The 144,179-nt window shown below is 40.4% G+C and overlaps 5 protein-coding genes across 7 annotated transcripts; 2 read left to right on the top strand and 3 right to left on the bottom strand.

Moving 5' to 3' along the window:
- Window positions 1-818: 818 nt before the first annotated feature.
- On the top strand, window positions 819-9,227 carry DALRD3 (DALR anticodon binding domain containing 3). Of its 2 annotated transcripts, XM_044679938.1 has the most exons (13): window positions 819-1,004; window positions 1,422-1,726; window positions 3,224-3,486; window positions 3,617-3,702; window positions 4,023-4,148; window positions 5,410-5,480; window positions 5,690-5,751; window positions 6,124-6,206; window positions 6,700-6,823; window positions 7,010-7,068; window positions 7,460-7,573; window positions 8,491-8,559; window positions 8,705-9,227. In XM_044679938.1, exons 1-13 carry the CDS (start codon window positions 819-821, stop codon window positions 8,822-8,824), a joined length of 1,668 nt encoding a protein of 555 aa, XP_044535873.1. In that variant the 3' UTR covers window positions 8,825-9,227. The 2 variants fall into 2 exon arrangements, with proteins under 2 accessions (XP_044535873.1, XP_044535936.1); XM_044680001.1 differs by lacking the exons at window positions 7,460-7,573; window positions 8,491-8,559; window positions 8,705-9,227 and having other exon boundaries at window positions 6,597-6,823; window positions 7,010-7,065.
- A 7,359-nt stretch (window positions 9,228-16,586) lies between these two features.
- WDR6 (WD repeat domain 6) lies at window positions 16,587-31,904 on the bottom strand. The gene is made up of 4 exons (XM_044679817.1): window positions 31,817-31,904; window positions 18,431-20,897; window positions 17,419-17,505; window positions 16,587-16,707 (listed from the first exon to the last, which is right to left on the bottom strand). The coding sequence occupies exons 1-4, from the start codon at window positions 31,902-31,904 to the stop codon at window positions 16,587-16,589; spliced, it is 2,763 nt and encodes a 920-aa protein (XP_044535752.1).
- Window positions 31,905-34,681: 2,777 nt separating this feature from the next.
- P4HTM (prolyl 4-hydroxylase, transmembrane) lies at window positions 34,682-65,399 on the bottom strand. The gene is made up of 9 exons (XM_044656965.1): window positions 65,013-65,399; window positions 64,018-64,099; window positions 50,070-50,260; window positions 48,207-48,303; window positions 44,672-44,834; window positions 42,105-42,290; window positions 38,593-38,683; window positions 37,918-38,041; window positions 34,682-34,899 (listed from the first exon to the last, which is right to left on the bottom strand). The coding sequence occupies exons 1-9, from the start codon at window positions 65,397-65,399 to the stop codon at window positions 34,682-34,684; spliced, it is 1,539 nt and encodes a 512-aa protein (XP_044512900.1).
- LOC123230796 (secreted frizzled-related protein 5-like) lies at window positions 53,886-59,892 on the top strand. The gene is made up of 4 exons (XM_044656966.1): window positions 53,886-54,190; window positions 56,491-56,660; window positions 57,854-57,940; window positions 59,576-59,892. The coding sequence occupies exons 1-4, from the start codon at window positions 53,886-53,888 to the stop codon at window positions 59,890-59,892; spliced, it is 879 nt and encodes a 292-aa protein (XP_044512901.1).
- A 9,300-nt stretch (window positions 65,400-74,699) lies between the features above and the next one.
- Window positions 74,700-142,423, bottom strand: ARIH2 (ariadne RBR E3 ubiquitin protein ligase 2). 2 transcript variants are annotated; one of them, XM_044680034.1, is made up of 16 exons: window positions 142,343-142,423; window positions 133,749-133,812; window positions 131,856-132,211; window positions 102,785-102,852; window positions 98,858-98,921; window positions 95,752-95,899; window positions 94,679-94,800; window positions 88,938-89,047; window positions 84,253-84,370; window positions 83,086-83,136; window positions 82,970-82,991; window positions 80,805-80,956; window positions 78,991-79,134; window positions 77,653-77,721; window positions 76,452-76,535; window positions 74,700-75,233 (listed from the first exon to the last, which is right to left on the bottom strand). In XM_044680034.1, the coding sequence occupies exons 3-16, from the start codon at window positions 132,108-132,110 to the stop codon at window positions 75,162-75,164; spliced, it is 1,479 nt and encodes a 492-aa protein (XP_044535969.1). In that variant the 5' UTR covers window positions 132,111-132,211; window positions 133,749-133,812; window positions 142,343-142,423; the 3' UTR covers window positions 74,700-75,161. The 2 variants fall into 2 exon arrangements, with proteins under 2 accessions (XP_044535969.1, XP_044536043.1); XM_044680108.1 differs by lacking the exons at window positions 131,856-132,211; window positions 133,749-133,812; window positions 142,343-142,423 and adding exons at window positions 114,586-114,631; window positions 119,598-119,617.
- Window positions 142,424-144,179: the final 1,756 nt, after the last annotated feature.

Consider the following 144,179-nt stretch of genomic DNA (forward strand, 5'->3'; position numbering starts at 1 on the left):
AACTCTGGAGATTGGGGGGAGAGTGTGACTGCATGCCATCTTTGGCACCCATGGCATAGGTTCACCACCACTGCACTAGACTTTTATCTTGGGAAAGAGAGGTTGGAGCCAGAGGAAATTGCCTTTCCCAGTACTTACCTTGGAACTATATACCTGCTACATTGGACTATTAGTTGTTTCCTGATTCTTCACGGTCAACCTTCCTGAAATGCATCCTGGGGGGGAGGGGTCCCCTATATCTGGAATATTCCCCGGATTCATCTCCCTAAGCACTCATACTTACTGTTTAGGAGCCACCTGCTTTCTCCATAAACCCCAACTTGCATTCTTATTCTTTTTCTTAAAGGGGCCTTACTTAATTTTTCCCACCCTGGCAGTGTAGTGGGACTAGCATGTCTTCTCTGTGTAGTCACGGTGGTTAGCCTGGGAGTTCCTACGTTTTAATGCTCTCTATACCCTATAACCCCATTTTACGGATTATAAACCGATGTGAAGAGGTCAGAGCTAGGCCCAAGCACGCGTCTGTGCTCAACTGCTGGAGCTGCAGGAGCATCTCTCAGCCAGCCATGCGCCTACTGCCCTGCCCACCGTGTCTACGGAAAGGAGAGTTTTTTAAACTAAACAATGCTCAGGCCGCGAGTCCCACATGCTCTCCTGCCACGTGCTCGGAGGCCCAGGCAAGCTCAGGGAAGTCGGCGAACACGTGACCATCTCCGCGCTTGCGCTGCTTCCGATCGTGCGCTCCTCTCGCGCATAGGCGAACTTCCGGCTCTCCCGAAGTTCCGACTTCCGCTTCCGTCTTCTACTTTCCGGTCTCCATGGCGACCGTGCGCTTCGGGGTCGGGGAGACTTTGGGAGCTCTGAACGCGGCTCTGCGTCCTCCTCCGCCCTCCGCCAGTTCGGGCGGCTCGGTGTGGTTCAAAGAGAGCAGCGCCCGGAACCTGCGCAGCCGCGACTTCCTGGCGCCCCGCAGCGCACTACAGGCCTTGTTTGGGGACGGGCAGGTGGGGCTGGGCCGGGCAGTTAGCTGCGGGGTGGCCTAAGGGACCTGCGGGCGTAAGAGTGTTAACACCCCCCACCCAGAGTTTTCTCTCAATCCGGGGTTTCAGACCCTGGCCTCTTGCTTATCTACTTGGGGTTCTTGGTCGAGCCTCTTCCTCTCTGGTCCGCTGCTTCCCCTTTGCAAAGGGCAGGCGAGGTGGGGTGAACTCTAAGCACCTCAAAAGCTTTAGCCTAGGTCTGGAGCGGGGGACTAGCAGAAGTCTACTGGGAGGAAGGGGTAGAGTGAAAAAGAGGGAAATGTTCCCCAAAGGGGGAAAAGGGAATGGCCTACCCTAGCAACTCTCCAGTTAAGGAGGAGGTTATAAAATCTTCCTTCAGAATTAGCAAACTTTTCTTATAACCCGTTTTTATTTTCTTAGGTACCAAAAGACATTATTGATGGGGTTGCAGCTCTAGAGGCCCCAGGTGTCCCCCCCATTCAGAAATGCACCCAGACCCAGGCTGGGTTGGCACTCCAGCTGGAGAGGCCCAGTGTCTTTGAGCAGGTCCTGAGTTCCTTACAGGGCTATGTAGCTCCCCAACCTACCTCCTCCACCTCTGAACATAGTATCATCCTGGAATGTGTGTCCCTGCATGGCCCAAAGGGGCCAGATTCCTTAAGCCTGAGCCAGCTGAGAGCTATCCTGGTGGCTGATCACCTAGCAGAGACTTTGCGGAAACAAGGGTGAGTCAGAGTTAGTGACAGTCTTTCTTAGTGGATATCTAGACCCAACACAAGCTAGTGATTTGGGCTATGGAAAGCTTGTCTGGAAAATAAAAGAAAAACTAAAGAAAAAAGAAGAAAATGTGCAGGCATTTCATACCTAGAAGTCTTGTTGTTCCCCACCTGTCTCCTACTAATTTATATTAGGGTCATGATGGTCATCCCTCCGCATAAGCACTCATGTTTCACTGAGTTGTAGAAGCAATCTGGTATTTTCAAGGACATTGCCAGGCTGGTCTTTCTAAGTTACAAAAGGCCTGGAGAATGACTTTGCCAGCTCAGATCTATTCTAGCAAGTGTGGAAGAGCTCATTACTTGCTACTGAAATTTTTTATTCTTGGCCAGAGAAACTTAAAATTATCGACTGAGGCACTGAGGGGCACTGATTTATAATGGTGCAGTGAGAATCTATACTTCTGGATGAGTAGATTTGTCAAAGCATTTAAGCCTCATTTTTCTTTTGTTCGTAACTGGGACAATACTTCCACTACCTACCCTATAGAGTTGTAATGCTTTGCAAACCCAAAAGCTACATGGAAATATAAGCCATTATTAATACAGATTTTTTTAAAGTCATACCTTTGGGGCAACTAGGTAGCTTCTTTGGTAGGGAGCCAGGTCTGGAAGTGGGAAGTTCTGGGTTCACATTGTAATGAGGAAATAACCAGGAACCAGGAATAAGTCCACTATCCAGCCAGTCAATCCAAAACCTGCTCTAGGGAGTAAGGTAGATAAATCTGCTGTCCACCAGCAGATAATCCAGACCTTTCCTCAACCTAGGCCACAATAGTTGCTTGAAGTATCTTCTCAGTGATATTCCACACTGACAGCTCCTTGGATATTTGGCAAAGCTGGATCACACAGCCAAAAAAACCTCCCTCCCCTCAGTTTGGTCAAACTAACCACTCTTTTCAAAACCCTGGCTTCATTCCATTATGGAACTCTCAGGTCTTTAGAGACAGCCTGACAGCCTGGGTGCTAATGTCTTAATTTCCTCATTACAATATCTGGCCTCAAGACACTTCCTAGCCAGGTGATCCTGGGCAAATGGCTTAACCCCAGTTGCCCCCTACCACTCTAATGCCTTGGAACTGATACTTAAGGTTAAAAAAAGTCACATCTTTACACATACAAGTAATTCACTTATGCTATGAGTTCAATTTTTGTAATTTAAAAAAGCTTTTTGGAAGTAGCAGTGAAAAAGAAGCAAGAATTAAACTACTCTGAGGATTCAAACACCAATGTCCAGGTGGATAGTGGGGTCATTGACAGAGAAGTCTGAAGGAAGGACAGGTATCAGTGTTTGTAGATTAAAATATTCAGTTCAACTTAGGATATGTTGAATGTGAAGGATTCATAGTAATGTGGGTCTGGAACTCTGATTGATTCTAATGGGTGGCCCATTGACTGTTTCTCATATTGGCTAGGTAGGTACAAGGGTCTCTGTTTGCTCTGCAGGGTGACTGTTTACCAGGTTCCAGCCATACAGGACCCTGGGCTCAGGAGTTTCCTGCAGCAGCTAAAAGTCAACTGGCCATCAGCTTCCAAGACATCCTCATCCCCAGAATCCACTGAGGCACTGAAGGAAGTTCTTAGGGATCATGCTGTTGTCCCAATTGAAGAATTACCCTCTGGAGTGGTGTGCAAAGTATCCTTGAAAGAGTTTTTGGAGCAGCAGCCGGGCTTGGAAGGCTTTGACCCCAACCTGGACATCTGTTTAGGTAAAAGTGAAGAAGTCATCTTCAGAGGAAGGATGGACCTCAGCTTTCTTTCTTTAGGCCCTGCAGAGAGAGAGTGCTGAAGAGAAACAGTCTTGACTGCTCTCAATTCTTTCCTCCTTGTCCTCTGTAGTAACTGAGGATCAGCTGGGAGCCCTGGCCGAGCTCCAAGATGCTGCCCAGCACTACCCTAGGAATCTCCCCTCAAGTCACAGCCAGGTGTGTAAGGGCACTCTTCCCTCATCCACTTGAACTAAGCAGAATTGGGGTAGGTCAGAGAATCTGTAAACATTTAGTAAATGCCTTATCTGGGCCAGGCATGCTATTAACCAGATGAGGTCCACAGTGATGCTGACCTCTCTGAGAGGCAGGCTGGCAAAGTGGGAAGAAACCTGGACTTTGTGTCAAGTCTTGGTCCTATCACTTCTTAGCCCTCTAATCTCTTATCTTAGAACCTCAAATTCTCCTAGAAAACAGGGGTCCAAATATTTGCACTTCCCCCCTCAATCTCCAAGTTGTGACTGCTTTGCCTCTTGCAGGCTAAGTCTTCTGCTGGAGGCACTCCCTGCTCTGTGGTTCATGTGGTGAGCTGTGAGGAAGCTTTCCAGCAGCAGAAGTTACACCTACTCTGGAGACTACTGGATGCCAATGCCCCTTCCCAACAGGTTAGTAGTGGACCAGAGGGAACTTGTCATTTCCTCATGGTCCTGCATAACCACCTGTGCAACTCACAGATTTCCCTCTCTACCTTTGCAGACCAGCACACTCTCATCTTTGATTGGATAGACATGTTTTACTGTCTACTTAGGTCATGACTTACTGTATCTGTCTTGCTTCTGTGTCACAGACCACATGTCATGTGACACTTGTGTCATCAGACTCTAAACTCTTAGAAGGCTAGGAATAAGTACAGAACCTTGAATCAGCCATATCACCAGGATTTGGAATGATACAGTTTTGTCCCCAGTTATCTCTTAAGTCATTATTCATTTACTGTGATCTGTCATGCCTTGGAAGATACTAAAATGTTCAAATTTCTGGTCTCTGATTTCTGTGCCTAGGGAAATCACAGTCCACCAGGGGACCTAAAACTCAAACAAAAAAGATAAATATCAGATATAACCAAGTCTTAAAATTGATGAGCCAGAGGATAGGGCAGGTTATGACGAGGCTTAGTATTTTGATTGGAGTGAGTTGATGTCGCCACCATCTCCAGAGGGACTTTAGCCAGGAAGCAGAGTAGGGGACAAACCCTTCTAGGCAGTGGAGCATGATCAAAGTAGGAGTAAGCCTGAGTGCTCAAGGGAGCCTGAAGAAGCTAGCTTGACCTGCAGAAGTGGGATGGGTGTCTGGAGTGGGGAGATGAAAGATTGGTAATGGCTCCAAATCTAACTCTTTATATGGTGAAAAATTGGGAGTCACAGAAGGTTCTCAATGAGGGAAATGTGAGGCTAAAAGTTATGCCTTAAGAGGGAGAACATCTGACAGCCTGTACAGGGTTTTTATGTGTTGTCTCTTCTGGTTAAACTGTGAGCTCCTGGAGAGCAGGGATTGTCTTGCTTTTTCTCTTTTCATGTCCATCACTTAGTACAGTGCGTGGCACCTAGGAAGCTCTTACTATTTTCATTTATTCATTCACAGATAAATTGTGGGTTGGAAAATGATCAGAGACACTGGAGGTAGGGCAATGAGTTAGGAAGCTCTTACAGTAGACCAGTTGGGGTGAAAGAAGAAATTTAGGCTAGGATGGAGTAGGGACCAGCTAAAGACACAAAGTAGAACTGATGGGACTTGAAATTGGATATAGAGGTCGATGCCTGGGAAAATGGCCTCCAGCTAGAAGTTGCCAGCTGAGCAATTAGGGTTGTGAAAGAGCTATATCCAGGCCAGTATGGGGACTCTACCATCTGTTTCCCCTTCTTTCAGAAGCATCTTGTCTGTGGACCAGTGAAAGTTGTGGGTTCTCCTACCCCACTGAGTGCTCCCCAGTACTATAGGTGAGTAGGCATGGAGCAGCTGAGGTCCAAAACACATTCCGAGGATGACCTTGTGGTGGGCACTATCATGGGAGGTGACTGAGACTCTGAAGTCAACTGGCTAACCTCACAGAGGAAAGGATGAGGCCAAGTGGGACAGGGGGTCTTCCTGGAATGGTTCAGGCCAGGGGGATAGCTGTATCTTATTTTCCAGTGGGCTTTTTTGGCAGGCTCCGGCAATCCCAGATGCGTGAGGCCTCAGTGCTGAAGTATGGAGTTGACTTTGTTCAGGGTAATGCTTCATCAGTGTGGGAGCCACACCTTAGGAGACTACTCTCTCTGCTCCCTGGGGTTGGTGGCTCTTTCCCTATCAGAGGATAGAAGGTGGGAACTGGTAGGGCCTTTTCTGTTTCTTAGTTAGGAATTTGTGAATTGAAGGATACAAACATCTTTTTAGTTGGGCTATGGAATACATTGTTCTCGTTTCCCCTGACATTTACTTTTGTTATCATATTTGGTTCATGCTGATATAGCACAAGTCCATGCCCCTTACCTGAGTTGGGGAAAGGAAAGGCCATTAATGAGATAGCACTGTTCTGGGATGAGATAGCTAGTAATTCCCATGAGACTGATCTGTCCATCATGGATTCTGTACCCTATGTAGATGAGGCCTGGAGTGAAATAATTGGGGCTCTCACTTCTGCTGCAGTCAAGTTTGAAATGCTAAGTACAGCCCATCGAAGTCAGGTGAGAGTGAGTCAGTGCCTAGCTGTGGACAGGATGTGAGAGCACAAGCAGGCCACCACGGAGAGGGGATGATCTGGGGTACAGTGGCCCTTTGGATGGGAATCACAGGGTATATTAGCCTAATGCCATTCTTTCATAACAGGGAAATAATGCTTTTGATTTAACTTAATAATGGTCTGGGGGGAAATAACACTGCTCCTGTGCTTGGTCTGTGTTCCTGGTCTAAAGGGGGAGGTGGCCATGGTGCAAAAGGAAGGGCTGTTAGCTTGAGAATCAAAGGAGACATGAGCTGTAGCCCTGCCAGCTCTGGGATTGGGCAAGTCAGTTTTCTAGGTCTAAATGTTCTCCTTGGCAAAATGAGGGGGTTGGACTAGATGATCTCTTTTTCAGCTTGAAACTCCTGATTCTAACCATGGCTTCCGCCATGAAGGGGAGGTGGGGCTGACTCCAGAAACAAGCTCTTGGGGTTCACGGATTATCATGTTGCTGACAGATGTCTTTGGACTTGGAGGATACCAGCGTCTCTACCAAAGGCACCAAGAGTGGAGCTTTTGTCATGTACAACTGTGCCCGGCTTGCCACCCTCTTTGATGGCTATCAGCGGGGTGTAGAACAAGGTGAGCTACAGAGCCTGGTTTGGTCAGATTTTTCAGGGGCCGGAGCAATCAGGAGCTCTCTGTACTTACTGCAGAGTCCGCTGAACTTGACAGTGTTTTTGGAGTTGCCTTAAAACATCCTATTTCTCTGACTTATCTGGATGACCAAAGATGTTGACAGACTCCAGACAGCTTTCTCATTCTTAGGTTTGTATCCTGCTTTCCCTGATGTGTCTGAGCTGGACTTCTCTTTGCTTCGTGAAGAGGTGAGTGACCAGGATGAGGAGGGCTTGGGGTAGCTAGGAAAGTTTCTGTTTGCAGAACCTGATTCTGGATCCTGTGCTCCCTGTTCTTCAGAGAAGCACCCTCTGGCTGGGCCATAAGGCACTCATGGGAACAAAGTATGTGCAAAGCCACATAGGAACTTATGCAGAAGACAAAAACATGGGGCTTTTAGGTAAACCAGGCCTAGAAACGGTATTCCCACACTAGCAATCTGGTTGCCCTGACTAACGTTCAATCCATCAAATGTCAAGCCAAGCTTTCTGCTTGTTTGTCCTGGACCCCCAAGGGATGAGTTAGGTGGGTTTGGGCCAGATCAGCAAGGCTGGACGAGTTGATGACAACTCTAGCAAATGACAGAATTTATCTTTACAGGGTGAATGGCTTTTGCTTTTCAATGGCATCATCCCCTTTCCTGAGGTACTCAGCCAATCAGCACAGCTCCATGTCTCAAGCCCAGGAATCAGGATAACAGCCAACACAGAGGCGGTAATGGCATGGGGGGTAGTGCATGTCAGTGGTGGCAAATACTCTTGGACAGAGATGGGCAAACTTTTTAAAGAGGGGGCCTAAGGAAAGGAAATGCCCATCTGTCTGTTTCCAAGCAAGTCTTTCGAAGTTTCATTGTATTGTATCCTACTCATTGTATTTGTCAGATTAGGGATAATGTTGCAGGACAGCACAGAACATTTCAGGGGCGGCATCTGGCCCACAGGCCGTTGTTTGCCCATCGCTGCTCTTGGACATAAGATTGCTCTCTCAGAGCCAGCTTTGTCAGGAGACACAGATGCCACATACTGTCCCACTTCTGTGCCAAATTGTAGAAGGCCCTCAGGAAGATTAAATAGAAACATTTCTCCAGCTTTTCACAGACTGGCACAAGAGGTGACTGGTTTAGTTCTCCAGTGCTGTTTCTGGAAGGTAGGGGTTTAGCTTGGTGCCTAGCAAGTTATATACTGTGAGCATGAGCTCTTTTGACCTTGTGGCCAAGGAATTCCCTTTTTTTAGGAAAAAAACATTGACAAAAACCAATTTTCTCTCCTTCCTACACCTCCCACCCCTACTGGGGCAATCCTACATTGGTGTTGTCCCAAAAGTCCAGGGATTTCCTTTGCAGGGGAGGTGCAAAGTCAGCCTCCTGCCTTTACTACTTTATTTTTTCTTTTAAAACTCTACCTTCTCTTTGATCTAGTCTAAGGCAGAAGAGTGACAAGGGCTAAGCAATGAGGGTTAAGTGACTTGCCTGGGGTTACAGCTAAGAAGACTTGTCCAAAGTCAGATTTGAACCCTATCTCTGGGCCTGGCTTTCTATTTACTGAACCACCTAGCTGCCCCTTTGTCTTCACTTGTCATATTAAACCTCTATGCATGAGTCAGACTGAGGGATATTGACTTTTTTTCCCCAGGTGTGCAAGTTTTTGGTGCATCTGAGCATGGACTTCAGCTCCTACTATAACCGAGTGCACATCCTTGGGGTGAGTACATTCCTGACAGCCCCCAGGGCCAGGACAGCTGGAGAGGTTCACTAACCTTTTCTTGAGAAGGCTGCTCTCATGGGGATGAGAAAGAGAAGTACTGCCCTGGTCCTGATGGATTTAGAATGGCCTCCTTTCCCTGCAGGAACCACGACCTCATCTGTTTGGACAGATGTTTGCTCGCTTACAGCTCATGCGGGCTGTTCAAGAGGTTTTCCACAGCGCCCTGGCCACTCTGCATCTTCCCCCACTCAGCCAGATCTGAGGATACCGTTCTGTCCTCCAAGGACCTTCCAGGTGTCATTCACTGCCTACCTCCAAGGCACTGGAATCGACTGCCTTCATGGTCTCAGGGCATTGTTAGAAGGGTCAGCAAAGGCAGGTGCTTGACTGTGGAAACCTGCCTACATGTTTACTTGGTTAAAATATCTTATTGTGGACAAAACCACCCCCTACCAACATAGCCTTCCGTGCTTTCCAGCTGTGCCATTTCATTTGCTGGGCCCAGCTCTCAGCAGTTACTACTTGTCCCTACAACAGTTTAACATCTCTTTGATTTACTAACAAGGAGAAATCCTTCTAGTACTCTCAGAACCCAAAAAGCCCTGGACTGCTGGCAGAGGCTGGGAGCAAACTAACATTTCCCTCCAAAATAAAGTGTTTGTTGGTTATCAGGTGAACATCTTGGGTCTCTGCTCAGGAGGAACAACAGATGAGCTGGAACTTTAACCTTAATCCCTGAATCCATTCCCCACCTCCTGCCCCAGCTCATCAAGTACTGACGTGAGCATGGAGTGATAGGAGTAAGGAAACCCTCCACTCTTGCTCGAGTTACTTTGCCTCTATAGCTCTTCTGCTGTCCATTGGCAGAGTTTCCACCATGAGGCAACAGTTCAAACCTCAAAGTTTCAGGGTGGAATACAATTCAGTAAGCATTTATTAAGAAGCACACATGTACAAACCAGTGTTTTCAGTGCTGGAAGTACAAAATCAGAACGGTTTTTGTCCTCAAAGAGCTCAGGCTCTCTTGAGAGAACAGGATGGAAAAAGAACCTGGCATCAAGGATAAAAGGCAAGCTCCAAGTTTGTTCTCCTGGTGGAGTGTGTTTGTGTGTGTGGAGGGGAATACATGTCCAAGTTTCCCTTTCCTACTTAACAACCATCTCTCTCTTTTTAAAACCCTTGCCTTTTGTCTTAGAATTGATGAATTTTTATAGATTCGATGGTATTGAGTGGGAAAGGCTAGGCAATTGGGGTTAAGGGCCAAGGGCCACACAGCTAGGAAGTGCTGAGGTCATTTTGAACCCAGGTCTGACTGACTCCAGGCTTTGCTGTCTCTTTTGAGCCACCTAGCTGCTCCTTAACAACTACTTCTTAGGTCTGTGCCTTCAGAGTTTGCTGATTTAACAATTCATATTGTTTTCACCTACAGCCCATACCACCTTACTCAGTGTCTACCAAGGTTCCCTCCCGTTCTTGGTCCTTCATTTTCCCACTTGATTGTGCAATTAGTGCTTGTGGGATAAAGCTAAGAGGGCACCTTCCTAAATGGAAATTAACTGGGGGAAATGGGTACACATTCAGGAACTCTTCCATCTCCTCCTTTGCAATGGCTCTTCAGGAGAAACAGCAGGTAGAGGCTCACGGAAAACATCCAGGAGCCGTTATCCTCCCTTAGGTCATAGCCTAATGACCTAAGCTAATGCATCCACTACATCATCATCATCATCATCCTTGTGGCCCCTGAGTTTACTTGGAGCGTGTCAAAAGTTCTGACCCTTAGTACCTGGCCTCATGGCTCTTGTGATCTGGGTGTTCAGTTCCAGTGATATCATGGGTCATCCACCGTTTGGTGTGTGACTAAACAATCTCCTAGGGGTCGGGTAGCAGTGAATGGAGGATCAAAGCTATTTTCTCATGTGGAGGCAATACCCACTAATCCACTTGGCCCATGATGCTTGAATAATCAAGTCTGCCCTCAACAGAAAGGGCAGTGGAATGGGGCGCTCAGGCTGGTACCAGGGCTGTAGAGGGGGCAAATGAAGATGGAGCGTGAATACAGTATCTTCTTTTGGAAAGATAAACCTTCATCTCAGAGACAGTGGGTCCTGGGGAAGAAGTAATAAAACAAAGAAGACATATTTCAGAAAATAGTGCTCTAAGAACCGATTACTCATCTGGCCTCACCTGTTCTGAGGACACTTCTGTACCCGATATTGGCACATATAAAGTAAATAAATGCAAAACCCAATTGCTGCCCAACTTTTGATCTGCTGCTTTGGGACCAGAGCAGGTTTCCATGCTTTCACTGGAACTGCCTCACCCTCCTCTCCTCCCCCACAAATTCATCCTTTTTATTGCCAGAGTAATCTTTCTCATGCACTATATGTGCCACTTCCCTGCTCAAGAACCCCCAGTGGCTCCCCAATGTTTATCAGATTGCTGATTCTGCTATTCAAGGCCCTTTACAACCTAACTCCAATATACCTGTCCATACTTGCCTCATACTACTCTCCCCTTCAGAATTCCAATTAAAGTGGACTACATCTTTACCCATATTTTATTTTTTTAGAACCTTTTATCTTTTGCCTTAGAATTGATACAAGTCTCAGTTCCAAGGCAGAAGACTGACAATGGCTAAGCAACTGGGGTTAAGTGATTAGCCATGGTAGGTAGTGTCTCATGGCAGATTTGAAACCAGGTTTTCCTGACTGCAGGCCTGGTGCTCTATTGGCTGAGCCACCTAGCTGCCACCATTATTCATATTTTCAGATGACTTCCTACCACCTCCCTCATCACCAACTGAACTTTCTCTGATATTCAGGACACTCCACAAAGATTTTCCTACTTCTGGTGAAAGAAAGTCCCCCTTCCCCCAAACTTCTCACAGCACTTTGCCCAGATCTTTCCTCTTGTTTCATTTTCTCCTGTCTGCAGTGAATAGATCTTTCCCTAAAAAGCCCAGAAGCTCTTTCAGGAAAGAGCCTGTATTTTATCCATGTGTCCCAAATATCCACACATGGAGCCTGGTGCTTTACTGTTTGAATTCTTCAATGAATGAAGCTGAAATGAAAGTTTATGTGAAATACGTATGAAATGTGGAGCACTGGAACCCTAGGCCAAGTTTTGGGACCTGTGAAGAATTCCCAACTGACTTTTGCCTGGAAATGGGCATCCCCAAAAAAGGTGAGAACAGAGCCGAGATCATTAGCAAGGAGCATGCTGCTTTTTTCCCTTAAGGTTACTAAGAAGTTCATCTTAGTTGTTTTTACATGAGGCCTAGTGGGGATGCCACTCAGGCTGTCAATGAACAAGGATTTATCATGCACCTATGTATGCTGGCTGCAGTGCAAAGTGTGAGGGATAACTTGGAAATAAGGTTATATTCGAACAAGGGGAAACAAATAGATTTAAAAATAGACTGCATAGCAAAGTTAATAGATGTGCACAGAGTAGTTAAATAGAAAGCAGTTTGGGAGAGAGTACTTGTACCAGGAAGTGGGGTGGAAATCAGGAAAGGCTTCAAGCAGAGAGAATGACTAAGAGAAATGGAGGGAACAGAAGGTGGATGTGAGGAGGGGGTACATTTAGGCATGGGATACAGGTGGTGCAATGGATGAGTATAGGTCTATTTGTCAGGATCACAGGGCATACCCTGTGAGGGAGAATAATATCCAGTGAGGGTGGAAGTTTGGAGTCGGGTTGGGCAGGGATTTAAGAGCTAAACAGTTTTTATTTTATTCTAGAGAACCTGGGGCCTGTGAATCTGTTTAATATTTTGATAGCTATTTCCATATAATTCATTTTTTTGTAATCGTACTTATTTTGTGATTTTAGAAACATTCTGAGTACGAGTTCCTAACACAACAAAAAGTTAAGAATGCTTGGTTTTAGAGGAAATGGGAAGGCACTGGAGTTAGCAGAGTAGAGAAATCACATGGACAGACCTCTATATAAAGAAGCCATTACTTTGGCTTCAGTGTATGTACTAGAGTGGTGAAAGACCTAATGCAGCAAGACCAACAAACAAGTCATCTAGACAAGAGGTTTAGGTAAGGAAGGAAGCTGGTAGTTGTGTGAATGGAGAGAAAGGGTCCCGTATTTAGTGCCATACCTATCAAACTACCAAAAACATTTTTTACTACATTAGAAAAAACTATAACAAAGTTTATTTGGAAGAACAAAAGATCAAGAATATCAAGGGAAATAATGAAAAAAAAAACGTGAAGGAAGGTGGCTTAGCAGTAACAGATATTAAGCTATACTATAAAGCAGCAGTCATAAAACAATATGGTACTGGCTAAGAGATAGAAGGGAGGCTCAGTGGAATAGACTTGGGGTGAGTGATGTCAGCAAGACAGTCTATGATAAACCCAGAGTCCAACTTTTGGGACAAAAATCCACTATTTGACAAAAACTGCTGGGAAAATTGGAAAATAATATGGGAGAGATTAGATTTAGATCAACATCTCACACCTTACACCAAGATAAATTCAGAATGGGTGAAAGACTTGAATATAAAGAAGGAAACTATAAGTAAATTAGGTGAACACAGAATAGTATACTTGTCAGATCTCTGGGAAAGGAAAGATTTTAAAACCAAACAAGAGTTAGAGAAAATTACAAAATGTAAAATAAATAATTCTGATTATATTAAATTAAAAAGTTTTTGTACAAGGGAAAACAATGTAACCAAAATCAGAAGGGAAACAAGAAACTGGGAAAAAATCTTTATAACAAAAAATTCTGACAGAGGTCTAATTACTCAAATATACAAGGAGCTAAATCAATTGTATAAAAAAATCAAGCCATTCCCCAATTAATAAATGGGCAAGGGACATGAATAGGCAATTTTCAGATAAAGAAATCAAAAGTATCAATAAGCACATGAGAAAGTGTTCTAAATCTCTAATAATTAGAGAAATGCAAATCAAAACAACTCTGAGGTACCACCTCACACCTAGCAGATTGGCTAAAATGATAACGGGAGAGTAATGAATGCTGGAGGGGATGAGGCAATATTGGGACATTAATGCATTGCTGGTGGAGTTGTGAACTGATCCAACCATTCTGGAGGGCAATTTGGAACTATGCCCAAAGAACGATAAAAGAATGCCTGCCCTTTGATCCAGCCATAGCATTGCTGGGATTGTACCCCAAAGAGATCATAGATAAACAGACTTGCACAAAAATATTTATAGTTGCGCTCTTTGTGGTGGCAAAAAACTGGAAAAGGAATGGCTGAACAAATTGTGGTATATGCTGGTGATGGAATACTATTGTGCTCAAAGGAATAATAAACTGGAGGAATTCCATGTGAACTGGAAAGACCTCCAGGAATTGATGCAGAGTGAAAGAAGCAGAGCCAGAAGAACATTGTACACAGAGACTGATATATTATGGCAAAATCGAATGTAATGGACTTGTGTACTAGCAGCAATGCAATGACCCAAGACAATTTGGAGAGATTTATGGAAAGGAACGCTACCCACATTCAGAGGAAGAACTGCAGGAGTAAAAACAGAAGAAAAACAACTGCGTGGACACTTGGGTTGATGAGAACATGAACACCCATGTAACTATCAATAATGTGTAAATAAGTCTTGACTGACCACACCAGTGGAAATGTGAATTAGCTACGGAGGGGAGAGGGGGTGAGTTGGGGGATGGGGGTAAAGGGTAAAGTAAAAACATGACTTATGTAACCATGGAAATTTTTTCTAAAAATAAAAATTAAAAAAAAAAAAAAAAAAAAAAGAAAAAGCTGTATTAAATGAAGGAGGGTGGGAAAGCAAGTAAGGAGATTACAATGCAAAATGAAAATTGGGGAAAGGCAAGTAATATGGTGCCCAAAGATATAGGAGAGATGGTAGGACAGTGACCCAAGCAAGGAGAAAATCCATAGCTTCTGATGTCAAATGCCGGATGGGATTAGCCCGGATCAATGGCAATAATAGAGGGGCAATCCGACTCCTAAATATCCTTTATTTCCAGTGGAGAAAAGTTTGGACTTGGAGCCAGGAGAAACTTGGGTTCACATCTCAGCTCTGACAGTTCAGGCAAGTCACTTCAGCTTTTTAACTTGTTTCCTCATCTGCACAGTAAGAAAAGTGCTCTTTGGACTCCTGCTTTGTAAATCTTAAATTGATTCAGAAATGTGAACCTCTCTAGAGAACCATTTTGTGATACAGGAAATTTCCCAAACCTACCCAGAGCCTGTTTATATATCAAAGAAGGCATCTCAAAAACAAATTCCGGAATTTTAATCCATACCATATAAAGCACCTTCATGTCCTCCAGAAATTCTTCAGCACCCTTTGCCCAGGAGGCTGCCCTCTCTCTGATGGGAGAGAGCCAACCGTTAGAGATCCTCCCAGATCCTCCACATTACTGTTTACTGACTGATGACCCAGAAGACCCAGAATCAGAGGAATGCATTTGTTCACTGCACTGTCTGTCTGTCTAGACTGGAGGTCTCAGTCTTGCTGCCATGCAGGAGGATATAGCTTGCTATAGCCTCTCAGATCCACTCCTCCTTACCTTATGTTCCAACCTCCTCCAAGTCCTTTGTTCTCTCCATGAAATAAGGTTCTCAGGTGGCAGGCTCACTTTTAGTTTCTTTATTCCTTCACTGAGCAGGGTCAGGTATTTGACAAGTTGCCTGGGGTAGGGACAGAACCAGAACTAGTATTGCCGGCGACATCTCCCTGCAGTCCAGCCCTAGACTGGATTTCCTGGCTGTTTCCAGAGTACTGCTCACTCTGTCCAAAGGATGATTTCCAAGCCCTGTCCAGAGAGGGCACAGAGAAAGCTTTTGCCTGGCTCACTGGCCCAGCAGTCAATGTCAGACACATCTGCCACATGGCACACTCTGCTGCTCACAAAAGCTAGGCCAGAAGGCCCCAAGCTCCAAAACGTCAGGCGCTGGTCGACGGAGGCAGAGACCAAGAGGTCTGGCCTCAGGAGCCTCAGTCCTGTCACGTGGGCGGCATGAGCAGAAACCACAGAAAACTTCTGCATCGCATGCAAGCAGCTCTTTGGGGTGAGCTCTCGGGGCTCTTGTGAAGAGCCTTGTGGAAGGAGGGGCATTTCCACAGCAACCAGGCAGACGTGGATGGAGCCATCATCACTGCCGCTGGCCACAAGATACTGCCCTGCACGAATCTCTCTGATGTGGAGACTGTTCACCCCACAGCTGTGTGCTTGGATGGTCAGAGAGGGACGTCCAAGATCTAGAGAAAGCAAAAACCCTATCAAAGATAAAGGAATCTAATAAAAGGAATGAGTTACTAAAAAAGACTAATGACTATTCGGAAGGAAAGGAGAACCCCGGGACTGAGAAAGTCGTGAGTGAGGGAAACAGAGCAACGCTTACCACAGGGGAGCTGGGTTCTTCCTGGTGATTTCATGACCCCAAGGCCACGGTCCAAGGTAGCAGTGATGTCCCACAATGCAATGCTTCCGTCTGTGGCCGCACTACACAGGACTACACTTCTGTGAAGGGGGAAGCATTTTCAGATGCTGCTGGACAAAAGGGGTCCAGCTGCCTCACGAGACACTTTCCAGGGCATCAAGAAGAGAATTCCACCCTCTCGCCCATTATTTTTAGCAAGATTTTCATGAAACTCGTTTCATGAGCTGGTGGTGAGGAAATCTAATTGGAGTGGGGTTACTGCTGGTTTTCTCGTTTGGCCCAACCTGCTACCCTAATAGGAAACAGAATACAGGCTCAAGTTTTCAAACTTGGCTGTCAGGGGTATCGGGGCTACTGAGAACAGGGAATAACTGGCTCAACGAGCTGACTGAACTCCAGACACATGCACACATTTGCGGACCACAGCCTCCAGCGTGTACGCCTCCTCCTTCCTCTCCCATCCCTGTATCTTTCTCAAGCCTGTCAGCATCTTTGCTGGCTAATGACAGCTCTGTGTGATTAAGAGACTTCTTTGGTTGTTCAGGCCAAATGCTCAGAATGGTATAAGGGACAGAATCTTGAAACAGTCTCCTACAGAGGCCCAAGGCTTGACTCACCTTGTTCTAGTCCCTGCCTCATATGTAAATGTCTGGACCTTCAGGACACAGCGTTGATGGTAAAAGGATTCTGCTAAGAGCTGTAGTTTCCGAGCCAATTCATCCACCAGAAAGAGCCTTGAAGAAAACAACAGGACGAAATCAAGACTACACAGTTATCTCTCGATGGGACTGTGACAATGAAGTTTATGCCCAAATGATTTCTGATCTGGAATTTGCTGTGCAAATATGTGCATCTTCTCACTTTTGAGGGATGTGATGAATACTGAGATTCTGACATTATGTAACCACAGGCAGTTCATTTAGCCTTACCAAGCCTTGTTTTCCTCTTCTGGGAAATGGAAATAACACCTACCACAGATGCCTGCCATGGCTGGTGAAGGATCAAATGAAAATACAATATGTAAAATGCTTTGGACACTTTAAGAGCTACATAAGTGTTACTATCATGATTAGCTTTGTTCTCTCTTCCTCTCCGGTTTTGTTTGATATAATGCAATACTGTAATACATTATTCCTATTTGGCACTGTGGGGAAACTGGCCCAGTATTATAAATCTGCATTTCTAAATGATAATGTACATGCAGATAAGTGAGAACTTCCTAATTACATTTTCTGGACTATAGTCTCATTCGAAAGTAAGTGAAAAAAGTGTGAAAGGCCTGTCATTTATGTGACCTCTCCTACAAGTTTCTCTAGCAGAGAAGTATTCTTTCCCTGTCCTGTCCCTATCTCCATCTCCCTCTGAAGCTTCTTTAATGTTCCCCCCCACACCCAGAACCAGCAACACCATGGGAAGTGGTCCCTAAAACAGAATGTGCTACTCACTTCACAGATCCATCACTACAGGCTGCAGCCAGGACAAGGCTGAGCCCAGATTGCTGAGGACTGGTCACCACAACAATGGACATGTACCTGAGGTCAGAGACAAAACTATTAATGCCAGTGAAGGAATAATCACTACCCAATGGGCTCTTAGGAACTAAGGCTATTCAATTCCTCTCTAGTTAGAGTTATATAACTTAGATATAGCGATAGCTTTAGCATGACTCAGTAGAGACACATTAGCCATATGGCAACTGCTCAAAAAGACTTTTGTTAAATGTTAGATTTTTTTCCCTATTCAAATTTATCTCAACCCCTTAACAGGACAGAAACATCTCTAAAAGGAGAGACTGTCCCCTCATGAGATCAGGAGTTCCCAAATTGGGAAGCCTGGGGATACACTTGGCTCATCCCTGTCCACTTCATGCTCCCAACCAATTGCTATATCCTATTGATTCTCTATCCATCCTTTCTCCTTTCCCTTTCCCTCACTGCTACCATCCTAGCTCATTTCCTGAAATCTCACGCATGCATTCTTTTAAGACATTTGTACCGATTTTTCTGTTTACATTAGTCTTAATTTTCAAACAGCCCCTTTTATTCTCCCAGAAGCAGAGAAATCATCCTTGTAGCATGGGGTGGGGGGGTGGGGGTGGGAAAGATAAGTCTTTGCCCCTCCACCTAGAATATCTCCTCCATGAAGTTTTTCCCACGCTCTCCCTCCTCTGAGCCCCCAGACCAGTCTATACAACATTAATGGCAATTACTACATTCCACTTTGTACTAGAATTAACTGTCTCTATATTTTCTCCTCAACCAGGACCAGATATTTTGTTATCTCCCAAAGAACGTAGGCCAGGGCTATGCATCAGTAGGTGTGATAATTATTTGCTGAATGAAAAGAAGAACTCATTAGACCAGGGCTTCTAAGAGTTGGCCCTCTCTAACTCTAGGGGCCACACTTTCTCAAGCTCCCCAAATGACTCCCCAAGGTGATATAGTTTACAAAGGTTACCTGGTTTCAGGGTCCATCTTAATAAGCTTGTGCTTGTTCCTCTGGCGGTCCCAGTGCTCATCTAACCGGTGGGAAATCAGATGAGTAACCTGGCAAGTAAGCCCTGCCGGGGTGGTGGGGTCTGGCGTGACCAGGAGTCGATAGCACTGCATCTCAGCCCTGCTGCCAGCGGAGAACAGGAGGGTTCTGAGGTTTGCCTCTGGTTCTCCACCGTTAGTGTTCGCCTCCCACAGTGCCAGGGTCCGAACATTAGAAATGTGGTTATTGATAGTGGCAAGCAAAAAGACTGTGGAGGAAGCAGCCACAAAAGCCAGGATGTTCACTGTTGTGTCTTCACTACTCGTGACCAGGATGTCAGTGATGGTGTTCCCCTCCTGAGACTTCACACTTCCAACATACCTCACACAAGTGAGCTCTCGGCCATGCAGGGACTCCTTTAGGACTGCTTGGCAGCTGCTGCCTCCCTCCTGGGCCTGATACACCATGACATCCCCAGCCTTGATATAGGCAAAGACCATGGTGGCTGGAGTGCTGGTGTAACCCCAAGAACGGTGGCCTCCACCACAGGGCACTACGTGAAGCTTCTCATGGGTCCTTGGGCTCCAGACAACAAAGTCAGTAGAATGGAAGCCAAGGACAAGCAGGTTTCCATCAGGGGCAAAGCTGAGCCCAGCCACCCAGTCCATGCCTTTGCAGGGCTTCTGTTTCCACAGTGGCTGGAGCCGCTGACCCAGCACACTGAGCTGTTGGAAGGAGCCATCCCTGCCTGTACTATAGACGTAGCCCTTGTGGTAGGTCACTGAGGTAACACCTTGTTTCCCATGAATCCCATACAGAAGGTCAACAGGGGCTCCCTCCCCAGGGGAGAGAGAATGATCGGATCCATGGTCAGACTCGTCCCCATCCGTACTGCTGCCTCTCTCCCTTTCTCCTCTCTCTTCCCTGCCTGGTTTGACAGTGGCTGCTCCACAAAAAAACAATAGGAGAGAGCCCCTGCGGTCACCACACACAAAGAAGTCCCCTTGGGGTAAGAAGGTGAGGCAGGTGTGCCACCTTTGTTTGCAGAGGGGCAGAACATAGCGCCGGCGCTCAACCACCTTGTCTACCCTTCCCAAAGGGCAGAAGGAGACATCTAGCCATGACAAGACCCCATCTGGGCCAGACAAAAAAAGGGCACAACACGAATCATGCCTTAATGGATCCTGGGGCTGGCGTGTGACCCAGCTCAGTCCATGGACCTTCCCCTTATAAATCTTCAGTTCCTTTGCCTCTTGTGGGTAGTGGAGGGGAAATATTTTAATGTGACCCTCCAAGTTCCCCAGTGCACATATCACACTGCCACCAGGCAGCTGAACTGCATCCAGCAAATTGTAGGACTGGTAATTGATATCATCCAGGATGAACTTCCACTGTTTAATTGTCAAGTCATATAGATAAACAGCTCCAATGTCAGTCATCACAAGAAGCCATGAGCTACTGACTAAAGTTAAAGCTTTTGGAGATCCCTTCTTTGTAAAAGAGCTGAAACTGAGTGGCAAGAGACTGTTGCCCAGAAGCCCGTTCCCTAGAAGGGGCCAAAGTCTAATGCCTGAATCGGCCCCCCCTGTGACCAGCCAGGCTTGTGTCCGGTGCACAGCCACAGCCCTGATGCTACGACCTTTGTGTCCTTTAAAGGTCTGGACTATTTCACCAATGTAATTCCATACAATGCAAGCTGAATCCTCACCAATGCTAACGATATAACTGTCCAGGAGCTGGATGGACCATACCCTGGACTGGTGACCGTAACACACTAGGATACATTGAACTAAGCTGAGAGGGGCCCTCAGGTCCCCCACTCTCCAGACCCGAATGCTCCGGTCATCAGAGGCCGAGGCTAAAAGGCCTTTACTCTCCAGGTAGCAGATACTGAAGATGACTCCATCATGCCCATTTATCCTTCTTTCTACTTTGACTCTTCTTTCCTCACCAGTGAAATCAGCTGGGTGCCAAATCACAAGCTGGTTAAAGACGGTGCCGGCAACCAGCACCAGCTCCTGCCAGTCCTTCCCCACCAAGCAAGCAGAATAGATAATACATGTCTCTTCACAGTGTACCTCCTGCAAGGTCTGCTGATGGATGTGGTCATACAGGACCACTGAGTTGTGTCCCAGGGCTAGGGCCAAGGCAAGAGTGGCTTTTCCAGGGCCCTGGACCCAGTGAAGATCCCAGATCCAGTCATGAAGTTCACAAAGCTGGGACATCCACGTCAGACTCACTGCCTTCTCTCCCCAGCTCAATGTCAGGACACGGAGGCCTTTGCTTCCAAAGACAGCCACGGTTGTCTCTGATGCCTTTGTAGAGGATGGGCTCGGAAGTTCCCTGATGCCATGGATGTAATAATGACTGAGAACACTTGGCACAAACTTGGTCACTACAAGCTGCCCTCCAGATTCCAAGCAATAGATTAGTAGGTTAGGCCCTTCACCTAGATTGCAAAATAGTATAATAAAACCAAGATTACCATCACGTATATTCAGAGGAAGATGAATCCCTATTAATGTGACCTTAGAAGAAATGTGGAGCTCATAAAACCCTATTCTAGAATTGTACATTCAGAGGCAGAAGGGATGTCAGATCTTCAATCTCCTCATTTTGTGGAAGTCCAGAGCGTTTAACTGATCAAGGTCATAAAGGAGTAGCAAGTGACCTGAGGTTTTTTGTTGTTGTTCTTTTTAATGAACTTTCCTTTTATTATTTTTTTTACTAACATATATGAATAACTTTTTAACAAATGCTTTCTGACCTTTTGCAATCCAGATTTTCTCCCTCCCTCCTCCTCCCCTCTCCCCAGGCAGCAATCTGATACAGGCTATTCTAGTGTTGTCATGTAATACACACTTCCCCTCTCCTCATGTTGTGTTGTGAAAGACATATATCACACATATAAGAAAAAACTCATGAAGGAAGAAATAAGGCAAGAAATGGCATGGTTTGGTCTGCTTCATACTCTGACAGTTCCTTCTATGGCTGTGGATAGCACTTTTCATCATCAGACCCTTGGGGTTATCTTGGATCCTTGTATTGCTGATAATTAATCCTTCACAGTTGATCATCATCATATTTCCATTACTGTATACCAGTGATTCCCAAAGTGGGCGCTATTGCCCCCTGGTGGGTGCTGCAGCAATCCAAGAGGACGGTGATGGCCACAGGTGCATTTATCTTTCCTATGAACTATTAAAATTTTTTAAAATTAAAATTTATTAAAATTTTTTAAAAAATTAATTTCCAAGGGGCTAAGTAATATTTTTTCTGGAAAGGGGGCGGTGGGCCAAAAAAGTTTGGGAACTGCTGCTGTATACCATATTCTCCTGGTTCTGCTTACTTCACCTTGTATCAGTTCATAGAAGTCTTTCCAAGTTTTTCTGAAATAATCCTATTCATTTTTTATGACACAATATTATTCCATTACAAGCACATACCATAACTCATTCAGCCATTGCCCAATTGATGAATATCTCTTTAGTTTCCAAGTCTTTGCTTCTATAGAGAGTTGCTCTATTTTTGTACACACAGGTGCTTTTCTTTTCTGTATGATCTCTTTGGGATATAAACCTAGTAGTGGTATTGCTGGACCAAAGGGTCTGCAGTCTTGTAACCTTTTGGGCACAGCTCCAAATTGCTCTCCAGAATGGTTGTATTAATTCATATTTCCACCAATAGTCTATCAGTGTTCCAATTTTCCCAAATCATCTCCAGCATTTATCTTTTTCTTTTTTGTCATATTAGCCAATCCAATAGGTGTGAAGTGATATCTCACAGTGGTTTTAAATTTGCATTCCTCTAATCAATAGTGATTTTGAACTTTTTTTCATGACTGTATATTTTTGATTTCTTCATCTGAGAACTGACTGCTCATGTCCTTTGAACATTTATCAATTGAGAAATGACTTGTATTCTTAGATATGTGCCTCAGTTCTCTATATATTTGAGAAATGAGCCTTTTTCAGAAATACTTGCTATAAAAATTTGTTTCCCTTCCAATCTTGGCTGCATTGGTTTTGTTTGTACAAAACCTTTTTTAATTTAACAAAAATTATCCATTTTACTTCTTGTAATGTTTTCTATGTTTTATTTGGTCATAAATTCTCTTATGGGTCTGACAGGTAAACTATTCTGTGCTCCCTTAATTTGTTGATGGTATCACCCTTTATTTCAAGATCATTTTTCTATTTTATCTTGGTATATGGTGTGAGATGTTGGTCTGTGCCCAGTTTCTCCCATTCTATTTTCCTAGCAATTTTTTTTCCCCAGCAATTTTTGTGAAATGATGAATTCTTCTCCCAAAAGCTTGCATCTTTGGGTTTACTCAATACTAAGTTACTATGATCATTTACTAGTGTGTATTGATTACATAATCTACTCCACTGGTCTACCATTCTGTATCTTGGCCAGTACCTGAATATTTTGATGATTATTGCTTTATAGCACAGTTTGAGATCTGGTATGGTTAGTCCTCTCTCCTTCACATTTTTTTCTTTATTAAATCCCCTGATATTATTGACCTTTTTGTTCTTCCAGATGAATTATTATTTTTCTAGCTCTATGAAATAGTTTTTAGGAAATTTGATTGGTATGGTACTGAATAGGTAAATTCATTTATGCAGAATTGCCATTTTTATTATATTGGCTCTGCCTATCCACGAGCAATTAATATTTTTCCAACTGTTTAGGTCTGACTTTCTATGTATGTAATGTGTTTTGTAACTGTGGTCATATAGTTATTGAGTTTGTTTTAGCAGATATACTTCTGGGTATTTTATATTATCTTCAATTATTTTGAATAGAATTTCTCTTTCTAGCTCTAGCTGCTGGACTTTGTTGGGGGTATATAGAAATGCTAATGATTTAGGAATGTTTATTTTATATTCTGCAACTTTGCTAAAGATGTTAGCTGTTTCAATTAGTTTTTTACTTGACTGGAATTTTTTTCAAGTATACTGCAAAGTATCTTTTTTTTTTAAAGTATCTGCAAAGACTACTAATTTTGTTTCTTCATTGCCTATTCTATTTCCTTTGATTTCTTTTTCTTCTAATTGCTAGAGGAAGCATTTCCAGCACAATCTTGAATAACAATGGTGATAATGGGCACCTTTTTTGCTTTGCCCCAGTCCTTACTGGGAAAACTTCCAATTTATCTCCATTAGAGATGATACTTGCTAATGAGAGATATCATTTATAATTTTAAGGAAAGTTCCATTTATTCCAGTGTTCTTGAATGTTTTTGTAGCTTTTTCTGCATCTACTGATATATGACCATATGGTTTCTGTTGCTTTTATTTCTGATATGGTCAATTATGCTAATAGTTTTCTTAATATTGAACCATTCCTGCATTCCTGGTATAAAACCCTCCTGATCATGGTATATGATCCATGTAATATATTGCTATAATCCCCTTGCAAAGATTTTTGCATGGGTATTAATCAAGAAGATTACTCTATAGTTTTCTTTTTCTTTTTCAGGTTTAGGTACCAGCACCATATTTGTATCATATAAGGAATTTGGTAGAATTGCCAACCTGAGATTTTAAAACTAGGTCTTCTGACTCCAAATCCACTATTCACCAAGACAACATAACTGTTTTTAATAATAATAGCTAACAATGGCATAGCACCTACTGTGATGGTGCTAAGTCTTTTACAAATATTATTTCACTTGTTGTTTTTTTTTTAAACCCTTACTTTCCATCTTGGAGTCAATACTGTGTATTGGCTCCAAGGTAGAAGAGTGGCAAGGGTAGGCAATGGGGGTCAAGTGACTTGCCCAGGGTCACATGGCTGGGAAGTATCTGAGGCCATATTTGAACCCAGGACCTTCTGTCTCTAGGCCTGGCTCTCAACCCACTGAGCTACCCAGCTGCCCCCTATTATTTCATTTGTGTCCTCACAACAAACCTGGGAGGTAGGTACTATTATTATCCCCATTTTGCAGATAAGAAAATTGGAGCAAACATCAAATGACTGGCCCAGGGTTACGCAGCTAGTAACTATCTGAGGCTATATTTGAACCCAGGTTTACCTTGCTTTGTTTGCTTTATTAACATCTTATGTTTATATAAAAATTTTAATATTTTGTATCAACTAGCCCAATTTAGCATCATGAATGCCCTAATCACCTGCCATATAGAGTAGTTATTATTACTAGCAGACTTTACTGATCAAGAACTATAACTGTATCACAGAGAAGTAAAGTAACCTAAAGTTACATAGTGAGCTAGCCAGTATTAGAGCTCAATTTCCTTCCTATCAATTTTAGATTCTTTTCACAAAGATTATAAAACTTAATAGTAAAAAGTGTTAAATAACCAATTAAAATGTGTGCCTATTTACACTTAATTTGAATCTCAGATTCTTCATCAGTAAAATGATGACAATGTCCAGTGCTTAGCCACATGGTTTTGAAGATCAAATGAGATAATATATGTAATACTTTGCAAACCTCAAAATGCTATATATTCAGTTATCATCATTAAAATCTGTTATTTTCCTTCAGGTTTCTTTGTTTTTCCCATTCATTTTATTTTCTTTCTGTATCATTTTAATTAGTATGTACTAATTCTGGTTTTGCTGGTCCCCCCACCCCATCCTACCCAACTAAACTGTATGATTTTTCCTTATATTAGTAGATGATTAACAAATTGTGTTTCATCATTTGTCAATTATCTGTTAATATCCTTTGGTCATTTATCTCTTGGAGACTAGGAGTTAACCTTTTTTAAGTGCCTTATACATTTTAATTTTTCATGTCCTATGTCCAATACTTGAATAGATCTATAACCCCAATGATGTGGCAGTCCCCTTTTAATGACACAGATGACAAGCCCTCCACATTTTCTCTATTCATGTGACTTTTGTCCACAAATTTTATTATCCCACATGATGGGGCCTTTTTCTCTTTCCCCCTCTTAAACACTGTGTGAGTGCCAGTACATTGCAAGTTACTCTTGATCTTTCTACACCACCAGTCTACCTGTTTTTTTCAGTCAAGAACTACTTGGCTACATTTGATATCCCTTCTTGCATGCAAGTGACTGTTGGTAATTTGACAGTCTATTTAAGTTCAATAGACAGCTATGATCATTTTTGTGATTCTTTAGAAATCATGGTATTCCATGACTCACACAAAAGGTCACTAAAATAATACTGATGATTAAAAGATGATTTTTTTTTGTTTCTAGGGCTGGGCTTATTAAAATTGAGGCAGAATTTTCTGAATGTAATACAGTTGGCTCCCCCCCCCCCTTTAGTTCTCAGCTGGGCTTCATGTCTGGGGTATCTAACATATTTATATTGTTAGATAAACTCAAGGAGATGTCCATCCCAACTCTAGGTTGTATTTAGTTTTCTATTGACATATTCTTCCCCTGCTTCCCCCCTTAAGAACAGGGCTATTTTGTTTTTGCATCCTGAATGCTTCACATATAAAAGGAGCTTAATGTTTGTTGAATGAAACTTCATTATCATGGCCACCAATATAAGAGCATTGCATCATGGAGTGGATGCATGGATGTAGCCAAAAAGCAGGGTCAAATGTTACCCTGAAACTTACTAGCTGGGTGACCTCAGGTCTCTGAGGCCATTTATGATCTTCTGCCTGGATAAAAAAGGCATTCTTCACCGACTCCATTTTTTAAATGACAGGGCAATTGAGAGAAAAAGGAATTCTGACTGTCAATCTTATTTAGGAGGCACTAGTGTTCAGGGGCTTAATTCAATTAGTATGATGTCATTTGTAAACAGGCAAATTTGGAGGCCTTCAGGATCCATAAAGAATGACTATTCCCTATGAACTCTGTGCCAGCCATTCTTCAAGGTGGAGATAAACCCCACTGGGCAGCATGTGTGTCTTATCCCTTGATTATCTTAATAATCAGAGAATATCACTAAACAAAGTTACCTCTCCAGCTGAACTAATCAGGACTCTTATATGACAATGACACAATCTTAAAGACATGTAAAACAACTTGTTAGAAGAAAATCTTCATACTTTTGACATGTCCATAATTTTCATAAAGAATTTATAAAGATGATAAAATAGGCAGATGGGTCAGTAGTTACAATCCTTTCTTTTTTCCTATTCTTTTGGTATTTCCCCCTTTTTCAACTATCTTGAGAATTGACATCCTCACTGACATATGTTGCTTTCAGCACTGCCTTCCTCTGATCCAGTAGCTCTCCCACCTTCTGAATAATCTTCTGTAGAGCCACTTCTACTCACTCACTTGGCACATGGGGCACTGAGATATTAAGAGTATAAATATGAAGGTTTCATCATCCCTGAAGAAAATAGTTTGCTATAGAAATGTTAACAGATTTTTGCTTTTGTGTTCTGACACTTTTCACCTTTAAACCATTTGAGGATGATTTGGCTAAACTGAGTTTTACATTAGTTTTCTGCAAACTTATTTTCTCTTATACTGGTTTCTGCTGTCTTATTGGGAAATATTATTACTAACACTCCACTAACATCCTTTATATAATTTGTAAAATTACATAATTTATATGATATTTTCTCAATGTTTCTAGTTATGTAGAAATTATATTACTAAGCAATTTGTTTTATTTCTACTAATCCTACTAATCTAATAATGAAAAAGCTATGTCTCATCTTCATTAATTATATTTTCCCACCCTTTTTAGTTTATGTTTGTCATTCAGCTAGAAAATTCACTGCAGTATGAAATAATTAATATTTATATAGCACTTTAAAGCTTACAAAGCTTTTAAAATACATTACCTCATTTCCCAACAGTCTTGATATAAGTACTGCATGAAAAAAGTCTAAATTTATTTCCCACCACACCGCTAATCACTTTTCTTAAGTACATTTATTAACTAATAAGTCCTTCCCCTAAAATTTATTTCCTAAAGGTTTATCAAACAGAAACCTTTTCTCCCTTTGACATTTCCACTACACAAATTTATCAGCCAATCCAGACCCTACTAGCTATCATCTAGAGCAGGGGTCGGCAACATATGGCTCTTTCTGCAGGAGCCATAAAGTCAATTTTTTTTAGGCCCTGTTACAGGAGCCGCACTGTGAGCACTGTACAGCTCTCACGAAATTACATTTTAAAAAATGTGGCGTTTATGGCTCTCATGGCCAAAAAGGTTGCCGACCCCTGATCTAGACACTCCCTAAGACAGTTTCCTTTCTTTCCTAAGAAGTTTAGTGCCTCAGGCAGCTAGATGGCTCAGTGGAACCAGGCCCAAACGTGGGAGGTCTTGGGTTCAAATCTGAATTCTAGATTTGCGTGACCCTTGACAAGTCATTTGACCCCCATTGCCTAGCCCTTACCATTCTTCTGCCTTGGAACCAATACACAATACTGATTCTAAGACAGAAGGTAAGGATTAAAAAAAAAAAAGTTTAGTGCCCAACTCACAACTCTTTCCTCTCCATTTCTTGCCTAAAGGATATCTACAAATACTGATACCCTCAAATACTCTAACTTGCCAGTTCCTTAATTTATTCTATTCCAATGATCTATTCCTCCTCTCCACACCAGTTATACACCAAGATAATTACATCTTTGACCTTTCCATCACACAAGTGTTCTACTAACATGTTCGTGCACTCTGAAATTCCTTTATCTAATCATAACCTTTTATCATTCCACCTTTCCCTATGCCTTAACTCCTATTCTTGTTCTTTGTCCTTTTTGTGACCTCCATTCCCTTCACTCCTTGGTTCTTCCCTAGGCTACTGTCCTTGCCCTGACTATACTCTCATCCCTTCCCTACTTCAACCAATTAACAAACCAACCTAATTCTATGCTTTCCTCCAACTACTGATTCCTTTGCCTTCTTGTTCAAAGCTTATGCCTTGCCAAGTCCCAGTCTTGGATTACTTCCACCATTTGCATCCTTCATTCTTCTTCATGTGCTCCTGTAAAGAGCTGAAGAAGATCACAAAATTGTGCTGACAAAGCCCACTATAAATTTTTTTCTGAACTTAATGGTGTTATAGGTGGTTACAACAGGTCCCTCCTGACAACAACAAGGGAAATATTCCTTAATTAATTCAATAACCCACTCTCCATAGTTGCTATTCCAAATCTTCTCATTTCTCCAAGGACTTCACCTCATAGTTTACCATCACTCTCAAAAAAAAAAGAGAGAACATTCACAAAAAAGGTTTCCTATCTCCCATCTCTCAGACATCACCTTGCCATTTTTTCCAACCTCAGGTGAAGAGGTGGCATTTCTTATTGCCAAGACAAACCCCTCTACATAAATCTATGAATACATTCCCTCCCTATGAATTGTCACCACTATCATCCCCAGTTCTTCTCTTCAAGTGTTTTATCTATGGACCTTTTTATGCTACTTATAAATATGACCAAACCTCAACCAAAAATACTTGATCCAATCATCACCTCTTCTTTTATTTAACATACTTCTTTATAATGGCTAAACTTGAGAAAGGATTGAACCTTCTTTAATTGGCTTTTGACATGATTCAACTGAAACTGCCTTTTCTAGTTACCAATGATCTCTTGATTATCAAATTTAAAGACCTTTTCTTGGCTGCCAACTTGATTCTTCTATGTTACCTCTCAATCAACCAACAAGCATTTATTAAGCACCTACCGTATGCTAGGCACTATACTAAGTACTGGGGATAAAAAAAGAGGCAAAAGACAGCCCCTGCCCTCTCAGAGCTTACAATCTAACAGCTTCTCTGCTCAATGAGCTCCAATGCTCCCCTAATTACCATCAGGATTAGTTTATAAAGTCCTCCAAATGGCATTTAAAATCCCTTAAGACATTGCTGGTGGAGTTGTGAATTGATCCAACCATTCTGGATGGCAATTTGGAACTATGCCCAAAGGGTGCTAAAAGACTATCTGCCTTTTGATCCAGCCATACCACTGCTGGGTTTGTACCCCAAAGAGATCATAGGGAAAAAGACATTTACAAAAATATTTATAGCAGAACTCTTTGTACTGGCAAAAAACTGGAAAACAAGGGTATGTCCTTCAATTGGAGAATGGCTGAACAAATTGTGGTATCTGTTGGTGATGGAATACTATTGTGCTCAAAGGAATAATGAACTGGAGGAATTCCATGTGAACTGAAAAGACCTCCAGGGATTGATGCAGAGTGAAAGGAGCAGAGCCAGAAGAACACTGTACACAGAGACTGATACACTGTGGTAAAATTGAATGTAATCAACTTCTGTACTAGCAGCAATGCAATGACCCAGGATAATTCTGAGGGACTTATAAGAAGAACGCTATCCACATCCAGAGGAAGAACTGTGGGAGTAGAGACACAGAAGAAAAACAACTGCCTGATCACATGGGATGATGGGAGATATGACTGGGGAATGTAGATTCTAAGTGACCAACCCTAGTGCAAATATCAATAATATGGAAATAGGTCTTAGATCAGTGACACATGTAAAACCCAATGGAAATGTGCATTGGTGGGGGAGGGGGGAAGGGTGGTTTTAGGGGGAGGAGAGAAAGAACATGAATCATGTAACCATGGAAAAATTTTCTGGGGAAAAAAAATAAATAAAAAAAATAAAAACCGACGAATAAATAAATAAATAAAATTCCCTAGAACTTGGACCATTCTTACTTTCCCATTCTTTTTGCCCTTTATATCCCCTTCTACATACCTGGCTACACTGGCCTACTTATAGTTTTTTGAATATGCCACACTGATCTCTGTTCACACCGGCTTTCTCCCAGGCTTGAAAAGTTCTTGCCCTCTTTCCTCTGCCTTAGTTTCCCTGGCTTCCTTTACGTGTCAGCTTAAATTTCACCTTCTGCAGGTAGGACCTTTCCCAGTCTCCTTAGCTCCTTAAGGGAGACTGTTTATCTTATATGTACCAAGTTATTTACCTATTGTTTCTTCCTTTATAATGTATACTCCTTGAAGACAATTACTATTTTTTGCCTTTCTTTGCAACTCCAGCGTTTGGTAAGATGCCTGGCACACAGCAAGTGCTCAAAAAATGTTTGGTGACTAACTGTATTTGGTTGGTCTGGTATCTTAATTTTGTTCCACTAATCTATTTTTGTGTGTGCATAAACAACCACGCAGTTGCTAGAGGCCAGTTATCCATGGGCCTGGTAGTTACTAAATCATGGAGCCATGGATATGCTGATAGTCTAATATTTCTGGAGCTAAGAACATAAGAGATGCCTAGTTACCCTAGTGTGGTATAAAGTACTGAAGTAGCAAGGTGGCCCGAGATAGCTAACTTCTTTGACTGTGTTGGTCACTTAGGCCTGTAGTTATAAAACTCTAAACCTGTGAGCAGAGGGGTTTTTTTTGGCATAGGGACTACTGAAAAAGCTGGATAAAAGAGCAAGAGGTAAAGGGGTTGGTTTAAATTTTGGTACAAAACAGTTCAACAGGCACCAGCCTTTAGCTATTTTGGTGGGTTGGGAGTAGGCGGCATTTCTACTTTATTAAAGGGTAGAGCTGGTTCCCCTGAGTTTTTCTATTTCAGCATTTTCAGGAAGCCAAGGTATGCTTTTTACAAAGATCCCAAACGTTATCTGTTTTGTACAGGGTTCCAAATGCCCCTTCCAGGAAGCTACCTTGTCAAACTCAAGGTAAAGGAAGAACTAGGTCTCAAGTCAAAAAAGACTGGGCCCCTCTTACTATCTGTGTGATCTTGAGAAAGTTATTTTCTGGGCCTCACAGGTCCTCTTTCTCTAGAATATGTATTTGATGATATCTATGGTCCTTTTCAGCTCTAGATGCTACTATCCTCTTATGTGCCAAGAAAAAATGTTAGAGCCACAAGCCTGATGCACTTGGCTAACTGAGTGAGAGTGTTGCCATCAGCTTTCCTGTGCTGCTAGCTTCTCCCAGAGTCTGTCGTCCTAGTTGGAGAACTTTTCCTGTCTTGGGATCACAGGTGCTCAGAGAGCAGGTACCTCATCCAATCCTGCAGTTAGGAGATAAGAGAAAGCAAGGCCAAGGGAAGTGACTTATCCAGGCTCGCTTGTCACTAACTCTCTGCTTCTTTTCTGGGCTGGTTCCTCCATCTCACACTCTGGTCCTGGTTAACTGCTTCTCGGTTTACTGTCCTGGAGGTACCGTTTCTAGCCGGAGCTCAGAAAGCTGGCCAGGCCCCTTCCTATCACCTTCGCTGATCCCAGACTAGGCTTTTACACAAGGCATTCTACTCCACTACCTTGTGGGGCAAAAAGAAAGCGCGGTGTCGCTGGGGAAGCGACTCGCCCAAGCGCACTATGCGAGGTTTTTCCATGCAGCTGTGTCCCGCAGAGGAAGGATTCTCGGCTTCTCCCGGGTCTGCACACGTGCGCGCGCCCTCAGGCCCCGCCCAGCACCGGTTGGGGGCAGAGGGACCCTTACCTGCCAGGACTTGGTCCCCCACGCACTGCAGGGCGGTGACTGGAGCGAGCAGTAGCAGAGACTGCGCCTTCCCCACGGGAGGTTCCATGATAAAGGTAGAGACCGCTCTACACCGGCACGCACGCACGCACGCACGCACGCACGCACGCACGCAGGATCCTAACAGGGCGCCTTCCTCGCACGCGCAGGGGAGGCGACACCACAACCAATGGAGCAGCGTGTTATTTATCGCTTTCTCTGGCTAAACCTTCCAAGGCTGGCAGTCATTGGTCCACTTTATTTCAAAACGATCCTACGAGTGATTATAGTCCAGGGAAAGGCCGTTCCTACGGGAAGCCAATGAGCCCAAATCTGCTGCTTTGGAACATTTAATAGCTGCGGGAGGCGTGGCCGCTGCACATTCCTTTGACCCTACCGGCTCCCAGTTCCTTTACAGGGATGAGACTATGTAGTGCTTTGAACCTCGCCCCCTCGAGTTTTACAGAAACAGGCTGGGTCACGCGAATGTTTAATTTTTTTATTTGGCCCTTTTAGAAGGTCCTCGGGGCCAGGGGTGAAGGCGTGGTGCGTGGGAGGCACCGAGGAGAGGGGGGAGACGGGACCTGCATAGATCCTCGGTGTCAGTGGATTTCCTAGGGGGGAGGCGGGGCAAGGGCTCCGCTCGTCACTAACCGTTCCCGCCGTTAGACTAGGTGCCCAAACCTCCCAAGAGCCTATAAGGTGGCCCTTCCATCGAATTCCCAGGACCCAGAACCCTGTCTCCTTCGCTGGGGGTGTGGATCAAGACTGGAAACTACCGACCGTAATAACAAAAAAACATCTCGAGACTTCTTTAAAGAGCCGGGTTACTCGTCACTTCTGGACACGAGCCTGCTCTGCCCATAGGAAAGGCGGCAGGTGACCAGTATTTGGACTCAACTGCAGAGTAGGGTGTAGACCCAAATATCATTCCGAACCAAGCCCCAGGCCTCAACTTTGGGTGAGCCTTTTTGTGCAGACCAAGTTTCTTGCAGGAGATAGCTCAAGACTAGTTTCCAGAGATGATCTTGAGTGTCCTCAGATAGAGCAGCCCCAAGCTGCCCCTTCTTTCATGAATCTGGTAGGCTTATATCAATTATGAACTTTTCCTCTGCTGGTCAGTCACTACAAAACATTCTCAGAAGAAAGGGAGAGATCTACCTTAGGATGACTAGGTGGAGAAACAAAGAGAGGACTCTTTGGTTTTGTTCTCCTAAGATGTAACTCTAAGGTTACATCTGTAACATGGTGGGGGTGTGAAAGAGAAGGGGGTGGGGGAGAATACACACACACCAGAATGAACCCCACTACCTGCAGGAGCATTTGCATATATCAGTGGATGTGGCATGGTAGTACACAAGTCACCAGTTGCATATGTATGATAATATGAGCAGAGATAACAAAGCAGTGCCAGGAACCAAAAGGGGCAGTGACTGTTCCCATTTCAGAAGAGATGCAGACTAAGGGCATTTTCTGACTCCTTTAGTTTATGGCAAGCACCTCTGAGGTTGCAAATAGGCAACTGCTCTTCAAGAAGAGCCCCCAGGACCTAGCTTATCAGTTACCTACTGCTCACAAAGAACACACAACTTTAAATGGAAAAAAAAATCACTTCACCCTTCTGTAAAATTGTTACTATTGCACTTTAAATTTCCCTTTTCCCCCCAATAATTTAATACTTCGGCATGATTAAAGCCTATTCTCCCCTGAGAAGAAACCATTGCTATGTGCCCATATATGGTATCATCCCTCACCCTGCTGCTGGCAAGGGTTCTAGTCCTGGCTCTGTCATCAACACAGTGTGACCTCTGGCAAGTCACTTCTTCCTAGGTCTCAGTTCCTCCTATGTAAAATGAGGGTGCCTGATGAGCTGATCTCTATGATCCTGCTCAGCTCAGATATGATTATTTCTTTTCTACATGAGCTCTGTCCAAGGTTAAACCCTGAGCACCAGGAAGTCTGGCCTATGAATCATGAGGCATGAAGCTTTAAAGGCTGCAGTATTCCTTACAGTGGAAAGACTTGAACACCCACCTTAGTCATTGTCAGGATGGTGTAACAACAAAAACAAAGGATTTCACCTCAGGGATCCAAGTTCCCAGAGAAACTTAGCAATTGGCCAGTGTTCTCCTACCCACACCTCCCCAACCCCTCTGGAATTCTTTAAGCACCAAATCAGCTTTTTTTCCTACTGATAGTGACATTTCTACAAATAATTTAGGACTCAAATTCTCAACTACACAGTGTGAAAGTGAAATCAGACTCTAACCTATTTCCCTCCTTCCAGACACACAAAGGACTGAAGCCTGACTTTAAACATTTCCCCTTTCTTCCACCACCAGGAAACCTGTCCTCAAAATGAACCTCCTTATCTATAGCCTGGGCTTGTATGGGGACGCTAGTAATTACTGGAGGATTTCTATGGAAATATGGGAGCACACTGCCTCACTTCCAGTGCAGCCACCAGAAGCCCCAGGTTGAACTCAGACTCCAACTAGATTCCTTCTTGCTTTGAAAATCCTTCTAGGTCATTTTTCCTAGGGAAATTCCATGGACACAGAGCAGTAGAGCTCTTTCTGGGTGCTCATGGTTGCCTGATGTAATTATGCCACACTTTCTTGCTAATTCAATATTCTGACCACCTTGAATCTAATATCTCAGATATCATCTTATAGCCTCATGAATGAGAGGAAGGTCAGACACCCCAATCTGGGGGTCTTCCTGGCAGAAAAGGCAAAGAACTATCAGCTTCCAGTGAAAGCAAACAGTATACCAACGTTCCTGTGACTGTCACTGAAGAGGTTGCTCCAAATCTGGCTGCTGCTGCCTCTGATTCCACTCCCACCCTCAGAGTTCTACATGCACATTCTTGTAGGACTTGTCCACTGTCCACTCAGTCTGGGCCTCAACTTCCTCTTGGGTATAACGAGCCATCTCCTGGTGGAACTGGATCTGTCGACTCTTGCTGGGGTCTACATTGATCCAGTTGTTAGCAATCCATTTGGTTCCCTGAGTGACCAGACAGCCACCATGCAATGAATATTCGTCCAGTTCTCCTACCCAACCTGGAGAGAGGGAGAAAGATCAAGCAATAAGTGACCTTGAAGGAAACAGAGCTTGGATAGGGAAGAACTCATGACACTGATTACCTATTAGAGCCATCTGGAGAATGGATTAGGATCCAGAGCTTCTCTAGGCTCTGAAAGTGAGTCTTCCTTTTGCAAAAGAGGTCTGGGATATACCTCTTAAAGCTACAGAAGGGTAGCTATTTTTCTAAATATAACCTCAGTTTTTGTCTCCACCCCTGGTCTCCCTTCTGAGCTCTTAAACTCACATCTCTGACTTTCTAACAGGACAACTTCCTTCACGTGGATAGCTCACTGGCACCTCAAAATCAACATGCTCCAAACTGAACTTATCTTTTTCTGTAAACTTTCACCTCCTCCTGACTCTTGGTTGCTCATGTTCATAACTTTAGGTTATTCTCTTTCCTCTTCCCTGCTCTGTTCATATTTAATCAATTAAGAGTCCTGTCTTTCCCATATCATTTTTTGTCTCTATTCTATTGTCCTTTTTATAGATATCTTCTCCTATTTGTAAATTCTTTGGTATCAAGAACTGTTTTTTTTCCTTTCTTTTGTATCTCTAGCACCTAGCACAGTATCTGGCATGTAAGTACTTAATAAATGCTTGTTGTGTAGATACCCATACCCGAGTACAGGGCCTTGTTTAATCATTCAGTCATGTTCAACTCTTCATGACCCATTGGAACACATCACACTAATACTGGCCATGGGATTTTCTTGGCAAAGACACTGGAGTAGTTTGCTATTTCCTTTTCCAGTGGATTAAGGCAAAATCTAAGCTAAGCCATTTGTCCAGGGTCACAAAGCTAATGAGAGTGAGTGTCTGAGGCAGGATCTGAAATCCAGTTTTCTTAAATCCAGGCCTAGGACTCCATTCACTATAAGTGAATTATCTTCCACTTTAATAGACTGAATAAAGTTCAAACATTTTTGCTCAAGGTCCTCAATCCCTTGTGTGTAATTGTAAATTATTTGTATCTTTGAACTACATTACCCAGGAGCCCACTGACTTCCTGTCGTTACATGCTGACATAGGAGATAAATTGTGGGGAGCTGGGTGTCAAGGCCTCTTCCTATAAGGGCAGCTGTGAATGCGGGACTTTTGAACAGGTAGAATAGAGCATGTGTTTTTATTTTGTTAGATAAATAACATTTTTATTCCTTTACTTCTAGTGATTATTAATAAATCTTATAAAATGTATTTAAAGTTATTGTATATTAATTTTAATTTTTACCCTTGCCATCCTACATTTCCAAATTTATCTCATATTTCCACTTCCCCCACCTGCCAAAGGTCCTGTTCCTTGCTCATGATATTTCTTTTGTTCTACCCCATCCTATTCTAATAACCCCTAACTCAGTCCTATAAGAGGACTGGTTACTTGAATTCCTGCCCATTCTTTAAATCCCAATTCAAATGCCATAAAGCATTGCCCCCTCATAAAACTTGCCCTGTATGTTTCCCACTTTGCCAAAAAGAACCCTAAAACACCCCAAACTTTTTTAAGTGAATCTTTTGTCTTTAGTTAATAGCCATTAAAAATAAACATTTTAAAAGATCTTTTTCTAAGGATTCTACCAAAGTTTCATTAAAAAACTATGGAAAAGTTTGATAACCACTTTCTTACAGTATGTATTACAATTATTTGTCTATATATCATACTCCTCCCATTATGACTTACAAGAGCAAAGGCCATGTCTTACTTAAACTTTTTTTTTTTTGGACTGGGTCTCCCCTCTTGTCCAGCCTACAAGTACATCAGCCATTTATGGGCTCAAGCCCCAGATCAAATGATACAGAAACTTTTAGCCCTGCTACCTCTCAAAATTCCTGAACTTAAGGAATTTACTAGCCTCAGAGTCCTCAAGCAGCAAAGACAACAGGTAAGCATACTGCAACATCCCACACATTATCCTTCTAGACTTTCTCTGCTAAAGCCAGGCACAGTGCTCTGTACACAACAGGCACTTAATAAAATGTTCACTAAATAAAAGATAAAATTTATTATATTTAGGATGCCTTCCCCATTCCCCACTCTTCTTCTCCCTAGCCAAATTTTGCCAACCCTTCAAGGACTACCTCCTCCTTCATGAAGTCTCCTGGGATTACTCCAGCCTAAAGATGGATCTCTCCTTCCTCTGAGATCTGCTTGCACTAGATTATCACTCAAGGAGTACAGAGCCAGCAGGACTTAAATCATCTAATTCAACTACTTCATGAAGCTGTGCAAAAAAGAGCCTCAGAAAGGGGAAAGGACTTTTCCAAGGTCACACACAAGTAGAAAGGGTTTTCCATTTCATTTTTGGTCATCTTCTACACTGTCTCATTATTACCGAATATTTCCACATATAGGTATATCTTGTTTCTCCAACTATACTACAAGCCTTTTGAAAGTAGAGACTGTGACTTCCAGTACTTCATAGCACAAAGGATAGAATTGGAATTGAGGTTCTTTCATTCACAACAGTTAATGTTGCCTCATCTACTCCTGTGGCAATCTTTGGGTCACATGGCTATGAGAATGACCAAGGGCAGCTTTGAAGGTGTCAAGTGGGACCTTCATTGAAATGGGAAAGATCAGAAAGAGATAGCTTGGTAAAGAAGTAACTGGGAGTGAGGAAGAGGAATGTCAGGAAGAGATTTTACAATTCACATATTTCATTGAAGATGATGAAAGGACACTGACTGATGCTTTGAAACCTAGATGTTAGAGCAGTAGTAGGCTTTGGGGAATAATTTTGTCCCATCCCCTCAAATCCAGGCCAGTGGAATGAAGGGGCTAACAATGAGGTAGGATAGAGCCAATGCAAGTACCTCTCAAAGGAATTCCAGGGCCCCAGCTTCACAGTCCTGAAAAGAAACCCATCTAAAGTCTTAATGAAAGCACCTAAAAAGGGGGAACCTCAACAAGGGGGCTATTCCATGGACCTGTGCTTATTTTCTGAAAAAGCACATCCTTTCTGCCCACTGAAGCCACAGTGGTGGAGGCACTATACCTTGCCCATCAGACAGGTAGTTGTACCAGAAGACAGCGGTGCCTTGCTGAGGCTTCACTCTCAGGTTCCCCTTGTCACAATGTTTCCGGGTATCTCGGAGATCAATGTCATTCTGGATCAGGGACTGCAAGTGGCACAGCAAGTAGTAAGTGTTTGTGCTGCCAACACAGGAAGAGCCTAAGAGAGAGGGGAGGTATGGGTGGGTATTTCTAACTCCTGCCTCTTGTCAAATTTCTCCACCCCAGAGTCTGGAAGAAAGCCAGATTTGTATAGCTCTCCAAGTACCACCTATTTAACTCCCAGGGTAGGCTATAAGCTGTTTCCATCCCTACTGGGAGAGTCTGAAGGGTCAGTGCAGGAAGATTCACCTCTAAAAGCAAAGGGACTCTCCCTTACCCCCTTTTTGTTAGAAAAAGCCAGTTCCTGCCATTCTAGGAAGCTACACAGGAAGAAGCTGAGGAAGACTTCTCAGCTGAAGCCCTGACCCAAATGACACTATAAAATGGCTTCCCCTTTGGTCAGTAGCCATTCCTCTTCTCCAGATTCTGCAAGTTAAGTTGACCAAAGCCTTCACAGTCTCTGTGGAGGTCGCCCAGTCAATTTCTGATAGAGCCATGCCAGCAGAAATGTGCACAACAAGGGGAGCCATTTGGACTACAATACTTGTTCCCTTACCAGCTCATCGTAGGTCCTGTTATCTGCCACTGGGAAGGTTGTCTCCCCACCACCTGTGACATTGTTCAGGTAAAACAGCACAGTTACATAGCTGTAAGGCAGTAAAAGGGAGAATAATAGTTAGGATTTCAGGATTAAAATTGGAGGCTATAGGGCATGTAAGAAAGGGAGCAAACTGAAGGTGGCAAATTGTTACCCCCACCCTCCAAGCTATGCCTTAGGTCTGCTTGTTTCATTAATCAAGGCACTGGGAGCAGAATAAGAAAGGTCCAAGACCTGCTGTCTGATCCAGGGAAAATAACACTCAGAGTTTGATGATCAGTTTTAGATGCCACATCTTAAGAGGAGATTAACAATCTGGAGATATACATAGACCAGTGCAACTGGGATGGCAAAGGGGAATAGAAACCATGCTATAAGTGAGGACTGGTTAAAGGAAATGGGGAGATTGAACCTCATATAAGGGGAAAAAACGTTGAGGCCTGAGGATGGAGGTGGAAGCAGGAATATGATTCCTATCTTCCAGTATCTGAAAGGCAATCACATGGAAAAAAAGAATTTGTTTTGCTTGGCCTGAAAGGGCAAGAACTAGGCAGAAGTTGTAAAGGGGCAGATCTCAGGTTGATAAGAAGAACTTCCTAACAATTAAAGTAGCCCAAAGGTTAGAATGTCATTTAACCAGAATATATTGAAAGCCCCCTCCATGCAAGGCGTAGAGAGGCATAGTAAGCATACTGGATGGAGAGCTGGCCTAAGAGTCAAAATCATCTAGGTTCAAGTTCCAACTCTGATAGAAACTGGCCAGAACGATGGCCCTGGGCAAGTCACATCATTTCTCAGTGCCATAAGCAACTCTTTAAAATATGTTGCCTAATACTTGCTGATGTACATTAGTAAAAGGAATTCCCTCACCTGGAGTTGTAGCTGAGGCTAAATATCCTCTTGTTAGGGACACTGCAGAAGGAACTTCTACTCTGGGAGGGATTAAAATAGATGAACTTTAAAGGCCCTTCTAGTTCTGTATTCTACAAATGTCTCATCAACTTCAGCAGGAATGAGGCTATGACCAGTCAGCCACATGAGCAGAGCATGACCAAGTATTCCCCTTGTATACACTAGCCAAAGGAGGGCTAATATTACAAGATAACCTCCAAAAGCTAAGGGGATCTGGGAGCAAAATAGCAACCAAATGGCCACTTCTGGAGGTTCAGTTCTCAAGTATGATGGACACTTTAAGCAAGGCTTTTGTCCTGTTCGGAGTTATCCCTGTCACTGTTAAAAAATCAGTCTTATAGAAGGTAAAGATCTCCTTAAAGCAGCTGGAAATGTGACAATGGAGAATGTCAGATGAGAAGTCAAGGCTGAAGACTTAGATTTGTGAATCATTCACCTAGTAGAGATATTTGTAGCCATGGGCTTAGTTTAGTGATGGGCAACCTTTTGAGCTTGGTGTGTCAAAATTTGCCAAAAAACCGAGCACAACTTGGGTGGTGTTTCACTTCAAGAAAAAAACCATAATTTCACAATATGTATAGTTTAAATAACAAAAATGTATAATTGTAATATATAACTGTATTTAATAAACCAAAGTAGGTAAATTAATATAGGTAGAATTGTCATCTATAGTACACAAAGTGTCTATACTACATTACAGCAAATCTTTCATCCTCGGCATGTAGCCCCATACTTCTCTGTATGTGGCTGCATGCAGCAGTGTGTCATCAAAAATGGCGATGGCTGACACGCGTCATAGGTTTGCCATCACTGGCCTAGATGAATTCAGCAGCAAAGAGAACCAAGGACAGAGCTTCAGAATTCTATTCTTCTGTGTGTAACAATGAGAAATGCTTAGAAAAGAGGTAGAGGGGCAGCTAGAAGGCTCAGCAGATAGAGAACCAGGCCTGGAAATGGGAGGTCCTGGATTCAAATCTAGCTTCAGACATTTCCTAGCTATGTGACCCTGGGCAAGCCACTTAACCCCAACTGCCTGGCCTTTACAGCTCTTCTATCTTAGAACCAAAAATATTCTAGAAATTCTAATTTTTCTATAAATTTTTTTGTTAATATCCGTCATCTACATTTCCTACTGTATCCTTCCCTCCACTTTCTCCCAGAGAACTATTCCTTATAATAAAGTAAAAACCAGTTCAACAAAATTATCCACAAATGACTGTAAAAAGTCTGTCATATGTAATATTCAAACCTCTGTCTTCTTACTTCTTTCTTACTAACTTTTCAGTCTGACCAAACAGGTTGTTTAGATTTAGGGTCATGAGGGGAAAAAAGAAGTCAACAAAGGGATCAGAGAAGAAAACATAGAAAATTAGGAGACCAAAAAAGCAGAAATTTGGTAGTATCAGATGTACCAGAAGGGTCAATGAAAATGAAATAAGGTTTTGCAAGGAGGAAGTCATTGCTGACCTCTGAGATCCGTTACAATAGAATAACAGGGACGAGAATCAGATGGCAAGGGGTTAAAATGGGAATAAGTGAATAGTATATGAAAACTATACATCTGAGTTTCAAAGCAAATGGATGGAGAGGCTAGACTGATGGCTAGGTGGCATATCAGGGCCAAATGGTGTGTGTGTGTGTGTGTGTGTGTGTGTGTGTGTGTGTGTGTATGTACTCTTTTTCCCTTTTGAAATAAAGAGTAAAAGAAACCCTCGGAAGAGAAGAAAATAAGAAATGGAAAAGATAATCATGAGAGGAAGATCACAGAGGAGATGGGGGAAAGAGGGAGATAAAAGGAATGAAAGATCACAGATTGAGATGAAAATGAGTATATTATAAGTGAGCTTATTCCAGATGAGCCAAATCTTCTTGGTAAAAGAGAAAGGAAGACCATTAGATGGAAGGGAAATGGGAAGGGTTAAGCTAGAGAGGCAATGAGTGGGGGATAGCTGATCTCTATAATGGGCCACATTGGAAATCCCTACCTTAGCAAGCTCACCACACCTTCATTCCTAAACCTAGTTATAGAGCAGTGATGGCAAACCTTTGAGAGCCACGTGCCATACTCCACCCACCAAGACTGCATGAAGTGCGCCACCCCCCAGACCAAGTGCTGCCCCAACTCCCACCCCAGATAAGGGAGGAAGAAAGGAAGGGCAGTGGCCTCAGCACTCAGATTGGGGGAGGGAGTAAGCACAGAGGGGTGGCAAGGTGTGGGGGAGACGGGGAAGGATGAAGCTCTGCTAGAGTTCCTCTGCCTTTTTGTAACTTAACTCAGCTGGGGATAGCACGCATGCCCACAGAAAGGTCTCTTTGTGCCATCTTTGGCACACATGTCAAAGGGTCGCCATCAGTTATTGAGACTCAAAGAATTTTGGAGCTGGACAGTACCTCCAAGAGCAATAAGTTTAATCCTCCCATTTTACAGACGAGGAAAACTGAAACCCAGAGAAGATGACTTATTCAAGGTCATCTAGCTATTCAGGGGCTCAGTGGGGACCAGAACCCTCTCAGTACCATCTTTCCATTATGCTGGAGGGCTAATGGTAGGGCCTTACCGACAGGAAGTCTCAAAGGCAGACGATTCATTAGTGATGAGTTTTGTATGGCTGCAAGCTGTTTCTGGGAACACAGGCCCACTGTCCATGTGAGCATGGTAGTGCCCACCCTGGTCATACCGGACCACCTGCATAGGTTCACTGTGCTCCACAATCTCTCTGGGCAGACGAGTGAGGCGGAGCACCCTGGCAGAAAAAGCAGAGAAGTGTGTGTGTGGAGGTCCTGGGGGTCCCTGTGCCTCCATGTGGAGACTTCACCTCCTTCAGCAAGCAGCAGGCAAACACTAGGAACAAGGCCATGCATGCTGGGAATCTCTGGGCTTTGGGCTGGCAAGTCGATGCCTATAGGGTGGGTGTGCTGCCTTCAAAGACTGAACCATTCACAGACAGACCTTCCCCTCCTCTCCAGCCAAGACCTTGAGGAACCACCAAAAGAGTAGTGTGGTGTACCACTTCCTCCAGAGGTGACTGGGGCAAGTCTCCTCACTTCTTGGAACCCTATTATCTCATGTGTGACATGAGGGAGCTGGACTAGATGGCCCAGGAGGGCCCATCCAGTTCTAATTCTAAGGCTATCTTGGAGCCAAGCCAGCTACTCTTGGGAGGCAGGCAAGTCATTCTGACACATACACTCTAGGGACCAAAAGATCTGGGCATCATGTCCTTTCCATGTTCCTAATGGGAAAAATGCATCAAAAGAGTTTTACTCACATGATCAAGAAAATAATTTGACCAAGACAATCCATGTCCATTATACCTAGTGGGACTAGAGCCCCAGGTGGTCTAGACTAGTTCTGGATCATTCCTGACCCACAGTAGAAAAGATCTCATATGCTAGGAGATAAAAGATCCTCAAAATAAACAGGAATTCAGGAGCTAGGAATCTCTGAGGCTTCATTCCCCTACCCCAACCTCAACAACTCCAAACTGGAATGAATTTGAGTTAATGGCAATTCCCTCAGTACATTCCAAATCCCACCTGAACAGAGAAGACAGCTCAGTGGGAAGGAGTGAGATTAGATTTCCATTAAGATTGGTCCCTGCTCTCAGATCAATCAGTCCATCTGGAGAACTTCTCTACAGAGCTAATAAAGCAAGATTGATTGTCCTTCCATTCCTGTACTATCCAGTCACACCAGGAAAGGACCTAGAGAGAAGGGCTGAAGGTGGGGACAATCCACCAGAACAGATCCTTACTGCTAATTAACTGAAAACAAACAGCCCCACCATTTTTAATTCTAATTGTATCTAGTTAGCCCCTAATTAGAGTATATTTGTTTTAATTAAACACTTATTACCTCCCTTTCAATTCCTTACAACTCAATTTTAACAAATGTCTCATTAGCTAGAGCTTGCTAAATCAATTTTATACATTCCACACCTTCCCAAAACTTCATCTTCCTGAACTCCAGTTAAATACAAAGTCAGGTCTCCAGGAAGGAAGAGTTTTGATCCGCAGCCTGAGCCAGTCCCACCCTTAACCCACCATGAATTATAAGGACATATGATTGAACTGAGCTGCTGCTAATAGCATACCTCCTCTTGGGTTTGGACTTGGGTTTGCCAAGAAGTCTACATACAGGTCCATGTTGGCCCCAAGTGTTCAGTGTCAGAGAACTGGGAGCAGGAGCATGTTTCCCTTTACTGGACTGATTCACAGACTGGGTATGGATGGTACCATTTTATAGATTGGCTTTTCAACCTGACTAGTGGAGATGGAAAAGCTCAGCAAGGAATCCCTCCTGGGAGGCAACTCTGGATGCCCTGTCACCCCTCTTGTCCCTATTTTGAGAGCCCCATGGGGCATTCACAACTAAGCCCATAACCAGGAGAGAAGGAAGGTTGCAGGGCAGTTTCCCCTTTTAAATGTATATTCTTCAGATTTCTAATTTGTCTCTGCAGAAGAGGCCTTGTTCAAAAGCCTGGTGCTAGATCTGGGAACCAGGAGCCCCAGGGGAGCTGAGTGACTTCAGGCATATGATTTGCCCTTTCTGAGCCTCAGTTTCTTCATCTGTAAAAGAGAGATATAAATATTTGTTTTCCCTATTTCACAAGGTCGTTGTGAGGAATAGTTCTTCGCTCAACTAAGACATTTAAGAAGTGCCTGTGCAAATGTTAAAGCACCATGTAAAACTATTATTTTTTCCACACTGGGTCCTCTAAGTAGGTTCACCAAGGCATGTCTTCTGAGGGAAAGCATCCATTTTTTTTTTTGAAGGAGTCTAGGAGAACCCTTCTTCTCTATCTTGGCAGATAGCCTCTCTGACAAGTCTTTCCTCAACTCTTCCTCCTGCAGGAATAACAGTCATGCTCCTATTTGAAGGGGTGGGGTGGGAGTGGGTGCTCAGGGATATAATACCCAGGCCCACAACCATGCCCAGCTTTGTTCCTAACCCCACTTTGAGCACCAAGAAGTCAGGCCTCCGGATATATGAAAAACTAAGCCAACTCCCTTCAGACTACCCTGGGATTTTTCTTCTTTCTGCCAAGCAAATGCTTCCTCTCCCACTTTGCCTGCTGGGTGGGTACCAACATGTCAGGACTGTGCAGCTGTCCTCAGGCCTCACCTCTGCCGGATGGATCTCATGACCTGATGGGCGCCCTCGCCCTGGTACAGCCAAGTGTGCTGGCTATTGCGTACCAGGTCGCTCACCTTCACCTTCTGACTCCCCATGTACTTGTGGAAGTCCCTGAGGTTTAGCTGCTTAAACTCCTCCAAACTTAGCACACCTGTGGGTAACAGAGAGAAGAGATCTGGTTGGTACTATTGGATGTTGCAGACCTCCTCACCACATACTCCACATGACCCTTCTGCCTCAAGGTGATTTATTTTTTTGCCTTTCTTTGTAGCCTCAGCACTTCGCATAGTTGTTGGCACACAGAAAGTGCTTAATAAATGTAGACTTGCTGCCTGACTGAAATAAAATTCCAGCTGGAACATAGTAAACTCTGGACACCACATTTTAGGACACCACATCTTCAGAATAGCAGGGCCAAGAATGATGAGAGGATGCCGAACCATGTCTTAGAGGCAATGTTTAGTTTAGAATACTGAAGGGACATATGATCTCTGTCTTCAAGTATTTGAAGGGCTGTCTTATGGAGGTAGGGGGAAATATTGTTTGGCTCCAGACAACCCAACTGGTACCAATGGGAGAAATGTACATGGAGGCAGATTTGGGCTTAATACTAGGAATGAATAACATATTCCTTAACGTAATAATGTTTTAACAAAGCTGGCCAAAATTGAAATGGACTGACTGGTGAGATAATGAACTCCCCAATACTGGAGGTGCTTAAGTAGAAGCTTGAATGATCTGTCAAACAAAGAATGAAAAATTCGGAAGGAATTTTTGCAGAGTGGATGGTTGTACCAGATGACCTATGAAGGTCCCTTCCAACTTTAAAATTCTGATTTCTAAATCTCCCTTTGTTCTAGCAGCATACATGTGTTGGGTACAATAACCTCTGAATCCCTGGCCTGCATCACCTTTTGTCCTAAATATTTGCCCTCACAGGGAGGAGAAATGACTATAAGTACGCAAGTCAATAGTACAAGGGGAGACCATTGGGTAAAATATTCCCCTTGCTTGGTCTGGCCTTTTCAGGGAAAGAATCTAGGTTTCTAATAGCCAGGCTGATCTGAAAGGGCCCAGCATGATGTCTAAGGGCAGAGTCCAACAGCTAAACATCTAAACAAGGAGGACCAGATGTCATAGACTATCAGAGTTGCCCACCCTAGTCTTCCACTTCTCCCATGGGGCCAAACTGGAATCCACAAGTGTTAGTACCTACTGTAAATCCCTCCCTATACGTCCCCACCCCATGTTGGAGGCACCATCTTTGGTTCTGCCTGTCCAACTGCAGCCCCTCTAGAGAGTAGATTTTTGGGAGGGTGGGGAACCCCCAAAATAAGATGTTTTTATGAGGTTTCTCACTTCTTTGCTTTATTTTTAGCAGAAATTAAATAGGTTGCAATCACATTTGGGACTAATTTAAACATTTAGTCTGAATTTAATGTTTTTTCCTTAACTCCATCTCCTCTGCTTCAAAGAACACACACACACACAAAACCCAGGTGCCCCCCCCAAATAAAGCCACTTTTCCATAATTAGATTAGCTTGTGAAAACCTATTAAGACATTTCCTTGGGCTTCATGGGTCTTGGTCACCCCAGGTCACAAGGGAAGTGAAAGCCAGCAAGCAGAGGAAGGTTCTAGGAAACCCACACCCTGGCTGAGCCTCTGACCTCCCTGGGGAATAGCCAACATTGCTTATAACACGTCATGTTAGGGCTCTCACTCTTGTTTGGGTATTAGGACTCAGGGGTCTTTCATCTGATGATGTAGTCCTTTGGACCCCACCCAGAGTGTCTCAGATGTTGGAAATGACCTGTCTAGCTCATATCGAACCCTGCAGGCTCACACACTGTCAATGATGGGTGACAACTTCATCTAAAGTGAGGTTAGGCTGAGAGACCAAGTCCAATGAAGTTTATCAACAAGGCTGCTCTTCTGGTTCTTACCACCTCGCATAGCCTGCCTAGCCCTTAACACTGAAAGCATCAGTGGTCTGGCTTGGGCAGATGGGATGCAGCCTTCAGCCTTTCCTCTAGTGAATTTCTCCCTATATCTTTCTGTCTTTCCTTTGCTCTGCTCCCTTATCCAAAGCCTCATCTGATTTCCCCCAGAAGTCTGGAGAAATTACATCACTGCTTCCAAGGATTCAAGGCTCTCTTCTCTTTCCAAACATTCTCATGGCACCGCCTGTCTCTAGAAAACTCTCTAGAACCTCATATTACTCTCACTTCTCCCAATCAGCCTTGTGCTTTCTCTGATATCTACATTTGGTATATTTTTCCTTTCCCTCTTTATCTGATAAATTATTTGCTGCTCATCCTTTAAATCCCAACTTGTGTCCCTCCTTCAGGAGTGGGCCTTCCTTGATCTCTAGACTCCTTCTTTTCCCTACTGGGAACATCATTTTCTCTTGGACCTCAGACAACACTTGGTTTGCTACTATTTACTTATTATTTACATTACTTATAATTCATTCTGAAAGCTCCAAATAGATACTGAAGAAACATGAGTTGAAAATGAGTTAGGAGATAGACCATTACACATTCAGATTTTTCCACAGAGGTGGTGGAAGCTAAAGAGATAAGGAGGGAAAAAAAACCAGCTCCTGAAGCTCTTGGAAAACATCATCCCTTGTGGAAAGGGGTAAAGGCAGCATCAGCTCAGGAGGTTCTTAAGAGATGGGACCCTGCCTTTGCCTCATGAAAAGGAAGAATGACTGGATTTTTAGACCTCAATCAAATGCCAATGGTAGCATGGATCAAAAGTCTCCCAAAGAAAGGATGGGAACATTAAGGAACACAAGCAACCCCACTGCAGATATTCTTTAGCCACCTGGAATGACTGGCCAGAACTCAATGCCCTGTTCCTTTCAAGGGAACTTCTGCAGGTAAAACTTGGTGATCATGACCCAGAGAATGAATGTTTCTCCGAATCCCAGGCTTCATCCCAAACTCTCCATTTTCTTTTTCAATTGAGTATTTGCAGCTGCTTCTGTTGTCTCACACTTCTATATGCCAATCAAAATTCCAACTTTCATGAATACATTCTGATATTTGCTGGAGTTGAGGCACAAAGGGTGACTTGGAGTAAGTGTTTAATATAGGTTTGTTCTTTTATTCATCTCTAAGCAGCTATATCCTTTATATTCCAAATTAGTCCTTCTCTTAAAGGTTCCCAACCAAGAAAGCAAATTCTGGCTCCCATCCCTCTTTGCCTGGATGACACTGAGAAGCATAGGTGATAAGTAGCAGAAGGCAACACCAGGTGTTCCTGAGCACATCAATTACCACAGCTCCCTCACTCCTCAGCAGGCCCTTCTTCAAGATAATGAAAGTTAGTGACACTACTCTAGGCTGAAAGTTTGATGAAGGGGAAAGAAGATGGGTTGGAAGATCTCTGAAGACCTGCAAACAGCGGGTACAAGATGGCTTAGGCTGGTGTTTGGGGGATTTTCCCTTTTAGGCAACTGGATTTAACATAAAACCCTGGGGAGGGCCTATGTCCTCAGAACTTTCCAGACTCACCATCACCATCAGGATCGGCCTTGACTGCACTGTACATCTCCCGGATGTTCTCAGGTGTCATCCACCTTCCATTCCCCAAACGGGTATGGGTCAACACCTGAAATGACAAACGTGAGATCCAAAAAGGCCCCCAGGATCAATATTATGGACAATTCTTTGTTATAAACTATTAGCTGTTTCCTCATCTTGTTGTGTTCTCTCTGTACTCTATATATTTGTGTAGAAAATCCTCATTCTAACCCTCTTCCTTTCCTGGAAAGCTCTTCCTCCTCATTACCCAATAGAAATCCTTTTCTTCTTTCTAGGCTCAGCTCAGCACTGCCTCTTCCATGAAGACTTCTCTGACTTGTCTTACCACCCCACCCTCTGAAAGTATTCTTTCCTTCTCAGAGTTTCCCAAAGCCCTTTGCTGGTATCTCTTACTCCATCACACTTGTCAATTAGAAGTTCCTAGGTGCAGAACTGTCATCTTTTACCTCCTGATCCCTGATGCTTAGCACAAGACCTTTTACACAGTAAGTGCTTAAGAAATATTTGTTGAATGAAGAGAAAATAACCTCAAAGAAAATTTATATTTTATATTTATATTTTATATTTCTCTTTTGAACAATTATCTAGCATTTACATGTTGCAAAGTACTTTATTTATTGGACCCAAACAACCCCTGTAGGTAGATACTATTATGATCTCCATTTTATAGAAGAGGAACTATGGTAGAGAGGGGAAATGAGTTGCTAAGGGTCACAAAGCTAGTGTCTGAGAGAGGATTTGAACTTAGGTCTTCCTGACTCCAAATCCTGTGCTCAATCTACTTCAAGACCTATCTGCTGTGATCACCACAGATATACTTCTAGGGGTAGGCCTCAATTACAGCATAGATATGTTGCTGAAACATTTAAAAGACTGCTTTTAAAACTTTCAATTCAACTCTGGGATAGCTAGCCATTTAAAGGAGTCTTAAGGAAAATCTTTGGTAAAGAACAGGATCATAAAATTTAGTGCTATGAGGGGCTCAGTCCAACCTCTTCATTTTATAGATAAAACAACTGAAGTTCTGAAGGTGATGGGATTTGTTCAGGGTCACAAGGTTATTTAGTAACAAAACTATATTCCAGGGGCAGCTGGGTAGCTCAGTGGAGTGAGAGTCAGGCCTAGAGACAGGAGGTCCTGGGTTCAAACTCGGCCTCAGCCACTTCCCAGCTGTGTGACCCTGGGCAGGTCACTTGACCCCCATTGCCCACCCTTACCACTCTTCCACCTATGAGACAATACACCGAAGTACAAGGGTTTAAAAAAAAACAAAAACAAAAAAACAAAACAACTATATTCCAAGTCATTATTCCAATACAAGACTCCTCTTACACAGTAAACTAGCCTGGTATTTATAAGTGTTCACCATTTAGTCCACAAACAAAAGTGGATGACCCCCATACCAGTAGTCATCAAAGAATGTCCCATACTGGCTTTCTCAAGGAGGCAGCACTGAGGGAATAGGAGAGGACTGAGAGAGAGCCTCAGATTTCTTTCCACCCCAACTCCCTGTTCCTGTGCAAAAGCCAGGGCCCAGGCCTGGCCTCCTTCTGAGAAGCAGAGAAAACAAAAAGATTCCTAGGAGACACATAAGTGGGAGATCCAGGCTCTGCAAGGAGGATACCAACAAATGAGGCAATGGAATTCAGAGCTCAGCCCTGCCAATGGCAAGGGACAAAGGAAGGACCAAGTACAGGAGGGAGGATGATTCCTACTAGGATCTGGGCTGCACCCACAGGCAGCCGAGGCCCTGAGGACTCTGGAGGAGCAGGGGTCAAACTAAGCTCTTTCCCTTTGGAGGAAATGCTCCCCAAGAGGCCACCATTTCTCTACCTCCTTGAGCTGCAGCTGTCCATCCTGGTTATGGTCCAGCAGATTGAAGATGTCCATGGGGCTGACATCGATCATTTCCATGGCTTCCTCATAGTCATCAGTGGGAAGTGTCTGGCTCTTCTGCAGCCCTTTTAGCTGGGCCAGGTGGATAATCAGCTTGCACTCTTCTTCACTCAGAAAATGGGGAATTTCTGTCAGGAAGAAGAGGAAAGGGCTGATGGCCAAGTTATCAGTTAAAAGTAAAGCATTCATAAATGGCACCTGAGAGAAAAACCAAAGCTGGGGAAAGTTGGGCTGCTCCTTTGCGTGCATTGGCTGCCCTGGGCCCATTTTCTTACCTGTAAGATGGAGAGAACTCCCGGACATGCATACACACACGTACACACACGTACACACACGTACACACACGTACACACACGTACACACACACACACACACACACACATACACAAAACCTCTCTGGGAGTGCTAGGAAGGGAAGAAAAGGTTGGAAATCCTTAAAGTACTTTGAAATGTAAATTATCGCAACAATTTAAAAAGGATTTGCTTCTAATTCCTTCTTATCCTCTCCAAAAGGTATGACAAAGAATGGAGACCTTTTAAAAAATAGATCTGTGGGGCTGACAATCTCTCTGCAAAAAACCAAGAGGAGAAGTTTCAGTCACCTCACTGATGGCAGTGTTTATGGTGAGCCTCCAGTCTAGGAAAAGGCCAGAGGTACCAGTAGCCTCACACTTCACACCTCTTTACTGATTGGACCTGATTGGAATCTTACGTTGTAGACAGTACATTAAACCTCTTCAGGATCCAATGATCGATAGGAATTACTAAGTGAATGTATCAGCCTTGTGAAAAGAGCCACATATCACCCATGGCTGAGGCAGGGCTTTGCTAAGGTATCTCCCACAGCCCTGTCTCTGCCAAGGTATCCTAGGATCTGGGCCTTAGGTCAGGCTACAAAGAAGCAAATTCCCTGGGAAACTAAGAAAACAATTCAACAGCAATCATTAAGTCCATTCCTATCCATATTCTTTTTAAAAAATCTTTATCTTCTTAGTATTAATTCTAAGACAAAAGAGTGGCAAAGCCTAAGCAATTGGGGTAAAGTAATTCACCCAGGATCATATAGCTAGAAGTGTCTGAGGCCAAATTTGAACCCAGGTCCTCCTGACTCCAGACTTGGTGCTCTATACACTGTGCTACCTAGCTGTACCTTCCAGATTCATTTTGAACCTGGTAGAACTAGAACTGCTAGAACTCCCTAGAATAGCTAGAGCTATCAAGAACAGGAGATGGCCAGAGAGCTAATCAGGTTTTATGTGGAACTTTGACCATGGGACATTGGCATGGATGGTCGCTCAGGTTTCTGGTAGATAGCATTGGGATCAAAGTCTGGAAATGCAGTCCTCCAGATAAATTTTGTCAAGGCCCACAGGGTTGAGTGTCTAAGGCCAGATTTAAACTCAGGATGATGAGTCTTACTAACTCCAAGCCTGTCACTCTCTCCACTGAGCCACCTAGCTGTCCTTTCATGTTACATAAGATACTGCAATAAATATTTCTGGGTTGTGCAGACGACTTATCCCACTCCTCCAATATGTCCCCTCAAGTCTGTCCCCCACTTACAGTATCTCTCCCCACTAAGCAGCCCACTCTTAAGTACATTTACCACAGGATAACAACAGGGAAAAAAGTACTTCATGTCTGGACTCTAAAAGGTGGGAGCACAGCCTAGGAGAGATTTGGGCTGGTATTACTGAATGCTGAGCCAAATGCTTCCCTCTAGTTGAGCCAAGACAAAGCAGATGAAAACCCTGCACACACCTTGGTTACAATCCTGCCTTGCTAGCTATGTGACTCTGGGCAAACCACTTAACCTCTCAGTCTCAGTTTTCTTTTCTATAAAATGGAGATATTAATACCTGCAGCATCTTCTTGCCAGGGTTTCAGTGAGAATAAAATGAGTTGACATTTGCAAAGCACTCAGCAATCCCCAAAGTGACATACAAATACCAATTATCATCATTATTACTACCTTCTGCAAAGAACTGCTAGGAGGACCAGAAGAGATGCTCTCTTAAAGAGCCAGACTAGTGCCAAGTATGACTGTCATGCAACCAGCAAGGCAGAGGTGAACACATTTTAGTGGTGACCTCGAAAGCCACTGGGCTATGCCTTAAGCTGTTCACAGCCTAGGGAGGAAATGCTTCCACTGGAACTTTTCCTTAAAGGAATGGCTGCCCCAGGGAACAACACAAAGGGGTGGCAGCCAAGTCAAGGTACTTGCAGTGGAGGGAAGGGTGTGGGCAAAGCACATGCATGTGAGTGTTCCAGGGGAGGGGAAGGGGGAGCCTCACAAAAATCCTTCCGATCCAGTACTATAGTCAGGAGAGCTTGAGGCTGATGAGGAAAGAAGGCAATGGGGGCAGGGGAAACAGTGGTGTCAATAGAAGGGGATCCTGGTTCCAAATCTCCTTCTCTGCCAGGATGAATCCTGTTCACCAAGACAATGGATTATAGTGTCAAGAGCCCTGGCTTTGCAGGCCCAGGCTCTGGGTTTAAATCCTGCTTCTGTGACCCAGGGGTCATCTAACTCCTGCCAGGTTCCAATTTCCTCATTTGTGAACTACCTGGTACCCAAGATTCCCCTCTAATCTTCTATCCTGTGGTCACAGGTTTGCCATTTCCCCCCTTCAGGTTCCGATTACCTGGCTTCCAATTACTGACTAGTGAGAGAGCAACTAATTAAGAATTAGAAAAGGAAACAAGAACCTCCTCTCAAAATTTGAGTTTTATTTCCAATGACCTGACCACAGGGAGGGGTTAATCTCTTAGTTTAATAAGAGGGCCCCTTTGCCCAAAGAGGCCACAGGCATTCTCTCAGTATTACCAGGTTAGCATTATGCGTATTACCAATGAGGACTTGTGCACAAGACATCACAGAGGTGAGTAGGCCTGGAAAAGGAGAGGGCCGTTCTTAAGAAGAGTGAAGGCTAGTGGGGAAGACAGTCCAAAAGCTGTAGGGCAGCCACAGAAAGTCCACAGTTCCAAAGGGATGGATCGCTGAAGGATTTAGAGACATCATACAAGCAAATTCCCATAGGACCCAATGAACCATAAAGAATGGAGAAGTACACACTGTTTGTACACAGCTTTTAACTATGGCTAGAATACAGGGACAAGCAGAGATAGGATGCATAACACAGATCTGACTCAACCCAGAAGAACCAAATTCTTTGTGTCAAAAACCTCCAAGCCTCCAAATACATCTCCAACCTAAACCTATGCAGAATGCCAGAAAGTTCTGCTGGGGGCTAAAGGCTGGAAGCCTGCTTAACCAGTAGCTGGGCTAAATCAGTAAGACCTAATTGACTTGGTCACCATTTGATTGCTTTTCCACAAAAAAGAAAGGAAAACCAAAACAAAACAGCCATTAAAAAGTTTATTAACTGATGCCTAATCTAGGGGGCCTCCTAAAGAGGCAGGGTTGGAATAATGACATCCAGTAGCTACCTAATCAAATGCAAACAGATCTGATTTACTGACAGAAGCAGGAATAGCCAAGCTCCTGGGCTGCCCTCATTAACTCACCTGCTGAGCTGAGCTGAGGTCCCCAATTAGAAATCCAAAGACGCTACACAAACACTTCATTTGTTTGGTCTTTGTTAAAACAGTAGACTCCTAATGAAGGGGCTGGCCAGGGAACCGAGGGAGCTAACCTTATAAAAGGCCTTCCCAGGTAGATTGGGCTCTCCACAAAAGCCACTCTTCTCTGAAGCATCTGCACTAAATTTAAGACCTCCTCAAAGGGGCAGGATGCTGGCCAGAGGGTCCATACGGAGGCTGCTGCTTGTCTGGGTAGGTCTGTGTGGTTATTGCTTTCTAAGGGCCGCAGTAGGTTTCCCCAGGAGTTCCTCCCGATGCACATTCATCCCAAGAAGCATGGCCCTCTGCTATGATATTGGCTATTCTGAAATGCGAATCCCCAATCTGCTGGAACATGAAACCATGGCTGAAGTGATCCAGCAATCCTCCAGCTGGCTGCCATTGCTAGCCAGGGAATGCCATCCAGATGCCCGCATCTTCCTCTGCTCCCTCTTTGCACCAATATGCCTGGACAGGTAAGGCTTTAACCTTTCTATTGTTTCCAAGGGAAAGGGCCCCCCTGGGCAGTCAATGAACATGTGACCCTATCTCCCTTATGCCCATTGGTTCCCCTTTGCCATGGGCCAGAAGGGCTGCACTCTTCTAGCTGCTGGGTTTGTGTGTTTGAGAAGTCTTGTGCAGTCTGCTGTAGAAAGAGAGACCTGCTCTCTCAGATCATCAGCTCCCAGCACAAAAGCCAGTCCTGCCCCAGCTTCTGAAGTACATAAGTGCTCTCCACTGAGGAAGCAAGAGGCCTGTCCCACTGAAGAGACGGGAGAACCAGCCACCTCCTTCTGCCTTGGATTCCATTCCAGCAAAAAATGACCAGCCGTCCCAGTGATCCCACAGCCAGAGCCCCTTTTTGCTCTCTGTGTTTTCCCTCTCACAGTGCAGGTCTCTTTCTGTCCTGCTGTTCATTCTTTTTTTTTTTTTTTTTTGTCTCAAACCCTTACCGTCTATCTTAGAATCAATACTGTGTATTGGTTCTAAGGCAAGAGTGGTAAGGGCTGGGCAATGGGGGTCAAGTGACTTTCCCAAGGTCACACAGCTGAGAAGTGTCTGAGGTCAGAACTGAACCTAGGACTTCCCATCTCTAGGTCTAGCTTTCACTCAGTCACCCAGATGCTCCCCTGCTGTTCACTCTTAAAGTCTTCTGTCACTGTAAAGGGCACAGGCCAATGGAAGATCACCCCTCACAGTCACCAGAAATGGAGAGGAATCGAAGCTTTCATCTTCTCCCTTTTGCTCTTCTGCTGGAAGTAATTCTGCTACTCCCACAGCAGCCTCCCTTTCAGGAAAAAAATGGATCCATATGCCAAAAGGCTTCTTAATTTATCCTTATTTCCAGAAAATGAAACCATGACATCAAAATGTAATCCTCTGGTGCTAACAAGAATTTCACCCTGGTAATGTAAAGTGCCAACAAGAGGTCCCCATTTTCCTCCCTTTCCCACAGCTGTAATTTAGGGATAGAAAACACCGATGGGTTCTGAATGGAAGCTAATGTACACGTTAACCCCCAGCCACCTGGAATGTTTCCCAGCCAAATGAACCAGGTATTCACTGTAATTCTGTCCAGTTTGACAAATGTTTAATAAAGCCATGCTGTAAGCACGACACTGTGCTAGGCACCAGAGAAAGTACAAAGTTTATCTAAGGTAATGAATGTCCCTGTCCCTGGAGCTTATGGTCTAGAGCAGTGGTTCCCAAACTTTTTTGGCCTACCGCCCCCTTTCCAGAAAAAATATTACTTAGCCCCCTGGAAATTAATTTTTTAAAAAATTTAATAGCAATTAATAGGAAAGATAAATGCACCTGTGGCCATCACCGCCTCCCTGGATTGCTGCAGTACCCACCAGGGGGCTATGGCGCCCACTTTGGGAATCACTAGTCTAGTGCATGATTTAATAATATACAATAACACATAATAAGTGAGATAAGGATAAAAGAGCCACTTCCCAGAAAGGTGCAAAACAAAGTGCTGCTTGAGGCCCAAGTGGGGAGTCATTCTTGATGACTTCATGGCTTCCCCAGAGAGCAAAGGCTGAAATGATATAGAGCAGAGCTCCCATTGTACTTTTCTCCATGGCCTGACCGGGAAGGGAAACATTCTTACTTCAGGAATTCCTGAGTGCCTCCATCCAAGGAAGACTCTGTGTCAGTATTTTTGTACTCCCAACATTTCCAGAGCAATGCCACACGGACCAGTTTGAGAAGTCATCTGAAACCCGAGACAAAGGGGGTCCCATAGCTGGATGGTGGAAAGGTGATGGAAACATCAGTATTTAGGGTCTGGGTGCTTATTGCATTACCACAGTTTAGGGAGGCCTTTTCTGACAGTGAATTGGCAAACATTTCTAGAGTACCAAAGTGGCATGATGGATAGAGAATTGGCCATGGAGTCAGGAAAACCTGAGTTCAAATCTTTACCTCAGACAATGGCTAGCTGTATGACTTTGGGCAAGTCACTTAACCTCGGAGGCCCTTGTTTTTCTCAACTATAAAATGATAATAATAGCAGCACCTATTTCCCAGGGTTGTTGTAAGAATTAGATGAGATCATATTTATAAAGTGCTGAGCACAGTGCCTGGCACGTAATAGGTGCTTACTAAACATGTCCTTCCTTCTTTTCACCTACTATGCCCAGAACAACAAGCTATGCTGTTAAATAAACTGTACCTACTTATTAAGTCTCCTTTCTCTGTACAATGGCCTTCACTGTGTGAATGAGAATGCTGCTGGATTTAACAAGTGTCCTGGTTCTCCTTCCTTTAGAATCATCTACCCCTGCCGAAGTCTCTGTGAAAGTGTCCGGGACAGCTGCGCCCCCATCATGGCTTGCTATGGATACCCTTGGCCAGAGATCCTCCAGTGTGATAACTTTCCTATAGAACACAGTTTGTGTATCTCTACAATCAGCGATGAAACAACTGAGAACAGGAGAAGTAAGTCCATCAGTCTCTTCTGATCCCCTCCATCTAGCATGGAGTTTATGACTACTACAATTATTTCTACTAAACACACATGCATAGAGAGAGTTTAAAAAGATGTAACAAAACTGTCCTGTGATTCATCTTTTGAATTTTTCTTTTGTGCATTAAAAAATGTTCTGGGGGCAACAAGATGGCTCACTGAACTAAAAGCCAGGCCTGGAGGGAGATAGGAGGTCCCAGATTTAAATGCGGCCTCAAACACCTCCTAGCTGTGTGACCTTGGGCAAATCACTTAGCCCTCATCGCCTAGCCTTTGCCACATGGATTGCTGGAGTGTTGATTCTGAGCTAGAAGGGTTTTTAAAAAATGTTCTGATTTTTTTTAATTTCCTCTCCCCAACCTTGTAACTAAGGAGTCCACTGGCCACATCTTGAGAAGGCTCCTCTAATTCTGTAACTCTAGGCCTCTGCCTCTCTGCCAAGAATTGGGGGCTATGTCTCAGCATTTCTTGTTGAGAGTGCTTAGTGGCAGCTGCTTTTGTTTTCCCTCCTTTATTATTATGGTTATCTTGACAGTTGTTCTGCCTCTGCTCATGTCACTCTGTGCAAATGTTGCCATATTTCTCTGCCTACATCATATTCTTCTTACATCATATACATTTCTTATGACGCAATTAAATTCTATTATATTCACATGATACATTTTGTTCAGCCATTTCCCAATTTATAGTCCTCTATTTTGTTTCTAGTTCTTTCTTTTTCTTAAAAAACTCTTATTTTCTATCTTAAAATCATACTAGGGATTGGTTTTAAGGCAGAAAAGCACTTAAGGACTAGGCAATTGGGTTTGCCCAAGGCCACACAGCTAGGAAATATATGAGGCCAGATTGAAAGCCAGGATCTCCTGTGCCCAGGCCTGGCACTATCCACTGAACCACCTCACTGTCCCCCTTCCAGTTATCAAGCTAAAAAAAAAGGAACCTGCACCACAGCTCTGTCCACTAAGTCCTGTACAATGCAGAAGCAAGTCCCCCGGGTGTGACCTTCTCCCAGCCCTTTTTCCATAGCCAAGGAGGATGTGGGAGTTAGATGCTATGTTGCTGGTTACAGAGAGAACACTGACTCTCAAGCTGACCAGTCTGGCACACAGTTCTCTTACAGCTGAGAACAATGACTTACAGTGGTATTCTCCCCTTCCCCCACCAGTTCCTCGAGCCAGCTGCCAGGACTGTGAGTTGGAAGAGGCAAGGTCGCCTAAGGAGGTTCTGGATACCTTCTGTACTAGTGATTTTGGTGAGTACAAGGGTTGTGGCATTCCTCATTGCCCTCAGCAACCATGACCTTCCCCTATGCAGACTGCTTAGCAAATGAAGGTCAACACATGCCTTCTAAGTCCCCAGCAACATGCTAAATACCTGTGAAAAGATTCAGGGCAATTCATTTGAAGGTGATGTTCAAATGCCCAATTAGGTGTCATCAGAGAGAACTTTTAGTACTTTGAATCAAAAGTCAGTGAAAGGAAAAAAGTCATATCCTACATGGCAGAGCAATGGCCCCTCTGCTATCAAGTAACAACAGAGGTGAAGCTTGCCCATAGGATATGAGATTTCCTATAAAGCCAACTACTGACCCAAACTGAGGCGTATAGAAAAGTTTTTAGTTCATATCCAAACAACTGAGGTTCTCAAGGAAGGGAAAGTTCAAGCTAATCTAACCCAATAAACATTTATTAATTGCCTAGTACATGCAAAATACTGTGAGAGACACTGGGCAGGTAGGCAACATTAAGGTTTATATGCTAGGCAACGTGTCCTGGGGATACAAATACAAGCAAAAAGAAAGGAGCCTGGCCCTTAAAAAACTTCCATTCTAAATGAGAGAAGACATCCCATAAAGGGCTGGGGATTTGTCATGGAGATGATGGGGAAGCAGAGCCAGGAGAATGAAGGGAAGCTGGTCTGGGCCTTTCCCAAATGGGAGACCCAAGCAGAACTCATTAATGAGAGAAGGGAACCAACTGGGGAGATGGAAAAAAAAAAGGCAAGAAAAAAACGTATCCCCAAGGAATTTACTTCCTTTGGATGCGAGGGATGAAATCCATAAACAGATAAGAATATTTATTACAATATGAGGGGCAAGGAGAAAGTCCAACCACTGAGGGCATCGGGAGAGGCTTCTAGTAGGAAGAAGCACAGTTGAGGCAGAGATAGTGAGAGGATCCATTGCCAGTAGGCATTTCCAAGAGAGACACATTTCTTGCACCTCTGCAGTGGTTCTACCCAGTTCTGGGCAATTAGGTAGGTTACCTAAAGCAGTTTCATGGTAACAGGTAGGCTATGACCAGAGAAGTCTCAGGGCTGGTAAGAAGTACAAAGAGCCTGCTTCAAAGCATATGCCAATTGCCAACTATTCATGCCTTAATCTGAATGATTCTTTACCCCCCTGCAAATCCTTTGCCAAGGATCCATCCATCCACTGCATAGGCACTGCTCAGGATCTTTTGATACTTGGTATGTGCTATCATCTGCCATTAATCTGTTCCACTTTCCTCTACCACATGACCTGCTCACCTCTTTAGTCATGTAGGTGTGCTATCTTAATACTATCTTTCATACAGTTCTCAGAAACAAGCCAATATTGATAACATGTTTCTGCCTCCTTCTACCTAGCTCTTGTTTTAAGTTAGAGGAGAAGGAAGAAGGGAAAGTTAATTTGGTCAGCTATTCTAGTCCTTTCTCAGTTGTCAGTCTAACCACTGAGATAATTCCAGTCAAAAGATAACTCAGAAAGAAACCTAGAAAACTTGAGAATAGAAGGGCACAAAGAAGTGGCCAACAAGGGAGCTTGGCAAAGCTTTAGGAGGAAGAGAATACAAGGACACATATCTACTGGGCCTGGAGATCAAGATTTTTGTTTTACCTATTCCAGCTGTGAAGGTCCAGATCTCCCGGAGGAATCAGACCTCATCCAGCATCTTTGACTGTGATATGGACTCCCGGTTGGAGGTGCTAAAGCGTGGGCCCCTGCTGCCAACAGAGGTCCAGCCCAGATTGAAGCAGTGGCTGGAGTGGGATGCTACCTGTGTGCACAACCTCATGCGGGGCACTCACACAGGGGCCTACATAATCAGTGGAGAGGTCCGGGGCAATAGACTGGTGGTTAACAAGGCTTATGCCTGGAACAAGAGGAATAGGAACCTGCATCTTGCAGTCAAAAAGTGGAAGCACCACCGGTGCAGACAGTAAGAAGGCTTCACTCTCAGGAGAAAGAAGTGAAGTCAGATGCTTCCTTTATTCTGGCATAATATACTTTTTTGGCCTAAGGACCCTGATTGGAAGCTAAACTTCTGGCAGGAAAGATATCTTACTTAGATCTCTAGCATCCGATTATTCGAGGAAAAAAATGACTTGTTGATTCAGTTCTTGTCTATGAGGTACTTTGGGAGATGCAATGCAATCTTCCTCTTGTCCTTCTGCAAGAAGACACTGCATTTCCAATTCATGCAGGTAAGGTGGAAGATAGACTCTTCCCAGACAGAAGCACAGAGTTAAGTGATTAGTTAATCAAGACTCAGCTGGTTGGTCCTCCCACTGACACAAGAAGGACATTTCAGATGAAGTAAAAGGAAACACAGTAAAAAGGTTGATGGGTGTGATCCCTTGGCACTAGGTATGATGCAAACTAGCTCCTTAACAACGAAAAAGTTACCTCCCCTGCTCTATTTCTCCTGTGCTGCTGCAGCCTCCCCAGAGCCTTTGTAGTTCCTTACCTTCAAGACCCCATCCTTACCACATTTCTTCACTGGTGGGGCAATACAGCTCTGAAAGTAGGGAGAACAGAAATGGTAACTCTGGCCCTACTGCACTCTGACCCTGATAACCTGCTGTCTGCTGGGTGTGCATTTTTTGAAATCTGAGAGCATTATGAAGATAGCTCCATGCTTAGCCTACTTAGTGCTCTGCAATCTGAACACACTACGAACACCTCAGAAAGAGCCCCAGAGATTTACTTGGTAGACCTTTCTGAACCTAGAATCAATATGCCAAGTTCTCCAAATCAGAAGGATATAGTTTTCTTGAACTTTGCTGAGTACTAAGACCCTTACTGGAAACACTTTAAAAAAGACCTCTGGGATAGTCAATGAGACTTCCATGTACACAGCCAGGGTAAGCTGCTTAAAACCTAAACTAATATTTACACTCAAAATCTAAATCTGTTACTGTTAGCTCTCTAGGATTTATTATGAGTACAATCTTCTCACGATATTTGTCGAACTATATTTGCTTAAACTGCAAAGTGGGGAAGGGAGAGGAGGGGAGGAGGAGGAGGAGGAGGAGAGAGAGAGAAAAAGAGAAAGGAGGAGGAGGAGGAAGAAGGAGAAAGATCTGCTGATCTTGTAATAAACCAAAAGATTTTAAAAATAACTATTTCTTATAAATTAATGATAATGATCTACAATATTTAGGAAAATAAATAAATACATGACCCAGTAAGAAAAGCATTCAACATGCCCCAGTCAAGGGCCCTTGTAATTCAAAGGACAATGGAATGAGTTGGGCATGTAAAGAAGTGAAACAAACTCCTCACAAGAAACCCAGCCAGAGTACATGGGATGGCATATGGGCATCAGATAAATAAATTCTAGGCTGTTCTTGAGAAGAAGATGCCTGCAATTTCTAAACAGAATTCTAAAAGACTAAGCAGGGTTAATTTTATCTTTATTTTTGAAATATCTAAAGTGGAAAAAAGCAACTCCTCAGCACCAGGAAAATATAAATATTAACCCATTAGGTATTTATTAGTGCCTATCAATGTGTCAGGGTATATAAATCATAAAATATAATCCTTGCTCATAAGGAACTGATCACCTCAATCAGGAATAGGGAAGATTTTACAAGGCACACTGGGCTGCAGGCTTTGATAATAGTGTGAAATGGAAAAGGAGGATCTAAAGGCTAAAACTGAATATGTTCCTACGATAGTAAGAGTTTTTAGATTATATAAATATTTTTCAGGGAAGTGATGGCAAAAGTAGGATGAAGTGGAAAGGGTTACACTTGGAGTCATATGTCCTGGGTTTAAGTCCCAGTTTGAGCCATTTAGTTAATGTATGTATGACCTGGGGCAAGTCATTTTACTGTTCTGACTCAATTTCTTTATCTGTAAAATAAGGATAATACTATTCCCATCACTGCTCTCCCAAGGTCACTGTGGAGGTCAAATGAGATGATTATACAAAGCACATAAGAACCTTGACGTGCCATATAAATACTGGCTTTTATATCTTTCCTTTAAAACAGAAGTTTTTGTTGTGCTCTGGGCACATCCCTGGATAGTTATCTGCTCTACCATCTTGTCTTTTTCTTTGGAATTGCCACAACTCTTTGATTCCCTGGATAAATACTCTATTTTATCTCAGCATCAGTATTACTAGAAAAATGAGCCTCAGTGACTAGCATGCTGGGAGATTTGGTGCTGAGAGCAGCAGGGTAAGAAAAAACTGAAGAGCTACACTACACCACTGCCATCAAGGGGGCATTGAATATTGGGCACTGGATCATCCTCTCCTCCTGTCTCTTTTTATTGCTAATAATATACCCACAACAGGCCAACAAAGGATGGACTCAAATTCCTCCTGACACCAGGTTCCAGGTTGTTAGAAGTTTCCACAAAAGCATTACTTAGTTGTGGTCAAGAAATCAACCATTTAGACCTTTTAGGGCTGGAGTAGCCCCATTTATATTTTCCTCTCTCCAGGCTTATTCTCCATTCTGTAGGTCTCAGTGGGCTAGAAGCCAGGGCACATCACCGCTGGGTTTCCAGATCAACTACCTTAATAGGAAATTTTTTAGTAGATTATACCTAAAGACCAAAGTTTTAAGCTGAAACATTTTCAACATGACTGACCCAGAGATCTCTGCTGTGCTATGGGGAAGAAGAACCTATAGGTTGGGAGTTCTCAGCCTGGTCATGGTGTTTGTTCATTCTTTTGTCTATACCCCTTTTGCAGGACCTTCTGCATATCTGTAGGATTTTCTCTCCACCTACATCTTAGCCAACATCTCATAGTAGTAAACCTACAACAGAATGACTAAACCATTATAAAAAAACATTTCAATTAAAACACTGATGTTATTTCTTGAAACAGTTTCAGATGACACATGGGTCCAAGTATATTCCCCAAACCTCTGATCCCTCACAAACCTCTGATCCAGTGGGGTAAAGGATGTGCTCAGACCCATGGGCTCCTGACAGCTGCAGATCCCAGCTTTGTCCTGAAGTCCCTGGATGCAAAAGGCCAAGGCCCTCTTGGTCACTGCTACCAGAGCTTGCCCGTAAGCCCTAGCTGTAGGAATGATTGTTGTGAGGATTTCAGATACGAACCCAGTGGACATTCCCCCTTACCCTCAGCCCTGACAAATGGCTGAGGCTTTGAAAGAACATCAGGCCAGAACATCTGTGTTCCTATTCAGGTCAGAGGAGGGAGAAGGAGTAATGAGACATCCATTTAGCTATTTGTGGTAAAAATACAAATGTCACATAATGCCAAGAGTTTTCACAAGTTCCTCATCAACTTCTCTATTTAACATTCTATTCTATACAATCAGATTGAACACTCAAGTATTTGTAGTGCAATGAGTGAGAAGTATTAGAAAAGTTATTTTAAAAGCACTGTGTGTTAAGAAGTTTCTCCAGGAGGGTTAGACAGTAAATGATGAGCCAACCAGCTTCAGTTCTTAAAAGGAATCAGCCAGCACCAACAGTCAATTAGCAGGATTCTGGGATGATAAGCTAACATCCTGGAACTGGAGCTGATTTTTTTACCAGCCTGCTTTTTGTCAGGCACAGGCTGTCCAATGGCCACTATCAGTTAGCTACTGGTGTAACATCATCCATGAAGATAGAGGAAACAAGAGACCACAATTAAGTTAAAAGGGCAGGCTCCCCAAAAATTCTCTGATTTTGGAAGTTCACAGAAATCACTTTTTTTTCACTCAATACTTAAGTATTGGGACAAGGAACAATTTTAGTGAAGTGTCTTCATTTTAGCTGTTAATAACTATAATGATCCAAGGGTCACTTTGTATAAAGCAGTAAGACTAAAGATGGTGGTGCTTGCTGAAAAGTTTAAAAGAGAATTGACACTCATTTAAAAAAAAAACAACTTTCATCTTCTTAGCACAGAGAATTTACTTTCGTGATTTTTGGGGGGCTATGTATGTGTGGAGGAGGGAAGGAGGGAAAGGGAAATCAAGTTGATATAAATGTGAATTTTTAGAACTCTTGGACTGAAATTTATGCTAGTAGTTTCACAAATCGAAACTGTGACAGGCCCATTGCTGTAGGGAGTTTTGTTGGTATGTCCTTACCAAAGAGAAGAGGCTTCAAGCTGAGGGTCTTCACATCATGTATTTTGTTGGGGATCAGCTCCACCTTCTGTTTGTAGCCAACCTGGATAATAGCACATTGGGATCGAATGAACCCCTCAGCCACCTGCCACCTCCTAGGTTCCAAAGCCCCCGGCACAGTGTTTTGTCCATACATTGGACTTTAAGGTTTGCAAAGCACTTTACATATGTTATACAATTAACAAATATTTGTTGGAACTTAATAGAAAGTCACAAAATAGGGTTTACTGACAGCATATTGAGCAAAAGGCTATGGGGGACAATTTAAAACACTACTGCAGAAACAATCTTGGAAATAACCTTATTTCTCAAGGGCTGGTGGGATTGACATTTCCTGGGAGCTAAACATCATTTACAAGGTAATTAATTCATCTTCTTAGAGACAAAAAACTCCCTTGGAAGAAGTCAGAGAAACAGAAGCTTCAAAAAAGCAGAGAATCAGGACACTACCCCTCAAAATCACTACTGGCCCCATAGTCTTCAGTTTCATGTAGAAAGACAGACATATTAACTATCTATACTATCTATCTATATATAAAATATCTATCTATGCCTATCTAGTTTATGTATAGTATAATTTATGTGTATATGTGTACACACACACACACACACGCACGCACACACAATACCTTAATACCTTTCAGGCCTAATTCAATTCTAACACTGCAGCTGCTGGATGGGAGGAGGGGAAGATGAGAGGAGAAGGCCTGGTCCAGATGTCCTCTGTCTTCTCCACAATCTCATCCTCACACTTAAGAGGGGGCCAAAGTAGCAGAGTGAGGTGAAAGAAGAGATAATCACTGGATGTGGAGTGAGGGATCAGAATTTAGATTTTGTCTGTGACCTTGAACAGTTCCCTTCCTCTCTCCTGGCCTCAGTTTCTCCATCTATGAAGTGAGGAAGGGGCTGCCCTCTGAGGTCTACTTTCTCGATCCCCAGATCTGGTGCCTTCTTACCTTGATGCCCTCCAGCCGGGTGAGGGGTGCTCCGAAGAGAGCAGGGGCTGGAGGGGCAACGGGAGCCCGCGGGGCGGGGGCGGGAGCCGCGGGTCCAGGGTCTGGGGACACCCCTTGGCCAGTCGCCGGCCCGGGGCCGGACGAGTCGCCGTTGCTGTAGTGCACGAAAAAGAGCAGCGCTAGTACGTTGCCCAGGTAGAGGTGCACGAACACCATCAGCACCAGGAAGTAGGAGCGAGAACAGATACCGCGGTGCTTGCCCCCAGCCAGGCCCGGCGGGGCCAGCGGGGCCTTGGCCGTGACCTCTCCATCAGTCTGCGGGCTCAGTAGCGCCCAGGGGGGCTTCGCGGCCTCCTCAACTTCGGGCCGCGGAGCTGCCGCCGCCATCGCGCCAGTTCCTGCCCTGACTGGGCGAGGATGTGCTGCGGAGGGAAGAATCTAGCCGCTAGGCCGCGGAGGCCGGCGGGGGCGCCCGGGGGCCCCAAGCCCCGGCCCAGCCACGGTCGCCCCTAGTAACCCACTGGAGCAGAGAAGCGGAAGTGGCGCTGAGCTAGCGGGCACGCGCTAGCCTCCCCACTCCTTTCCTCCCTCCCCTCACCCCCTCACCCTCCCACCCCCGTCTCGCGATGGTTGTTGCTAAGAAACGGGGCAAGACTGAGGATGCTGCATTAGCCTCCCCCGCCTCGTAGTTGCTAGGAGATAGGGCAACCCCGAAGATGCTACAAAGCACTCCCTCCTCTCTTAGCCCTTCGCCACACCTTCGCATTAGTTGCTAGGAGACGGATGGAGGCAGAGGATGCGGCAGAGGCACTGGAGGAAGGCTGCCTGTGTGGGTAGGAACAGGCTAGTTTTCCCAAGTGTATCCCCAGTGCTTATGTCTAGTAAGACAAAGGGATCTCATTGGCTTCGGGAACAAATATCAAACGACATATATAAAATATTTAGCACATAGTAGGCATTTAATAAATGCTTCCCCTAGCCTCCTCTTCCTGGCTGAGAAAATTCTCTCTACTGATGTATTCTCCAGGAAAGTTGCCCAACTACAACAATTTCTTGGTTTTGAGGCAGGCCCTACCATTTCATTTCAAAATTAATAAAATTTTCGTTCATTCATAGTTCCTTACAAACACACCCTTTTGCTGATGTCCCACTCTTCCTTTGTTCTTCATCACCCAGTTCAGGTGCTGACTCTCCAAATCCTTCCCAGATTCACTCACACCCTCAGGCATGTTGCCTGGTCCTCTCCTTTGTATTTAGAATTTTTTTAAATTTTATTTGGATTTTTTTATTTGAATAACAAATTTCTATGTGTTTTCTGAAGTTATGTAATTTATATTGTCTCCCTCCCTTCTTTCCCAGCCCCACCCCCCACTTCCTGGAGCTGATAAGCAATTTAATCTGGGCTATACGTACTTTACCTGTACTTGATCCATGTTTTCTAATTATCATATTAGTATATGTTAGTTATTTGTATAGCTCTCCTACTATCCCCAGCAGACAATATGTTCTATGTTTATCTTTGCACGGCTAGTACCGAGCATAGGACATTGTATACAATAAATATCTAATCTTGGTTAAATTTAATTGTATTCTCTGAAACTGGTCCATTACCCTACAGCAGTGATGGTGAACCTTATGGCACGGGTGTAAAAGATGACAGAGTGCTCTCTTCTGTGGGCATGTGGTTGCCCTCCCCACCCCACTCCCAGAGATAATTACTAGAAAGGCAGAGGGACTTAGTCAGAGCTGCTCCCTTCTCCCTCTCTACCATGCCTGATGACATTTTTTCACATCATCTGCCACTCTGCTTAGGAGCTCCAAAAAGGGAGCTTTTTCTCCCTCTCCTGTGTGGGGTGGGGCAAATGGTCTCTGTGTGGGGTCAGGCACGACACTCGGTTTGGGGCTGACACTCTGTCTCTAAAAGGCTTGCCATCACTGCCCTACAGTTTCAGCTTCAAGGCTTTGGTAAGGCCCACATAAGCATTTTATGTACTCTCACCTCTGTTACTAGATTTTAAGTTCCTTTGAATAGGTTTTAGTTCCCCCACTGTTGAACACAATGCCTTATAAATAGTAAATATATAATAAATGTTGAATGAATAAAGAGTGGGAAGTGACAAAACTGCATGCACCCTTTAATCCAGCAATTTTACCAAGTATATATCCAAAGGAGTTAAAGAATAGAAACAAAGATTCAGTATACACCAAAATATTCACAACAATGTTTTCAGTGTCAGAGGTTAAGTAACTTGTCCAGAGGCACTTATCTAGTGTCTGCACTACATTTGAACTCAGATCTTCCTGGCTTTAGGTCTAGTGCTCAAAGTGCTATAACACCCAGCTGTAAAATTCAAGGTTACTTGCGGAGAGTAGAGTGAATATGGCAGAGGAGGCTAGAAAGAAGAAAAAGTCTAGAACAGATGATGAATAGAGTGTGACAGAAAGACAATTTGGAAAGAAAAACTTATATGGCAGTGAGGGTTTATTTGAGACTGGCTAACATGAATCTGTAGAGGACTCAGTTAGTTGTATGACTTTCTCCAATGACATTCAGCATACCAGGAATAATAATAGATAAAACCAATGGTGGAAGTGATCTGTGGTCATTGGCAGGCTAGCAACATCCAACCAAGGAAGCAATGGAATTAAAGTATATATGTATACTTTAACTATATATGTAGGCTCAGTATATATGTAAGCTGATAAATAAAAGCATCATGACTATAAGGAGAGAGATAAGGCCAAAGAAGGGACAATGGACTGGGAAAACAGAGACAAGAGAGGGGCATCACAGATTACAGTGAAAGAGAATGTCAGATTTTAGGAGGATTGAGGCAGATGGGAAGATGTAAAGAAGTTGGTTATGATTGGAGAGAGGAATTTCAGTCAAGATCATGAAAGTATTTCACAGCCATAGAAGGCTGAAGTAAAAAAAGGTGTAAGTCACAGGCAATGAAGAAGGAAGTAAAAAAATAAACATTTAATAAAGTATCTACTTTGGGTCAGGCACTGTGGTAGGCATTTTATATTCTCATTTGATCTTCCTAACAACCCTGTGAAGTAAGTGCTATAATTTTCCCTATTTTATAGTTTCAGAAATAGGCAGAGTTGGCTTAGCTCAGTTAGTGCCCAAGGCTGGATTTGAACGCAGGTTTCCTGATTCCAGGCTCAGACCTCTATCCATCATGCCACTGAGGTTGATGAACTGGGAGGCCAAGATGCTTCGAGGGTCATAAATATGAATACAGTATATAATTCTTCAAGTATGACTTATGCAAGATTTGAGCCAGAGAGGAAAACTAAGTCAGGTGCTGAATTTGAGACTGTGACCTGGCAGTTGGTAGATGAAAGCATCATGGACCTAATATCAAGATGGAGTGACCCTCAAATGAGGAGTTTCAGAGACGTAGTAGCGGAAGAAATGTATGTTTCTCTGGTTCGTTCTTTTTTATTCCAGTATTTTTTCCCGATTACACATGAAAACAATTTTAAATCTCTCCCTCCCTCTTCTCATCGCCCCCCCCCTCCCTGGATCTAACTACATAACTGTATATAATTGATCTAATTATACATTTGAGATCATGCAAAAAAATTCCGTATTATTCATGTTGTATAAAATGACATTAAAAAAACCCACAAATAAAGTGAAAAATGGTATGCCTCAATCTGTAGTCATACTCCATCCGTTTTTTCTCTGGAGGTGAACAGCAATTTATATTGTTGAGAATACCTCAACTCAGCTACTCAAAGTTGATCATCAGACAATATTGCTGTCACTGTGTACAATGCACTCCTAGTTCTGCTCACTTCACTTTGTATCAGGTTATGTAAATCTTTCCAGGGTTTTCTGAAATCATCCTGCTTGTTATATCTTCTAGCAAAATAGTATTGCATCACAACCATATATCACAACTTGTTCAGTCATTCCTCAATGGATAGACATTCTCTCAATTTCTAACCCTTTGCAATCACAAAAAGAGCTACTATAAAGTTTTACAAATAGGTCCTTTTACTTTTTTTTTAATTTTTTAATTTTTATCCCTTACTGGATCAAAAGGTGTGCAGCATAGTTTTGTAGGGCACAGTTCCAAATTGCCCTCCAAAATGGTTGGATCATTTCACAAGTCCAGCAGTAATGCATTAGTGTCCCAAATTTCCCATAATAATTATTTTCCTTTTCTGTCATAAAATTAGTCAATCTGATAGGTGGTAGCTCAGAGTTGTTTTACTTTGCATATCTCTAATCAGCAGTAACTTAGAGCATTTTTTTCATGAGTATAAAAAGGTTTGATTTTTAATTTTAAACTGTTATATCCTTTGACCATTTTTTCTTTTTTTAAAATTTAGAATATTTTTCCATGGTTAAATGATTCATGATTTCTCCACCCTCTTATTCGATCCCCCTTCCTGGAGCTGACAAGCAATTCTACTGAGTTATACATGCATCATTGTTCAAAATCTATTTCCATGTTATTTATATTTGCAGTAGAGTGATCTTTTAACTTCAAAACCCTATCAAAACCCCAATCATATCCCCATCGAACCATGAGATTGATCATGTTTTTCTTCTGTGTTTCTGTTCCCACAGTTCTTTCTCTGGATGTGGATAGTGTTCCTTCTCATAAGTTCCTCTGGATGGCTTTGACCATTTTTCAATTGGGAAATGACTTCTTAAAGTTTGCTCAACTACATGAGGCTTTCTTTTAACAGAGATAAAAATCCTCCCCACCCATTTTCTGTTTTCCTTCTAATCTTGGCTATATTGGTTTTGTTTAAGCAAAACCTTTTAAATTTAATATAATCAAAATTTTCTAATTTACATTTTGTAATGCTTTCTATCAGTTATAAATTCTTCCCTTGGCTATAGATTTTTTTTTTTAAACCCTTAACTTCTGTGTATTGGCTCCTAGGTGGAAGAGTGGTAAGGGTGGGCAATGGAAGCCAAGTGACTTGCCTAGGGTCACACAGCTGGGAAGTGTCTGAGGCCAGATTTGAACCTAGGACCTCCTGGTCTCTAGGCCTGACTCTCAATACACTGAGCTACCTAGCTGCCCCTCTTAGATATAGATTTGACAGGTAAAGTATTGTATATTCCCCCAATTGGCTTATGGTATCACTTTGTATCTAAATCACATATCCATTTTGACCTTATCTTATAGGCCAGGGGTCAGCAACCTTTTTGGCTGTGAGAGCCATAAATGCCACATTTTTAAAAATGTAATTTCGTGAGAGCCGTACAGTGCTCACAGTGCGCACTCCTGTAACAGTGCCTGAAAAAAAATTGACTTTATGGCTCCTGCAGAAAGAGCCATACGTTGCTGAACCCTGTTATAGGCGGTGAGATCTTAGTCTATACTTTGTTTCTGTCATGCTGTTTTCCAATTTTCCCAGTTTTCACAAAATAGTGAGTTCTTACAAAAGCTTATATTTTTGGATTTATCAAACATTAGATTACTATGTTCATTTATTAGTGTGTGCGAAATATCTAATCTATTCCACTGATCCATCATTCTATTTCTTAGACAGTACTAAATTGCTTTATATATAATACAGTTCGAAATTTGATATTGCTATTTCAAACATACTGCCTATGGTTTTTTAAATGAAACTTCTCTATCTCTTGCAACTGGACTCTGTTGGTAATACATAGCAATGCTAATGGTTTATATGGATTTCTTTTATATCCTGCAACTTTGCTAATGTTTTTTATTTCAACTAAATTTTTAGTTGATTCTATATATAACATTATATTATCTGCAAAAAGTGATAGTTTGGTTTTTCTTCTTTGCCTACTACTTGTTCTCTGACCCACTCATTCTTTAGGATTAATCACCCAACTTAGGGAAACCCCAGAAATCAAACAAGCCATGAATTGTTTACATAGCTCACTTACTATTCTAATCACTGTCTCCATGACTAATTTTGGGATTCATACTATGATGCTCCATTAGATCTTAAAAATGAGAATCAAACACAAAATAACTTCAAGTGTCCATATTGATTAGGAATGAGGGACCATTGAAATAGAGGCTCTCATGGGAATCTTTCCCTGCATGGCAGAAAGGATAAATAATACTTTTGTTTCACACCCAGCTAGTGCAGCAGAAAGAATGCTGGCTTTGGGAAGGAAACCTGGGTGCTAACACTCAGACACTTTACACTTGTGTGAACATAGTCAAGGTATTAAAAACTAAACCTCATTTTCCTCATCTATAAAAAGGGGATAATAGGAATATCATGTCTCCATGTTGTCATTGTTGCCTCCAGGTAATAGTATTTTTCACTTGATTTTCATTGTTTGCTTAATGACTAGCACTATCTTACTACCTGGTATCTAAGTACAATTCCTGGCACACTGGTGCTTGATAAATGCTGGCTGATTAACCCAGACTTCTAAAGTTTCATCAGCATAGACAAACCTGGGATGACAGTGGAGTACAGGATTAAGCGGGTTCTATCAAGCTAAAAGGCTATAGGAAGGAGCCCTTGCACAAACCTTTGTTTTCCAAGATGTGCAATTAAATTAGGACAGACTTATTACCAACTTGGCCACAGGGTGATTAAATTCTTGGCCATTGCTATTTATAAAGACCATTCACTATGGCTTAGAGGAGCTACAATATGAGTCAGTGGAGAAAATATTCACACTGGTGAAATTTTGGCTTGTTAAAAGTATGATCCATCTACCTCTCAGGGTTGTTAAAAGTGCTTTGTAACCCTTAAGGTATTCTCTTGAGGGAATAGGTACTGAGGAAACTCTTAAAAAAGGTGACAAAATACTGTGGGTAGCATATACCTAGAGAGACTACTCTGATTCATGCTAAATCCTTAAATAGGTAGATAGGTAAGGTGTTACATGTAGAGTTTGGTGGCAGGGTGGGGGTGGCAGCGATGGTGGGTGGGTGGTTCTCAGTTAGCTGTTACACCTCTTTCGTTGAGGTCCAGTGGGCTATTAGGAATTTTAGAACATTAGCTGCTTATACACCAAAGACTGTTAAAACACAGGATTCTTTAGACATTGCTTAAAAGAATGACTCCACACACAAGCCTTTTAAAATTAGAAATTTACAATTTATTTTGAATAAACCACTAGAATTTTGGGAAACGTTTAAGAGCAGAGTATATTGCCCCAATTCATCTTTTCTTTCTAAAGGAAAATCAAGAGATGGGGCCATCGTATGAGAAAATGTCCTGCCCTTCCTCCTTTTCTATCCCATGCAAAGCAGAGTCAAAGTCTGCCAGATTCTCCCAGCTTTCTAGACTGCTGGAAAACTTAAAAGTGACAGCCAGCTAAGGTCTAGAACAAGCCTCAATGAGAAGAAAATACATTCTGTCGAGCACTTGATTCAAAGTCGTAAGGGCTCAAAGCTGTGATTATGGTACAGAAACCCCTTGTGGCTCCAGCATCAGTGCAAAAGCAATTTGTGTATATTTGTGTGTGTGTGTGTGTGTGTGTGTGTGTGTGTGTGCACGCACACACGCATATATGTGCACAATTTCGTGCCCCAGGAGCAGCAGTCATGCAGTTTAGAGAAACTCCTTGGTGCTGCCTACAATGTCAAGGGTATGTGACGGCCAGTGAATTGTATGAGCAAAGCTACAACCAAAAGCTCTAGAAGCAAAGTTGGGACCTCTTTGGCCCTTCTGGTGCCCCCCCCCCCAAAAAAAGACATCACAAAAAGGAGAAGGTTCCAAACACTGGAATCCTCAATGTGAGGAAAATGAGGCACCCACCCCCTTCCTGTTCTCAAAAGGAACACTCTCCCTATTTACAATTAGCTTATGAATGTGGTGTCTCTAAATTGATTTTTCACTGCCCTTCACTCTTCCATAATTTCCTGTCCTCTTCCTCAGAAAGCAGGGCTTTGCTTTTCAAAGAAAAGAATGGGGGAAGGGCTTATAGGTCAACCCCACCCAACAATGACCCCTCCACTGTCACAGATGACTCTTAGGTGGAATTAAGTTTCACAGTTTATACAGCACCCAGGAAGTAAATGAACAACTAACTGGGTGTTGGAAAGTGAAAATGGATGTAAGATTCAAAGGAATTCTCCAAGTGCTTTACAATCTCCCTAAAATCCTATCTCTATCTCCAGGTGGCCAAACAGAGAACATAAGAATTCGTTCTGAAATTCTTAGGTGCTGAAATTAAGTACGGAGTTTATAAAAGTTCAGCCATGTCTCCCAGAGGAAAGCCCTGTCCCAACCCCTGAGCACAGCTGAATGCATCATCCTCTGGAGATAAAAAACATCAGAAGCCTTCACAGAAATGTTAAGTATCTTAGATCTGCCTTCTCAAAGGCTTCCAAATATAGGTCCAGAAGTATCATAGGCCTGTCACATCAAAGGTTTATGGACCTGTACTACAGAAATGGAAGCCTACAATTTTTATGCATTCTGAGACTGGTAAAAACCATAAAGTAGACACCAAATGCCTTCCAGAATCTCAAGGAAACCTGATGTTTAAGGAAGTTATTCCAAAAGGAGGAGAGTGAACAAAAGCATAAGGTTCCGGTCAAAGTAAAAGTGGAGTCTTCTGTAGTAGCCAACAATAGTGAGCTATGTCCACTCCAAGAATTAATGTAGGTTACAAATGAGAATGTTTCCAAGCCCCCTGCTATGTGCAAAGACAAGAAGGGACTTCTTGACCAACATTAATGCTAGAATGGCAAAACTCTATCAGGAGAGAAGGGGTCAGAGCGCAGAGACCACTTCCACTCAGTTCACGGTGATTCCAACAAACACAGTACCCTTTCTACTTTTTCGCCTGTACAACAGGAGGGCCACCAAATTTAAGATTAATACTGTACACATGGATAGGCTCCCCAACTCCTTATTAAGGAAGGCAGTAAGATATTACTTTTCTTTCAGAGGCCTCAAAATCAGATTTCTCAGGGTGGGGGGGATATTCAGGAGTCTGATATAGTCTGAAAGACTAAAAATGGGTAATTTCTTTACATTTCATTACTGCTATCCTGAGAGTCAAACTTTTTAGAATTTTCTCTTCTGTTTCTTGACCACTAAAACTGCCATGGATCCCCTATACCAAGTGCACATAACTGGTCATTGCTGGCCCAGCTGTATCTTTTCTCAGGACTCAATTTACCATCCTTCTCCCTCCAATCCAGACATTTAAAATTCTTAACCTTAAAATCCTGGTGAGAAACCATGAAGGTGGATCTCCACTATGGGGGAGGGTCCTCACATGCCCCTGTACCAGTTTACTAAATGCCAAAGAAGACTCACCATTACAAAGAAAGATGTACCAGAGGGGTAGGTATGAAGAAAAAAAAGTCTCAAATTCATATGGTTCAATAATACAGTCAGAAGATGGATTAAAAACTACCCCTATAAGCAGCATAATGGGGCATATCAAGAAAAATCCAATTTGGTCAACTATCTCAGGATTCAGGGCAATGAATACACTTCAACCTGGCCCTTCTGCATTTTGGATTCAGAATTTGGTGAGATTCCCCCAGCAGCTAGTGTAGGAAGAAGGACAGCTGACGTGACCCAGCTTATAATGATCCTAGGCTCACTCCTGCAAGAGGTTGGCTGTTCTCTTCTCTGGGCAATCATAGCTGCTGCCAAGCATATCTGAGCAGGAAAAGGGCAGGCAACCCTAAGAAGGCCAATGTGGCATTTTATAAAGCTCAGCACAAAAATGATGTGGGTGGGGAGCAAATGTGACTTTCTTTCTAAGCAGAACAGCTAAAGGAAAAAAACACTCCAATGCCAATTTATTTTTTTTTAAAGGGTTCTGTGTTATTCTAGGGGTTTTTTTTTTGTTTGTTTTGTTTTGTTTTGTATAATTTTACAACCTTTGAAAATTACAGAAGTTGTAATGATCTAATACTATTAACAGCCATTCAGAAAAACTTTCCCTCCCTCCCAATAACCATCCAGGGGGAATTTAAAAAGTCTCATAAAGATGCCAATTCAATATGGCTTCTACCCTGGCACAAACAAAAGCAGAAAGATGAGAAGAAAACTGAAAGTGACTAAAATGGGAGAGCTTGCAGGGGCTGGGGCGTTGTCCTTGGTCTGTGCTCTCCAGAGGCAGTGCCCATTCCATGCAATGGCGCTGCTGACTGCCTTTGTTTCTCAGTCCTCTCTCCCCTCTCACCCTGTAGCCTTCTGTGGACTGTCTTATGTGTCATGGAAATCTTTCAGCAGGGTCCTTCTCCGCTGCTCAGCTATGTGCATCTGATTCTCCAAGTCCTGAAAAATAAGATCAAACCAGTTTTTGTGTTTCTTTCCCTGAGACAGAATTAAGGTCATGGCACTAAAAAGGACCCCAGATGTCAGCTGAGGACAAAACACACCCTTTTTAACATCCTAGAGCCAAACTGCCATCCATCCAGTATCTGTTTGAAGACCATCAGTTCTGGGAGACCCTCCGTCCTATAGTAGCTTTTTTTTAAAAACCCTTATCTTCCGTTTTAGAATCAATACTGTACATTGGTTCGAAGGCAGAAGAGTGGTAAGGGCTAGGCAATGGGGGTCAAGTGACTTGCAGTAGCTATTTTTACTGTTGGAGAGTTCTTTTTATTTAATCTAAAAAAAATCTCTTAAAAAAATTTCAGTTCCAAATTTTCTCCCTCCTCTAGCACTTCCCTTACCCACTGAATAGGTGAATGATACCATTATATAAGCAAAATCACTCAAAAATCATAATCTCCATATGAGCCATGATGCAAAAGCAAAACAAAATAAAGTAGAAAAAAAACCTGCATTCAGAATTCAGAACAATTCTAATTATAAGAAGTTCTTTATACTGAGTCAAAATTTGCTGCTGCAACGGCTACCCACTTCCTCCTAATTCTGTATTCTGAAACCAAACATAAGCAAAAAAGAGATTCTATATGGGGGCCCTTCAAATATCTCAAATCAAATCAGGACAAATATTCGAAGGGCCCCTGTGTAGAATCCTCTCTGAGTTTCCTCTTCTCTAGGTTAAACATTCAATGCAACAAAAATTTAAAAGCCACTGATTCATTCTGTGAATGACTAGATATAATACAAAAGGAAATACAAGATTATTTTTGGCCACAAGGAGCTATATTATCCATGTCTCCCCTGAAAGACAAATTGTCCAATCTTTCCTCCAGAGTGGTGCCCTGAATGGACCCCTTGCTCTAGGGCCAAGGGCTTTACTGGACAACATGCTTCTCTTGAGGGAGACTTCTGGTTAGGTTAGTTTTCAGGTGCCCATGTCATGGTGTGGACTCATGAAGGCTTGCAGATCACTACAATGCCTACATCTTTCTCACTGTAGCCATCCTCTATTTGCAAAGCACTACTCTGAACTTTTTATCTTTCAAGTAAGCCCACTTTCTAAATTAGATTCTGGTGGTCTCCTCTAGTATTGGTGCTACCTCTTATTGGATTTCTACTCCCAATGAGATCAGGGCACTCAATAGAAGAAGAGTTACTTACCCCTCTGTCATAGCTATCTGCTCGCTCCACCTTCCATGAAAGGTTCTCAATTTCTGCCTCCAGCTGGGCCTGCTGATACTCAAACTATAGCAACGACACAAAAGGTTGAATAGGAAAGAAAATCTAGAACAAGGATCTGAGTGAGTAGAAAATATAATAAGACACAACATGTACTTTAGAGCCCAATGTTATTAAGAAGTTTACCAATCAGTCCAAATAAATATATTAATATTTTTGAAGTCCAAAAATTTTATCTGCAATGTTCCAAGTTTTCCTTCATACTTCTATAAAACATACACACACATGTACAAATATATGTGCAACTTCTAAGTATAAAAGTAGCAGAAAAATGCAAGAAAGATTTGAAGTCTGTTACTCAGAATAATAGAAGTTCTTCAAAAATAAGCTTGAATGTTCCTATCTCAGTGAGAGGAAGTTTGTGCTATGCCATCAGGACTATTTGTCACAATCATCTAAGTTTCTACTGTTATTCTTCTTCCTCGTCTATAAATCAGTTAAAATAAGGATACACTGTTGTCTTTCCCAATTCAACTGAGGCTCTTCAAGTCTAGTCTAGGAAAGTCTTCTGTGAGTAGGTTCACCCAAAAAGGAAGCAGCTCTGGAAGTCATCAATCAAGGATAATATAGCTCAACAGGTGGTCCCTGCTCAGCCAATCTTTCCCAGAATTGAGATAAGGGACCAACCACCAACAATACTGTGTGCACATGGGAGAGAAAGACAAGGATCTGCAAGGAGCCTTGTGGGATGTACTAATTTACCTCAAATGATAAGAGAAACAGTTGCTGGGAAAAGGAGTTGAGAAGCAGCTGTGATTTAGGGCAATGTCAATCAGGTGTCCTATTTTAACATAAGTCCTAACTAATCAGGAAGCTTAAGGTTCCTCCTGGCCAGAGACTCAAACTCTTCACGGAGCTTAGTAGGTTCAGTGCATTACTAGAAGTATTACTGATTCATAAATAGGACTCAATCAAATCCCAAGGAGTTTTTCTGGGTAAAATATAAAGTAAAAAAAAAAAAATCAAACACAGCAAATTAATCAGTTAATTATATTATTTATATATATTTTTCTTCTAAATTACTCAAGAGCCAATTATATATTAATATGGAATCTTCTCCAGAAAACATGGAGAGAAATGAGTTTGTACTGACTAGAATAAAAAATGAGCAAAATCCCCTTACCAGCTTCTTCCTAGGTCCAGACTCCATGTAGTATGCATATGGATACGTGTACTGCAGGGTATAACGACACTGTAATAAAAAAGTTTGTTTTTTAAAAAGATAAGTCTACACGAGCACTTTTGATCTGTTTGATTTCCTATTCTAGTTCTCTAGTCTTTAAACAACTGATAAAAATTAGTTTGGATCATCAGGCACAAAGTCTTAAAGAAATCAGGTCAAATAAATTTTTTTTAATAAAAAACAAAACAAAACAAAACAGAATAAATTTCCTTGGTACCACAAGTTCCACCAGTAGTGTAGGGTCATAACCCTTCACCTAAAGCAGTCTTCACATTGAGGTTTAAGAGGTCACTGCCAACTTTGGAGTTAGCCCTATAGATGGTAAAGATACTCTCCAGTTCCTAGTTGACCCTTGGATGGCAGATACACAGATCATTACCAGGTTGGAACCCAAATTCTTTCTAGCTTGGCAGGGCCTGTTACAAGGTTACATTCTGACAAAACATTTGAAAACCCAGAATCTCCTTCATACCTCAATGAGGCAATGGAGAATTTAGTTCAAAGGAGGGGAAAATATTTTGGGAAATTCAAAATGCAAACAAAGTGCTTCTATACTGCATAATATCAAGATGGACCAATCTCAGTAATACAATATAGCTCCAAATAGTCATGAGGTACCTAGGGAAAAAAATGGGAATGGAGAGTTTTAAGATAGGGGTTGAGTGTGCCTCAAATTCCCTTCCTACTATAGTACTTAAAGAGTTTGTATCATACAATTTAATACTACATTATGTCCTGTCTCCTAATTTATTTAATGATGGACAGCTATGGGGAATATAAGCTCTCAAGTTATTTTATGTACATTTTGTCTCCTTAAATATCTTAAGCTTATTGAAGGCAGAGATATAATTCAATTTAACAAACATATTATTTTTGTAGAGCATTTTCTGAATGTTGTATATTATCTATTTATCTATATATGTATATATGTATATTTTACATTTTTAAACCCTTAACTTCTGTGTATTGTCTCCTAGGTGGAAGAGTGGTAAGGGTGGGCAATGGGGGTCAAGTGACTTGCCCAGGGACACACAGCTGGGAAGTGTCCGAGGTCAGATTTGAACCCAGGACCTCCCGTCTCTAGGCCTGGCTCTCAATCCACTGAGTACCCAGCTGCCCCCTATATTATCTATTAATGGCTATTTTATGTGGGAGGATCTGGGCATTTTAGGAGGCTAACAAAAATTTTAGTCTCTCCAGGAAGCTTTAATGCAGAGTTCTTTCCTTCTGCTGCCTGGCACCAAGACCTGCTGTCAGCCAGGGCAGCAGCAGCCTCACCTTGGCTAGGAGCTTAGCAGCATTCTGCAGGTACTGCCAATCGATCCAGGTCCCCAGATTGTTCATCACTCTTTCCTGGATCTTCTCATGAATTCGCTGGTACGTCTGTGCCTCTAGCTGTAAGCTCTTATTGTGATTTTCCCACTGTAGCAGGGATAGAGGGAAGAGGAGGATGGAGGACTTTTGGGGGAAAGGGAGGAGAACAGATGGACTATGGGAAAAGGGGCAAATAAATGTCAAAGTAGGCAAGGAACACTATAGTGGCAACCAACAAAATAGTTGGAATAAGATACTGCCACAATGAAATAAGAATATCCTTTCCTGCTCCAATATCTGAAGCAGTGTGGGCTTTATGTGTTTGTGAAAAGGAGAGGTATTGCTGAAAAACAATGTGGCTTAACTTATTAAACATAAAGGGAACTTCGATTTTTCACCTACTAGAAAAAAATGACTTCCACCCTTAAGTGAAAAGAGGTTCAGTACTAGAATACCAAGAAAATTCTACAAAATACCCAATTTAAAACTCTATGCTGGGGAGGCATTCAAAAGAACAATAATAATCTTGCTAAATGTGACCATTCAGTATAAAGTCCTCAGGAGAGGGAAAATAATCATTTTGTATTAACTGCTACACAATAATAATTTCTGGACTACATCATAGGACAATTGCTTAGTATTTTTATGGAAATACTAAGAGCAGCAGACTATTATATATAGAAGGTACTCAATGAATTTTTGTTCAATATACAAAGTACTTCATATTTTAAGTAGGTATATATGAAGAAGAAACAAAATTTGTTTGTAAGCAAGTATTTAGGGAACACTGGAGCTAGAAGGAGCCTTAGAGCTTATGTGGGCCCACTCCAGTTTTTTGAAGAGGAAACGAAAGTCTTAAGAGCTTAGGATTTAGAGCTGAAAGGGACCTAGAATCATCTAGACTCTGAAAGGTTAAGTATTTGCCTAAATGTACACAGCTACTATGACTTTCTTGGGTCTGGACTAGAGAAAGGGGCTATTAGAATGCCACCAACTAGAGATTAGAGTCTGGTGAGATAAGAATCATAAATTAGAGCTAAAAGGAATTTAAGAGATTATTTAGTCCAACTCTTAATAAAATGGAAATGGAAATGGTGGACCAGAGATGCAGTGACATGCCCAACATTACACAGTGACTAAGTGGCAGAACTGGAAGAGGGATCCAGGGTCTAACTACAAATCCAGTATTCTTTCAACTACTGAAATGCCACAGTACTTTCACTACAAAGGCAAGTGATGACCTTCCTTTTGTGCAATTCAATTTATCAGCCAATTATGAATTCCAATTTTACTCCCCAACACTTTTTCAAAACCATGGCCAAGAAAGATAAGAGATCAAAGATAAAGATGGAAGGAGACACATTATTATGGCATAAGATATTATTAGTATTCCTACTATGTTTCCTGAAAATCAGCATCCTGGCTGATGCCAAATATTTCTGGGTAAAGTTCTCTAGGATCTGTATTGCTGTAAATTATCATCGTGTGCTTCCCAGATCATACCACTTGAGCAGCAGGATTTATAGCTCAAGAGAGGGCAATGTCTGGCCATAAGATATGATACGCTTGCTGCTCTTATAAACCAGAGACCAGGAAATTTGGAAGAGTCTTCTAAAGTCAACATTAACCCTAACAGTTTGGTTCTAGTTCTCCATCACAAATTAAAATTCTAGAAGTTCCCACATCTCTATAAATTCTTCAGTCCTGCCAGCATCCAGCTTAACCATTGCTGGCAAATCAAAGGAAACTAAACTCTGGGTCAGTGAGAGGCCTCCTACCCTCTCAAAGTAGAACAAGTACTTCTTAAGGGCCTCCCTCGCCTGGGCCTGCTGACTCTGGTTTACAATATCAGGATTTTCTTTGTACCGACTGCACTCGTAGTACTCGCTGCCATGGGTCTTCCAGTCTCCTAGACACATCCAGCAGAAATCTGCACAGAACAGCAAAGAACAAGTCAATCACAGCAACGAAGAAACCACCCCCTCCAACAATACCCTTGGCAAAGGTCCAAGATTTGGGAAGCAAAGTTAAGGTAAAGTCACTCTGCTTAGGTTAGATTTCCCAATGGGAAGATTCAGTACACCTCGGGGTTCTATTTGGTAGACAATGTCTCTCTGCTCATCCTTATTATTCACTTAGTACAGAGGGTTAGTAAAACAGTAAAAGAAATACTTCACTTCTGCTATGGACAGGCTGTCTACGGAGACAATAATCTCCAAGAGCCTACATGTCTGTGTTTACAGTAGAGACAAGACCTGTTACATACCGTCACATTCTTTCACCATGAAATGGCTGAGAGCTACCTCGATATCACCTTAATAAAACCCCATCAATAGAAACCATTAGATCATTCTCCTTTTTTTCCCTTTCCATACACATAATCAAGACATCTAAAACACATCTAGAACAAGATATTTTAGCAGTGCCTGCACATAATAGGTGCTTAATAAGTGTTAAATGACTGAATGACCTATTGATAGTTCTGAAGTAGAAAACAAGACAAAAAAAGAGAGATGAAAGAAAGAGCATTTTTAAGAAGGACAAGTTACCCAATGGGCAATTTCATGAATAATCTGGAATTTATTTCCATTTGGGAAAAGAACCAAGATAGAAAGGGCAGAATCCCTTAGAAATGTTATTTCTCAGTCCATGAATTTCAGGTTAAGACAGCACCAATAAAATAAATAGCTGTCTTCCCCTTTCCCAACAAACATTACAAAAAGCCTGTCATTTTGAAGGGGGAAATGAAAGGACAAAACTCATCATGTGAGAAATTCATTTGGCTTTATTTCCTAAAGGGAGTTTTACTCTTCCATCTAAGATGCTAGAGATGACAGGAAGAAAAAGAGCAAATTAAAAAGTATGTTCTACATAACTTGTTCTTGAGAGTAGATATAATCATTTTCCAATTGGAAAGTTACATATAACAATCCCCTTTTAAGTAAAAAAAAAAATTTTTTTTATCAATGCTATAAAGAAATTAAGCAAGCTCAATATTAAGCAAAAATTATCTGGGGCAAGAGACATCAAAATGTCTAGCTTGGAGCCTTTAAATCACAGGATTTGGAAATGATTTTCTAGGCAATCTAGCCTAACTTCTGAATTTTACTGATGTATAAAATGAGACCCAGACAGGTGACTTAAACTGTCAAAGTCACACTCCAGGACTTCAATTTTGTCACACTTTTTCACAAATCAGTGATATTCAGCAACAATTATGGAGAGAAGAATGTGGGCTTCAACTGGGAGGAAGTTCAAACTAAAGTTAAAAAAAAAAAATAAATTTTCAAGTAAAAAGATGGCAAAAGTATCCTATCTTTGCAATGATAATGTGATTCATAGTGACAGGTCACAGGAAGGACCCTGATGTCAGGAACAGTCATTGCTACCAAATAGGTATCATCCCCTTCTCCTGACATGAATTTCTGGCCTGGAGTTATTTTGAGAGCTGAGATGAACCTCATCTTACACAGGAGAAGGTAGAGGCCCAGAACAAGGGAGTGACTTGCCTAAAATCACACAGAAAAATGGCACTGAATTTCAACACATGTCCTCTGATTTTTTCCTACTACATCACATTTCAATATATCACTTACAGAAAGAACTAAAATGGAGTCAGTGATGGGCACTACTTTTCTGATACAAACCACTGAGAAGATACCTGCCAGCTATTATGGATGAGCCCCATGAAAAGAGAACCAATAAAATCAGACACCACAAAGAGAAACTGGTGTAGGATCACATGGATAAAAACAGTGAAAGCTTAAATTTAGAGCAGCTTTGCACAAAAATTCTTTCAAAAGGTCTCATGTGACTGATAACTCCATAGTTTATTTCCATATAAAAAAGCACTTCACACTGGCAAACATGAAAATAAACACAAATACCAGAAACAACAGACACCGCCACAGGGCCCAGAGTGTGAGCTAAAGCCAGGACTTACCATGTTTACACTTAGAACATTGCTGAAAGAGAAAGAAAGGGGAGTGATTAACATACATATTGACCAAAAGGTTTTACGTTATCAGTGATAAGTGAATCATTAGCATTTTTGCTCACCATGTGATTGCAGCCTCCATTCTTCTCAATACAGATATTGCACTTGGGACACTGGGAAAACAGAATCGTTCCATTAGGTTCATTCGCTACCATATGCTGGTTTTAAGACAAATAACACAAAACTCTTGGCACCCATGCCCAGTGGCTAATGTGCAAGACTTCAGGGGAGGAAAATCTCACTTTAACGTGGTGGTTCAGTGGCTCAACAGGAGGTCACTGGTTCTGGAACAATAATTCCAAGGAAATTAGATTAGTATTCTTGGCTCTGACCCCCTCCCTCAAGCACCAGTTGATCTCCAGCAATTGTGCAATCTGTTAGTTAAACTGCTCAGATTAAATTAAGGACTGAGTCAGCAGAAAGGCAAAATCAGTTCCCACAGGAATGTAAGAATTGCCTCAGAATCCTGCTTCCAGAAGTGTCCAATGGGATGAATAATATATAAAATGATTTCTAGAACAGACCATCAATGCAACCCATTATAAGAAAATCATTACAGAACTCAGTCTACCATCTAAAATAAGTTAAATTATTGAGTTCCAAATAAAAATTTCACTTGTCTATACCATTTAAATGAGCTCATGGACAGATGAATGACGCTGAGTTAGTGACCATCCATTGAAAGAGTGACAATAATACAAGTTTACTATGTATCTATCTATACCTTCTGTCAAGTGGTCCTGGGAATTACAGCATTGTCTTGGAGAAAAATAGTAAAGAGGATTCTAACTTTTTCTGTAGCCATTTCATTTTGACTAGGAGCTCACCCCCACCCCAATGTTTTCTTTCTTGACACTGTAAGGCCACATCTATAGGCACTGGCTGGTCTGAGGAGAGAGGACCTTAAAACCCAATTCTTCATTACCAAGAGAGAATTACCTTCAGGGCACATTTACAAGTATAACACACTCAGTTTTACCACTTGTACTGCCACCTCTCCATTCCCAAACTCTCAAAGAGAATCCCAAAACACAACCATGTAAAGAATGTTATTTATTACACCTGACAAAAGAAGTTCCCTTCTCTTCTCAGAATACCAAATGAAAGCTGTAACATAACAGACAAAAGGAGGGAGCTGGTGATCTTTTCTGATAGTCACCAATGGTAAGGTTGGTGAGAGACAAGATAAAAAGCATCCCCAGGGAGCTGGTAGTCTAAACAGTCCTTACATCTTTAGTGTGAGCACTAATGTAGTTTGCCGTTTCAGAGTCGTCTGCACACTTTGTGAGCCATTTCCGGATTGTGGCGCAGTCTGTAGGGGCGTGATACATCTGACGACACTTGAAACTTAAAAATCAGAAAAGAAAGGCATTCAAATTTCAACAAGTTCAGTTTGCGCACCAAGTTGTCAATCTCCCTTTAACCAACATTGGTAGGATTTGTCTGAGTTTTTCCGAAGGCATAGTTTTGTCTCACAAGGCTTCTGAGACCCTTGCTTATTCAATAATTAATTCAACTATTTCTTGAATTCTCTCTTAATCCGAACTCTCCTAATCTCAACCTTCTTTACAACTCAGAATTAATCAGTCATAACAATAAAAAACATTTTAGAGCTAGCCATTTGCAAATCTTTCAACAGTGGTCCAACTGTGGGTAGTTCACTTCAGTTACAAGATTACTCCAATCTTTGAGCCAATTCTTCCTCTCAGACCCAAAATAAACATGTCCTGATACATACTAGATTCATGAAGACTTTTTGCTCTTTTTGATTTCTTACTATGAACAAGAATCTTTGAACATATATTTGAATGAGGGTCTCAGGAGAAGAATGTATGTCATATAACAGAAGCACAGAGAATAAAGTAAAATGATTAGGCACATTAGGTGATCTTTAGGGTGCCTTCTAGTCCAGACATTTTATGGCTTCAGGAATTATTTAAAAATCTAGAAAAAGAACTTTGCAGTAGCACAGTGGATAGGGTCCTATTCCTGGAATCAGGAGGACCTGGGTTTAAATCTGGCCTGAGACACTTCCCACATGTATGACCCTGGTCAAGTCACTTAACTCCAATTGCTTAGCCCTGGCCACAACTCTGTTTAATTAACAGTAATTAATACTAAAACCGTCCTTTCGTCTCTAGGCCTGGCTCTCAATCCACTGAGCTAGCCCAGCTGCCCCTACTTTAGGTTGCAGTTTCTTTAGCAGATGAGCTGGGTGGCTCAGTGGATTGAGAGCCAGGCCTAGAGACTGGAGGTGCTAGGTTCAAGTCCGGCCTCGGACACTTCCAGCTGTGTGACCTTGGGCAAGTCACTTGACCCCTATTGCCCACCCTTACCACTCCTGGGCCAAGGACAGTCCCTAGCCCGGATGAAAAAGGAGGAGGGTTGGGCGTGGGGTTAGCAACCCCACCCTGTAAAAACTACATCTGCTAAAGAAACTGCAACCTAAAGTAGGGGCAGCTGGGCTAGCTCAGTGGATTGAGAGCCAGGCCTAGAGACGAAAGGTCCTAGGTTCAAAACCCGGGCTCAGACACTTCCCAGATGGGTGACCCTGAGCGACTGTGTGACCCATTGCCTACTGGTTGTGGCCCTATGCTCCTAGAATGGAGTCCCAGGATAAAAAAAAAATACTAAAACAGGAAGTAAGGGTTTAAAGAAAGAAAAAAGAACTATGCATATAATTTTAAACACCATGCAAAGTTATATTATAGTAATGAGTAAAGAAAGTATATTGGCACAGGTATCTGAAATAAAAATTGATTCCGAAACCTTCATCTTAACCACAAGGAAGTTGAGTACATTAAAATCAATCTTCCCCTACCAGTAAACAGTAGTAACCATGATAGATCACAAAGAGAGGAGGAAAACCCAAAATTATTTACTACCTGGAAAATTATTCTCCAGGCTATTTTACACCGATTACAAAAGTAGATTGAGCTGTTTGTTTTTTATAGGATATACAATAATTTATTTGGATAAGCTACCTAATATCTTGATAAAATGCAAAAGCAATTAAATGAGACAAATTAAATAAGAATTATTATTAATATACCAAAATGATTTAGAAATATAAACCTGGAATTCAGAGAGATTTCATGCTCAAGTTAGCTTTATTTGCCCAAGGGTACCAACTCCCACTACATAAATTTAGTTATACAAGGAGGCCATATAGAAGCTATCCCCTATTCCAAGGAATTCAAAACCTCTCCAAGGGTACATTACCCATCCCAGTCATTCCTACTCTCCACCACAGATAAAGGTATATATAGATATGAATGTAAACATAAATACAGGAGGCAGCTAGGTAGCTCAGAGAACTGAAAGTCAGACCTAGATATGGGGGTCTTGGATTCAAATTTGGCCTCTGTAGCTTTGTGGCCCCAGGCAAGCCAATTAACCCCTGTTGCCTAGCCCTTACCACTCCTTTTGCCTTGGAAACAATATATGGTATTAATTCTAAGACAAGAGATAAGGTATTTTTAAAAAAGTATAATACAAACACAAACACAAACACACCCACCCACACACACACACCTACACCCCTGCCAAATTAAATAAAAACAAGAGCCTTGATTTGTCCCAACTTCCATTCTTGTAACAGCTATATAACTTTTCAAGAAAAAAGGGTGTTGTGGTTATCCTTGCAGGAAAATCAACAAGCCTAATCATCAGCAATTTTTTGAAGTTGAAAGTAGCAAGTGATAGTAAAGCTATTACCATCAATAATATTCCCAGGGTACCAAATCTTGGAAATGGGGATTTCATAACTGACACAAAATAGCTCAAAAGCACTGTGCTTGTTTTTTTCTTCCTTTTCTTAAAAACAAAACAAAAACAAACAAAAAACCAACATACATACCTTCTGTGCATTTTTTTAAAGCCAAGAACTGTTTCTAATATACAAAGAACAGACCTATGAAGAATTTAGATTTTTTCCAAATACATTAGTTTGCAAATTATCTGAAAGTAAACAACCTGTTTCCAAACACTATTACTAGAGTTCTACTTACCAAATTTCAAGAAGCTGACTTAAGGCTCAGAAAGGCAAGAGCTTAGTACAAGTCTTTATATAAGACATAAAATCCATATAAGAATCCATCACTGGGCCTGTACTAACAGTCTGTCCCCTGTGGCAGCACTCTTCTGCCATAGCCTTTATGAACTACTCCCTAGGGTTTAGCACATACTGCAAAGATCAAAACCAATTTGTTAGTTTGATAGGTATGGCACTAAATAGGTAAATTAATTTGGGTAGAATGGTCATTTTTATTATGTTAGCTCGTCCTATCCATGAGCAATCATAAACATAATAAAAATGACCATTCTACCCAAATTAATTTACCTATTTAGTGCCATTCCTATCAAACTACCAAAAAACTTTTTTACTGAATTAGAAAAAACTATAACAAAGTTCACTTGGAAGAACAAAAGGGAATATTAAGGGAAATAATGGAAAAAAAAAGTGAAGGAAGGTGGCCTAGTAGTACCAGATTAAACTATACTATAAAGCAGCGGTCACCAAAACGATATGGTACTGGCTAAGAGACAGAAAGGAGGATCAGTGGAATAAACTTGGGGTAAGTGATGTCAACAAGACTGTCTATGATAAACCCAAAGAACCCAACTTTTGGGACAAAAATCCACGATTTGACAAAAACTGTTGGGAAAATTGGAAAACAATATGGGAGAGATTAGGCTTAGATCAACAGCTCACACCCTACACCAAGACAAATTCAGAATGGGTGAATGACTTGAATAAGAAGGAAACTATAAGAAAATTAGATGAACATAGAATAGTGTACCTGTCAGATCTATGGGAAAGGGAAAATTCTAAAACCAAGCAAGAGCTAGAAAAAATTACAAAATGTAAAATAAATAATTTTGATTATGTTAAATTAAAAAGCTTTTGTACAAACAAAAACAATGCAACCAAAACCAGAAGGGAAACAACAAATTGGAAAAAAATCTTTATAACAAAAAATTCTGACAGAGGTCTAATTACTCAAATATACAAGGAGCTATTGGGACATTAATGCATTGCTGGTGGAGTTGTGAACTGATCCAACCATTCTGGATGGCAATTTGGAACTATGCCCAAAGAGCTCTCAAAGACTGCCTGCCCTTCGATCCAGCCATACCATTGCTGGGTTTGTACCCCAAAGAGATCATAAACAGACTTGTACGAAAATATTTATAGCTGCGCTTTTTGTGGTGGCAAAAACCTGGAAAACGAAGGGATGCCTTTCTATTGGGGAATGGCTGAACAAATTGTGCCATCTGTTGGTGATGGAATACTATTGTGCTCAAAGGAATAATGAACTGGAGGAATTCCATGTGAACTGGAAAGACCTCCAGGAATTGATGCAGAGTGAAAGGAGCAGAACCAGGAGAACATTGTATACAGAGGCTGATACACTGTAGTAAAATCGAATGTAATGGACTTCTGTACTAGCAGCAATGCAATGACCTAGGACAATTCTGAGGGATTTATGGAAAAGAACGCTACCCATATTCAGAGGAAGAACTGCAGGAGTGGAAACACAGAAGAAAAAGAACTGCTTGAACACATGGGTTGAGGTGGACATGGTTGGGAGATGTAGACTCGAAACAACCACACCAATGCAACTATCAACAATATGTAAATAAGTCTTGATTGATCACACATGTTAAAACCAGTGGAAATGCGCGTTGGATATTGGGGGGGGTGTGTGTGAAGGGGAAAGTAAAAACAAGAATCATGTAATCATGGAAAATTTTTCTAAAAAAATAAAATATTAAAAATAAAATAAAACAATTGTTTATTAAAAACTAAGAATCCTCCTGTCCATTATTAGAAAAGAATGAAAACCGTAAGATTCAGGGAAGGGAAAGGATCTGGAGATGGGTTAAGAAGACCCAGGAATGCACATCTTACCAGAAAACCTCGTTGCATCGATTGCACTGTACTCGTCGAGCCCTGGGCTCCTGTACCTGGATAACCATGGGGCAGTCTGCACCGGGACATAGCTGGAGCTGATAATGGCTCTAGGAATACAGTAAGAAAAAGGTAGTCAAGAGAGTTCTAAGGGAGGTGGGAGAGCAACATACACCCATCTAGTTTCTATTGGTAAATGATGGGAGAAAGGAGTGTAACCATTACATAAAGAGATATTTTCTTAAATGTGTTTTAAACCTTCTAATTCTTTTAGCTAAATTGTATTAACATGAAAATATTAGGAGAGGGATAGGTAGGGAGTTCCCTAATTAGTATACCCCTTTACCAATGCAGATTGGCAGCTTGTATCAACCTAAAATCTTCTTAGAGCTGCCTGAGAGATAAAGTGACTTTCTCTGAGTCAGAGCCAATATATGTCAGACACAGGACATGAACTGAGATCTTGAAGGCTCTGAGGTTAGTTCTCTATCCACTATTTCACTTCCTTCTATCTGTTCCATTTCCCATAAATATCAATATTGTCAAAATCAGATATGAAGCAAGTACATAGTGATATAATAAAAACTAGACAATAAAAGAACCAAAAAAGAACTTTAAAAATTCAACTTCAAAGAGGTCCCTAAAAAAAGGTCTGGTTTTCTTCCTTTTTTTGCCTTTATTAATTTTTTAATTCAATTTTATTTTGTTTTCAGTTGCAAAATATTACTCCCCTTGCCCCTTTCTCCACCCACTGAGAAGACAAGAAAAACACAAACTATTACAAATAGTTATGCAAAATAAATTCCGGCATTAGCCACATCCAAAAAAAAAAAAAAAAAGAAAGAAAAGAAAGAGAACATATGCTTCAGTCTCCACTGTGATTCTATCAGCTCTCTATGTCAAGGTGAATACATATTATCATGAGTCCTTTGGACCTGTGATTGGTCATTGTGTTACTCTGCCTTTCGCCACTGATTGTTGTTAAAACAGAGCTGTTACTATGTATGAAGTCTTGGTTCTACTCACTTCATTTTGCATCAGTTGATTCAAGTCTTTCCAAGATTTTCTGAAACCATCACCTCCATCATTTCTTATAGCATAAAAGTTTCTATCATATTCATATACCATAACTTGTTTAGTCATTTGCATGCCCTCAGTTTGCAATTTTTTGCCACCATAAAAAGAGCTGCTATAAAATTTTTGTACATATGGGCCCCTTTCCTTCTTTTCTGATTATTATGAGGTACAAATCTAGTAGGGAATTGCTAGAGTCCAAAGGTACGCAGTTCAATAGTTTTTGGAGCATAATTCCAAATTGTTCTTCATAATAGTTGGACTAGTTCACAGATCCATCAACATTAGTGATGCAAGAGAATTAGTGAGTAACAGAGAAATTTTATTTAAAATAACTCTAGACTATATAAAATAATTGGGAGTCTCCTTAACAAGACAAACACAGGAATTATGCGAACACAGAATACTTTTCATACAAATAGAACTAAATAACTAGAAAAATATTAATTGCTCACGAGTAGGCCAACAATTCTACTTAAATTAATTTATTTATTCACTATCATACCAAACAAATTACCAAAAATTATTTTATAGAACTAGAAAAAACATCAAAATTCATCTGGAATAACAAAATGTCAGGAATATCAAGGGAATTTAATGAAAAAAAAAATGTGAAGGAAGGTGGCCTAGCAGTACTATATCTCAAACTGTACTATAAAGCAGTAATCATCAAAACAATCTGGTACTGGCTAAAGAAATAAAATGGTGAACCAATGGAATAGATTAAATGTACAATATACAAGGGTAAATGACCACAGCAATCTAGTATTTGGTAAACCCAAAGATCCTAGCTCTGGGAATAAAAACTATTTGACAAAAACTGCTGGGAAAACTGGAAAACAGTAAAGCAGAAACTAGGTATAGACCCATATCTCACATTCTATATCCAAGATAAGGTTAAAATGAGTATCTGATTTAGACATAAAGGGTGATACCATAAGTAAATTAGAAGAATAGTTTACCTTTCAGATCTATGAAGAAGGAAGAATTTATTAGCAAGCAAGAGTTAGAGAACATTAAAATCTATAAAATGAATAATTTTGATATAAAATTAAAAGGCTTTTTGTACAAACAAAACTAAGGTAACCAAGATTAGAAGGGAAACAACAAACTGGGGGGAAAATTCATAGCAAATTTCTCAGATAAAGGCCTTATTTCTGGAATGTATAGAGAACTGAGTAAAATTTATAAGAGCACAAGTCAATTTCCAATTGACAAACAGTCAAAAGAATAGGAACAAATGGTTTTCAGCTGAAGATAATCAAAGCTATTAAAATAATCACATGAAAAAATGTTCTAGAGAAATGCAAATTTTAAAAACTCTAAGGTACTGCCTCAAATCTAACAGATTGGATAATATGAAAGTAAAGAAAAATGATAAATGTTGGAAGAGATGTGGCAAAATTGGGACACTAATGCATTGTTGATGGAGCTTTGAACTGACTCCAACCATTCTGTAGGGCAATTTGGAACTATGTCCAAAGAGCTACAAAACTGCATAACCTTTGATCCAATAATACCACTACTAGGTCTGTATCCCAAAGAGATTAACAAAAAAATTGAAAGGATGTTCTTATACCAAAATATTTATAACAGCTTTTTGTGGTGGCAAAGAGTTAGATATTCTATTAATTTGGGAATGGCTGAACAAATTATGGCATATGGAATATGATTAGGAGTCTGATTTCAGAAAAACTAGAAAAACATAAACAGATGCAGAGTGAAGTGAGCAGAACCAGGAGAACATTGTACACAGTAACAGCAAAACTATATGATAATCAATTGTGAAAGAATTAGCTATTCTCAGCAATACAATGAACTAGGACATAGGACAATTTTGTAGGACTTATGACAAAGGATGCTATGAGAAAGAACTGTTGGAGATGGAATGTAGATCAAAGCATACTTTTTTTTCACTTTAGCTTATTATCTGTGTTTTTATTTTATTGGTTTTTAAAAATTTTATACAAATATTCTCTCACAACAATGATCAATATGGAAGTATGTTTTGCATGAAAATACACGTATAACCCAGGTCAAATTGCTTACCATCTCCAGAAGGGGGGAGGGAAGAAAGAGAGGGAGAAAATTTAGATCTTATTTCAGAAACCACGTGTTGAAAATTATTACATGTAATTGGGAAAATAAAATATTTAAAATAAATAAAATGCTGAACAAAAACCAAAAAAGTGCATTAGTTTATCTATTTTCTCACATCTCCAGCATTTTCTTTTTTTGTTTTTGTCATCTTAGCCAATCTGATTGGATATGAGGTGGTACCCTAAAGCTATTTTAATCATCATTTCTCTACTTATTAGTGATTTTGAATATTTTTTGTGCCCATTGATTTGGGTTTCTTTCTTTTAAAACTACCTATTTTTTGATTATTTATCAATTGGAAAATGGTTCTTTTTCTTATAAATTTGACTTAGTTCCCTATATATTTTAGAATTGAGATCATTATCAGAGAAACCTGCTACAAAAATTTTTTCTCAGTTTCCTTCTAATTTTAGCTGCATTAGCTTGTTTGAAAACTTTTACATTTCTTGATAATTTTGATTACGTTTTTACCTCCTATTCTGTAATTTCTTATTTGGTCATGAACTCTTCCTCTATCCACAGACCTGATAGGAAAATTTTTCCATATCCCAGTAATTTGCTTATATCACCCTTTATGTGTAAATCATGAACCTATTTGAAATTTGTCTTAGCATACAATGCAGGATATTAATATGTCTAGTTTCTGCCAGATTACTTTCCAGTTTTCCAAATATAGTACTTGCCTTAATAGGTAAAATATTTGGGTTTATCAAATACTAGGCAATTGTACTTATGCACTTCTGTATAGTAAGTCCCTAATTTGTTTCATGGATCACCCATTATTTCTTATTCAGCATAAATTGTTTTGGTGATTATAACTTTTTAGTATAGTTTGATATCTGGAACTGCTAAAAGGCACCCCCCCCCCCCTTTTTTCCCACTGATTCTTTTGGTAATCTGGACCTTTTATTCCTCCACAGATGAATTGTTATTTTTTCTAGCTCTTTAAAAGAATTCTTTGTTAGTTTGACTGATATAGCACTAAATATGAGACTATGTCCCTCTTTTTCTTTTTAGGCAATGGGGGTCAAGTGACTTGCCCAGGGTCATATAGCTGGGAAGTGTCTGAGGCCAGATTTGAACCTAGGACCTCCAGTCTCTAGGCCTGGCTCTCAATCCACTGAGCTACCCAGCTGCCCCCTGATATGGCACTAAATAAATGAATTAACTGGTTTAGTTAACCCATGAGAGATCAATACTTCTCCAATTATTTAAATCTGTCTTTATTTTTGCAAAGATTGTTTTGCAATTGTGTTCATCCAGTTCTTGGGCATATCTTGGCAGGTAAACTCACAAGTATTTTATGCTATCTGTACTTATTTTAAATAGAATTTTTCTTTCTATATTTCTTCCTGCTGGATTTTGTTGGTAACACACAGAAATACTGATGACTTATGTGAGTTTATTTTATATTCTTTATCTCTGCTAGAGCTATTAATTATTCAAATTAGTTTCTTAGTTGACTTTCTGTGAGTGTGCGTGTGGTTCTCTGAGTAAATCATCAAGCCATCTGCAAAAAAGTAAATTTTGTTTCCTCTTTGTTTATGCTTATCCCTTTCATTTCTTTTTATCTTATTGGATTTCTAGGTCATTATTAGGTCTGGCACAATTGCTAGGTTTTTGCACAAGTAGATGTGTAGGAAATGGGACGCCTCTTTTTATTCTGGCAACTATCTAGGATACAAGTCCTCCCATTGTACTTTCTAGCTCATGTAGGCAAGTATGTTCTATACTGACATGTAATTATTGAATAGTATTATATTCTGGTGTATCTGTCCTGTATGCCCCTCAACTCCATAAGCTCTTAAGTTCTATAAAAATAAGGAAGGGGTAGGTCTTGTTTTATTTTGTACCTTCACCAGTACAGTGCTCTTCTGTCCATAATAAATGCTTATTAAATGCCAAATGAAAAAAAGATTGGGAACCAGAAAATTTAAATTAAATTAAAATTAAAAAGTAATCCAGTTATTCAAGGTGTAACCAGAGAGCACCAACATGAAGAAAATCATCAAAGGAGAAAACTGTACAGGAGAATTGCATATGTTCTACTGAAAAGTACAGAAGACCTGGCTTTTATTCTAGTTGTGTGTCTCTGAATCTCAGATTTAGTTTCTGCATCTGTTTAAAAAAATGTGCCACCTGATAGATGAAGCTGGGTGAGAACAAAAATAATAGTAATTTGCCTTTGACTGTAAGGAAGACAAAAAAAGATCATAACCCTTGTCTTATAGATAAAAATTCCAATGTTCAAAACCCAAGTGACTTGTCCTGAGTCACCTGGAGTAATTGTTCTGAGTCCAAAAAAGATATAACTTTGCCTCAAAACTAGTAACTACTGTTATGGAAGAGGACTCAGGAATTTACAGATAACAAAAACAAAAATGATCAATAAATAACAATGAGAAAGATTCTTTGGAGAAACCAAGAAGTGATAAAAACCTTTGAGCTTAGTACCTCCTGATTCTACCTGGCTACTCTCACAGCACCCTCTGTTCTAGCCCACAGTCAAAACTTTAAAGAAGTGGTGAAGGGAAAGGAAAAAAGTGTCAAAATTGTTAAAATAATACCTCCACGTAATCCCTGAAGAGGTAGCGCCTGTATTTGTCTTTCAACTCCTCACTAGGCAGCAAAGGAAACACAAAATCCTCTGGTGTTCTGAGAAGGCAGTCCTGAGCCATACAGGAGACTCCTAAGAAATACCAACACAGGCATATATACATGAAAATTAAAGGTATCAACTTCCATGTAGTTTTTTTGTATCACAGGATGAATCAGATTTCATGGGGAATAACAGAAGATGATTAATGAAAGACAACCTATTAATCTGTTATCAATCTAAGAATTTTCTCATGACCACAGCAAAGAACCAAAAAGATAAAAGAAATTAACATGTTGCCAAAATTGTGGAAATCGAAAATCCTTCAACATTACATAAACACCAGCACTCATGCTAAAAAATTTTCAGGTATTATAAAATAAAAAGTACTGGCCCAATTGTAGCCTATATACAACAAAATGAGAACTCTCTGAAAGCAAAAAAAAAAAAAAAAAAAATACATGGAAAATAAATCAATTATAGGGAAAGCACAAGTTTTAGAGGAGCCAGATTTGAGTAGGGGAAATGGCCTATATTTGGTCTAGTTTAGTTCAACTGGTAATCGTGAACAGAATTAAATAAAAACCACACACACACAAAACTTACTTCCCTTCTTAGAATCAATACTATGCATTGGTTCTAAGGCAGAAAAGCAGCAAAAACTAGACTTAAGGAACTTGCCCAGGGTCACAAAGCTAGGAAATGCCTGAGGCCAGATTTGAACAAAGGACCTCCCATCTCTAGGCCTGGCTCACTATCTACTGAGGCATCTAGATGCCCCCAGCAGAATGAAATTTTGACAATGAAATTAATTTTGCTTCAGTAACATGTAAGCCACATTAGAAGAAAAAGAACCAGTTAACAAGTAAGTTTAATTTACACGCTACTTTAAAAGTAAAAGGAACATCCTCTTGGGATGGCAATGATGATAAAAATACTTCACTCTTCCAAAGGAAAATTCAACCCACTATCTACAACACTCTCCCTAGTGTTTACAAGACCAAGGTTAATTCTAAATTTCAGTCCAAATTACAGTAAACTCACCAACTCCTACACCATCTTTCACCAGCACTGTACAATGTTGCTCCCAACAGCTTCGGCAAAACTGGTGCTGACAAGCCAAAGAGAGTAAATTTTCCTTTCGGACAAACTGCATGCACACTGCACAATGATGGGAGGAATGTACCATTACCTGGGAAAAGGCAATAACTAATTAGTCTACAAAATAGTTGCAGACCTTCCTTATTGAAGATACATGATTGAATGTTAACAGACTTGAAATTCATTATCTTACAATCACAAATTCAGAACTTTACTCTTGTCACCTTCCTAAGTGAGGACAAGAAAGAATTATTTTTAGGGACAAGTTAAGATAATCAAATTATTGTTTTGGTGTTTACAAGTCAGAATAGCTATGGAATAACTTTGGTTAGCTTTGGCCTGTAACCTCAAAGCAAGAGTCATTGTCCTTCCATGTCCTACACAAACTAGGGATTGAATCTGTAAATATTACTCTAAATCAAAGCTGTAGCTTTATTCAAGACCTTACAGGCATCAACAGTATTAGACAAACTTGACATTAAGAAAGACATGGTCCATAGCAGGGAATAAGACTTGGGAAATCCCTATTTCCTTTTGTTAGATTCCTTTAAGGTTTCATACCTTGCGTGTGACTTAGGCTACCTGTCATGCTTCACTCCCTATCTGTTTAGCTGTGGGACTTGGGGCAAGTTATCTCACTTCTTAGGGCTTCAGCTTCCTAATGGGATGGGGGATGGGAAGGCAGACTAAATGTCCTCTGAGGCTCCCTCCAGTCTATGATCTTATGAAATGAGAAGTTTCCATATTGGTTTAATATCAAACTCAAGAATGCACAGAGAATATCTTTTGATTCTGTTTCAACTCACCATAACAAACAGGTATAGTCTCCTCACTCAGCAAGCATTCAAAGGCATCATAGACTGACAGAGCTTCCTATCAATTTCAAACTTCCACATAATTCCCAGAGCAATTTCACTTATATAAGAGAAGCTTTCTTCTTATGAGATTCAAACCCTTCCTATGCATCAATTCTTCTTCCTTGCATTTCAAAGTCTCAAGCAAGGAAGGACTTTCCTCTAAGTCTTGGTTCATGCATACCTGTGCCTAAGAGACAGCATCAATGTAGTATGAAAAGCAGTAGCTGTGATTTGGAATCAGAAAACTGGAGTTTGAATTTCACCTGTTTCTTGTATGACCACCAGCAAGTCACTTAACTTATTTTGGTCTCAGATTCCTCAAATGTGATAAGGATATTCTCAAAGCACCCTTTTCAACTTTAAATCTAAGATCTTTCGATTATATAACTTGGATTCTGTCACACACCCAAAGCAATATGCCAGCACCACTGAACACTAATATTTATGGACTGCTTATGGAGATCCTAGTGCTAACTGGAACATACTAGAGAACAAATGACATGTTTGTCATGATTGTTTAATATTCCACTTAGGCAGACATCAAATGCTATTGGTAAAGAGTATGTCTGTTCTGCCACTCTCTAAAACATAATTCCATTATCATTTCTCAAGTTAAAAATTTTTAAAATCTATGCAAGAGTATAGGCTGGTCATCTCTTAGCAAAAGGTAGTTATGCACATTCCAAGAAATGTGGAAACTAGTTAACATGAATTTGCTCCTTCTTCTCTTCCCTTGTCACTAGAGATAAAAAGCACTATGTGTAAAAATCATGGAATATCATTTTTAGGATGGACCACTCCCTGCAAGATTCATTTTACAATTCATTCTTAAGTGGCAAGGAGATGATATACTTAAAACTTGTGTGACCTGGCTTTTAATTCATGTAAAAAACACATACTTTGTGAGTATCAAGGCACTGTGGAGGATACAAAAATGAGCAAGACATAGGCCTTGCTCTCAGAAAGCACATAATCTAGTGAGGAATAGAAAACAGAAGTAAACATATTCACAATACAGGGCAACATAGAGAAGTGCTAACATGAGTAAAATGAAATATTCTATAGAGTTAAGAGGACAGCAAAATTACTACTGGCTGGGAAAAGGAATTAAATCAGGGAAACCTTCATTGCCTCCAATACAGACCCTAAAGGATGGATATGATGGACTCAGCAAAAATGAAGTGATCTTTTTATAGGGGACAACATAAATAAAGACACAGAGTGGGAGAGCACAAGGCATGTATAGGAAACAATAAATGACCTAATTTGGCTGAAGCACAGGGTATACATACATAATGAAAGTGACATGGAAAAATGAACATATTTCAAAGAATGACATTAACTTTATTCCCCATTTGCATGGAAAATATTTTTGTACAATAGCTATAAAGATTAAGGCCTGAATTTGAAAGAGGAAACATCTTCAGCATGTCTCACTCTAAACAAAGTCCTATTACATTAATGGTGTTAGATGAGTATCCAAATAGCAATATAAATTTAGAAAGAAGAGCTGTGGTCCTGAAAGAAGGAGATACAGACAGTTCTCATTTTACGTAAATTCATCTTATGCAAATTCGCATTACGCAAATTTGACTTTATGCAAAGAATTCTGAAAGAAATCCACATTCCAAAAACTCACCTATGTTACTTTTACTATACAGAATCATGTTCTCTCTCCACTCCTGCTCCACAGCCTTGCACCCTCCCAGCCAAAACCAACCCCCTAAAAACCCTCCAAGTGAAAGCAAAAGAAGGAACATGCAGAGAGACCACCACTAGATCAGGGCTTGATTTGACTTGAGACCTTCAGTGCCAACAGAGGAGACTCCTCTGACCCACTGCACGTCTGGCCCCCTCATGTCTCTTCATCCATCTGTGCTTGTGTACTCTATGTCTAACCCCCACCTCTGCATGCCAATCTTGTCTGTGTTTGAACCTGTAAGATCCATGCAGGCCCCATGTAGCTGGCCCTGGCCCCCATGCCTTCTTCCTCCTGCTCTCAATTCTCTGTACCAAGCCCCAATAAGTCTTTTAACCGCATGCCAGCCCTCTTCCCTCCCCCAGGCATGAATCCCCTTTCCTGCTTCCCTCCCTCCCTTCCCCATGTCCACAAGCAAATTTGCATTATGTAAAAGCTGCTTTATGTAGAGGTCTGCGGACACTTACGTAAAGGGAGAACTGTCTGTACTCACATGTTTCGATGGACTGGGCTGAACTCGGGCCTCAACTAACAGCTGAGCAGAATTAGACTTGTGTCTAAAAGACAAAAAATGGGATTTTTTTTTTTACCTTTAGGAAAAGTAGGAATCCAAAAATAACCAAATATATGTCTCTTTAAACAAAGGAATGGTGGGCCAAAAAGTCTGAATAAACTGTATGGGGCAATACAGAAGAAAGTAATATGTTTTTCTTTTTGGTTTCTAAACTATTCCTAGGAATTCTGAGTCTCAGTTCTCTCACCTATAAAACATATATATAATAATCCCTGTAACACCTCAAATGAGATAATGAATTTAAACCTCATCAAAAGTTTAAAAATATTTTAAGCATAAATCATGTATGTGAAAATCCAAGGGATAAGTGATTTCAATAGCGGGAGAGGGGAGATTGCATGAAAAGTTCACTATTGTGGATGGAAAACCCTTTATGATTTAGTATATGAGATAACAGTTGTGACATTTCCAGGTTCACAAGCTTCAAATTATCAGAGCCAAATTCTCTCATTCTCTCTCTCTCATTCTCTCTCATTCATTCTCTCTCATTCTCTCTCTCTCTCTCTCTCTCTCTCTCTCTCTCTCTCTCTCTCTCTCTCTCTCTCCCCCTCTCCCTCTCCCTTTCCCTCTCCCTCTCCCCTTACCTTCCATTTTAGAATCAATACTGTGTATTGGTTCAAAGGCAGAAGAGTGGTAAGGGCTAGGCAATGGGGGTGAAGTGACTTGCCCATGGTCACATAGCTAGGAAATGTCTGAGGACAGATTTGAACCCAGGACCGCCCAACTCTGGACCAGGCTCTTAATCTATTGAGTCACCTAGCTGTCCCCATTATATATTTCTTAAGGCTTTAGGTAAATGCCTTTTTTTTATTATCAAAAAACAAACAAAAACCCTTTTCCTAGGAAAAAGCATATTTTTTTCCCCATTTTAATCTACTATGCTTTCAGTTGTTTCCCTATACACTAATCTGTAATGAGATACTGCTTATGCAGTACTTTAAGCATTTTGAGATACAAATCATAGTTAGTCTCTAAACTGCAATATTATGAATATAAGTAGAAGTAGAATCATTCCTAATGTATTATTTTTTTTATTTTTTTTTTAAACCCTTAACTTCTGTGTATTGACTTATAGGTGGAAGATTGGTAAGGGTAGGCAATGGGGGTCAAGTGACTTGCCCAGGGTCACATAGCTGGGAAGTGTCTGAGGCCGGATTTGAACCTAGGACCTCCCGTCTCTAGGCCTGGCTCTCTATCCACTGAGCTACCCAGCTGCACCCCCTAATGTATTATTTTTGCAACTTATTGAGGTGAAGATGCCCTCTTTCAAACAGAAAACTAAGAACCATTCTCAGAATGTTATTGGTTTTATTTCTAGTTTTAATAACTCATCACATTAACGTCAAGAGTTATTATGTGAGCAATGTTATGTGTCTGTTAAAAAAGCTAATGCAGTATCAGTATTCCTTGGTATAAACAGAGTCTTGATCACAGGAAATGGCAAACCTAACTAAACCCTGAAAAGGATTAGGCATAATACTTTCAGAGTGACATTGGTGCAACTCAAGAGTATGTGCATGAGGGAACTCAGAATGATGGTTTATAGCAGTACCTGGGCAGAGTGTGGAGAACTGTCTCAAATCAATGCCATATGAGAAAAGGTAGAAGAAACTGGTTATTTTTTATGTAGAGAAGACAAAGAAAATCCATGATAGTTGGTTTCAAATATCTGAAAAGCTGTCATATATAGATTTAAGAACAAAATTATTTTTTGTGCTGTGAAAAGTCAGATAAGAACCTATGAGGGATGAGGGGGCAGATTCCGTCCAAACATGAGGAAGAACTTCCTAACTAAGAATTTTCTAGGTGGAGCTGTCTCATATTAGAAAAGGCTGCCCCAAGAAATCACAGCATCTCTAATTTAGGGAGAAAAGGAAACTAAAGGTATCTGCCTCTTTTTCATTTTGTAGATGAAAATAATGAAGCCCAGAAAGGCCAAACGACTTTCTCAGTGATAGAGATACAGAAGAGTATATGAGGGATTTGAATTAAAGTTCTCTTTATTTAGTGCTCTTTATTTCACAATAACATTTCTTTACATTAGAAGTTTAAATGTTTAGTGTCCCAAAGGCTAGTTCTCAAAGATATTTTAGTGACTGACTGACCTTTAAGGTCCCATTCAACTTTAAATTCTGATTCTTTTGTAGTAGCAAAGAGTCAGAAACAGAAGGGTTGTCCATCACTTGAGGAATGGATGAACAAGTTGTAGTATATGGTTATAATGAAATACTATTGCACCTTAAGAAATGACAAAAACAGGGTGAGTTCAGAAAAACCTGGAAATACTTATGCGAACTGCTGCAAATTGAAGTGAGCAGAACCAGGAGAACAATGTATACAGTAATAGAAATATTACACAATCATCAACTGTGAAGGACTAAACCATTGTCAGCAAATAAGTTTTCAAGATAACTACAAAGGACTCATGATGAAAATGCTATTTGCAACCAAAGAAGGAACTGTTGGAGTCTGAATGCAGATCAGAGCATTCCATTTTCCCCTTTATTTTTTCCGTGAAATGTTTATCATCTGTGTGATATATCTACTATCATGATGAGCAATATGGAAATATGCATTTTATGAAAGTTTTGGTATAATCTATATAAGACTATTTACTGCCTTGGAAAAGGGAGAAGGAAGGAAGGGAGAAAATCTGAATCCTAAAATGTTAGAATTTAGAAAATGATGGTCAAAAATTGCTCCTACACGCAACCAAAAAAATAAATAAAAAGAAATTCTATGGTTCTAAGGGAGACTACTTCACTTAGCATTCTACAAAGAGGTGGGTAGCTAGTCAGTCAGCAAGTGTTTATTAAGGGCTTACCATCTGTCATACACTGTGCTAAGCGTATAAAGAAAGGCAAAAACTATTCAAGCTTTCAAAGGATCCAAAATCTAATGGAGAAGACCACATGCTAACTAGCTCTAGCAGGAGAGGATGGGGGTAGAGGGATGGAGATGCAGGACTAAGAAAGATGGGGTATGAGCTGAGTCTTCAAGAAAGCCAAGAGACAGAGGTGAGATAATAGGGAGAGTACTCCAGGTATGGGAAACAAGCCAAAAAAGGAATAGATCAGAAGAAGGCAATCTGTGCAAGGTAGAAAATGGCCAACATAGCTAAAGAGGGGGTTGGAGTCAAGTGTGAGAAGTCTGGAAAGGCAGGGAAGGGGTCAGGTGATGAAAAGTTTGAAATGCCACAAGAGCTTTATATTGGATTCTAAAGGGAATAGGTTTCATAAAATTAAGGACTCTCTAAATAGCCTCAAAGGAGTATTAATCCAATGATAGCATTAAATGAATGTTGTGATCAAAAAAAACATTGCATAAATAGCCTAATGGAGAATCACAACTTAGATTTCACTACATAATTTGATGTCTCAAGAAGACCATCAATTTGGAATATCATCATTTGTGACAAGACAGCTTCTAAGTTTAAAGAAGTAGGGATGGTATATTAGTGATTCTCAAAACTAAGGGCAAACTTCACAAACAGTTTAAATGTGACCAAGTAGATCTTCTGATGAGCAATTTAAAAAGAAAAACTGAAGTTTTCCTTTGAGATTATTGCACTCATCTGCTATTCCTGAATCCCACACTTTGATCACTTTCTGATAAGAAACTCCCAACATTCTTGCCATTCACAGAATGGACTCTGCTCTTAGGGAGGATACAGCTGAAAAATGAAATGGCTTTTCCAATGACTCCAAATCCCACCATTTCAAAAGAAACACCAATACAACAGTAATTTTCTGGGCAATAAAGGAGAACTGTAGTTAGTGGTGGTGGCTTTGTTTTCAAATTGTAAAAAACAGACTAACAGTTTTCATTGTTCACCTGAATACTTACCTTTCCAGTATCTCTGAGACTTGCCAGTGGAAATTAACTAATACAAGTTTAGCCACTGAATGAGACACCTAAAAAAAAAAAAAAGAGGAAAAGGAATCAAACTAGGCCCATATCTTTCTAAGAGCACTGAATATTCCTAGATGCATTATAAACTAACTTCTTGACTCCAGAAATGATATGTGCAATGTGGATAATATTCAATGACTGCCATTGCTCTATGGGCACCACAGGAGGAAGAGAGGATGTGCAAGGGAAAAGAATCAAGAAGACTCAGATCCTTGTCTTCAACTAAATTAAATGACTGTTTATTAAGAGTCTTCTATAGGCACTATATTTGGTTCTGCCACTAATTTTGATGGTGAGCAAATAACTTCCCTTCTTTCAACCCTTCTTTTCCTGTAAAAATTTGCAATCTGATTAAGATGACCTTTGAGTTTTCTTTTAACTAATAGTCTATGAAGTGATAGATTTAGAAAGTCTATCCATCCAACACTTTGGTTAACTTTAAAGGTTTTTATTACAAACAATAACCAAAAAAGAAAAACAGACATACAAAATAAAAGGGAGGGGGGAAGAATCTTATATAAAATCTTCAACATCTTAACCAAACAAAAAAGCCCATGGATTCCTGTTACCGTTGTTTATACATGCATACATTCACATGCACACATCCATAATCTGCTTATTTTAGTTTTGCTAATTTTGCTTTGCATCACTTCACATAGGTCTCCATTTCCCATAATTTATTTGGTCATCCATCCCCAAATCATTAGCTATATTGTAAGTTTCAGTTGGACAACTTGCGGTATGATATTTAAACACTGAAGATAATGTAATGTGCTTCATGGCTGTTAAAATGGCTAATTTTTATACAATCACTCAGAGGACTTTGGAGTTGAGGACTTTAAAGAACCTTACCATTCAACCATATCATTTTATAGATCAGGAAACTCACATTCATAAAAAGGCAATGGACCTGGCCAAATAATTTATTTTCTAGGATTACATATTTCAGAAGTTTAACCAACTATATAAACAAAAACTATAAGAAACCACCGACTTGAGAAACTTAAAAGATGAAACATAATAAATAACAAGATAGTCACTTTAAGAGCCCTGTACTTCAATAATCAATGTTTCCCTAATTCTTCAAGCCCTGTCTCAAGTGTTATTTGTTTCTGTCTCACATTTTACCTACTTCATAAAAAAATTGCTCACCACTTCTGGAGACAAAAGGTCTCACATTTAACAAAAATTTCAAAACATTTTTTTTTTTGTAGCAATAAAAATCAGGGGAAGGGAAAGGATTAACTCTTCAGGAATGGCTAAACAACTTGTGGTATAAGAATGTGATGGAATAGCATTGTGAAACCAATGACAAATGCAAGGAATTCATAGAAACGTGGGAAGACCTGTATAAACAAACACATGTGAAGGAGAAAAGGACCAGCCGAACCATGCACACAACAAAATGCAAATAAAAATGACATTAAAAGACATTTAAATTCGTAAGTTTTAGCAATCTCAGATGACAAAATATACTTTTCTTTTAGTGCTAGGACCAGTATCTGAAAGGGTTCCTTCCTTCTCCAACACGGCTTAGGAAAAGGAGGCAAAAAGCTACTTGCTTCAGCTTAACAGTCTCTTGGAGTCTCTGGCTGTATTAGGCAATTTGGAGGTTACCTAAAGTTTTGAACCCTACAGGATCAGTACCCCTAAGACAAGGTGGGTATCTGAAGATTACAAAAGTCACCACACCCTGCCCTGCTGACTAGACATTATCTGGAAACAAGAGGGGCTTACATCATCCTGCAGCCTTGTTGCTTATTTTTGCTATGTTAGGGCTAGGTAAACCTCCATTTGTTAAATGTTCAATGGCAGGCATGCAAGGCAACAAGTGCCAAGCACTGTGCTAACTGCTGAGGATAGAGATACAAGGAAAAATATGGGCAGTCTCTGCCCTCAAGGAGCTATATTCAAAGGAGGGAAGAAAACACATAAAAGGAAGTTGAAGAAGCAGGTAGGAGAAGAAAGCCCTAGGAAGTGAGAGAAGATTAAAACAGCTGAATCGTGGTGGGAAAAATCTGAAGAGTCCCTACTGAAGAGTCAAAAGTCTCCACAGTCAGATGGAAAAGTGTCTCATTTTATCCCAACATCAAATTTGAATTAATAGGATGCAATATGGTCTAATATATATGTACATACATACACATAAACACATATCATCAATAACTGTTATTTTAATGTTTCCCTTGAAATCACATGTATTTTATTATCTAAAAATATTCTGAGAAAAGATCCATAGATTTCATTAGACTAACAAAAGGGTCCAGAACATAAAAAAATTAAGAATCTAGGGCAGTGAAGGCAAACCTATGGCACAGGTGCCACAGATGGCACACAGAGAGCTCTCTGTAGGCACCCCCCCCCAAGTTCATTACTAGAAAGGTAGAGGGACTTTGGGCAGAGCTGCTCCCCTCCCCCTCTCTACCATGCCTGATGACATTTTTTTCACATCACCCCCCCTCTCTGCCCAATAGCCCAATGGGAGCACCGGAGCTAGAGGAGAGTGCAATGCTAGGACCACTCCCCTCCCCCTCTCTACATTCACTGAGGACATTCCTCATTTCACCCACCCCTCTGCCCAGCAACCCAATGGGAACGCTTTCTCCCTCCCCTGTGTGGGGTAAGGGAACACCCAATACTCAATGTAGGGGAGGAGCAGGGCATGCCATGGGGGGGGGGGGAGAGCACCAGCACAGTACTCAGTCTGGGGGTGGGTAGGATGGGAGCAAGGCTCAGAACTGTCTCTAAAAGGATCTTCATCACTGATCTATGTAACTATGTAACAGAGTGGATAGAGTATCAGGCCTGGAGCCAAGAGGGTCTGGGTTCAAATCTAGCCTCAGACACTTTCAGCTGTATGGCTCTGGGCAAATCACTTAACCTCATTTGCCTTAGCCCTTGCCCTGCTGTCTTAGAGAAATTACTAAGACAGAAAGTAAGGGTTAAAAAAATAAGTTAAGAATCCCTGGGCTATGTGGTGGAGAACAACTATAATCAGAAATAACTGATGTAAAAAACCAAAAGGCATCAATAAAATATTTTTAAAAACAAAAATAGGGAAATGGAAGGATATGCTTTTGTAAAAATGAACAGGGTTACAAAACAAAAGGCAGTGGAATAGTACTGCCCAACAAGAAAATTTGCTCCTTTCTCTGAGTGGAAATTCAGAAACTTGAGGAGCCTGGTAAGAAAGTATATATAGATGAAGGAAAGACAGAAGTGATAATGTCATGAATATCTATCACCTAGGAATGGCCCCCAAATCTCTTTTGTCAATGAGTTTACATACTATTGAGATTCTAGACTTATGTAAATAGAGAATATTTAAAAGGTATTTAGATAAGACAAAGAATATTACTAGTAGGGAAATCAGTTATTAGTTCCCATATAAGGTGGAAACTGACCCAAACCTTAAAGACAGCTAAGGTTTCTAAGCAGAAATGAGGAAGGATGAATTCTAAACATTTCATCTTGAGGAAAATGTCATACATGGGCTGGTAAATCAGGAAAATATACCCAAGATACACTTGGCTTTCAGTTGGGTATCTGACAGATTCTGAAGACATAGTGGAGAAAGTGCTGAATTTGGAACCAGAGGACCTGGGTTCAAGTCCAGACCCCACGACTTCTGACTCATGTGACCTTGAACACCTTGCTGGGCCTCAATGTGGCATCACTGGTAAGTGAGGAGGGGTAAAATGGATCGCCTCTAGGGCCCCCTTTGGGTCTAAACCTGTGACCACCCAAACCTCAAGAGACACTTGAGGTCAAAACAACAGTATAGCTAAACTAGATGGACTTAGAACTTGTGCAGTGAATGGACTGGGAATGCTGATCAATGTTAGCCTGGAGAGAGGTCTTCAGGATGACACCAAGACTGCTCTCATCTAGACAACGATCAGCATCTTTATCAATGATTTGGATGAAGACATAGATAGTATATTATCAAACTTATAGATGACTCAGCATTAATGTAGAAAGCTAATACAAAACCACAATCCAAAAAGATCTTAACAGGTTAGAATATTGAAGAAAACCTAACAAACCAAAATTTAGGTTTTTAAAAATATTAACTATACAAGCATGGTTAGAAATCAATTCATATTTGTTTTCAGTTTTAATACTATAGCCATCAAATTATTAAAGGGATACTTCATAAAACATGATAAAATAATAATGAAATTCATTGGGAGGAACAAAAGATCTAGAATATTAAAAAATAACAGTAAGAGATAGGATGAAAGGAAATAGTACTTTCAGACCTCCAACTATATTATAAAGCAGCAGTCATCAAAACCATTTGGTATTGGTTAAAAAGTAGAAAAGTAACTCAATGGAACAGACTAGATAAGGAAGAATTAAAAATAATAGAACTCAATAAGCCAGAAATTGATAAGCCCAAAGAAAATATAAATTACTTTGGAAAGAGCACCCTATTTAATAAGAACTCTGGGAAAACTGAAAAATACTCAAGCAGAAATTAAGTTTATATCAATATCTTATGCTATATTCTACAATAAATTCAAAATGGAATGCATGTCCTGAATATTAAAGATCATATAATTTAAAAATTAGAAGAGAAGCAGGTCATATACTTTTCACAATTATGGGTAAGAGATGAATCCAAACAAAGAAGGGATAAATACAACTACAAAAGAATAAGTGACTTTGATTACAAAAACAAAATGCATCCAGGACATGAAAGCAGTTGAATAAAAAAAATCTTTGTATCAAGTTTCTGTGATAAGAAATAATATACATACCTAACAAATATAGTTATGACCAAAAGCCATTCTCCAAAATATATATAAAATCAAATGACATGAACAATTCCCCTTTTCCCCAACAACAAAAAAAGAATTTCAAACTATTAACAATCATATGCAAGAATGCTTCAAATACAAATAAATCCAAATGTAAATTGGAAGAACCACCACAAAACAATCAGAAGTAAATGTTACAATATTAAAAAGAAAAGTTTGTTCCGAAAGATGGGATATGGGAAGAAATGGGAAGACCTCTGCAGAGTTAAGTGTCCTACAGATGTAAAACATTGTATATATTTTCAGATTCCACCCACAGTGAATTGATTGGTTTTGCCAACCCCCCCTTTTCTTTTTAATATATATATATATTTTAATAAACCCTTATTTTCCGTCTTGGAGTCAATACTGTATATTGGTTCCAAGGCAGAAGAGTGGTAAGGGAATGGGGGTCAAGTGACTTGCCCAGGGTCACACAGCTAGGAAGTGTCTGAGGCCAGATTTGAATCTAGGACCTCCTATCTCTAGGCCTGGCTCTCAATCCACTGAGCTATCCACTTGCCCCCTCTCCCTTTTCTTTAAAGAAAATATTCTTTGTTACATACATAGCTCTTTGGGAGCAAAGAGAGATAGATGCCAAGGGAAATTTTGTAGATTAAAAAACAATAATAAAATTTCACTTTAAAAAGAATTCAATTTTTATGGGGAAAAAGTGTTTCATTAAATTCATAACATGATTCAACAATGTGATATGATAATTAATGCAATCTTAGGATGGACTAATAGACATATAGTGCTCAGAATAAATGATGCTATTTTGTTCTGTGTCTTAGGTCATTATCTATAGCAGTGATGGGCAAACTATTCCCCGCGGGCCAGATTCCAGGCCTTGTTTGCCCATCACTGCCTTAAGCAATTCAGTGACGGGCAAACAAGGCCTGGATCTGGCCCGCGAGGAATAGTTTGCCTATCACTGATCTATAGTATCATGTTATATCATAGGTACCATACTGGACACTGATGAGTTGAAACATGTCTAGGAGGAATAATCAGGATAGCAAGGGGACTTAAAATTATACCAGATGCTTAGAACTAAGATGGTGAACTAAAGGACACTACACTCCCCCAATCCCTCTGCAGAATGTGAATTCACCCAGCCTAAGCTGCTCTATTCAGGTATAGAAGGCAGGAAACCTACAAACTCTTAGGTAGTAGCAGAGTGCCTAATCCTATAAGGGAGCAGAATTGGGGGCCAAGAACTACAGGAAACTATATACTCTCATGTGGCAGCAGAGCACCGAAGGCACCCAGAGCAGGGGGCCTGTCCAGCCCAAGTCACTTGGCAGGGAAGCAGCAGACTGGAACCAGCCCAGTCCATGAAAGAACAAGGGAAATGGTAACATGGAACACTGAATATAGCTAGAAAAATGCTACAAATTCAGAAGAGGACAATAATGCTAAAAAGGAAACACTGAAGTCTCAAAAGGAAGTGTGAAAGGATATCAGGACCTAAAAGAACTCCTGGAAGAACTTGAAAGGAAGTTAAAAAATAAAATAATAAGCCAAAAAACTCAACAGCTTGGGGAGTGAGAGAGAATGATGCACTGAACAAATCAACTCCCTAAAAACTAAAATGGGTCAAAAGGAAATGGAGGCATAAAATTCACTGAAGAAAACAACTCTCTAAGACAGGGGTTGGCAACATATGGCTCTTGTGCCATATCTGGCTCCACCTCCCGACTGGCCAGTCTGGGCAGAGCCCCAGGATGTGCCCCAGGGGGCCTTTCAGCCCCTGCCCCATATTCCAGCGCCTTCCCCCTCCATCCTCCTCCTTCCACAGGTGTTTATGGCTCTCACAGCCAAAAAGGTTGCCGACTGTTGCTCTAAGGAATAGAATGAACCAAATGGAAATGGAGGCAAAACATTTTTAAAAAGTTATGCTATTCGAGGGCTGCTTGAAGAATTGAAGCTTTTTAGAGAAATGAAAGATACAGTTAATATGATAGCTGTTTTTATATATGAGGGATTTTCATTAAAAAGAAATTAAGGCTTTTTTCTCTTTAGTCTAAGAGAACAGAAAAAGACTAAGAAGTAAAAGTCAGAGAAGTAGATTTTGGCTCAGTGAAAGGTAAACATCTCCAAATAACTGGAGCTGTTCAGAAATGGAATATGCTGCTTCAGGAGGAAGTGCATCAGGATCACTGAGATTTTCATGCTTCTGGTTCAGGTTCGATTAGATGACACTTAAGAGTCTTTTCCAACTCTGGGATTCTATATTAAATGTTAAGACATGTATTAAGATCACTCAAAACAATGGCTCACCATGCACTCTTTGTAGTGGCAAAAAATTGGAAAATGAGGGGATGCCCTCCAATTGGAGAATGGCTGAACAAATTATGAAATCCATTGATGATGGAATACTACTTTGCTCAAAGGAATAAAGAACTGGATGAATTCCATGTGAACTAGAACAGCCTCCAGGAATTGATGCAGAGTGAAAGGAGCAGAACCAAGAGAACATTATACACAGAGACTGATACACTGTGGTACAACCACATGTAATAAACTTCTCTACTAGCAGCAATGCAACAATCCAGGACAATTCTGAGGGTCTTAAGAGAAAGAACACTATCCACATTCAGAGGAAGAACTGTGGGAATAGAAATACAGAAGAAAAACAACTGCTTGATCACATGGGTTGATGGGGATATATGATTGGGGATGTAGACTCTAAACAATCACTCTAGTGCAAATATCAATAATATGGAAATAGGTCTTGATCAATGACACATGTAAAACCCAGTGGAATTGAGCATTGGCTATGGGGGGGGGGGGGGGAAGAACATGAATCTTGTAACCATGGGAAAATACTCAGAAGCAATTAATTAAATAAAAGAAAACAATGGCTCAAAATTTTTAATTTTCAGATATATTTACTTAATATTCAAGTTTGATAGGAGACACACATTATCTTTTTATTGATTTTGGCATTTCAGAAAACATATTCTAATATAAATCCTAAATACAAAACACTAATATTGCACCCATTATAAAGCGGTTGCTATTAAAGACTGATAAAGTTTAGTTCTAGAGTTAACAAATCTCCTCCTAGACAAAATATTATTTATAATGTTATTCACAAATATAACATCTGGATTTGAAAAAAATTCAGACTTCTTTAAAATCAGAGGCTGAAATTCAAGTTGGGAAGAATAGTTAACTGAGGATATAAAAGCAACAGTGGTTGGACTTGAAGCTCATAGCAAAAGTATAGAATGCTGTATTAGTCCTTAAATAAAAAATTTTTTTTTCTACTACAGGTCAAATTCTGGAGTATTTAGTATGGTTCATGGGAAGGGCTGGTAAAGCAGGGCAGGTAAAGGTAGTCAATGAGAATTTTGCAACAACACATAGTTTAGCAACATACTTAAGGGAAAATCTTGCAGGAGTTAATTCTTTTTTTTCCTAGGAAACAACTATTCATATGTTTATACCTTTGGACCTTTGAAAAGCAACTCAATTTTAGCATTTAGCATTACATTATCTAAATTCAGCATTTAGCATCACATTATCTAAACATCTCAACATACCTATATCCAGAGATAGTAAACCCAATGCATAAAATTAGCCCTTTGTCTTCAACCTGGTTTCCCCCTTTCCTAGTGTCTGTCACAACCTGTGATATTGCCAAGCACCAAACCCCTAAGCAAATGGAAACTGATTTCAACATCCTCTTTGGGTATTTGCTGCTAAATCAACTCATGATTCCTACACAAAGCTCAGTAGTCAAAAACACTAGGAATTTCAAAACCAATTTTTTCTATTATAATAAACAGAATTGAGGATTCTTACGAATGAAAAAGAGAGAGGGAACACATTAACAAACAGAATGAAGAAAGGCAAAATTCCTGCTGTATTTCTGGGCTTCAATAATTCTGGAGCTCAGGGAAATACATGACAATGCCTTCTCTGGACTAAAGAAAAAAATTCTCAAGCTTTATTTGTCGGCAGCATATCTATTGTAAAGAATAATCTCTGTCTATCAATTTAAAGTCTTAGTGAAAAGCAATGATTCAAGAATCAAAAGTATGGAGTTCTATTTCTGGCTCTGCTTCAACGTGCTTCGTGACTTCAGAAAAGGTATTTCTCTCTGAAGTCAAAATTTTTTTTTCCTTGTGAGGCAGAACCTGGCAATGGATAGATGTAAAACTTTTATGTTCTTAGAATAAAAATGTCAGGCAAATACTAGTAATTATAAAGATGAAAATCACTGCATGCTAAGGAACTATCTTTATACAAATGAATCAGATGGTCTAGCTGTATATTTATTCATTAGGTTCAATGTGCAACGTCCCCTCACGCCTGTTCCCCCACATATACAACAAAATCCCTAGGTAGTTTTCTCCCAAATCAGTATTTCCAGTCCCAACCTCATCTTGCATCCTTCTTGGTCATCAGTCATATTCTGGCTTGTGATATAGCAATATGGTAGTCTTATACTGTTGTTTCACTTCTATATGCCTTGTCTCCCCTACTAAACTCTTTATATTCAAGGACTTTGTCTATATTTCTTCCATCTCCCCAACAGTATCAAGCATTCTCCACTACAGGGAACAGCTCAGGAAAGGTATATTGAACCATTACAAGAATAAAGGTGTTTCTGAACTGGACCCATCATGGATCTAGCTAGAGTATTATAATCAAATCATTCTTCCCCGAGTGAATCTACAATTGACTTTCAGCAGAAACAAAGTTATCTCATTTTTCTCTCTTAAAATTTTCTCATCACACTTTCTTTGACCATAGCATGAAATGTCTGGACATGTTATAATTTTATTTAAAGTAGAGTGAAGGCCAAGTCACATTTAAGCATTCCATTTAAGTCTTTTAACAGAATAAGCCACTTGGTGTGCATAATTCACAACTGCCATAGGAAAGTAATGCTTGAAAAGACACCTCCCTTAAAGATTCTGCAACCAAACACGTTGCTGAAATCATCTACAGTTTGAGCTAATAATAGAAACACAAATTTCCTATCATACTTTTCCCCAGGCCTAGCATAGTGCTTTGCACATGGACACAACTGCTTAATACTTGTTAAGCTGAAACGAATTCTTCTCAGGTGAAAAAATAGCAACCCTATCAAAGAGTCAGTACATAATAATCACAATGCATATTATCAATGACAACTACTTCAGAGTTGTGGTTCAGTACTAGGGTTCTTTGACTATAGCACAGTATGACACAGTAACTGGCAAAAAAAAAAAAGTTTAAACTATTAACATTTCAAGACCCTGTGCAAGCTTTTAACTACTCTGTCCACCTTTCTTTTCCATTACTCTCTGTTCCAGCCAAAATAACCTAAATGAACTCTATTAATGCTTGCCCTCACCTCCCCTATTTTGTTTCCAGAACTTTGCTCATGCATTCACCTGTTTGTTAAAATTCCTCCCTTCCTTCAAGGCCACTTTACCCATGAAACCTTTTCCAACTTTCAGCAGAAACAAAATTATTCATTTTTCTCTCAAAATTTTCTCATTACACTTTCCCTGACCATAGCACATCTATGCTTCCCAATATCATTATTACTTTATTCATACATATAGCTATATCTGCACAAAACCATGCCTTAGAACATGGTAAGTAAGTAAATATTGAATCAATTAAGGAAACCTTTTGTCAGATATTATAATGGTTTTTCCTCTCACTTCATGTGTTTCAGGTACATCACAGTGAGATCAGAAAGCTGAGTGTTAAGAGTAACCTGTTCCTTTAAAATATTAAAATACTCTCTTTCAAGCCAAGCTCCTAGGATCTTAGCTACCTCTGTAATGGTGCAGCTCTAGTGGTTTCAGGGCTTCAATGAAGCACTCCCAGGAGTCTAGGATCAGATTTTTGAACTGAATACATTTGTGTGTGTTAACTTGTATGTCTAGAATTTTTACTTAATATTTAATATATTTTTCTTTCCCTCTCAAAAGTTAACACTTCTTGAATTGGCTTTCTTGAGGATATAACTATATTTCTAAGCAGACTATAATATGTCAATCAAGGGATTTTCAAGCTGTAAGAATTCTAACTCCACCTAAGGATTAGGGGCAAAGTTTTCCTGAGGTTGAAGTTTTGTTTTGCTTTTTTCAGTTAAAGCATAAGGAAATTTAAAGCCAATCATGTTGGATACTCCATTTTATCCATCTGTTCTTTCATTTACTTAAGTCATTCAAACACATCATATGCAAAAGGTTGGGTGTTAGGTGCTAACAAAGAAAATGGAAAAAGACAGTAGTCTCTGAAACTTACCATCTAGTTACTCTTCCTATATATCCAATCAGTCAACATACCTACTAAAATATCTGCTATGTGCCCATTTGAGAACATGCCTTGATTAGCCTAACCTTTCACAGGTCTCCTGGAAAGTTTAAAACTAAAGGGCAGGGGGGAAGCTAGGTGGCTGTGGATTGAGAGCCAGGCCTAGAGACAGGAGGTCCTAGATTCAAATCTGGTCTCAGACACTTCCTAGCTGTGTGATTCTGAGCAAGTCACTTAACTTAATTGCCTAGCCCTAACTGCTCCTCTGCCTTGGAGCCAACACACAGCATTGATTCTAAGATGGAAGGTCAGGGCCAACAAACAAATAAATAAATAAAACTAAAGGGCAACTTCAACTGCTATGAGTTGTAATACTAGGGCAACTGGGATGAGAGGCATTTTTATCAACTATTCACAAGTGATGTACTAATGTACAGTGATTTGGGGAGGGGAGTAAAACTCAAAGAATATAGTTTTTGCCAACATTATTTAACTGAAGATGGTTAAAAATGGATCTCTCCTATGTCTATTAGATAACTATAGTTGGCTTTAGCCAATCTGTTTTAATTTTTTTCAGGAAAAAATTAATAACAGCCCTGCAAATAGATTTTTAAAAAAATTTATCTGCCCACCAAACTTGTCACCAGCCCTTCCCACACTTACCAATGTCATAGTGATGATACATCTGATGGCAGTGAGCATCAGTGGCCTGAAAAAATACAGGTTGTAGTTTCAATTTTTATCAAAAATTCTTACTTGCCATCTGCCTGAAGTCTACATTTTTTCCAATCCTATGTTCTGTTATATTGCTACAGAATAGCATTGCTATATAACAGCTTCTTGGCTTAAGTAGTAATCAAAGGTTAACATAGGTGAGCTGTGGTTGGCTGTGTTGGGCTGGAGTCTAAGTGTATATAGCAGAGAATTGGAAAACAAGGTTAAACCAAACATTTTTAAGTTCCTTGTCTGTAAAATGACAGGGTTGCACTATATGGTCTCTAAGATCCCTTACAGTTCCGATATTATTAGCCCATGAACAGGAAAAAAAGACTTGGATCAAGGGAACAAGGCTGAAAAGACAATGGCTACTTAATCTAAGAGCATGGGTCAAAAGAGAGAGATGAAGATTAGTGAAAGCAAGGGAAATGTAGACAGATTAGAGAAATTAAGGAAGAAGATGGAATAGAAAAGGGAAAGGTGAAATTTAAGACAGATTGTGAAAGGTAGGAAGATAATAGAATGGAATGCAGAGTGGTGAGCCACAGGTGCCTGTTGGGTCTACCATAGTGAGACATGATCTGAAGAAAATTTTATGAGGGGGAAGATCTTACAGAATTAGGAAACTATATTTTAAGTACTCAGCCTTTGGGTAAGGGAATGAAATTGAGTAGGTCAATCATAACTCTGTCCTTTCTTTTTCCTTCCAGTGTAAGGAAGGATGGGAGGATGTTGTGGTATAATTCACATTTGCTGTGAATCATGGCTGGAGAATCCATCACCACACATGCATTTTCTACATGTTATAGTTAGGATATTGAAAAAGAATTTGAATGTTTCCAAAGAGTCCTATCTTTAACTCAGTCTTAACAACAGCTGTGACCTTATACTATTAAGCTCAGCACAAAACACAATACCCAACACAAGGTTATTTATCTGGAGTGAAATGTGAGATTATAAAAAAATCATCTTTCGTTAATTATAAAGGGAATCATTTCTCAAAGATCAAAGAATTTTACTGATGCATTTTCATTTCAATCCCCTTTGAGAAATTCATAGCCCAAAAGGTGACTGGGAACCCCCTTTCAAATTCCAACAAGAGACATTCTAGAGAAACAGGTTGATGATCAATCATTTGGAAGGAGGAGGGAAGTGTAAGGAAGAGATTCATTTTATTTTTAGGCAAAACATCTCTATCTGAAAAAGTTTCATGCCATATTAAAGACTCTCTCCTTAATGTACAAATTGGTTTAGTGCTAAAAATTAAAATTGGAATTCCTACAGCATTGTAAGCTTTATAAAATATTATATTAAGTGAAAATATCACTCCAACTGTTTCAGCTCAAAGAAATAAAATGATTTGCCCAACAAGATTATACAGCTAACAAATGCTGGAGCAGGGATAAGAACCCAAGTCTTCCAATTAGAAATTCAGATCTAGGACTTAGCTATTGTGTGCTGTTAGGATAATTGTCAAGAAAACTTACTACGTTTAAAGCTCTGTCTGTATTCCTGACTAAGAGGGCAAAATGGATTTAAAATCCTATTGCCTTTGACAGCAACTAAGATCCAGACCAACAAAAAAAGAGGGAGCATATGCTATAAACTCTCTTGGCAATGGAATCTGAGCACCCTTACTAGAGGAGGTGTGGAGAAGCAGTAGCTAGAGTCACAGAGGTCCACTCATTTTCTAAAGTCAAAGTCCAAACTTGCTGGGCATGGAAACATTCACCTACAAATTGTTACAGAAAGCAACAACAGGATAGAGAAGAAATATTTTGGTCGAAGTCTTTCCCACTGAATTAAGCCTAAGAAAATTAACATTAATTGCTTAAAAATATGTGTCCAATGAAGAGATGAACAAAAGTGACTTTAATGGAAAAAGCCAAATCCTTCCTTTAAGCCAGTTTACCCATAAGTTAGCAAAACTCAATTTATTTATCTATCACTATTAGGTGAAATGGAATTCAAATTTCCTCACAAAACTGCAAATAGCAGTTTGAATCTAGAAGAACCTTTTCTCTAGAGAAAGTATTTGTATTATTTACTACTTGGGATCTGTATCTAAAGATTTAAAACTATTCAGGAGAAAATTACAAATAATGGCCCTTCTGTTGAAGTCTCTAACATTTCCCTTTAAATGCTAAGTTTTAGAAATATGAGCTGGAAGACACACACCAGATGGGAATAAATGCAATTAAATTCCATCAGATGTTCCCTAGTAGTGATCCCTTCCTACTGGAGAGGAGTTTGTATTAGATTACAGAAAAACTAATCATGAGCGTTAAGGGAAGGGGGTCAGGAAGGGTACGTGGGATATCTGAAAACAGCTGATGAAAGACTCATACCTCAAGTATTTTTACATCTTTAAAGGACAAGGAACGAAGTTAAAGATAGGACTGTCATCCCTTAAGAGCTGCTCCTATCACCTCTCTCTAAAGACAAATATAAATCTATTTAATATGTGTGTGTATATCTCAAGTTTTTCTTTCTTTTTCTTTTTCTCCTTCCTTCCTTCCTTCCTTCCTTCCTTCCTTCCTTCCTTCCTTCCTTTCTTAACATTCCACTTATTTATAAGCATGTACAGATACTGGAGAGTGTGGCTTTGTTCTCTCAAGTTTCTTAATCCAAACCACACCAAAAAGTTAAAGGTCTGCTGATAAGAAAATGTCTTTTTTTTTTTTTTGGTCCTCTCATCCTGCCAGAAAAATGTTCAATTCCACTGACCTTTTAATTTTTAGTAGCTAAGTGATAACTTGGCAATAACAAGACAAGTCTATCTTACACCATGGCCCCTCTCTGACTTTAAAAGGCACATTTGTATTATACAATCTAGCAAAGAATTAAAAATGATTCCATAATATTCTTTTCTCTGGTTAACTTTTGTCTCTCCAATGAGATTATATAGCTCATTTAATAAATATTTGCATATAAGGCCCTATGAAAGGGGCCTTTTAGGATAGAAATAAATGAAAGGGGATTCCTTACTTCTGGAGAGCTAATAATCTAGTTAGGGGGAAAAGACTGATAATTCTTGGGTTCAGTATTAAATACATGCTCTAACCAAGAATTTCAGAATGAAACATTCCTAAGAGATGTGATATTTCAATTACTTCTGGAAGGATAGGCAGAAATTCTGATTTTTAGGTTTTAAGGTTGGGGAGAAAAAAATTTTTCTTTTTGTTTTTTAAAAAACCCTTATTTTCTGACATTTACACAACCCAGTAGAATTGCTTGTCAGCTCTGGGAGTGGGGAGGGAAGAAGGGTGGGAAAGAAAATGAATCATGTAAACATGGGAAAATATTCCAAAAAATAAATAAATTTTTAAAAACCCCTTTCTTTCTATCTTAAAATTAATAGAAGATGGGGTTAAGTGACTTGCCCACGGTCATATAGCTAGGATGTCTGAGGTCAGATTCAAACCCAGGACCTCCCCTCTCTGAGCCTGATTCTCTATCCACTGAGCCATCTAGCTGCCCCAGGAAAAGGTTTTTACTTTAAAGTACAAAAAGGACATGAACAAAAGCATAGAAGAAAGAAGGCACAAGGTGCAATCAGGTAATGGAAAGTAAAGTGAAACTGAAAGATATAGGTATGTTGGGACTAGACCATAGAACTCAGAGCATTTGAAGTGTTTGACCAGTAAGACAGGCAGCTTGCAGGATGAAGTGGATCACTCAATAAACAAGCATTTATTAAGCACCTCTGTGCACTACAAGTACTGAGACAAAAAAGAAATTGTGTCTGCACTCAAGGAACTTACATTCTATCAGGGAAACAACATATATACATAACATATGCAGAATGTGTTTCTTTCCTTCCAATTTTCCCCTCCCCAGAAAAAAAAAAGAAAGAAAAACAAAATCCTTGTGACAAATACACATAGTTAAGCAAAACAAATTTCCATACTGGCCAGGCTTAAAATATATCTCAATCTGAGTATATCACCTCTATGTCAGGAAGTAGATAGCTTGGAAAACCAGACTTCTAAGAGGTGTATTAGAGAGAAATCTGAAAGCTAAAAGAGCAAGAAACTTCTAGAGGTCCATAAAAACTTTTTTTTGTATCCCCCATAATTTCTAGTTTCTGTGTAAGGCCAGGCACTCAATAAATATTTGCTGACTTGATTAACTGGTTTTCTGTAGTCTTCTTTCTGGGCTATAAAGTCAACATGGTAAGATTTGCCAGAGCTTGCACAGTATAGAACCCAAGGTTACCTTCACATCTCAGTGAGATATCAGTAGCTTAGCCTAGCTGAATCTGAAATGTATCCATAGCAGATTGGCTAGTAGGTGATTAAATTTTTTTCAGCCAGAGCAATTAATAAAGACCAGTTATAAAGGTATATGTGGAGGAATTGTAATCTGAAGCAACAAAGAACAAATTCACACCAATGAAATAATGGATCCTGAAAATCATATCTCCTTTAAATGATGTTGAAATACTAGTGAACTGCTACTTATTTGGTGAAGTAAAATTCATTCATTAAAGAACCAACACATTGTTTTGCTTTTACAAGAGAAATCAATGCTACCCACGCCAATTTTTGAAGCTATTCACTATCAAAATTGAAAAAAACTACATTTTGCTTTGGACACAAAGCTCACAGATTAAGAGCTAGAAGGGACTTTAGTTACAAGCCTCTCATTTTAAAGTACACAAGCCTAGGTCTTCTGAATCCAAATGTAGCACTCTTTCCATTGTACCAGGCTACCTCTGAGAGTCAGATCTGTTGGTGCAAAGAAAATAAGCAGCTTGATTTCTTTGAGTTAGTTTTCCCAAATGCCAGCAAAATGGTACTACACAGACACCATGTCCTACAGTAGAATGCCAACTTCAAGCATCCCACACAAAGTAGAATTCCTGGACAGTATGTCGCACACATATTCTATATTCTTTTCTTTTATTAACAAGAAAATTGCATTTAATAATTTCATATTTAAATATTTGTACTTACTTTTTAAAATGAGGGTCTTTGATGTTCTGTGAAAACTATCTGGAGAGAAGATAAGATGGTTTCCCTGCACACTTCATTCCTTGATGCTTTCCGTCACCCTCAACCCCTCCCCTGCACCCTTCTTCCAAAATAAATGCTGAGCTAAGTTTTTCTCTCTTAAACCTTTCCCAGTGGAACTAAGGGACTTTGGATCCGGACACAAAAGGGCTTTCCAACATTTAACAAAGGCAAATGGTCTGCCTTCAAATTATTGTTAAATAAAGTAGCTAAAAAACAAAAGACAACCAAATATTTCAGTGTTATAGGTGCCACATTAATCCAGGTCTGGATTTTCTAAAGACAAAAATGGGATTGTCTATATTTCACTTCTTTACCTAAAATTACATTTCACTTGTCTTTTTCCCCCACTCTTTTGTTCTCTGTTGTATAGAGAAAAAGATAGCCCAGGAGAATAAACACAGATTTGGGAAGATGGACAGTACTTTACTTGTTCATACTTCATTCTAAATAATAATGATAGCTACCATTTAGATAACACTTACCATGTATCAGGCAATGTGCTAAGTGTTTTACAATTATTATCTCATTTGATCCTCACAACAACCCTGACAGGTAGATGCTATTATTATCCCCATTTTATAGATGAAAAAATTGAAGCAGAAAGATTAAGTGACTCGCTCACAATCCCAAAGTTATTAAGTGTCTGAGGCTGGATTTGAATTCAGGCCTTCCTAAACTCCAGGCCCAGTACTTTATATATACTGTGCCACCTAGTTGCTCATTTTGAATCACTGGAAACAGGAAAGTAGAACCATTCCACAAACAATAGGAAATGAAGTCCATGTGGTGCCTAAGAGAAGAATAGAATAAAAGTGCTAAAAATTTTAGAGATGCTTTAAAATATTTCCAAAGTTAGAAACAAAAATACATACCCAACAATAAGGAAATGACTGAACACACATGAATTTTACTGTGCAATATATGATAAGGTGACAAATTCAGAAAAACAGACAACTTGCATAAAAATGATACAGACTGAAAAAAGCAAAGACAAAAGAACAATGTACACAATGACCTAGGACGATGTGATACAAGTCAAAGAAGATGCAACAAAACTCATCAAAATTAGAGTGAGTGAATGCATGTATATAAAATGTCTGTTGTAACAAAACAAAATATAGCAATCAAATTTTTAAAAACAAGTTTTATATTCCTAGTCTATTATACAACTGGTAAATACAGGAATATCTCAGAATTCAAATCTGCAATTAAGTAAAAATATCTTCTCTGGAAAGCAGTGAATATGCCAAGTACAGCACCATGGATATGGTGGACACTCAGAAGTTGTTCATGATGATGACCTTTTGAAGCTGGCAAGAGAAGGGAAATTCCAGCACTGCAGTTGGCCTCAAAGTCTGATCCAACATTTTTGACCCATCCCCACCCCCACCTTCCATAAGGCACTCACACTTGGGGTAAGGACAGTTCAGACAGGCCCAACATATGGTAAGAAGTAACCACTTCTGAATCACAGGAATTTAACCTCTGTTTGAAAAAGACATCTAATCCTGTGCCAAGTCAGTAGTTCGCTCACAAGAAGTCACATTCTGTGACTTCCTAGACATGTGGATATGAAACTTAAATCTAGAATCAGCTAATACATGCACAACAGGGAAAATTCACTAAGAACAACTGACCAGTCTCACCTTAACACACATATTCTTTGAGCTTGTCATAGAGAAAATATTAAGGTTTCTTATTGCATCACAGAGCAAATGACATAAAAACCACATGACTGAACATGGAAATACTGTTATTCTGTCCATTCCCACAGATCATTCTGCTTGCACTTAGAATGCTAGATTTTCTCTTTTAAAGTTATGACCAGAAGTAATTGTAGTTGCAATTGGTCCACAAGTGGTAAAAATGTTTAATGGAAAGGAAAATAAGGGAATTATAACAAAGTTTCCCAACTATAGTGGAGTTAAAAGCATATCTTATGAAGAGAATGTGGCAAGACAGGGCATTCTAGAAAACAATTTTTCCATTTCACCTAAGTTCAGCAAGAAATCATCATGGGAATGAGCCTTATAAAGAGCATGTTGCAAGAGAGAATATTCTAGAGAACAATTTTTCCATTTTACCACAGTTCAGTCAGGAATCACCATGGAAATGAGTTCTTATAAAATTTGCTATGTATCTTGTGAGGCAGCAAAATTCATGCTAGAAAAAGAGAAATTAAAAGAAAATTTTAATATTTTAAGGTTTTGTTTTATATTTATCTCCAGCTCTGAATCTGTAATCTGAGACTACAGCTCAATTCAGATTTAAGTAGATACTTTAGGAAAAGTGTGTATCAGAATGTAAAAAAAAGACACAGTAGAATAATTCAAATAGTGGCTCTCCTACTTACAACTAGTGTGAACTTGAGAAATCTACTTCACAATTCAATAAACATTCAATTCAGAGCAAGAAAGAAAAAAGCAAAGGCAATCCCTGCTCTCAAAGGCCTTATATTCTACATGCATACAAGCATGGAAATATAAGTTAAACTAAAAGAGAAAAAATTAACAACTGAGGGAAATAAAGTTTTCACATAGGTGGTGACTCTCAAACTGAGCCTTGAAGGAAGCTTGTTGTCTTTTAAAGAGGTGAAGATAAAGAAGGAACACATTCCAGTATAGGGAACACTCTAAGTAATGTATGGAGATAAAATGCTGAGTTTATGCCAATATACCACTGGAACTAGAACAAAGTTTGTTAAGAGAAGTAATATGAAATAATTTTTTTTTTCATTCTAAGAAGGGTAAGCGCTAGGCAAATCAGGTTAAGTGACTTGAACAGGGTCACCGAACTAGTAAGGAGCTGATGCCAGATTTGAAACCAGGTCTTCCCATCTCTAGGCCTAGCACTCTATCCACTGTGCCACCTAGCTGTCCCCAAAACCAATCCTGAAAGGCAGGTGGGAACCTGATTACTGTAAGTTGAGAACATTTTATTTTATCCTAAATGCAATAAGGAGCTGATGAATACTTCTGAAAGAAGAGTCACATGGTCAGACTTGTGTCTTCAGAATATCATTTTAGTAGGGCAGTCAGATGGCTCAGGTCCAGGAAGACCTGGAAACAGGAGGACCTAGGTTCAAATCTGGCCTCAGACTCTTACTAGCTGTGTGACCCTGGGCAAGTCATTTAACTTCCATTATCTAGCCCAGGGGTCTGCAACCTTTTTGGCCGTGAGAGCCATAAACACCACATTTTTAAAATGTAATTTCGTGAGAGCCGTACAATATGTTTAATACTGAATACAAGTTAATATGTGCATTTTATGTAACACTTTTAAAGTTCAATAAGTCTCTGAACTATTTTTACTAATATTATTATGTGCTAACCAATGATGAATAAAGTACATTAATGTGACTTCTGGTGCTGCATGGTTTTGCTAATTATTAATAAAAATTATTTTGATTATTAATCAAAAAACAAGACTTAATGGGGCACTATAGTACTGCTATAACTGCACACACACACACATAAAACTCCTTTACACTAAGAAAATTGCTGAAATAAAGAGAGAAAAATTCAGGGAAAAATACTTTTTCCTCTCCCTCTCTCAAGTCAGGCAACAGGAGAAGAAAAAGCTGCCGGCCTACTGCTTAAGCCATTTGGCCACATAAATTAAGTAGGAGATCAGGAGATTACAGAAAATAACAAGACTAGTGTGCAGGCATTAGTAAGTAGTGGGGGAGGAGGGTACCTTTTCATGGAAAACTGGCCAGGATACATCACACACATTTCCTGGTACAAGTGTTTATCAGTGCTGCCTACTCAATCATTCTGTATCAAATGAAACTACTGGGGAGAAATGCTTCTCACGAATGAAGCATATGTAAAGATGTAATCTGACTATAGTTCCCCTTTAAGAGCAAGTAGAAAAGTTAAAAACAATAACAATTCCACAAATAGGGAGTGCAGACCCCATGAATGCACTGAGATAAAGCCAAGTAAATCAGAGGCAGAGGGGTAGAGAATATAGACAAAAGTGATCAATCACTATACAGAACCCCAAGATGTCAGTAACGGGTGTGGAAAGAGTAAAAGGAGGGCAGAAGGGGGAACACACACCACACCTACCAAGCCGAACTAAAGACCAGGATTCGTCTCCCGGCAATGTCAATAAGGGAGCTTCTATCTTAGAAGATAGTCACGGTACCAAAAGGATCACATGACGTATCACGTGATGCACGATGTCATGTGTAAACTGTTAGTTACTGTGCCTCGGTTGACTTTATGGCTCCTGCAGAAAGAGCCATATGTTGCCAACTCCTGGTCTAGCCCTTACTGTTCTTCTGCCTTAGAACAGAATAATACTGATTCCAAGATAGAAGGTAAGGGTTTTAAAGGAAAAGTAGTGTTGGATGGTCTCTATATTCTTAGTAAGTAGAAAGCAAGGTCCACTGTTAGGAGGAAGGGGCAGAAGATATTGAGGGGGATTTAGGAGAGAAGAAATGGTCTGGAATAAAAGCTGTGGGTATAGAGAATCAATAAGGGAATAATAATAAAAAAAAGATTTCCATGTAGCAGTAAGGGTGCTGTTGAAATGAGAGAATATAAATTTGTAATGGGCCCAGTTGGCATTGTTATATGACTTTCTCCACAGCTTTCAGAAGCACATGACTAGAAGAGAAGATAAATGGTTTCAATGTTGACAGCCAGTGAGGTAGGGGTGGTGATAGGAAAAAGGAGTAAAGCATACAAGAATCTCAAATACTATAAAGCCGAACTGTTCAACAATAGAATCAAGACTGTGAAGAGCAAGGGTAAACGGACAGAGAGATCAGGAAAGGGACAGATTTCAGAAAGCCACAATAAGCATAAAAAAGAGGTTCAAAAGAGGGAGAGATAGGAAGATGTTAGGACCAAAGAAGAATTTCAGATTTCAAGATCAAGGTGACAGTAGTTAAGCATAAAAGGCAGATCCAAGAATACAACCATTCCTATGGGTGGCTAAGATGGAAAGAAAATATAGAAGGAAGTAAGGAAAGTGAATGAAGTAGGCCAGAATAGTAGTGGGGACATCAACATGTATAAGTACTTGAATATGAAGAGGGAATTAAACTAGCTCCAGAATTAAGTTGAGTATGTACTATGTACCAGGTAATAAATTCCTTAAAAAAGAAGGGAAAAATGTCCCTTGAGATCAGGATATCACTAGGCCAGTGATGGGCAAACTACAGCCCGCAGGCCAGATGCTGCCCATGACATTATTCCTAATCCGACAAATACAGTGGATAGGATACAATACAATGAAACTTAGAAAGAGTTGCCTTAGAAACAGACTGACAGATGAGCATTTCCTTTCCTTTGGCCCCCTCTTTAAAAAGTTTGCCCATCACTGCACTAGGCAGTATAAATAAGGAGTTATTCTGGTCAGTAAAATAGAAAGAGCAAATCTCAAAGGAAAAAATATTGCTGACTGATAGTGGCAAAAAGAACAGTTCAGAAGTGGTTATGAGAAACAAGAAACAAACATACCTCTATTTATTCAGTGTGATAGGAGAAATGAAAATGTAACTAGCAAAAGATGAAATGATTGAGGAAAACTAAGTTTGATTTTCTGAGCACACTGATTTATTCAGCAATCCATACCAATTGTCCAATATTCAGAACCAATCTCCTTCCTCAGTTTAGGGCTGGACCCTAAACAACAGAAGACAGACTTTTATACAGTAAAAACAACTGAGCAAATAAGACTAATTTATTTATTTATGGTTGGGTTTTTTTTTAACCCTTACCTTCCAACTTGGAGTCAATACTGTGTATTGGCTCCAAGGCAGAAGAGTGGTAAGGGTAGGCAATGGGGGTCAAGTGACTTGCCCAGGGTCACACAGCTGGGAAGTGTCTGAGGCCAGATTTGTACCTAGGACTTCCAGTCTCTAGGCCTGGCTCTCAATCCACTGAGCTACCCAGCTGCCCCCAAGACCAATTAATTTAAAGGAAACAATAAGACATTAGGTAATCTGATTTCTAATTGGATGAAAGATTATGGGCTTTCCAAGTTGAGAAGGGGAAGAGTAAACAGGTACAATTCCTTGAATTCAGGAAAACAAGTATCATACTCCTTCCCAAGTATCTGTAAACAATCAAAGGAACATGAAAAAATAACTGATTGATCAGTATGAGGCGAGCTTTTAAATAAGACATATGGGTTGCTTGAGATGTTCAATGATAAGAAAACTTCTTACATCAATCTTAGGATCTGACTTTATTTCTGGTCAACATAACCTAGGTCCTTAGTTAAGAGTCTCTAAACAGCAGGTACAGGTAGTCCAGTTTCCCAGCCGTACAGTGAAATAAAGTTTTCTCCCACTTCCCTCAAGAATTTGGATTAGGCCTAAAATTGAACGGAAAGGGAACTAAACTAGCTCCAGAATTAAGTCACAAGATGGAGTCAGTGGGGTTCACTTAATTTTCATAAACACCTCAATTCCTTCAATTTTCCTCATAAGGCAAGGAGGCACTATTATCAGAGAAGATAGTCAGGGATAAAGTGTCATCTGGATAAAACTAGGCATCTATTATTGCCAAAAATGAAATGAGGGTAAGGTGAAGAGGTCCTATATTTACTCATTTGTCAAAAGAGAGTTGGGTTAGCTGACTTCTAACATCTCCTCCAACTCTATCATCTTATTCATAAATCCACAATAATATGTGCTCTTATGAGCTAACTAATTCAGAGAAGAGTAATAAAGAGTGGCATATTTGACTCTTCACATTATTCCTCAACTTAAGAACTTCACTGTTTTTAAATAAAAGCCAAATATTACAACCTGTTATTTAAGAACTTCTGAATATGACTTCATTTCAACTACCATCTCACTTTCTAAATATATTACCATCTCCGCCTATTATTCCTTACAAATAACATGCTCTGGTGTGCTTTTTGTTCAGGCTGTTTTCTTTACCCAACTTTCTTAGCCTATATTTCTTTTGGATATCAGCTCTAGCTCTGACTCCTCAATGATGGCTTCCTAGATTGTCCAGAGCCCAGAGTGATTTTTTTCTCTTCCATGGAATCCATTTCCTTGAATTGTTCTCCAGTTTTCAGACAGACACATCTTATCTTCCTAACTCAATCATAAGCAGGCTGAAGACAAGAACTGTGTCTTCTTTAATATTTCCTAGGATAGTTTTAAAAGCACAGAGGATGCACAATTGAACTTTATTTCCAGAATGAAAGTTGGGCTATTTCTGAAATATATGTCCTATGTTCCACATAATGCTTTATTGCAATATATTCCCTTCAAAAGGTTATCTTCCTTTTATGCATGCATTGACTTCAAGAGAGAGACCACAGAGGGCATCTAGGTAGCACAGTGGATAAAGCAACAGTCCTGGAGTTGGGAGAACTGGGGTTCAAATTTGACCTTGGACACCTCCCGGCTAGGACACTGCCTAGCCTGTTCTTCTGTTTTAGAATTGATACTAAGACAGAAGATAAGGGTTTTTTAAAAGAATGATATTCTGGAAAAAGAGGGTATGCCTTTCAATTGGGGAAAGGCTGAACAAATTGTGGTATATGCTGGTGATGGAATACTATTGTGCTCAAAGGAATAATGAACTGGAGGAATTCCATGTGAACTGGAATGACCTCCAGCAATTGATGCAGAGTGAAAGGAGCAGAACCAGGAGAACATTATACACAGAGACTGATACACTGTAGTAAAATTGAATGTAATAGACTTCTCTACTAGCAGCAATGCAATGATCCAGGACAATTCTGAGGGACTTAGGAGAAAGAACGCTATCCACATTCAGAGGAAGAATTGTGGGAGTAGAAACACTGAAGAAAAACAACTGCTTGATCACATGGGATGATGGGGATATGATTTGGGATATAGACTCTAAATGATCACCCCAGTGCAACTATCAATAATAAGGAAACAGGCCTTGATTTAATGACACATGTAAAACCCAGTGGAAACGTATGTCCGTCAGCTATAGGGATGTGTGTGGGGGTGGGGGTTTTGGGGGGGGGAGAGAAATAAAATGAATCAACTTTCAAAAAATTAAAAAATGAATTAAAAGAGTGCTATTACATTCATGGCCTCACTGGATGATTTTGAAATTTCTTCATCAGTAAATTACTGCACACTTGCGATAAGTGTCACAAGCTATCAGTCATTCCTTACTGAAAGGGCCTTTTTGTTCCCATAAACTATGATAAAAAGTATTGACAATATGAAGACCGCATTTATGAATTATAATATTTTGTGTAATAAAACTAGATGACTAATTTTTTTTAAAGTCTCCTATATGGTTACACAACAGAATATTTTCCAAATACTTCCGCCCTATCTAAACATACCATTTCACATACTCAGTCTTTAAAAAACATACAATGATGAAATAGTTCACTGCTATTAGCCCTTGATTCCAAACATACTCTGAAAAGTAAGCATATTAAAGAGAAAATTCATGTGTCTACAAACTTAAAATCACACATGCAGTTTGAAAAGGGTTCATAAAATACTATTTTTAAAAATTCTTACCTTCTGTCTTAGAAACAATATTGTGGATTGGTTTCAAGGCAGAAGAGTGGTAAGGGCTAGGCAATGGGGGTCAAGTGACTTGCCCAAAGTCACACAGGAAGCGTCTGAGGCCAAATTTGAACCCAGGATCTCCTATCTCTAGGCCTGGCTCTCAATCCATTGAATCACCCAGCTGGGCCCAGCCAAATTTTATAACAGTCAGCCAATTTCTTTGGGGAAACAAGCTTTATCAACCTCCATCTCTCAAATCCCTCACTTTACACTGTAATCCTTGATCTTTTCTCCTTTAGGAATCTGATTTTGCCTAGTCCTCCTGTCTCTTCCTAAGGATGTCTTTAGGGCCCCTCACTACCTAAGTTCAGAAAATACCAATAAACATGAGCAAAAAATGAACTATATTTATACCCTTCTTGGATATAAGAGTTGATCTGGAATGGGTGCTTAACAAGTTAAATAAAATATCTTTGCCCTCCTTGAACTCCAAATCTATTTCTCTTTTTACCTGATCTATTCCTTTCTTCAATCTATTGCTAGTCTGTCTTCCCTTGGTCAAGCTTCTTCAATCCTTCTTCTTTGGCTGACCCACCTCCCATTCTTCATCATTTAAAAAAAAGGGAGACATGGGGCAGCTAGGTAGCATAGTGGATAGAGGACCAGGCCTAGTTAGGAGGACCTGGGTTCAAATCTATACTCAAGACATTGTCTAGCTGTGGGACCCTGGACAAGTCACTTAACTGATTGCTTAGCCCTTATCACTCTTCTTTTTTAGAATTGATACTCAGATAGAAGGTAAGGTTTTAAAGATAAACAAATAAACATTTTAAAGGGGTGGTGTGGTAAGGAAGACTAGATTTCTGTAATCTGAAACTTAGGAAGACAAAGAAGACGAATAATTTGCAAAGTTCACCAGGTGTTAGTAGTGGCCAGGAGAGGTTTACTCAACAGAAAATAGAACTGGATTTAAAGTTTGGGAAGGTGGGTTCAAATCCCATCTCTGCCATTTACTATCTATATAATCTCTCTGAGACTGTTTTCATCTGTAAAATGAAAAGATTGGACTAGGTATTTGTAAGGTTCTTCCTATCACTAAAGCTATGATCCTATGTGAATGAATGATTTTAATTACTTAAATCTCAAACTGTTCTGATAACCAGGGAAGCAGTGGAACAAGTACAGGTTAGAAGAAATGTATCTGAATCCCATTTCTGGTATTTACAACCTGTGTAACCTTGGACGAGTCACTTAACATCCTTTCTTCAACTATAACATGAAGAGATTAGAACAGATGGCCTTGTGAAGTTCCTTCCAGCTCTAGATCAGATCAACAATTTCCAAGCTTCAATTTGAACTGTAGGACATGAGTACAAAAATAACAAGAGGAACCAACTGCAGGGAATCAATGACCATTACCAATAAACTCTTGGAATTTAGAACTAGAAATTACCCTAGAAGTCAATTCCCTCATTTTACAGATGAGGAAACTAAGACCCAAGTTAAATATGTGAAGTGACTTGTCCAAAGTAACATAGGTTAGAAGAAGGAGGGTTAAGTTTCAAACTCCAGTATTTTGATTCTAGTCTTCTTTCTACTGCCCCATATATGTACTTCTGAATGCTTACAATCAGCCAGCACTGTGCTACCTTTACGAGGAAAACCAAAAAGTAATCAATCTAGTTGGAGAGCTAAAGCATATATGTTAATAAAATGGAAATATCAAAAAGAAAAGTGATAAAGCAACACAGAAGTAATTTCTAAATAATGATTAGAGACTAGGTGCTGTGATTTAGAAGAAAGATACTGTTATAAGTTGAAACAATCAGGAAGCAGGGTAAAAGCAGCAACCAATTTTAAGTAGATGGGGCCAAATTCCCTTTGAAGGGAGCAGAGAAGTTGTCCATTGCACAGTGCTGTAGTGAACTCCAAGGAAAGAGAGAACATAATGTTTTATTTTAATTTCACCAGAAATCGTATCCTGCTTTCCCTTCATTCCATTTTACAGTTTAAAAGTGCTTCACCACATTTACATGCCCAGGCTGAATCATTAGACTGGTATGAATTTGGCCTGGAATAGAACAGGGAGGAAAAGGTCTTGAGCTATTCTATTAAGGTGGACAAAATTTAGAAAAGCACAGAAGACAGTTATTCTCTGTAGGGAATAAAGTACATATAAAGTACCAAAATTCTAGACATATCAAGTCTGCTCAGCCAAAATGAGATTTATTTTGAGCACAAGGCTCTCAAGAATCAGGAATAGGGGATTTATAACCTAAGGATCAAAAGATTTTAGCACAATCAGCCAGTTTACTTCCCTTATAGACCTTCATTCACATCATGCTTCATCCTGGCAATAACCTAAAAGTAGAGAGCTGAAATAGCTTTTAATTTGCAGTGGGCAGGGTGGGGCAAGACCACTATTTCCAAAATCTTATTTACCATGGAACTCAAAAGTTTTCAAGGCACCTTCTCCACAACCCATAATCAGAGAGAGTTACCTAAAACACTGGCCCAGGATATCACACCAAAAATGTAAGTCAGAGGCAGAACTTGAAGTCGTGTCTTGCTGGTTCCTATGCCAGCTCTCTATTCACCACATCATATGTCTGCAACAACCCATATTTTTCAGTTCAACAGTGATAAGAATGGTGTTCACTAAGAATATTCCTTTCAGGAATTCTGAAACTCTTCTCTAAATTGAGCATACCAGGAAAAACCTGCAATGCCTAAATTATGTAAGTGACAGGACATATAGAGGGATTCTTTCACTTTCAAAGAATTGTCTACATTGACAGAGAAATAAGCAGGTGCAAGCTAGGAACTTTTCTAAATGACCCTAAAGATCTAAGCACCAAGGCTAGCAAGAGCCTTAACCTATGACTAGAGGTACCAATATAAAACATTTTACTCCTTAAATCTCAATTATGTGCTCTAAGATACCAAATGTAGTACAAGGAGTTGGGAAAGCTAGTTTCCTCTTAAGAGTATTGCTAAGACTGACTTGACAGAAGTAGAACTCTCTCCTAACAATAAATATTAGTCATTGTTACATGAAACAAGTGAGATCATCAGTCTAGTGCTTATAATTTTTCAGGGCAATGAGAGCTAACAAAAATCTATTATTAGTCACTCATAAACAATGGGGGGGAGGATTTGTGTAGGGATGTTTTAAACTAATCATTTCTTAGCTCTTAACAGATAATATCCCTCACTTTCTGAAACAAATTATAATCCATTTGATTCTTCAAATGCCTTATTATTTCTGATTTGTCTTCTCTACTTTTTTCCTTCTCCAAATTTTAAATAAAATAACTTGGTGAGTTGAGCACATCATGAATACAAGACATATATTCTAAAAGATGTTTAAACCTAGCTACCTCCACTTTGTGACAAGAACTAGAAAGCCCACAAAGGCCCTTCACTTAATCTGGAATTTTCTTAATCCTTATGAGAATTTCATCTCTAAGATTCAGACTAATTTTACTTTGTTTTAAGTAGTCTCTACCCATCCCTGCCCCCTTTGCATTTTAGAAACATGAAAGGAAGAAAGGGAGGTAGGGAGAGGGAGGGAGGGAGGAAGGGAGGTAGGGAAGGAGGGAGGGAGGGAGGGAGGGAGGGAGGGAGGAAGGAAGGAAGGAAGGAAGGAAGGAAGGAAGGAAGGAAGGAAGGAAGGAAGGAAGGAAGGAATTCCTCAAATCAGCAATTTTGCTCACCTTTAACATAGTGGCCAAATTGGCCATGTGCTCGTTCAGGGTGCCCTCTGACTCCTTGTAAGTCAGGCAGGTAAACTGGTATTCCTCTGGATCAAAGGCATCTGCTCCCTGTTGCTCGACGTCATTTGCTACTCCCTCATAATAATCCTCTATATCCCCAGGGTCCTCATCCTCTTCCTCATCTTCTTCCTCACAATTTGGGTCATAGTCCTCTTCATTGCTGTCAGATCCCTGGCTATTCATGTCCACAGACATTTTAGTGTCCTGCCAAGTTGCAGATCAGGAAAGCAGTTGCTGTTTTCCCCCCTCCCCCCAAACTTTACTTCTGTCTCAAATTCATTAGGTACTTCTGTCTTCTAAGGGAGGAAAAGAAAAAAAAAAGGTGTTAACTTTTTTTTTCCATAAAAAAATTATAGCAGAAACGGCTTTATTATCCCCAACCCAACAGGATTACTGTCATCTTTGTCTAAGAAGCTATCTCCCTTATCAGAAGTGTCAAGGTCAACTCAATAAATATTTATTGAAATGAAAACACTGAAACCAGAAAACACGGAGCATGTCCTTTGACTTCAGGAGAGATGTTAATGCCTGGCAATAATAATTGTACTAGTTCTATGTCACGCTTCCAACAAAATACTGTTTTTCTAGATCAGTGAAGGCCAGGATTAGTCCAGTACAATTTCTTAGCATGGGAGGAAAAAGATAGTAAGATCTGAGCAATTTCAAATGAAGGGAAAATATACTGGTCCAAAAAAATCTCAAGACAACAAATTCTCATAGAATGTCCCTACTCTCAAGGACTATCAAATGAATGGGACACAGGACCCTGAGGAACAAAGGAAGAGTTTATCCTTCACAACAGGCTGCCCACAGAGACAGCAAATTAGGGTCAGTCAAATATACACCCCCCATACCTATTATGACTTATTTCCGCATGTGGTATTAACAGAGGTGGCATTTTAAGGATCAGAATTCCTGCCCATCACTACATCCAGAAGAAAAAAAAGCACTGGATTTTTATTCCACATTCAATATTTTCTGTGAAGTTAGTGGAAGGTTAGCATGGATAAATGAAAGTCATAGGTCTCTAATGATCCTCCTCCAACATCAATACAAAGTGACTGGAGTGTCCCCTTTCTCTTTTTTCACTTAAGGTGCTTATGGGCTTGTCAGACAAAAGATCTAGATAATCTACTAGTTGCATAATCAGCCCTTGAACAAAAAGTTAATTTTGAGAGAGTGATAGAGAACACAAATATACTTATATTGTTTTCTTATATTAAAGGATATAAAGCAAAAAAGTAGATTCCAAAAAAGATCAAACTTTCACACTTATAGAATTGAATGCTATGGGTAATTATATATGAAAAGAAAGTGACTATTGATCTAGGAAAAAAAAAAGTTATAAGTATAGCAAATAGTCTAAATGCAAATCTCTGGTGGCAGAGACAAGCAAATCTTCAACAATTTATTTTTCTACAAATGTTCTATTGTTAATTATCATCTAAATAAGAAAATTATCACACTCAATGCACAATTACCTAATGCTTATAACTTCAGAATTAGGAGCCTAAAAGTACCAACCTTCTTTATTTCATAGCACTAGAAGGAATTTATAAACTCCTAACTGATCTGGATACAAATTACAAAGAATACCCATTTGATGGCAAGGATAAAGATTAGATGGGATTTCATTAGAAAATATTCAATTTCATGATCCAAATTGTCTCCCTCCCTTTTTTCTGCCCCCAACCTTCTCTCTAAGCTGGCAAGCAACTCAATCTGGCTTATATATTTACATATGATTTTTAATTGACATGATAAAAGGGTAGGACAACCTACTAATATTCATCACAGTTAAACACCACTGTAAATAAAATAAAAACCAAGTACCAGAGTTTCTTGAAGATCTGCTAAGTAGATGTCACCCAAACACTCTATACCGTATGATTTCCATCTAAAATCAGAAGAGAAGAAAGGATTATATCAATACAATTCTTTGAAAAGCACCAGTGTAGTGATGCTTAATACCAGAAATAAAAAAGGAGACAGAGAGAAACCACACACTATGAATACTAATCTTCTCCTGAATACGATTCTCTTTCTGGGTTTTCATGATACTGTTCTCTACTGGTTCTTCTTCTACCTGACTATTCCTCAGTCTCCTCTGCTGGATCTTACTCCAGGTCATGCCCACTAACAGTGGATGTCCCCAAGAGTCTGTCCTGGGTCTTCTCCCTCTATACCTGGGGTTCTTAATATGGGGTCCATGAACACTCAAATGATCCATGGATAGATTTCAGGGCATTCATGGACTTAGATGGGGAAAAAATTCCATCTTTATTTCAATAAAATTGTTTTTCTTTGTAATCTATATCATTTTATTTTATATATGGATCCTTTAAGTCTGAAGTCTATGGACCCCTACTTAGAATTATGTTTCTAAATGCATAAAAAAGTTAAGAATTCCACTTTATATTATCTTGCTTGGCAATCTCATCTGTAACCATGTGTTCAATTATCATCTCTATGCAGATTTTTGTCAGATTTATTTATCCAATCCTAACCTCTCTAGTGACTTCTAGTTTCATATCTCCAACTGTCCACTAGATGTTTCAAACCTCAATACACTGAAAACTGAACTGATGATCTCCCCTCTCTCCACTGGCATCGTTCCCAGATCTTCCCTCCTCTCAACTTCCCTATTACTGTGGGGGATGTCACCATTCTCCCAGTTAACCAGATTCAAGACTTAGGAGTCATTCTTGACTCCCCATTCTCACTTGTTCCTTATAATGCCACCTAGTTTGTCTTCTATAACATCTTTTTTGTACATCTCCTTCTTTCTGTTCACACAGCCAACCTCCTGGTGCAAGTCCTCATCATTTTATACCTGGACTATTGTGACAGCGTCCCAGTTGCTCTCCCTGACTCATGTCTCTTCACATTCCAACCTATCTTCCACTCAGCTTCCAGTGATTTTCCTAAAGCACAGGTTTGACCAAATCACCTCTCTACTGCATAAACTCCTCTGGCTTTTAAAGCTCCTCACAACCTGGCTGCTTCTACCTTTACAGTCTCCTTACATTTTACTCTTCTCCATATGCTTCCCTCTATGATTCAACAATATTGACCTTCTTGCTGTTCTTCACACAAGATACTCCCTGCCCCCTGACTTCATGACTTTTCATTGGCTATCCCTGGTGCCCGGAATGCGCTTCCTCACTATCTTTGCCACCTGGGTTCCCTCACGACTCAGCTCAAATGCCACCTTGTAAAAGAGACCTTTCCTGGTCCTCTGATATTCTCCATTTATACTGCAGGTATCTTAAATGTACACAGTTTAGAGCATGTTCTCTTCTCTCATTAGAATGTGAACTCCTTGAGGGTAGGGAGCTTACTAAGCCACTATTTTCTGAAAATAGCTAATAGTAATTAATAATAGTTCTCTGCATAGGAATGGGATCTAAGATTTCACTGAGCGGGAGCTCCGAATGTGGAACTTCTTATAGCAATTCAGGTCAATGCCTTTCCCTGCAACTTACAATTTTAAAGAGTTGCCTAAATTACTAAAGTTAAATGACTCACCTAGTGTCACAATGTGTCAGAAGCAAAACCTGAATACAAGTAGTCCTGACTCAGAAGCCAGCTCTCTTACCCACTATGCCACATGAACACTCAATGGTTCCAAGGCATATCCAAAAAAACAAGATCAAAAAGTAAGCTCCCAGGTACTACTAGAGCATAAACCCAGGGAAAATAACTACCCAATCAATAGGCTATCATTTCCCTTTCCTACTAACATTGCCCAGTCTTCTAAAAATAGATTACAACTCAAACAATCCCTCGGAGGATGAGAATAAAATTAAAATTATAACAAGGTACTGAATTTTCAGATTAAATTGTGAAAGACTTAAAATAGAGGATCTCTATGAAAAAAATGACTCCCTCTGTCATAGCACAATATTTTTATTGCTGCTATAACTGACAAACTTACTTTCAACTCATGACAAAATTTTACATTAAAATACAACACATTCTACATCAGAAACTTTTTGCATGCTTTTTTATTTATGGTAGCAATATGCATCTACAAGGCACATATTCATCTGCTCCTCTGGGTCACATCACTACCCTTCCCAGTGACAGAGAACTGAAACTTTCTGTAGATAACCAACTGAGACCTCATAGTCACTGCATGTGATCCAATTAAACAGAACAAGCATTGATTATCCAAGGGAAAAGTTTCTTTCTACTGGCTTAACCTTCATAGATTCCTTGTTAATAATAACACTTCAAAGAGAAAGAGGCAAATTTGAACCAAAGGAACACCAATATCCAAGACCAGACAATGGCCTGAGAGATCATGTTTTCAAACTGCAGAAAACAAACTAATTCTATTACAACTTTCCATTTGTTACCTTTACTAAGAAATTGATGGAACATGACATACGAATTAATAATGCTCCTCCCAAAAACCATGTAGTAAAGGAAAATTTACCTTTCCAAAAATGTTGACTATTCCTCCTTTCTCACTAATACCAAGAGATAGGAAGGATTTTTTTTTAATTTTAAAAAAACACTCTGATTTTGACCAACATCAATAATCAAATGTTCCTATGTATAAAAAATAACAACCCAAAGACAGTTTAAAAGTCACCGATCTATTATGTGTAGCTTGTCTTTTTAAAAAATATAAATTCAATACATTAATCCCAAAGTTTTCTTGATTTGGGGAGGTCTACCACTAAACTTCACAAAGGAATCTTCTCTAAGACTTAGATCCAAAGGTGACAAAACCCACATTTGAATGGCCTTCTTCTAAATCAAACAAAATTCTTGATAGACTTCTAATAAATTACTCACGTATTGGGGGGAAAAAAGGAAAAGACCTAAGGCTTTAGTTTCAATGTGGGGGCTCAAAGAACTCCTGAAAAGTTTAGGTCCTCTTTCAAGTAAATCTACATCTAATTCTTTGTTAACTGGTTCATCTGAGACTAAAAAAAAAAAAAAAAATGTTAGTTCCAAGTATGACATTCTACATTTAATAGCAGACCCACACCAGAGACGTAGGCACATCAACAATGATGGTACTTGACAAGAGAGTCCATATGGTACTGGATATAGCGTGGTCCTCAAAACCAGGAGGACCTGAGTTCAGGTCTTGCTTCTCATACATGCTGGCTATATGATCCTAAACAAACCACTCATCCTCTTGAATACCAAGACTCAATTCTTTAAGACTATAGGTTGAAGAATAGTTGTTAATCTGCCTTGGTAAAATATTATCTCACCCAAATCACAAAATTTGCAACTCGGAAGGGATATTAGTGGTCACCTAGTCCATAAAACAGCAGACAAATGAATCTCCAAGGAAGGAGAACCTACCAGCTCTTAAAGCAGTCTATTCCATTTGAGGACTGAATAAGTTTTTCCCGCCATTGAACCTGATTTTACTTCTTTGCAACTTCTACTCATTGCTCCTCATTCTTGCCTTTTTGGGGTAAAAAAGAACCAAACTAATTAAAATCTTCATAAGACAGTTTTAGCCTGAACATTCCCAATTCCTTCAACTAATTTTCATATGCCATTCACCCCATATCCTTCATCAGGTCAGATGCCCTCCGGTTTATCAATGTCCTCCTTAAACTGGGATACCCAGAACTGAACACAAACACAAATTTGACTAGGTCAGGGTATAGTTGGAGTATAGTTGGACTATCACTTCCCTGTTACTGGAAGCCATGTCTCACTAATGCAACCCAAGATCATATTAGCTTTTACAGCTCTGGAATCATACTGATTCATACTGAGCTTGCAATCCACTAAAATCATATCTTTTTCAAAACTACTGTCTAACCATGGCTCCTTCATCTATTGAAATTTTTTTCCCTTTTTTTTTTTTTAAACCCTTAACTTCTGTGTATTGTTGGTTCGTAGGTGGAAGAGTGGTAAGGGTGGACAATGGGGGTCAAGTGACTTGCCCAGGGTCACACAGCTGGGAAGTGTCTGAGGCCAGATTTTAACCTAGGACCTCTCGTCTCTAGGCCTGACTCTCAATCCACTGAACAACTTGAATTTTACCTTCTTATATTCAGCCTAGTTTTTTAGTTTGCTAGGATCTTTTGGGGATCTTATCATTCAGCACGTTAACTATCTCTCCAATTCTGTATAACCTGAAATGTTGATGATCATTCCATCTTAAAAAACGTTAAATAGCACAGAGCCAAGTACAGATTCCTGGAGCACTGTCCTGGAACCTTCCTGCCTCAACAGCACAACCATTAGCGATTATTTTCAGTCCAATTATGAATCTATCTTTGCATTTTCAGATCCATCTCCCCAAAAAAACAGTATGAGAAGACTTATCAAAATCTTTGCTAAAACCTAGATAAACTATATTCATAGCATTTCCCTCACCTATACTTTAGTAATACTGTAAAAAAAGAAAATGAAGTTAATTCTAATGACTTGTTCTTGAGAATACCTAACATTTATACTGTGCTTTAGGGTTTAAAAAACATGTTACAAATATTATCCCATTTGGGGGATATGATTGGGGATGTAGACTCTAAACAATCACCTTAGTGCAAATATCAATAATATAGAAATAGGTCTTGATCAATGACACATGTAAAACCCAGTGGAATTGCACGTTGTCTAAGGGAGGGGAGGGAAATAACATGAATCATGTAACCATGGAAAATGTTTCTTAATTAATCAATAAAAAAATTAAAAACAAAAATTATCCCATTTGATCCTCATAATAACCTGGAAGGCGATTGCTATTGTCAGTCTCATCTTCAGATGAGAAAACTGAGTCCGAGAGAGGTTAAATAACTTTCCTAGGGTCAAAAAGCTAGTTAGTATTGGAGACAAAATTCGTATTTAGGTCTTCCTAGACACTGTGCCCCCAAGCTGATTTAATGAAGCAATGCTGGATATTGTAATCATACTCTTTTCTATATGTTCCTCATATAACTCTTTAGTAATAAATTCTTTAATTTCCCTAAGAATCAAAGTTTAATCCATTGGCCTATGGTTTGCAGATTGTTTCTTTTCCTTTTTTGAAAATCAATATATTTGGGGGTAGCTGGGTAGCTCAGTGGATTGAGAATCAGGCCTAGAGATGGGAGATTCTGGGTTCAAATCTGGCCTTGGACACTTCCCAGGTGTGTGACCCTGGGAAAGTCACTTCACCCCCATTGCCTAGTCCTTACCACTCTTCTATCTTGGAATCAATACATCGTATATTGATTCTAAGGTGGAAGTTGTAAGGGTTTTTAAAAAAATCAGTACATTTGTCTTCTTTTCCATGATCTTTCAAATATCACTAAAAGGGACTCAAGTAATCACATTCAGTACCAGATTTAGTACCAGAGTTAAGTTGAATTCATGGAGGGCAACTAGGTGCTCTCTTCCTAACTCCTTATTTATTTTGAGTATCAATTGCCTGTTAATTATTTTGTTCTGTCACTTCCAGTGCAAAGGTCATTTTCCTTGGAGTTCACTGAGATCGTAGATCTAAATCAAAATCCAAATAAATGAATGAAAAGCAATATGTGTCAGGCATAGTAATAAGTGCTACAGACACAAATATTTTTTATTAATGTTCACCCTTAGGAAACTAACAGTCTAATGATAGACACAAAACATAGTACAGTGGCAACCATGAAGGGGTGGTTTTGGTCTGAGAAATTTTTAAAAAATAGTAAAAAAGTCAGTGGGAGTAAATTAAGAAGAGAGAATATGGATAGCTAGGGGCCTGAAAGCCAGGCCCAGAGATAGGAGGTTCTGGGTTCAAATCTGGTCTTAGGCATTTCCTAGCTGTGTGACCCTGGACAAGTCACTGAACCCCCATTGCCTAGCCCTTATAGTTCTTCTGCTTTGAGATCAATAAACAGTATTGATTCTAAGGTAGAAAGAGTTTTTTTTTAAAAGGGGGGGGGAAATTTATGCATATAATTTGTCAACAGAAATTACAGCTGGTTCTTAGTAAACAAGTTCTTTATAATGATGAAATATAGGTTAAAAAATCACATTTTCACATACTCAATTACAATGCTGATTTGAGGGAGCTCACTAAGCCTATGAAAACATTAATCACATAAAAACTTTTCACCTTAACATTTTTTTTCAATCATATTCTGGGGGACAGCTAAGTGGCTCAGTAGATTGAGAGCCAGGCCTAGATCTGGCCTCAGACACTTCCTAGCTGTGTGATGCTGGGCAAGTCATTTAATCCATTGCCTAGCCCTTACCACTCTTCTGCCTTAGAACCAATACAGAGTACAGATTCTAAGATGATAGGTAAGGGTTTTTTAAAAAAAAATTATATATTCTGCTTTGCACTTACATGAAAACAACCTAAATTTCCATAAGAAACCAGGGAGCAAAACAAAAATTTCAAGTATTATTATCAATCAATACAAATAATAACACCTCAAATTTCTATTCCCTCCCTAGGTTTCTTTTTCTCTGGAGACAGAATCTCCCCATGCAGCCCAGGTTGGAAGTTCAGTGCTTATGTCCACACTGATTCCAATTCTGATTGGTAGGTAAGTTTTAACTGGCTTGATTTTTCATCATATGGATCAGTCCATTCCACTTTAGGCATCCTGATAGCCCTGGGAGTGGGAGAAACCTGGTGGATACTAGATCAGTTCTAGCCCTACAGCAACTAACGTGAACTACCATTTCAGCTTGCCCAGTAATAGGGATTATAGGCATGCACTACCACCTGGTCATCCTCCCAGTGTTTCAAGACACATTAGAAACTTTTCAGCTTCATAAATCTAGTAGGAGACAGAGGAGATACACTGATATTTTCCATAAAGAAATAAAATAAAAACTTGGAAATGTTGAAACACAATGCAATAAAGTTCAGAGACCTAAGACCCATTTCTGTTCTCCATCACTAAATCTGGCTTATAAACCCATAAAAGGTTCCAAGCCAAAATAATAAAAGTTAACAAAAACAATATCAACAAAAACTCATGAGAAAAGCATGCTTTTTTATCTGAAAAGGTTAAATAACCTCAACATTTGAAAAAACAACTAGTACTGATTAATTTTTCAGTTTTCCAGAGTATATCTATTTTCTAGAGAAAATCTAATCCAGGAAAAATTATGATTTGACAATTTTGTTTCCCAATTTGGCATCAAATAGAAAAACCAGGTCATTTCCTATCACATGACCAAAACAGACCCATCTGATACATAAGTGATAAAAATTTATCTTAATTGGCAACAGAGTTCAAATGATCCTTGCCCAGGGGCCAGTGTCCATTATCTTCATCTATTTGGTTCATTTTTTAGCTTATTTTACTCACTTTTTAGAACTAAAAGTTTGTTCTTTCTAAAAACCATCCCAAGTTTTTTTCGGTCAAGAAGTATTACTAAGTGCCTACTATGTGCAGTATGCTGGCAATTAAAAAGTCAAAAATAAAACTCTTATTTCTCAAGGTCTTCACATTCTATTGGGAAACAACAGGCAAATATATAAATGCATACAAAATGTAATGGTAAGGGAGGGGAGCCAGGAACATAAAGTGCAAATGTGCTTTGCTAAATACAAATTTCCTGTTAATAGAGCCTATCAAAATGATCAAACAAAGAAATTCATACTATATGTGGTTTAAATGACATTTCACACGAGTTAACAATGTGTCGTTTTGTTTGGGGAAAATCTAAGAGCCAGGCCTGTTCAGAGTTACTTTCATTGATGTTGGTTTACAGGCATAGAAATTTATACAGTAGAAAACTCAGAAACGTCACATAAATAGGGTTTAACTCTTTACAACACTCAAAAGGAATACAGCAACTGGCAATGGCCAATTCATGTCACATTCTGTTAAGGCTGACTAAAGGCATTAAAAAAAAAAAAAAAAAAAAAGGGTGGTGGTTGTTGGGGGAAGCGGGGTGTAGGCCTAACTTCCCGAAACGAGGGAATACCAAAACCCGAAGCCCTCCAGCCACAAACTTTGAACCCTATGCACATACTAAGGAGGAGCCGGAGCCGAAAGCCAGGCCAGAGAATTCCAGAGGAAGGTGAGACCCCACCTCTACATACACATCCCCCCTTCTCGGAGCCTCCGAGGCCAGGCCAAAGTTTTGAGCGTGGACGAAGGACCAGTCGGCGGCAGTTAACTACCCCAAGAGAGAACGAGCTGCGCCAAGAGCTGAGGAAGCTAGCCTCAAGGTCCGACCAGCTCTGGGGTCCTCGGGAGCTCGGGGAGTGGGCGTCATGCTAAGCTGGCCGGGGAAGCTTCAGTCTTCTCGGGCTGGGTCGAGGAGAAACTCAGGCCTCCGCTGGAGAGCGGCCGGAGACGGGACCTCAGATTTAGGGCCGGGCCAGTGAGGCCGCTCTGGCTCTGGCTGTGGCTCTGACTTTGGCTCTGGCTCCGGCCCGGCTCCGGCTCCGGCTCCCGTCAGGTGTAAACAAGGCCGAGGCCCCGTGCGCCTACTCGCGCCTCCTCCGCACTTACCCGGGCGCCGGGGTCCCCGCGGCCGATGTGCCCCGGGCCGGGCCAGGCCTGGCCGGGGCGAGACGGGGGACTAGAAGGAAGGGACCGGCGGCGTAGGGGACTGGACCGACGCGACTCCCTCGGGCTCCTTCCTCCGGCAAACGCCGCCGACGCCTGAGCCGGAAATGGCTCGTCGCGGTTACGTCATTTCCGGGGCCGGGGTCAGGGAGGCTTGATTACCCAGTTTGTTTCCGTGGGCTGGAGCTCCTTTTCCGTGGTGAGGCCGTCCTTTCCCCGGAGACTTGGGGGAAGAGGGGAAATCGCTTTCTGGATGGCCTTCCGAGGCCCTTCCGAGGTCCCTATTCTGAGGCTCTGTCCTAGATCGGACCCCAGATTTCCCAATCTGCTTCCTGCTCTGGACACCAGTTTCTTCCTGTTGTTAGAAATCATCGTTTTAGGATCTTGAATCTAGAAGTAGAAGAGACCTCATAAGTCAATCCTTGCCAACCGTCTGATTGTACAGATGAGGAAACTGAGGCCCAGAGGGAGGCCGTCACTCTTTCCTAAATCACCCCCGCACTCCCAGACGGAGGGCCTCTCTCCACTGCACATTCAGTTGGAGTACAGTGATGACGAGTGTTGTATCTATGGCTGACTATGGCACAAGTGATGAGTAAGGCAGGAAACAAACATTTTCCACTAAGAGCTCTCCTCATATCCTAGCTTAAAATCCACATTACCCTGAAGCTTCACTGAAGAATGAGGGGGAACAGAAACTGATGACCTTGGTCCTGAATTCCTGTAGCTGTACCCCAAAACCTTGTTCCTTCATTAATGGGCTTAAAAATCAGGATCACCTAGAAAACAGTAAAAATAAATTCATAGGAAGGAAGGAATGAAAAGCACTTATTAACTGCTTTCTTTGGGTCAAAGCCAAGCCACTGTGACTATAAATAAAATGACAAAATGATCTTGTTCCTAGCTTCCTTGGCTTCCTTAGTTCTCAGATAAAATCCACCTTCTGCAAGAAGGCCTTTGTAAGCATTTTGTTTCTCATATTTATTTATGGTTTTATTTTGGGGTTTTGGTTTTATATGAGAATTCTCTTATGACAATAGTATATTTGCATGATAACACATGTATAATCCAGATCATATTGCTTACTATCTCCAAGAGGGGAGAGGGAAGGGAGGCAGACAATTTGGATCTTATAATTTCAAAGAAGTATATTGAAAATTGTTATTAAATGTAATTGGAAAAATAAAATATCTTTAAAGAAAAAAAGCTAAAAAAAAAAAAAAGCCCTTTGTAGTCATAATCTCAGTGCCTTCTCTTTGAGACAACCTCCTAGGTTTATCCTCTATATATCTGGTTTGAATATAGCCAGCATATTGTCTCCCACATTAGACTGTGCTTCTTGAAAGCAGATAGTATTTTTTTACTTTTCTTTGTACTACAGCATTTAGCACAGTGCCTGGCACTTAGTAAGTGCTTAATAAATTCTAGTTGACTGAGTACAATGAATTTATATACTATTAGGTCTCAGGGTTTCTTTACTTGGGGGGGTCCCTAAATGTTTTGGGATTTTCTTTTTTTTAATATTTTAATAACTTTCAATATAATTGGTATCCTTTGTAATCCTGTGTATTCTATTTTATACATTTAAAAACATTCTGAGAAGGGATTTGTAGGCTTTACCAGACTGCCAAAGGGTTCTATGTTGCAAAAAAAAGGTTAAGAACCCCTTATCTTTTTTACTGTCTTGCTTGACCAGTCTTGGAGGCTATCCTCAAAATAACTCCAGTTTACTATGTAAAATCTCATACTTGGGGCAGGTGGGTGGCTTAGTGGATTGAGA

The sequence above is a fragment of the Gracilinanus agilis genome, chromosome 1 (assembly GCF_016433145.1).
Source record: "Gracilinanus agilis isolate LMUSP501 chromosome 1, AgileGrace, whole genome shotgun sequence".
Taxonomy (NCBI): domain Eukaryota; kingdom Metazoa; phylum Chordata; class Mammalia; order Didelphimorphia; family Didelphidae; genus Gracilinanus; species Gracilinanus agilis.

Bases quoted from the DNA above. Each gene is read 5' to 3' on its own strand.
- WDR6 (XM_044679817.1), bottom strand. From the start codon at position 31,904: ATGGAACCTCCCGTGGGGAAGGCGCAGTCTCTGCTACTGCTCGCTCCA. The intron at 20,898-31,816 runs GTAAGGGTCCCT...TTTGCAATCTAG, and splicing joins GGGGGACCAAGTCCTGGCAG to GTGAAGGGCCTAACCTACTA. The intron at 17,506-18,430 runs GTAACCTTTGTA...CTCTGACCTCAG, and splicing joins AAGATGGACCCTGAAACCAG to GTACATGTCCATTGTTGTGG.
- P4HTM (XM_044656965.1), bottom strand. From the start codon at position 65,399: ATGGCGGCGGCAGCTCCGCGGCCCGAAGTTGAGGAGGCCGCGAAGCCC. The intron at 64,100-65,012 runs GTAAGAAGGCAC...GCTATTATCCAG, and splicing joins CCCGGCTGGAGGGCATCAAG to GTTGGCTACAAACAGAAGGT. The intron at 42,291-44,671 runs GTGAGGCCTGAG...TTTTTCTGCCAG, and splicing joins ATGAGATCCATCCGGCAGAG to GGTGCTCCGCCTCACTCGTC.
- ARIH2 (XM_044680034.1), bottom strand. From the start codon at position 132,110: ATGTCTGTGGACATGAATAGCCAGGGATCTGACAGCAATGAAGAGGAC. The intron at 80,957-82,969 runs GTAAGTCCTGGC...TGTTCTGTGCAG, and splicing joins ATGTTCTAAGTGTAAACATG to ATTTCTGCTGGATGTGTCTA. The intron at 77,722-78,990 runs GTGAGGCTGCTG...TTTTTATTACAG, and splicing joins CTGCTAAGCTCCTAGCCAAG to TGTCGTTATACCCTGCAGTA.
- DALRD3 (XM_044679938.1), top strand. From the start codon at position 819: ATGGCGACCGTGCGCTTCGGGGTCGGGGAGACTTTGGGAGCTCTGAAC. The intron at 4,149-5,409 runs GTTAGTAGTGGA...CCCTTCTTTCAG, and splicing joins CCAATGCCCCTTCCCAACAG to AAGCATCTTGTCTGTGGACC. The intron at 8,560-8,704 runs GTGAGTACATTC...CTTTCCCTGCAG, and splicing joins ACCGAGTGCACATCCTTGGG to GAACCACGACCTCATCTGTT.
- LOC123230796 (XM_044656966.1), top strand. From the start codon at position 53,886: ATGCTGGCCAGAGGGTCCATACGGAGGCTGCTGCTTGTCTGGGTAGGT. The intron at 56,661-57,853 runs GTAAGTCCATCA...TTCCCCCACCAG, and splicing joins AACAACTGAGAACAGGAGAA to TTCCTCGAGCCAGCTGCCAG. The intron at 57,941-59,575 runs GTGAGTACAAGG...TACCTATTCCAG, and splicing joins CTTCTGTACTAGTGATTTTG to CTGTGAAGGTCCAGATCTCC.